The sequence below is a fragment of the Artemia sp. Qi Xiang Cuo genome, chromosome 15, assembly GCF_049724085.1.
Source record: "Artemia sp. Qi Xiang Cuo chromosome 15, ASM4972408v1, whole genome shotgun sequence".
Lineage (NCBI taxonomy): Eukaryota > Metazoa > Arthropoda > Branchiopoda > Anostraca > Artemiidae > Artemia > Artemia sp. Qi Xiang Cuo.
Window position 1 is genome coordinate 45,827,282 of NC_142808.1, and position 144,179 is coordinate 45,971,460.

Here is a 144,179-nt window from a genome sequence, read left to right on the forward strand (position 1 = left end):
TCATCATTTCAGAGTTTTAAGAAATTTAATTTTCAAGTTCTGGTAATTTTACATTTTAAGAAATACAGTTTTTTCACAATTTTTGAATTCCAAGCCTTGCTTTTGGTTTTTATTTTGTGTTCAGTTAATTTTCAGACTTTTAAAAGTCCATGCCTTCAATTTTAGAGAATCTTAGCAAAGTTCACAATTCCAAATCTTAAGAAATCATTTTCCTTACATAGACAAAAAACTATCGAGTACTCCTACATTGTCTTCAGATATTCAAAAATCTCAGCTTTTTTCAAAATTTCAGAATTCGGAGACTTAATTTTTGTAACTTGACATCCTCGTACCTTCAAATTTGAAGTGTCATAATATATTTCACACTTCCACACTTTTGAAACATTAAAGTGTCATATGTGACCAACACAATATCTATCAATACCACAATTCCTTTGCACACCTAAGAAGCACATCTCTCTACATCTTGATCAGATAACAAGAATTTTATATTTCGTTTCAACTCTATTTTTTTAATATCAATAAGAGCTAATGATACTAGTAACACCAAGAGATGTGCAACTCAATACAAACACTGGAACAGTAAACTCGTTACACAAAGATGAATCCAGCACTCACTAAACAAATTTAACCCACTACAGCCGGCTGAAGCTAAAACAGAATATAAAAGACCTCAAACCTTAAAAGAGACTTAATATGGCGAAATTTTTCTCTATCAGAACATTTCGTGGTAACGAACTATAAGTAAGGAGCGACCCCGCTCAATGGTAACCGAAACTGCAGAAAACGGAATTTTGATCAAAAGAATCAGATTTTAATGCTGATTTCAAATATATAAGTTTCATCAAGTTTAGTCCTACTTATCAAAAGTTACGGGCCTGAGAAAATTTTGCTGATTTTCGAAAAAAGGGGGAAAGACCCCCTAAAAGTTATAGCACCTTAATAAAAATCACACCATCATATTCAGCGTATCAGGGAACCCTACTGCAGAGGTTTAAAGCTCCTATTTACAAAAATATGGAATTTTGCATTTTTTGCCAGAAGAAAGATAACGGATGCGTGTTTATTTGTTTGTTTGTTTTTCCCCACTGGTGATCGTATCAACCCAGTGGTCCTAGAGTATCGTGGGAGGGCTCATTCAAACGGAAATTAAAAGTTCTAGTGGCCTTTTTAAGTGACCAGAGAAAATGGAGGGCAACTAGGCCCCCTACCACGCTCATTTTTTTCCCAAAGTCACCCGATCAAAATTTTGAGACAGCCATTTTGTTCAGCATGGTCAAAAATATGGGAGGATCTTTCCATGAAGGAAGCTTTCATGGGGAAGGGACATTCCTATGAAGGGGCGCCGGATTTCCCAGCATTATTTAAAAAAATATCAGATATTATATATATATATAAAAAACAAGTTATTTAACTGAAAGTAAGGAGCAACATCAAAACTTAAAACGACAGAAAACATTACGTATATGATTGGGTTCACCCCCCTAGTCAATACCTCGCTCTTTAAGCTAAAGATTATTTAGTACTTTCATAAGAGCTATTTATTCTAATTAACGGCATTTGTGATTAAGCGGTCATTTTTAAAGAATTGGAACAAAATTCGAACTTTAGCTTAAAGAGCAAGGTATTGCTTAGGGGGCGAACCCTCTAATATATGTATTAATAATATATGAATGTAGAAGTTTGTTACGTAAGTTAATTCATAAGTTAAGTATATTTATTACTAATAAAAACATTCGTAAATAAAATTAAACAGGTTTCGGGATAGCCATTTAACCAAATAAAAGTAAAATTAATATTCAAATTTTGTTTGAATTATTCATGTACGGTGAACCAAAATCAAAACCTGTATTAATTCAAAAACGTTCAAAAGTTAAAAAAAAACAAGTTTTGTTAACTGAAAGTAAGGAACAACGTTAAAACTTAAAACGAACAGAAATTATGCCGTGCATGAATGGGGCTGTCCCCTCCTCAACGACTCGCTCTTTACGCTAAAATTTGACTTTCTCACAACTATATTTTTTTTTTTTAATAATGAAAGATGTTGGCCTAAAGAGCGAGGCGTTGAGGAGGGAACAGCCACTTTCATGCACGGAATAACTTCTGCTGCTGTATAAGTTCTATGGCTGTATAAGTTTCCACTTGGCCCATTCAAATATTCAGATTCCATTTTCACTTTTCTTGGTATTTTAATGTTTAGGTTAATCTTGTCATCAGAAAGCCTTCTGTCATTTGTCTTCTTAACCTATGTTTTTTAATACCCACAATGCATTCAAATTTTATAAGTTAAAATTGTAATATGAAAATAATGTAGTCTGAAACAAAATATATAACACCAAATAATTATGCTTCACAACCAGGAACTTCGTTAGCCCATTCGCACCGGCCCGTTTCTGAGTTATACGCAGTCCCATCAGCACATCTGAAGTAACTGACGATCCATTCTGAATTTGCAGGATTATATTGGCAGTAATAATAGTTTTGGCAATCGATTTTGAAATAACCTTCGTGTGGGCATTGATCATTTGGCTCACCAGTGTATATCGGACGGGTTGTTGTCGGAGTAGTTGTTAATGGCTTTAAAAATAAGTATATAAATGTAAATAAGTATATAATAAATATCTAACGAAAAATATATACATAAGGGGAAAATAATATAGTAACATTGTCAATTAACAAACAACTAAGAAATAAAAATGAAAGAATGATAATAATTAAAAAAATTGTTAATAATAAATTAAATTAAATATAAACTGTAACATATTTGTAATCGAGCTGGGTGGTCAGCATATGATTGGCAAAGCTATCGTGCTGTGACCTTTCTAAAAAGATAGGTGATGACAACTTCGCCTTTATTTTGCTAAACTGTGAATATTAAGATCACAATATCAAAATCTAGCGTAACTTCGGGTTGACGGAAATTTTTTTTCAGAACCTGAGCTCAGTTATTTTCTTTATCCTTATGGGTAAAATTTGAATCTCTAAGAGAATTGTACTTACATAGTTATGACTATGATATTTCAAATTCTTACAAATACTCCTTAGTTAACACGTGCATATTTTTACCATATTTTCACATTTAAGACAGCAAAAACTCCAAGTGGCACGGGAAAATATCTTCGCTTGCCAATTATACGGAGGTAGGTCGTTAAAAAAAAGGTCAGATGCAACCTCTCAATCGATGGTAGTCTATTCAATTTCTATTAAAACAAAGTAGCTTAACTATTCAGTAAGTTTGCAACAGGCACTTCTGCAGGAAAGGAAGTCGGCATTACTCCCATACCATTCCATCCCCCCCCCCCCAAAAAAAAGGATTTTATCGGTTGTCTTGATATTATACTCTATTTTTAATATATATAATAGTAATCATGTTGGAAAGCTATCCAACAACATTCAAAATGAAAGAAATTGAAAGACAAACTAGATATGCAGGGGGTAAAAATAAATAATTAATCCCCGATTTGAAATTACAAATTAACATTGAGGTTTTTCTTTCTACGAAAAAAAATGCAAAATATAGAGACCAAATCTTCTTGGTTCTGGATAATTCCTAAAATATTAAAACATTTAAAATTGTTCACTTATGTGCTGTAACGCTTTTTAAATTTCTGTTTTCAAATTTCTTGATCAAGCGATTAATCTTTATATTCATTAAATAAAAAAAAAAGTTTTTTTTTGCAACTTAAAGTAAGGAGAAACATTAAAACTTAAAACGAATTAAAACGAACAGAAATTGATACGTATATGAGGGGTGTTGGCCCCTCCTCAGCACCTTGCTCTTAACGCTAAAGTTGTTTAGTACTTCTTAAAAAGGTTGTTATTGTTCAAATTAAATGGCCCTTGTGGATCAGGAGTCGTTCTAAAGGAATTGGGAAAAAAATTAAACTTTAGCGTAAAGAGAGAGATTTTGAGGGGGGCAACACATCTTATATACGTAGTAATTTCTGTTCGTTTTAAGCTTTAATGTTTCTCCTTACTTTAAGTTGAAAAAACTTATTCTTTTCTTTAATTTCTCTTCGTTTTTTTAAATGATGCCAGCAAACCTGGTTTATAAGATTACAAAATTAAGAGGATCAGACGCTTGAAAAAATACAAACTAATATCATGGTATGTTCAGACATATTTCTAAAACAGTCACTCGATATTTGAAATCAGTGATGAAAAATGCATCCACACCACATACTAGGACGACATTCGAATGGGAATTCAGTAAGATTTGGGATTTAACTCATCAAGCAAAATAGTAAGAACAGAATTTTCTATTAAGACAGGAGTACTTGACACTGCACGTATGAGTTCTATTAGTTTGATAGGTTTTCTGTTAAAAAAAAAAGACGAGTTACATAAATACAAAACAGAAATTCCCCTGCCGTTTTTCTATTCCCCTTAGCCACTCTCCCTACTCTACTCATATATTCAAAAGGACAGATAAATTCGGGTTTCATTGTGTATCAAGTACAAGAAGGATATAGGATGGGAATTCACTACTATAAACAATAAGGTATACTATAAACAATAATACTACTATAAATCAAACGAAACCTTTATTACTTTTTTAGAATATATTGATAACATTAGCTTCAAATTTTACTTAAAATTAATAGGCCTATATGAAATTTTTCAAACAAAGACAAGGTCTGAACTAATTTTGTAAGCTAATTTAAATGGTCAATTTATTATATTTAACTTCAAGACAGCAGTTTTAAATTTAACTCAACATTTGAGAGCTATAGAAACAAATTTGCAGATTTTTTATTTATTTGTTTTCTTTTTACAGAAATACAAATTCAGATTGTTAACATAAACAAAAATGAAAAAATTGGATTTGTATTATTTTTCAAAAAGTTTTAGTTAGTTCTAAATTCTACCTCCCAAATTGTCTTATAACGAAGATATCTTATTGAAAACACGCCAAAATTAATAACTTACCGTGGTACAGTGCTCACCGACGCAAGGTGTTGTTGTTGGTCGAAAGATTGGTCCATTCAGGTACTCATAAATGTGGGTTGTAAGTGGAAATGAGCCACTATGGCATTTCTGTCTAAAATCATCTGTTTCAATTGACCAAATCATTCCCCCTCCAAGATTATAGGTGTCAATAAGCTCCATCTATATATAAAATACTATTATTAAAACGCATTTGCCTAGTCATACTTTTTACTGAATGGTTTGGAAGTGAGTTTCCCCTTGAGAAATTATTGCCCCCCTCGAAAAATCCTCAGAAAATAGTTCAAAACCAATTTCTGACAGGGGACAGATTAGTCATTCCATTTTAGGTTGGTGATTTCCTCCGCAAAACTAGCAAAATCTGTAGGGGTGAACATGACTACTTTCATGGGTGGTTGTTGTGTCAGGATAGTAAATATAGCCAAAAAAGAGGACAAACAGCCTTTATGACCGTAATTTTACGATAGTAAATAGAAAGCATATTAATAAAAGGTCAAAATTTTTCTACAAAAGTTAAAATTTTTACCAAATAAGGAAGCAGAATAGAGATGCCGTAGCGTAGAGGCTATAAAAGGTATAAGTAGAGAAGGTATATAAGAGAATTAACATATTCTAGTGACACCAATGGTGAAATTAAAAAAAACTTCATACATAAACTTTTTTTCAAATCTTAACATGCACTTATTACAAATAAAGTGGATGAGAATTTCACAATAGAAATTAAATTTCTTCCAAGAGAGAGTTTTGCAAAAAATATTTTGTAATTGTAAAATATCACAAGTTAATAACCAATCATGAAAATCATAAGTGCCGATAAGTTAGTTCGTTGGAATGGAGTACTGTTGCATAATTGAGAAGAATTCGGTTGACCGATCATCCTTTAAATCCAACAGTTCCAGTTTATGTAAAAACACATTAGAAATTCTAGTTTATTAACGGTGGTGGTTTTTTTGAGACTATAAAAACAATTTTTCTCTTTTTGTTTTTTTTTATAGCAATAATCAACAATTTAAAAACAACCCTCGAAAACAGAAATTAATATTATGCAAACTGAATTTTGATAAGTAGTATTAATATCCGAAAAGTCTACCTTTTTTGCTAAATACTTCAAGTTAAAAGTTAATAAGTAAAAATAATTAAATACTTTCAAGTTAATAAGTAAAATACTTCAAGTTAAAAGTTCGACATTGTGTTCTATTAATGCAAAATAGTTTGCCTAATTTAAAAAAGAACTGAAAAACACCCATGAAAAAAACGTAACCTTGATCAAAATTAGACCAAAAGATAAAGAGAGAATGCTGTCTTGTACCTTTATGTTAAAAGAAACCCTTTAATTCCATTGATTTATTTTTGTAATCTCAGCCAATCCCTTTGTTTTGCCATATCAACATTTATAACTTCATTATACAACTTTTATTATTTCACGATTATAACATCATTCTGTCAGTCATATTCGTTATTTCTTAAGCACATGAAAGAAAGGGAAATCAAATACCACCAGCTTTTAACTCATTGCTGTATTGACCCGTTATAACTATGTCACATTTCGAGCAAGTGTGGAAAAGAAAAAGCCTGATTTGACCTTTGTATAAAATTGTAAGCCAGTGTAAACTATGAATAAATTTGAGCAACAATTCTTTATAAGTAAAGTCTCTGTTTATCTGTGCTTAGACCATCAAATTCAATGTTTCTGAAATTTAAGGAAAGTTTTTTTTCAATCTCCTTCTCACAGGTCCAAAGTGTTTATTAAGAAAAAAAATTTAAGTAATAAGAAGGCAAAATTAACTCATCAAATGAAAATTTTAGTCCTACACACTTTTTTGCTTACACGTTTATATTTTCTTATATATCTTCTATATCTATATTTCCTTTCTTTACAAAATTTTTGTTTTGCACTTGGAGTAAACAACCGAAACTTCTCTTTCTTTGGAATGTTTTAGGCCTTAATTGTTGCCGAAAAATTTTCTGTGGCTGCACTGGAACGGCAAGGTGTTTCCATTCTCACGTCTTTTTAAATTTCAGAAGCAAGCACTTGTTATAGGTTTACCATAAGTATCGTGTACACGGGACAGTCTCCGCATTTAACCATTCAGTCCCGTATTACGCTTCATCCAGTTTGCTCCTTAAACCCTACATTAAATGCCAACGCACGGAGGAGACACACTCATGCATTGTCGACAGGATCGGTGAATGCACACTAAGTGTTCTTCTGCACTTCACCATGAGCCAAACTCTTCTCACTCGCTCCGTTGCAGAGTAAGCAGCACAAATAGTCACACAATTGACTTTCTTTTGGAATATCGTACCAGAGGAAAAACCCCAGACAGAGGAAAAAACTCTTGAGGAGGTATTCCTTGTCAAAGAAAAACATCCTTTATGGTAGCCAAATATGCCCAAGTAATTAGAAGGTGGTTCGGTAATAAGCTTCAAGATCCTTTCTTCTCTGAGAAAACATCCATGACATTGACACATATTGTGTTTATTACTGTTTATTACCATGAGTTTATTACTTAAACAAACATAAAATAATAAAAATTAAGCATTGAAATGCAGAGAAAGATAAACAGCCACCATCAGTTGCGTCAATTTACTAAAATATAATATGTGTTTCCAAAATCTGGGCACTTTGGGGGGGGGAGTACAGGGTTATAATTTCCCAGTTTTTCTTATGAAATTACAAAAAAAAGGTATTTTTCCACATCTACGGGGGTAAAAAAAAATCTAGGATGGGGTACATGTTCTCCTGACTTCCCCCTACTCAATCAACATCATTAGTCAAAATATTTTAACAAGAATAATGGAATCAATCAATTTAGATAGTCAGACTTTAAAAGCGGTGTTACTCCTTCGTTAAAAGCTACAAACGCACGAAAATAAGCCCTAGATGATTTTGCTTATGGTGTTGAAGAAATTGCACCAGGAGCTTCTAAAAAAGTATTCTCCCTGTATGTCAATTACTAAATAATTTGTATATGACCAATGATTATTTATTATCATGGGCAAAGTGGTTCATAATCGACTACAGGGAGCATGAGGTATTGTCAGCTTCGGGCTGTTTTTTCGTCCATGTCTCCAGCAAAGATTTCCTAAGATTATATCCTGCACCAGAGGATTTTTTTTAGTTCTACTTCTCTAAACTGATTGATTACTATCACCGCCAACATTCCTTCTAGATGCCTGATGGACGTTTACCTACTGGTGGATTGCAATGCTTTTATCGTATAATCTGGTATGTATTCTGGTAATAAATCAATAGAGATTATGGAAGCCCTTCTAAACCTAAGCTTACCTTTTTTGTTAATGACTCCATGTCATCATATCCAATCCAGTTTCGACCATTGTATGCATATGGTGCTTGATAGTATTCATCTCTTACTACAGTCCACCCCTGAGGATCTGCAAGGAACTGCTCACAAACTTCGTTGTAGCCCCAGATTCCAGCTTGCCTTGTGTAAGGCCCAGCCTGAATTGGTTGATTTGCAGGAGCGTATGGTCCATTGTCTTCAATGTTGTTCAGGGACCAGCCTCGTCCATAAAATCCCATTCCCAGCTGGATTTTGGCAGGATCAGCACCATTATTGAGCCAATGGTTCAAGGAAAAGTTCTTAAAAGAAAAGTATGAAAGTTAGGATATATAAGTGAATGAGGCACAAGGAATCCGTAAGAAATTTTTCTTAGACCCAGAATTAACATTTTTAGAATTTTTTCTTATTTTTCTTAAACCTAGAGCGGGGTAATTATCCATTATATTAGGTGTGATAAGTGATGAATTAAATCTATCTAAATGTGTAGTCAGTAAGTAATATCTTTAGTAAAATACAAGCGACTTGGTTTTACACATAATAAAACATTAACAGAGGGTTTATCTAAAAATCAAGATCCATAATCCCTTGTTCATCACAACTGTGGACCACTCCCTTCCCCAGTAAGTCGTCAATGTTGGTACCGTGAGTGTGCACTATTTTTACATTAAAAATGGGCAGAATTGCTTTTACGCAGTAAAATTAACCTAATTCTTAAAAACTCTTGGAAAATATGCAGAGTTTTACCTTTGTAAAATACAAGTCAAGCCTTCATTTGTATATGTATCTCTTTTTTGTATCTATCTTTTATTTGTGAAAGTGCCTCTTAAAGATCAAGTCAAAATTTTTTTCGATCCCCCGAAAGTAATCTTAAATATATTAATACCAGAATTTTGTAAAATCATTAGGGTTTTATGGTAATCACCAATTTTCGTCAGTGTTTACGTTGAACTGTGAAAATAAGGAAGTGCCTATTTAATTAAATCTGACAACCCTTTCTATTCGTAAAAAATTCAAATGTTGTGAATATTTTGATTTCCTAGAACAGCTATACCTTCAAAAGACAATTAAACTTCCCTTTACGATTTGGTGTCACATATCTTTAGTTTTTTTGCTGATGTTTCATCCCCTTTTTCAGTTTGACACCTGCCATTATCACAAATAACACAACTACATGCATATATCATATCATCGAAATTGAACCTAGTTTTGACTTTGAAAATTTTGACAATTATGAAAAATTATGCTAACTTTAAGGTATGCATGGTTGTGTAGGTTTCCACTAATCAATTTAGACTATCAGTGTCATTGTTACTGTATTTGCTACTTAAAAATTTTGTGGGGGTCTAATATAATACAGCTATTATACTTTTGGACAAGAAAACCATCAGGGGGTAGTAGTACCATTTAAAAAATGATCGTATGTACTGATACAATGTGAAATATCAGCGTAGAAAATACGATTTCCTTAAACAAATATATTTCCTAGCAACAAAATATATCATAAGAAATTCAAAAATAGACATAAATTATTATTCGTAGTTCTAAAGATTCTATAATTTCACAGTATCTCCCTCCACTAATTAAAGCGGAGTTAATAAACACGTATTCCACATAGAACATAATACGATTGTAGGGTACACGTCAACCAATCACTACCTTCCACAGGCAAATTATCAACTGGGAACCTCTAAGGAATCATTGGTCAATTATTTCCATTATGAAGTATTTTGCGACAAACTTCTTTTCCCCTCAATCTTCCGTTATCATTTTTTGTAATTCCCAAATCCTACATTATTAAACAAAAACTGATTGTATATATATAGAGACAGGGGTGGATCCAGGATTTTTTTTCGGCGGGGGGGTTTACTAATTTTTGACTCAGTTTTCGACTAATTTTACTTATTTTTATCTAGGTTTTACTAATTTTCGACTTATTTTCTACTCGGTCAAAAAATTCGGGGGGGGGAGGTTCAAACCGAGTAACCCCACCCCCTGAATACGGTCTTGTATAGAGAGATCTATAAATTTTTTGTGGCTAACAGCAGTAGAATGCTAAGTATGGATTTGCTCTCTGTATGTTCCTTCCTGTGCTATTTGCTTACTTTACGTTCCTTGGCACCTTTCCAGAGCATAGCCTTATGGATTTGCCAAGGTTATGTTCCTTACCGTGCTATTTGCCTAGGTTATGTTCCTTGGCGCCTTTCCAGAGCATAGCCCTATGGATTTGCTGAGGTTATGTTCCTTCCTGTGCTATTCTAGGGGTTTATGTTCCTCCCCGTGATTTACACCTCTCTCTCTCTCTATCCCACTCAATTTGTTGTTGTTGATAGCTCAGTTTCATTGTGGCAGTGAGAGTGTTAACACATGAAAAAATGTTCCATACATGTCCACTATGCATGTACACACTGGGCAGCTGGTCATCATGTGAGAATTGCACAATGATTGATGAGTATGATGAAAAGTGTAGATTATGCAACCCGTGTAAATTACATAGAGGATATTCTGTACAAATTAAAGGTTGTAATTCCTGTCTTGAAGAGGTGTGTGACTCTCATCCTAGAGGGTACCTATGCTCGAATTGCCACTATGATAAATCTAATCAGTGGGAGAATACATATCCTGGTATGATTAGAAAGAATCCTAAGCGTGATTTTAGTTTATTGCTACGAGATTGGTATCGTCGTGGTTTTAGATTGTTCTGGGAGGAGGAGCCGGGTCAGCGATTCAACTGTTGGACCAACAAAAGAATATGGTTTCTACATCAGCGCTGTGAAGACAATGAGTGCTATGATTATAAGCCCACTGATTTTTATTTGGCTGTGACGGAATGTGATTCGCCACTTGAGGACACTGTTTGTGAAATTGTTTCGAAAGGCAGATTGAAACATCTGAATTCTACAAAATGAATGAGAATAGTATCATTGACTATACAAAGAGTTATGACAAGAGTGAAGTTACACTCTATTGTAGAAAATGTGACACTGACATTGCAGCACATCAGGATCAGTATACTGTGAATTCAGATAATCTACCTGCATTAGTTGTTATCGACAAATACCTAGTAGAAGATGAAATCTAAAGAGTAGAAAAGTCGTTTTATCATGTACATACATTTTTCCTTTATTAATGAACAATTTCACATACATTTTTAGAACATTTTATTCTTAGGGCACTAAAATCAATATTATACACGCTTAAGAGTACATTTTCCAGTAGAAAGTCGTTCAATTGAGGTAATTTAACACAAGTATGAAGTAAGCGCCTTTAGTTGCACTAATGGTATCTGAACTTGAAAAAGAGTAGTTCATGACAGCTATTGGTCTCGGGAGTTAAATCCTGTACTCGTAGCTGATTTTGAAGAATAGTTTTCCCACTACTTTCAATAAATTTGCTGATGTATGGCGTATAGAATTTATACGATAGGCCAAGAGGATAAAAAAATTCAATATTCTTCGCTGTTTGAAAGATGCATAGCCAATGGCCAGTCTTCGAAGTCGATGGACTGCTATTAGCAATGATTAGGGTATTGTTAACACTTGGAATTTTTTCAATGAAGTCCGACGGTATGCAATAGGACTTGTACTAGAACATGTATGGATCCATACTAAATATATTGATTATTTTATTTGTGTTCATGGTGCTAGGTCTAGTAGAACACTGCCGTCGGGTGTGATTTCCCAATAGGTTTCAGATTGACTCAATGATATTAGCGTGATACTCTCAGTCAAAGCATCAGCAGATGTACACTCTAAACGTACATCCCCTGTTCGTACTATGCTCATATCCTGGGTCCCCGACAGGTCCAAAACAATTACGCCAAGATTTTTTGAAAACATTGAATCGGTTATTCCATTTTAAAATAGTTGAGAGTCATGATCTAGGGATTGCATGATCAACTCGTACAGAGTTCTATAGGATTTTTTGTCAAATTATAGAGTGTACAGTGGAATACCATTCACTTTGCACACAAGGCTAGATAGGCCGAAAAAATTTAAATCATGGGGGGATTCAGTCCAGGATCCAACGGCACTGCCAGTCTTCACAAAGGCCAAAGCCAATTTTGATGGGAATTCTCCATTGATAATTGATGAATCGGTATAGCTACGAGAACCGGTGGCAATGTGACGTTGATTAATGATCGTAAGGGGGACAAGAAGTTTAATGTTGTTGCCATTGGCTCTTAGCTTTTCCACTGCCAATGCCACAGAGCTCAGAACCTGTTGTTTTCGAACGTGGAGAATTGCCGATGTGATAATGACATTTGCTTCGGGTGCTGCAGGAAGTGTTTTTCTCAAAATGAAATTCGATGGGGCTAGTTGCAACTTTATGTCAATCTTGACATTGGGGGGTAACCATTGGGATATATTGAATATCTCATGAGTTAATTTTCCACCTAAATGATACTCCTGGGTCACTGAAGTAGTCAACTCACCATCAGAATCAACTTCTGATCGATATTCATAGCCCAATGACTGCCCTCTAAACTCCTTATATGCCTTTGGTGTCATCATCATAAATTGTATGTATCTTGCATAGTTGTATAAATTATTGCTAGACCTCACCAATGTTCCATTAATAAATACATTAATTTGTTTGAACAGATTGCGTAGAATACAGTTTTCGTAGAAGAAACCATCGGCAGCAGTTGGAGTTGTATTATCTGACTTTTTCTTCACTGCAACATTTAAATCAATAAATTTTGATGACAAATCAATGAAATAGTCTTCATTGGAAAATATTTGAAAGTGTATATTTTCTGAGAGGGGTTGCTGGGGGTGAAGTTGTTCATAGTAGCCATACTTGACACTGACATCAACATTTTCAGCATTGAACAGATTCAATGAGGAACTGATTGATGGATGTGATTCCTTGTGGGGAGATAAGTCATCTTAAGAGAAGAAATCCTTCTTTGATCTAACAATCTTTTTCTTTTTCTTCTTCTTCTTATTGGTCTTCGTTGTTTTATTTCTCAAAGTCCTTGTTGATGTCCTTCGCTTCCCGCCTGGGTAGAGACTGATGAGTGAATGAGGCGCACGCATCCTTTTCAAGCCCTTCCCATTTTGATGAGATTTTAATTGCTCACCAACGGCTCTTGCTGAAGATCTAATATTTTTCCTTAACACTCTCCTTGAAATTCTTACCCGACCCCCAGGCCTGTAGTGTTGAGGCAGGAAAATTTGATGCAGCAGGTACAAGATATTTTCTGGCAAGGGGTAGTGCAGAACCAAATAGCCTAGCAAACCAGCTACCAAGACCATAGACAGATATTGTAGTACGCCCTCGTAGTAGTCCAATCTATTGCCTATTTGACGTGGACTCAGAGCACCAACATAGCAATCGATATCGGGACAGACAATTGGAATTCTGTTATTGTTCATTTTAGGTGGTTTCGTCGACAATGGGTCGAAAATGACATGTAATCACTGCTAAACCTTTTGTTATTGCTAGAGGATCACCCAATTCACTTCTTAGTGTTAACTGAATGAGTTCCAAATACGAAGTGTTTAGAGGAGCATACTGAAGATGCTTTATATTATAGTGATGAACAAGTTCATGAGTTGTTTTTCGTTCAAGAACACGTAGGAGGGGGACATTTGAATTACCAACTCTCGATGTTTCCACAAAAGATGCATAGAGAAATATGCAAGAGTCCGAGGAGAAACCAGGTGGATAATCAGAAAAAATAACTTGATCCATCCCGTAAACAGTGCCAGCGTTTTTCCCATTGATCATATTCTGTTTAAAGCCAAGAACGTCTCTCAGATTATCATTGAGCTGAATTATTTCAGTGTCAACAGGTGATGTAATGTAAATCCTATCGTGTTCCATTGAATAATTAAAATGGAATGTACCATTCCTACGATATGAGATTTTTCTATTGATTTCACGACATAAATCCATCATAGTACCATACTCTTTATATCTCAATGTAACATCTGGATATTCGCTAGCTTTAAGGGCTTCAACCAATTCATAGTCGACAAAGAGTGACCAATCGAATGGTATAACTTTTATATTATACACACGATCCTTTCTCAGGATGTCATAGGTATTTTTGAGAATACAGTCGACAAGAGCCACTTCTTACTTTCCGTCATCGAATTTGATGGCGGGAGAGAGTTTCGGCCAAAAATCACTTTATTATATTTCGCTAGTACTTTTGCAACATGAGGATTAACAAATTCACTACCGCGATCCGTTTGAATTTTTTTATACGAATCCTGTTCGAGAATACTTTCAATGGCCTGAGCAACTTCAACACCTCTCTTTGACTGCAATGGAATGGCATATGCATAGCGAATAAAAACACTGATTGCAAGTAGAATGTACTTGTACGGTGTATTGTGACGTCTTTGAATCTCATCTAGAGTTAGGAGATCTGCTTGCATTAAATGCAATGGGGAAAAGGCTTTAGTTTTTCGATAATGATTAGCACGAAGATTTCTATGATTTCTATGCAGAGTGTAACTTGATTCATTTTGTAGATAGTCGTGCATACTTTTAGTGTAAATACCAGTGACTTTGCAAAGAGTGGTGGAAGAATTTAAACTCCCCACTTCACCAATATTTTCATAAGCACGTTTCAGAACTTCAACCATTTTGAATGTAAACTTGTAGTGTAACGTCCGCTACCCTTTTGTATACTGGTGGTTTGTGGTGGTGGTGACGTTGACTTGATACGTCTTCGCTTTTGTCTAGCTATCAATGGTGTACTGCCCCTCCTTATTGTCAAGTTTCCACTAGGTGTGCTAGTATTTTCAAAAATTGATTTAAAATATTCTTCTTCTTTTTCATGTTCATATTTTAATGGTGTTGGTGCATGTTCATTTAATTTTTTTTAGAATTTGCCTATTGCTAATAAGGCTTTTGGGGAAGTTTAATGTATTTAGAAAGTTGTATAGATGAACGTCAAATGATAATAGTCCTTTACGATTTGTAGCCATATCATAGATTAAATCAAGTGGATTATAGCTCTTGCCTTGAATTATAATCTCTTCCCCATTGCTATCAACTTGAATATGATCTTGACCACTCTCCATGAGATAAATTAGGAGTCGTTTAATTTGTTCACGAAATGAGTGTGGGAATAGATTTCAAAATTTCAACAAAAATTAATACAAATACAACGTCTTTAATTTTGTTCCAGCAGCAGCAGAATACTGAGGAGATGATTCCTTTTTTTGATCAATACCAGTGGTCTTTGCAAAATAGGGCTTATGTTTGTCCACTCGGCAAAGTGCATCTTGAAGTAAAAGCAGTTTTTTATCATCCTCAATATTCTCATTGTCAATGAATTTACTCAGATTGTCCTCAAAGTGTTCCACGGGTGAGAGAGCGAGTTCTATTGGAGTCAATTTATAGTGTTTGGCCATTTTCTCTAGAGAAAACTGTTTACAAGTCCTGCAATTATTGGCAGTAAAATTTTGAAAAAGCTACCGCCTGCCTGAAGAAGTCGTTTCCTTTTTAAATTCTTTCCTTTGTTTTTAGAGGCCAATGTACGTACAATGGATCGATGTTGCTTTGCCTGTTACTTAACTACTTCTGGCAGTTGAACATTGCCCTCGGTCAAATTTAAACAAAGTTCAGATAGTAGATTAATTAAATCATTGTCAATACCATGTTTGAGTATGGCTTTCCTAAGTGGGGATTTTGAAGTACTTAGAACTAAAAATAAATGTCTATTTTCATGTAGTTTCTTCAGTGTCATGATAGCAACTAATAGGTCTTTTTACTGTTCACGGGGAGATATAATGTAATTTCATTGTCAAAAAATATCTGTGACTACACACAAATCCTCGGGTGTATTTTGATTAAGATCCAATAGGATGTAGCCGTAGGGTTTATTAGTTGCCTGATTGTACGCTGAGAGCAGAAATTTGAGGGTGCCTGGATAGATTTGTTTATTGAGAGTTCTTAGGGAACTAGAATCACGAAGAACTCTGTAGATGATATAATGGGTGCAGTTAAATGCAAGTGTTTACATACCTTTCCTCTGGTGAAAGATATTGTGTGGAAACAGAGTAATTGAGATCTGTTCGTGATTAGGGCAAACGGTTCGCATGTGCATTATATCCTGGGATCATTTTTCAATAGATTCTGCCGGATCAGCAAAGATCATCAAAGAGATGGATTCGGAAGTTCTGAACAAATCAAGTCCCTCTATGAATTGTGGCTGCACCTATCCCTCTGTGCAAATTTCTTTTATTTTATTGTTTGACTCCTGCCAAATACTATAGCAATCTTAGTTTTTTTCGAATTTTCCACAAACATTTTATAGTAATTTTTATTTATTTTAGTTAAAGAGTGTCGTTTTGCCCGATATTGAAGGGCCACACAGAAACGATCAGAATGGTGTTTTAAACTGATACATGTTCCCTTCAACAGTTCACCTGGACAACTAACTGTAGACTATAGTTGTCTAATGACTAAATAATTTTCCTATTACTACTATTCCGTTAAGGAATAATAATGTAAACAATATCAATAAAGAATCATATTTCTTGTATTATAAACAGCACTTTACAAAAAACAAAGAAAAATACACTTTTTTTTAATTTATAATAAAAAACATTTATTTTAAAAATGCACTAGAAAAAGCACTATAATAAATATACTTTATTTACAAATACAGCATTTATTGAAAAATACACTGAATAATATGACTTTTTTTCAATGCAACATGTATATTTACAAAAGCACAAAAAAATCTGCTCTAAGTACAAAAAAGATAACTTTGGTAGTGGCGGTGCGCCCCCCGCTGGCGGCCGGCCGCCCCCCCCCCCCACGGCCGCAAGCCCCCCCCAAGGTTTTGGGAAAAATTTATTGAACTTTACTCAAACCGAGACTTTCCCTATGGCTAACACATTCAGCTCGGTCGGAAGTTAAATAGTGTCCTAGGGGGAGGGTAGTCACACCGTCTTGACAAACATAGAACTTGTCGGAAATGGTACTCATGGCAATTTTTTCTATATTTACAGTGAAGTTCCTGTAGTTGAGTGAACGAATTGCCAGCAATTTGGCTCGTGGAATTGTATTTTGAACAATACAATTCCTATAGATGTCCATGTCGAAATTCTTATCCACATAGCGCGTGGGTACTCCTTTGCAACGTTATTTGATTTCCTCGTCGTGTGTCTGTATAAAGTACTCCTTCGGACTTACAAACATACCACGGGAAATCATGTCACTTCCCGTTTCTGATTTAAAAAATAAAAGCTGATTTGGCGCCCGACGTTTCACTAGCTCTGGGTAAAGCCCACTCCAATTGGTTAAGTCCATCCGCGAGCTAATGATTTCACCGTGCGCCAAAGCCTTAAGTACGTGTGAGGTTTTTACTTTCAGCAGTAGGGAATATGTGTCCCCGTAGGTGACTTCTACTTACCCCTTCTCCAGCGACTATATCTCAGCCACATTGTAGCGGAATTCCCAGCGTGTGCTTCTTAGAGACCTCCAAGATCACGCTGCCTACAGAAATACTTGTATTTAATACAATGCTTCTTTTCTTTCTATTCAATAGTACCATGTCCGGCGCAATGATTGTAAAGGGAGTGTAATTTGGATCGTCAATAATTCGAGCACATTGTTTGGGATTGGTCACGACGTCACAACGATTCCTATTGCGAACACTCTCGCACATTTTACCAAAAGCCAAATACAAAATGAGCTTATAAATTTGTTCTTCGGCTTTCGTCTGCGCTTCAGAACGTTTCTTGACAGAATTGTCTACGAACATTTTCAGACAGTATTTTTGACTAAACTGAAGGGCTCTATGAATCTTTATAACGTTGAAATCATCGCTGCATATCCATTTTAAAGCCATACGATGTACAACAATATTTTTTTTTGGCAGAAGGTCAGCAATAAGTATTTTTTTTGAAGGTGACCAATGCAATCCATTCACCCTGACTAAATGTCTATTGCGAGGGCTCAAGATATCCCCAGTAAGAAGTCTATTGTTTCATGCAAAAACAAAATCCTTTTCTGAATCCTGAAGCTCCGCCGGTATCGGCCCATCAATTTCAAAATGCCATTCAACCGTTCCATTCTCCTCAGTACTGTCAATTTTGGGGACATGGGGACATTGAGGGTCATTGAGCCTCTTCTATTCATTAAAAGGTAGCCCATAATGGGAGATGTCCGAGGGGTAGAGGTTATTTGTATCAAGGAAAACTACATTCGATTTTATTCCTATCTTTACTCCCGTTGGATCAGTTTCCAAGATACAATCCCCCTGAAAAACGTATCCACACATCATTGACCACTCAATTAGCATGGGCTAATCGAAGTAAGTGGCTGGTCTAATTTTTTCCCCGCTAATTTTTAGGATGAGGTCAAATACCAGATGTGGAGATGAAAAATAATGTCCTAAATCAAGATTAATTTGCTCATAGATTTTGTCCGTATTTTTCCTCATAATGTCTAACAAAACTAGCATATCACTCGACAAATATGGTTTACAGTAGTCAAACCCATTTTTACATCCTCCCTCTGCCTAAACTTTTTAGGAAATCTGTATTCATCAGGGGTGCACCTAAGATCGTTTAGACTGTCGTAAAACGATTCGATCGATGGAAAAGTTTCCTTGATGAATCTTGGTAGGGAACAATAGTAAACCAGAGGATACACCCATTTGACTGTCAACAAATAGTAAATAATTTGGAAATTATTGCTTGAGAAGGGGGAAAGCTTTTCAGCCGACATCATTTTTCTGCACTTGAATTAATTTGCTGAATGATTTGGGGAAAAAACTGTAGAAGAATCTTAGAACTAAGCGAATTTTATTCGTGTACTCAATGTCATCTTCAATATATCTCCGCATAAATTCCAAAACAAGTTACTTTTCCAACGATTTAGTAATTATTTTGTTAGAAAAGCTGCCTATCAGCCATGCATTATGCGCTGTTCCATTTCTTTGAATATAGGCCATTTGTAGTAGTATACTAATTAGATTGCATTTAGAAGAGTGTATAAAAAATGGAAGAAAGAGTAGCTGATTAATTACTAAATCGAATGAAATGTTAGCCCATTCATGAAGGCTACTTTTTCCATTTAAATCTGAATCAATGAGACGGTTATGACCCTGGACAGCGTCTTATGGGACAGGACCACTTCTAGGAATCTTAAAAACTGTCCTCTTTTCTAACGCACGTGCCTCCTTATCGAATGCTGTTTTTTGGTGGTTGAAGTCACGCCACTATGGAATTGCGCCAGTTGTCCTTGCTTTTAAAGACATCAACAACCTTTCAATACTACCCTCCTCATCTATAGTAAAAAAAACTCTTTCAGATAGATTCCATTAATAGCATTGCTGCGACTATGTTCCGATGAGCATGTAAACAGTTTACTTACCTTGACTGTTTTTGGTTTTGATTGGTGTAATAGCACCAACAGACTTGATTCCCAAGCCAAACATACTTTATCAACCTGTAGCAGGGAATTTTGAAAGTTTTGAAATTGTAAAGTATCTTTGCCTTCTGCCGGCATTTCTATTCTTTGATTACCATGAAGTTTGCAATATCTCATGTGATCTGTGAATGTTCTTTCAATTTTAAATGGAGAAAGGCACATGGGGCAATAGTGACGTTTCCCATATTTTTTGCCTTGGGATAAGAGTCGACTTATTGCTGTAACGGGGAAAAATGACCATAGGTTTTTTACGTCTTTGGGGGGCTCATAGATAACCCAAACCCAAATTTTTTACATAATCTACCAACGGTGTCCTAACTGAATATAAAACCCCTTTTTTATTTGGTTTCTTTCCCCCATTTCAAATTCTGTGTCATACTGAAGAACAACCATCCCCAACCCGAGATTTTCGTTTGCTTTATCAAACATGGTTATTTCATTTAACGAAACCGGATACTTTCCCTCTAAACAATCAAAATTTACTTTAGGGAAATTGTCTCCACCATTACGTGCAAGTCTAACGAGATTTTTTATTGTTGAATCTTTTTTTTAATGTTTTATGGGCTGCTGTTAAAAATGCATATGTAAAGCATTGCAGCCCTGTTTCAAATTTGAAACCCCGAACCCCTCCTGTAGCCGACAAATCTGGGTGGCATTTTATTTTGTTACCCCCGCCCCCTTAGACTAAAGTTTTTTTATATCTACTGAGATTCAGATCCATGTGTTCAATGTATAAAATTGTGGACCCACTTCTTCTCTCGTTGAACGTGTCCAAAGTTGATATTAATTTATTAACCCAATTGAAAAAGTTACCCTCAAATTCATTTAGACCAGGGTAAAAAGTTTGGTTGCCAGTTGAAAAATGAAAATAAAAAATGTCCCCAGATGTCCCCTTTTGTAAATAAACTTTTTGATTTACTGATGCTTTAATCCCCCCCTGACCCCCCCCCCCCAATTCTGAATCTGAATCTCAATAAGTGCTCGAATTTCCTCGATATAGGTATGAAGATCATTTACCCGGTCTGTTAAAATGACACTCCCGTCAACCAGGTTTTGCTCGGGGGGATTAAAATCTACGCAAGTGACCTAGAGCAGATTCCAACAAATAAAATTCACGTAGTTCCGGGGACGTGACACTATTTTCATGTCTTCCACCTATTTGCAAAGGATCCAATTCACTAACTATAAAGTCATCGTCAAAAATGTCTCCGGAAACATTAGGTCCAACAATTTGCATAAGGCTGTCCATTTCTTCAGTTGTAAATTGAAAATCCAGTGGGATACTAAATGACGTACCTTCACTAACATCATCCATTGAGAGGGGACAATTGCCCATGATATTTTGAAGTCCTGGACCAGGGAAGGCAGTTGTTTTTGCAGCTTCCCCCTGAAACTTAAAATGAATGGATTGAGTTTTTGTTTCTTTGAGGAAAGTTTTATCACAATTATAACATACTATTTTTTTTTCTTAGTTGTATTTACCAAACAATTTTTTTTTCTTAATTGGATTCGTATTTATCAAACAAATGCCTAATAAATTACAAATTTTTGCTTATAGCATTATTTATAAAACAAGTGCATAATAAATCACAATTTTTTGCTTATAGCATTAGTTATAAAAAACAAGTGCATAATAAATTACAAATTTTGTTAATAGCACACACGCACACGTTCACACACACACACACGCACATGCACACATGCACACACGCACACGCGCACACGCACACGTACACACGAACACACGCACACACACACCCAAACACACACTCACAAACACACACACGCACACACACACACACATACGCACACGTACACACATCGCAACGTTTGACTAATAGCAATAAAATAGCTCATTAAAAAAACTGACTCTTTTTTTTCTAAAAATCTAGCCATCCACAAAAAATAGCGATCAGACTAGAAGCAGATTCCTTTTCCTACAAATCTATCCGTTTAATTTCGTTTTTTTCTTAATTGGATTCGTATTTATCAAACAAATGCATAATAAATTACAAATTTTTGCTTATAGCATGATTTATAAAACAGGTGCATAATAACTTACAAATTTTGTTAATAGCACACACACACGCACATACACACACGCACACGCGCACACGCGCACACGCAGACACGCACACACGTTCACACACACACCACCACACACAAACACACACACACACACACACACACACACACACACACAAACACACACACACACACACACACACACACACACACACACACACACACACACACACACACACACACACACACACACACACACACACACACACACACACACACACACACACACACACACACACACACACACACACACACACACACACACACACACACACACACACACACACACACACACACACACACACACACACACACACACACACACACACACACACACACACACACACACACACACACACACACACACACACACACACACACACACACACAGACACACACACACACAAACACAGACACACAGAGAGAGAGACAGACACACAAACACACAGACACAGACACCCACACACACACACACACACACACACACACACACACACACACACACACACACACACAGAGACACACACAGTCAGACAGACACAATAAAAATGCTGTTAAAAATGCATATGTAAAGCATTGCAGCCCTGTTTCAAATTTGAAACCCCGAACCCCTCCTGTAGCCGATAAATCTGGGGACATTTTTTATTTTCATTTTTCAACTGGCAATCAAACTTTTTACCCTGGTCTAAATAAATTTGAGGGTAACTTTTTCAATTGGGTTAATAAATTAATATCAACTTTGGACACGTTCAACGAGAGAAGAAGTGGGTCCACAATTTTATACATTGAACACATGGATCTGAATCTCAGTAGATATAAAAAAAACTTTAGTCTAAGGGGGCGGGGGTAACAAAATAAAATGCCACCCATATTTGTCGGCTACAGGAGGGGTTCGGGGTTTCAAATTTGAAACAGGGCTGCAATGCTTTACATATGCATTTTTAACAGCATTTTTATTGTGTGTGTGTGTGTGTGTGTGTCTCTGTGTGTGTGTGTGTGTGTGTGTGTGTGTGTGTGTGTGTGTGTGTGTGAGTGTGTGTGTGTGTGTGTGTGTGTGTGTGTGTGTGTGTGTGTGTGTGTGTGTGTGTGTGTGTGTGTGTGTGTGTGTGTGTGTGTGTGTGTGTGTGTGTGTGTGTGTGTGTGTGTGTGTGTGTGTGTGTGTGTGTGTGTGTGTGTGTGTGTGTGTGTGTGTGTGTGTGTGTGTGTGTGTGTGTGTGTGTGTGTGTGTGTGTGTGTGTGTGTGTGTGTGTGTGTGTGTGTGTGTGTGTGTGTGTGTGTGTGTGTGTGTGTGTGTGTGTGTGTGTGTGTGTGTGTGTGTGTGTGTGTGTGTGTGTGTGTGTGTGTGTGTGTGTGTGTGTGTGTGTGTGTGTGTGTGTGTGTGTGTGTGTGTGTGTGTGTGTGTGTGTGTGTGTGTGTGTGTGTGTGTGTGTGTGTGTGTGTGTGTGTGTGTGTGTGTGTGTGTGTGTGTGTGTGTGTGTGTGTGTGTGTGTGTGTGTGTGTGTGTGTGTGTGTGTGTGTGTGTGTGTGTGTGTGTGTGTGTGTGTGTGTGTGTGTGTGTGTGTGTGTGTGTGTGTGTGTGTGTGTGTGTGTGTGTGTGTGTGTGTGTGTGTGTGTGTGTGTGTGTGTGTGTGTGTGTGTGTGTGTGTGTGTGTGTGTGTGTGTGTGTGTGTGTGTGTGTGTGTGTGTGTGTGTGTGTGTGTGTGTGTGTGTGTGTGTGTGTGTGTGTGTGTGTGTGTGTGTGTGTGTGTGTGTGTGTGTGTGTGTGTGTGTGTGTGTGTGTGTGTGTGTGTGTGTGTGTGTGTGTGTGTGTGTGTGTGTGTGTGTGTGTGTGTGTGTGTGTGTGTGTGTGTGTGTGTGTGTGTGTGTGTGTGTGTGTGTGTGTGTGTGTGTGTGTGTGTGTGTGTGTGTGTGTGTGTGTGTGTGTGTGTGTGTGTGTGTGTGTGTGTGTGTGTGTGTGTGTGTGTGTGTGTGTGTGTGTGTGTGTGTGTGTGTGTGTGTGTGTGTGTGTGTGTGTGTGTGTGTGTGTGTGTGTGTGTGTGTGTGTGTGTGTGTGTGTGTGTGTGTGTGTGTGTGTGTGTGTGTGTGTGTGTGTGTGTGTGTGTGTGTGTGTGTGTGTGTGTGTGTGTGTGTGTGTGTGTGTGTGTGTGTGTGTGTGTGTGTGTGTGTGTGTGTGTGTGTGTGTGTGTGTGTGTGTGTGTGTGTGTGTGTGTGTGTGTGTGTGTGTGTGTGTGTGTGTGTGTGTGTGTGTGTGTGTGTGTGTGTGTGTGTGTGTGTGTGTGTGTGTGTGTGTGTGTGTGTGTGTGTGTGTGTGTGTGTGTGTGTGTGTGTGTGTGTGTGTGTGTGTGTGTGTGTGTGTGTGTGTGTGTGTGTGTGTGTGTGTGTGTGTGTGTGTGTGTGTGTGTGTGTGTGTGTGTGTGTGTGTGTGTGTGTGTGTGTGTGTGTGTGTGTGTGTGTGTGTGTGTGTGTGTGTGTGTGTGTGTGTGTGTGTGTGTGTGTGTGTGTGTGTGTGTGTGTGTGTGTGTGTGTGTGTGTGTGTGTGTGTGTGTGTGTGTGTGTGTGTGTGTGTGTGTGTGTGTGTGTGTGTGTGTGTGTGTGTGTGTGTGTGTGTGTGTGTGTGTGTGTGTGTGTGTGTGTGTGTGTGTGTGTGTGTGTGTGTGTGTGTGTGTGTGTGTGTGTGTGTGTGTGTGTGTGTGTGTGTGTGTGTTATTTGTTGGAATCTGCTCTAGGTCACTTGCGTAGATTTTAATCCCCCCGAGCAAAACCTGGTTGACAGGAGTGTCATTTTAACAGACCGGGTAAATTTTCTTCATACCTATATCGAGGAAATTCTAGCACTTATTGAGATTCAGATTCAGAATTGGGGGGGGGGGGTCAGGGGGGATTAAAGCATCGGTAAATCAAAAAGCTTATTTACAAAAGGGGACATCTGGGGACACACACACACACACACACACACACACACACACACACACACACACACACACACACACACACACACACACACACACACACACACACACACACACACACACACACACACACACACACACACACACACACACACACACACACACACACACACACACACACACACACACACACTCGCGCACACACACACACACACACACACACGCACAAACGCACACACACGCACACACACACGCTCACACGCACACACGCACAAACACACACACACACACACAATAAAATAGTGAAAATCATGACATCTCCTAAAAATAGCCTATATTCAATGTGTAGTATGTTATTTTCAAGATTTTCCGGAGCAAATGATAAAATTGAAACCGTTAAGTCTCGCATCTCTTATCGAAGCCTTTATTATGCAAATTAGAATCTGGAATTATGTCTAGCGGTACAATTCTCAGTCCTTCAAATTGACTTGGGAAAAAGAATCATTAGCAAGAAATAATATTTGAAAACTCACATTTATATTTGCAGCTTGCATGTTGAGGGCTGTCGGGGCCACATCATTCTCGTCCTTCATTTGGTCGTGAAGGGCCCGGCAATGCTTTATAGGGGGTGACCTCGCAATCTTGTGTAGCAATAAAGTTATGAGCAATCATCCACTCTCTTTTCAGCTTTCCACCCGGTTGCATAGGGGCTGGCACTGGTGGGTCTTGGGCAGGCAGCACCGGTCTGGAATGGATGTGGGTGGCTCCAGATGGGCCAGCTATCTCCAACTTGTTGCATTGGAGTAACGCCATTAGCCTTAGCTCTCTTTTGAGGGGGAGAGTAATTGTAGGAATCCTCCTCCTTAAAATACAAGACAAAATTTAGTCTGGAAAAACAATTCCCCTTTTTACACAAGAAAAAATTAGTCTGCACAAAGAATCTCCCTCTAATTTGGCCCGAATAAAATCTCTCTTTGTCAAGGAAACCCTTGCCGCTATCCATAAACATGTGGTATTAATAATTTCAGATAATGCGCATTCCAAATGTTGTTTTGAAATCGCTCCTTTGTAAAAAATGATAAACACAGGTGGTTTTATTTAGATCGGAAAAAGACAACAAATTTTAAATTCACGATGGGAAAGGGACATTTTGAACAAAAGAACTATTTTGTAATGAATTAAACTTGTAAACAGAGGGGAGGGAAGATGAGGTTTGCAAAATAGAAAAAAGAGCGTATCTACGTTTTATATCGACTATATTTATCATATTGTGCAGTTTGTATTGTTGGGGGGAGGGGGGGCTATTCCCCTGAATTTGAATTTACTAGTGGGGTGGTAAAATGATTTTATTTGGAAATAAATGAAGACAACTTAGTAAACTGAACTTACATTGTAAATTGATGTATCCATATCTTCAATGTCAATACTATTTAATGTATTATCCATGGTATGTTAAAACATTATAAAAATTTAATCGTAACGCATGAGTATTTTATACAAAATCTCAAGGACAAATGAAAATCACTCCTTTTTATTTGTATCCAATCACCAGTCGAGTTATCGTATATTGAGTAACCTCCACTGTTTCTGATTGGCCCTAAAAAGTGGAGGTTGTCTAAAAAAACAGTCTGGTTGAAAACGTGGAGTTGAAACAAACTTGTGTGGGGAAACCCCGCTCGTACTGCTCGCTTTCTTGCAATGTGCACGTCAAACTGTAGTGCCTCAGGCGTTGGTTTCAAACTTTATACACTATCACGATGAACGAAGTTGCTAGACATGTTTTTTTTCTTTTTTTATCACTTTGTTTGGAAAGGTACCAAGGGAACATAAGGCAAGCAAATAGCATGTAGTTTCAAAACGTGTTTAATCACTTTATAGGTTTTGCATGCTTTTTTGTAATGTGCACGCGAAACTGCGTATTCCTGTAGGCGTGAATGTATTCGCGAATGTAGTCGTCAAACGTTTAAGGGAACATAAGGCAAGCAAATAGCATGTAGTTTCAAAACTTAATTAATTACGTGTATAAGTCCCATAAAATGACATAGGAAGGAAAATAATGCTAGAGAATAGCATAGGAGAGAACGTACACTCCTAGAAAAGCATAGGAAAGAAAATAGCGCTATAGAATAGCATTGGTGGGAACGTAAACTTCTAGAATAGCAAAGGAAGGAACATAAACTCCTAAAATAGCATAGGAAGGAACATAGCGCTATAGAATAGCATGGGAGGGAACATAGCATCCCCAAATAGCATGGGAAGGAACGTAGTCCTATAGAATAGCATAGGAAGGAAAATAAGCTCCTGGAATAGCATAGGAAGGAACATAAGCCCTTAGAATAGCATAGGAAGGAACATAAACCCTTAGAATAGCTTAGGAAGGAACATAAACCCTTAGAATAGCATAGGAAGGAACATAAAACCTTAGAATAGCGCAGGAAGGAACATAGAGAGAGCAAATACATAGGTACATGCTCTGGAAAGGTGCCAAAGAACGTAAAGTAAGCAAATAGCACAGGAAGGAACATAGAGAGAGCAAATCCATACTTAGCATTCTACTAAAAGCACGATATCTCTTATGAAAGTTGGCATACTGCCACTTTCCAGTGGTAAAAAACGATTCAGACAGGTCACAACTTTGGGAAAATTTGTTTTTCTCTCCAAGACCCCTTAATATTTTTTCATAAACTGTAAGCTGACTGAAATCGGAGATCCTTAAGGGTTGAAAGCCTTGAACATAAGTAGGTTGTGTTTCAAAACGTGATTTGTTTGTTGATAAATTAGTTGTTTCCATGTCTTTAAAGAAAGACGTTCCCTTTTGATAGCTCTGAAGTGAGTCTTGGATCAGACAATCGTATCGTATTAAATGTTACGCATTGAGGCCGAAAAATTAAAATAACAGTTTGTATATAATGAGCCGAACTTTGCTCGATGATTATTGTTGGTTTAATAAAATTGCTTTTAAATGATGTTGGTTGATTTTCCGACGTGAAAAAAATTATCTAGATATAATATTACTTTGGGAAAATTCGTATTATAGGAATTTTCTCAATAATTTAGAAAAAATATTATATTAATGAAGTAACAAATACCGACACGACTAAAACCCTAATGGTTTTAGTGTCTAAAGTGAATAATGTTAAAAAAAAAATAAAAGAATTCTTACGGAATAGATTTAAACAAAATGTATTTCTTTTCACCGAGCAGTCGCCTGGTCCTACGTCATTGAAAAACCTATTTGTTTTTCTTCATCATCAGACAAAGTTTCTTTGTTTTTTTTTTCTTTTCTGACATTCTGAAGAGATGTTCCCACTTTTTTTGTCATTCAAAAAAACTCATGATTTCTTATGCCATCCGACAATAAAATTAAAAAAATAATTAAAAACCGTTAGTAAAATTAATTTATAATAGTTACATTAATTACATTTATTTGAATTCAATTTGAAATTTAATAAAAATTAAATTTAATAAAAAGTATATAATAATAAAAAGTAATAAAACGTATATAATAAAATACTTTTTATACTTCAAAAAGTATAAAAAGTATACTAAAAAGTATACAGTTTGACATAATAAACAATACACTAATAGAATAAAAATTTTAAAGCATTAAAAAGGTTTACATCAAAATGAGGGATAGAATAAAGCATGAATACAAAAGACTATTCAAATTAAATTGCTTCTAACCCCAATTTATTAAAAAGAGCAACATGATTTACATAGCTCTATGATTGCTTCCAAAATTTGCATACGTGGGTAGTCAATTCCCTTGCCATGGAAGGTTTCACCAATAGATTATGATACTAATGGAAGATGACCGCCACAAAAAGCTGCATAGATGGAAAATTCTTCAGAGAGAAAATTACTTCAGGAGAAATTCTAAAAATTGAAAACTTCACCCATAGACAATGCAGCCGTTGGTTGGTGCCCCGCTCTATAGGTTATATATATGATAAATAAAAATAGCCCAATCAATGTAAAATATAACCTTTCAAATAATAAAAGATATCTGGACGATCTCTTAGTAATAAATTGTGCAGAGTTTATTGAGATTTCAAAAAATATTTATCCACAAGAGTTAATTCTGGAGCCTAGCTATGGGATAGGACACTCTGACCATTTCTTAGATTTAAATATTAATATTTCAGATAATAATAAATTAGTCTTTAAAATATATAATAAAACGGATGATTTTAATTTTGAAGTAATTAATTTTCCATTCCTTGAAAGTAATATACATTCAAATATCACTTATTCAGCTTATTATTCCTGATTATTTAGGTATACAAAAATATGCAGTAATTACACAGATTTAAAAATAAATGTAAAAAGCTGAGCGAAAAACTGATCTTAAGAGGTTTTTCTGCGAAAAAAATTAGTTGGCAATTCAAAAAATTTAGTTTTATGTATCATGAACTTTTAGGTAAATATACAAAAATTATAAAGAAATACTTAATGATATTTTAATATAATTTCTCTTTCGCTTTTCTTTTTTGGAATTTTGAATTTGTAGACTGTTTTCAAAGAAGCTTGAAGAACTTTAAATCTGTAATTGGTTCAGGATACCAATAAAAGACTTTTTTTTATAACTCTCAGCTGGACCAGTCTTCATTTTTTCCAGAATGGTCTTTGCTCAGTGACCTCTGGGATTTTATTAAGGAAACAATGAAACTCATTTTGTATGTAATTTTTAATAGCTTTACTAGTATGCAAGTATTGCACTAGTTTTACCTGACATAGGGATACCATATAGATCTTATGGTAGAGGCTCCACTGTGCCGGGTAAAGAAAGTAAAGCCTCGAAACCCGTTAAGGCAGGTGGTATTTCTTCTGATGAGCCCTAATGACAGGTTCTACTTGGAAATATTTCTCAAGATTTAAGGTACTTTTGCTTGTAAATTTAAAACGACTTACATTTATTGATGACGACTTTGCATGGATTTGGACATTTCTATTTGGTTGACGGTTCGGTTATACTGTTTTGTCCTAGGTAGTTGGATAGATGAGTAAGGTCAAAACCTCGTTCAAGTGCACATTCGTCTTAATTGCTGGATTAGGATGACATTTTTTTTTCTTGCCAAGTAATTACCTCTAAAACATAATATATATATATATATATATATATATATATATATATATATATATATATATATATATATATATATATATATATATATATATATATATATATATATATATATATATATATATATATATATGAGAGAGAGAGAGAGAGAGAGAGAGAGAGAGAGAGAAAAAAAAAATACTGGACCATTTCAAATGAAGCTTTCTTATTTCCTAATGTACCGAACCATTGGTCGTAAAATATCGGGATATCATTCGTTTGAAAGAGCAATTTCAATATTTAGTGCCTTTCTTGAGTAGCAAAAGACATTGGGCTTAAGTACCCCTCTCTGCCATTATTTGCCACATATATGAAATTATGGGCCAACTAGGGCCGACATGCCATACAGCGAAAATTCTAAACAAAAGAGGAATGATTTAAAAGCATTGAGAAGCTACACGATATTTGATTGGGAAGGTCTAAGACTGGTGGCACATTGCTTAGGAGTAAAAGATAGAATTGTTGGTTAACATGGAAGCAATGCCTTCGTATATCCTTGATGTTACTGAAACAAACACTAACATATCGCCATTTCAGTACAGTGCAGCAGCCTGTTGAGTGTTGAGACATTGGGCTTAAGTACCCCTCTCTGCCATTATTTGCCACATATATGAAATTATGGGCCAACTAGGGCCGACATGCCATACAGCGAAAATTCTAAACAAAAGAGGAATGATTTAAAAGCATTGAGAAGCTACACGATATTTGATTGGGAAGGTCTAAGACTGGTGGCACATTGCTTAAGAGTAAAAGATTGTTGGTTAACATGGAAGCAATGCCTTCGTATATCCTTGATGTTACTGAAACAAACACTAACATATCGCCATTTCAGTACAGTGCAGCAGCCTGTTGAGTGTAGGCATGTGTCTATATCTTCGTGGCTTATTAATTACACAAAATGTATGAGCAATTGGACCACAAAATTTGTGTTACATTTTTTTTTAAACTGGAGACTTAAATGTAGGTTTTTAAGTGGTGATTAAGTATTAAGTTTTTTAAGACTGGAGACTTATAAAGTCGTAAAAATATCTAATGAACATAAATGTCTGACCTGGCTAAAAGCTTTTATCTTGTTTAATAGATTCAAAGAATAGCCACAAGTGAATCAAGAATTACCATTACTCTGGCTGGCCTTCTGCATAAAAAAAGACGATCAGAAATATGCGAAAGTAAAAGGTTTAATGTGCTCCGGCGACAGTGGAAACCCAGTTAAGAAGATTGCTAAAGACGTTCGTTGAAAATTCTATGTGGTTCAATCAATTTCAGCCAAGAATTAAAATATATCGTGAGCATATATGAAGCTCGTTCAAACAGTATGTTGTCAGGCGAGAAGAAACGATGCTGATTTAAAATGTCAAGAACTGTTTAATTGTTTAATTATTGTAACTGAGAACAAATCATGGATTTTTAGTAAACCCCAGAAGCAAAGACTCACTGTTCTCAGTGAAGATGTGGGGAAAGCCAAATTCCCTATGACCAAAGACTTTTTTTTCAATTCTACAGGTACCGTGCATCATGAACTTGCCCCATGAGGACAGACAGTCAATCAAGAAAACTATACAATGGTCTTTCAATACCTGTAGGGAAAGGCTTGGTGGAAATGGAAGGACCAGTGGAAATATATAAATCAGTCTTTCAACCATGACAACACACCCATGCATTTTGTGTTCTCAATCCAGAGACTCTCAACGTATTTCTATCAATTGTATCTCAAGATATTTTCAATCTACATTAATCAATCAATACGAGACAGCTGCTTGTGACTAGCCGAAGGGAGTGCAAAAATGATTGTGTCTATCACCTGTTCTACAAATTAAGGACCAATGGCTTCCAAATACTGTCCTTCTATGGCACCCGTCAAAGATTAATGTCTCTGAACCTACTACAACGCAACTGTCAGACTGACCAGCGCAGACATAATACCTAAATACAACCTGAGTGGCAGACCGTCGTAGTTGCAGCTAACTCTCGAGATAACTGTTGGCTCTTCTTTGATGCATTCAAAGCCTTTGACGGCACAGACTGAATTGTAAGTTAAGGTAAGTTAAGAGTTACTCATGTAGTAACTGGTACAAGGGTTAATATATTCTTAGAAGAACAGCTATATTTAACAAATAGACTCAGTGCATCTCAGCAGGTTCCATTCAGTGGCTTAGTATTTTGCGTTTTTTTTTGTTTTTTTTTAATCTAAGCATCTGAACCGACGATCAGACAAATGACACAGTTAACACAAAATACTCAAACAATCACTATTCAACACTATTTATCCTTTGTAACTCTTGTAATCCATTTATCATCACACTTTAGTGAAAGTCTTATTTACTGTTCATAGTCACATTGAATTATAACAGACCACAGACAGCGCGTGTTTTGGCGAGCTAGTCATATTTTTCTTCCGTGCTACCAGCAAAGGTTAAAGCAGGCAACACCGGTTACTTAGGTATGCTTCTCCATTACCTGGCTAATAACCAATGTTCTTTTTAAATGTCTGGTGGTTTTTGACCTGTTCACGTACAGCCAAGTTTTTTCTATACTATCTAATATCTACTCAGATGATAGATCTATGAGGCAGTAACGAGCTTGTGTGTGGTTCTAGACGACTCTCTGAAAACAAGGTATCTAATTTTTTAAATACTAAAGCAATCAGGGCATCTTAAATACTGAAAACAGGGTATCTAGTATATATCTAATGCTAGCTTTCTTTAAGCTAGAAATATGTTCATTTAAAGCGTTTAAAAAAATCTAGAAACCTTACCACATTGAAGTTGGTTACATTGCCATCGTCCAATGGATGAGCATACATAGGTGCATTATGGCCTGTTATCGTCTCCCACGCTCCATGATAGTCATATGTCATTAGGTTTATCATATCTAAAAGCCTAAAAAAAACCCAATGATCTGAATTAAATGTTCTTATTATGAGCGTTTCTGTAGTAAAACAACTTTAAAAGAATATTCTAAATTATTCTTAAAATAACTGGCTGGCAGTCTCTGTCTGACCTGACTAATTGTTTGGGTAGAGGGCATGAGGGTCTAATGCAGCAAATGAACCTTCAACTTAAATCAAAGAAGACGAAATTTTATTTTGAGTACTTTAAAAATAGTGTTTTGAGTACTTAAAAAAAGGTGTCTATAGGAGACTATAGCACCAAAAAACATAAATTAATCCTTACCTGACTCTGAATCTTGGGAGGCATGGACATAAATGTGTTACATTTGACTTTCACAGAAAAGAAGAATGTAAAATCTAATTTTGAGTGCTTCTAGGATACAATCTTGTTCTTTCTGCAAGGGACATGGGTTTTACAGTCACAACTATTTAGCCCCCTTGTATTTTTTCGGTCTCGCTGAAGAGAAATCATAGGGAAACTGCTTGCTACTGTTTCAAATAATTTGCTTAAATCATTGGTACTTCTGTCTTATATCCATCACGCTCTAGATCTTGTATCGCGAACATGAGTCAATAACCGGTTTTCATGGTCTTTATACCAGACAATGTTAGCTTTGGCTCAGTGGGAAACTACATCGTAGCTATATTTTAATTAAGTATTTAGTTAGTATTTTGGTTAAGTTAGCTTAGGTTACGTATTTAATATAATGCAGTCTGGGTGGCCCCCCTTCCATAATTCTTTGTTGTACTTTTCCCAATTCTGTTGATAAAGTATTATATTGTCATAATATTTTGTTTTATTTTATTCGCATTAACCAAAATTCACTTCTCGACAGAACTTGAGTGTGGTGGCTATAAGACACAAGAACCAAATCGTTTTTAAATACAAGCATTCGAATTTCAATTTAATAATTTTGTGTCCAGACGTATTGAGAGAAGCTATCTACCTATCTTTTTGCAGAATGTGTTGGCTTGTGAGATTTCCGGCAATTTCACAGCTTATTAGGAAGAATTTCTGGTTGTCGTATTAGAAAATTGTATTAAAATAGGCAATAATCAACAGTATTATGTATAAATTCCAAACTCTAACGGGGTAGCACCATTTGAATTAAGGAATTTAGAATGAGATGGCTTAAAAGTTTTGGCCAAATATGCCTGCAGAAACTGGAATACATTTTGGGATGGAGTTTGGAACCAAAGGGGGACAATTTGTTTATTTTAGCGGGAGGGGTTTCAAACCACCACCAATGTGAAATAGCTCTCTTGAGGAAGAGCCTCAAACCTGTGTGAAAAATTTTCAAAGATCTTTTGGCAGGATGCCTGGTAAGAGAAGCATATATCAGCAAAAATGGTTTATATTAATTTCAAGATAAATTATTGGGGCAGAACGTTAATATTTAATATCAGGTAATAATTCTGGATTAAATATGATAATTGGGATTTTGAACCTTGGAAATATTTCCTTATTTAACATTTGAGGGCTTTTTAAAAATTTATTTTTTGATGTAAAAATTTCAGCAAGAGATTTCAAAATATCTTTTTCTAAAATTTTGGATAGAAATCCTTACAATTTTCAATTTAGCTCATAAAGTATGATGGTACTTTGATGCATTTGGAAGCAAAATCAAAATGGTGCCTCAGCCTTTCTGAAATTGTTGTTTACTCCAGTCCCGTCTCGCCTCTCCGGCTGTATTTGGGCTTCTTTTCTTTAGAAAATTTGATGAATATGGTAACGATAAGCTGGTGGATCTGGTGCTGGACGAAGTGGCTGGGGGAGGTTATAAGTCTGGAAGTCATCATTCCATGTCGTATGAGGTCCACCTTGGAGTTACACGCAATGAATCTACCCTTCGAAAATGATTTTTAGCTAACATTGATTGGCTAACTATCTAGAAACCGATTGTCTAGCATTTGCCTTATGTGACCAGGTCAGTAAGGTGATTTATCTTGACTCAGTATATGATGGTGCTGTGGCGGCAGAGAAACTTTTGGATATATTTTTTTTTTAGTGTGAATATACATTACACAGTACTGAACATACAACATTCAAAATACAGAGAAAGTACTTAAAAATACTACAGACGCACAAAAGAAGACCTCTCGTACAATAGACCTACAAAATTGTCGATTTTTTTTTGAACAGTGTGACGTGATACTTACCTTTAGAATGAATATAGTTATATGAGTTACAAGACTGGTTAATAGTTTTACGGAATTCCAAATAAGTTAACAATGACACCGACTTAACCGTAATATCTCCAAGTCTAATAGATACGTCAGTCGAATTTTTCAAAAAGACTGATTTTCTGTTGTTCATCATTTAGCTTAACTAAAATTCTCTGCGTGGAGAACAATGGTACGGCAAGGAATAAAAAGTCATCCGCAAAGTAAACTAGACTTAGATTCAAACCGCAGAACTATGCATTAATGCTCTTTTGATGCTTCATCAACATAAGTAATCCAAACAAAAAAAGAATTTTCACTCACTGTCAGGCTTTTTGAGCAGGTTTCCTGCGTACGAAGAGTGATGGGCATTATAGGAGAGTTAAAGAGTCAAATATTCAAAGACAGAGAAACTACCATCCTTTTCTAGATCGTAAGTAGCTTGTCCGCAGCACTTCGAATAGGGTACATTCAATTGGAAAATAGAAGGGTTTGCCCTTTTTAATAGCCGAAAGTGATTGGAAGACCATTAACACCCCTTCCATGCCAACCATTTCCCCAAACACATCCAATCAAAATTTGAGATAGCGGTTTTGTTCAAAGTATTTGAAAGATCTGGAAATTATGTCTTTGAGAAGGGTATCCCCTACCCAAAGCCCTCAGGGCAAGGGTTGTAAGTTATGCCCAGGGGATATTTAAGGTTTTCAAAGAAAGCATTGTCGTAAAAACCCCGAAAAGGGCTCTTTTGATTGGAAATGACACATCCAATCAAAATTTTTAGATGACCATTTTGTTAAACGTAATTGGAATCTCTGGAAATTATGGCTTTGAGGATGACAAACCCCCCAACCCCTTCGGGCAAGGGTTTTAAGTTATGCCCTGGAGGCATTTAAGGTTTTTATAAAAAGTGTTGTCGTAGAAACTTCAAAAAGGGGTCATTTTATTGGAAATTGAAAGGGCTAGCGCTCTTTTTGATAGTCGAAAGTGATTTGAGGGCAACTAACCCCCCTCTTGCGCCCACTATTTCCTCAAACACGTCCAATCAAAATTTTGAGATAGCCATTTTGTTCAACGTAGTTGAAAGTCCTGGAAATTAGGTCTTTTGAAATGACGAACCCCTCCCCCCCCCTTGCACAGCCCTCAGGGTAAGTGTTGTAAGTTATGTCCTGGGGGATATAAGGTTTTTATAGATAGTGTTGTTGAAGAAACTTAAAAAAGGCCTCATTCGATAGGAAATTGAAAGGGTTAGTGCCCTTTTTAATAGTCGAAACTGATTGGAGAGCAACTAACCCCCTCTCAAGAGGCACCATTTCCCCAAACACATCCAATCAAAATTTCGAGATAGCTATTTTGTTCAGTGTAGTTGAAAGTTTTGTAAATTATGTCTTTTGAGAATGACTACCCCCCCCTCCTTCAGCACTCAGTGCAAGGGTTGCAAGTTATCCCCTGGGGGCATATAGGGTTTTTATAGAAAGTGTTGTTGTAGAAAGTTCAAAAAGGCTCATTCGATTGGAAATTGAAAAGGTTAGTGCCCTTTTTAATAGTTGAAAGTGATTGGAGGGCAACTAACCCCTCCCTCACGCCCACCATTTCCTCAAACACATCCAATCAAAATTGTGAGACAGAAGTTTTGTTCAACGTAGTTGAAAGTTCTGGAAATTATGTCTTTGAAGATGACAAACCCCCACGCCCCTCAGACCAAGGGTTGTAAGTTAAGCCCTGGGGGCATATAAGTTTGTTTTTTTAGAAACCGTTGTTGTAGAAATTTCAAAAAGGGCTCATTCGATTGGAAATTGAAAGGGCTGATACCGTTTTTAATAGTTAAAAGTGATTGAAGGGCTTCTAGCCCCCGTCTTGCGCCCGCCATTTTAGAAACGCATCGAATCGAAATTTTTAGATAGCCATTTTGTTCAACGTAGCTGAAAGTTCTTGAAATTAGGTCTTTGTGGATGACCCCGCACCACAGCCCTCAGAATAAGGGTTGTAAGTTATGCCATGGGGGCATAAAAGATTTTTATAGATAGCGTTGTTGTAGAAATTTTAAAAAGGGCTCATTTGATTAGAAATTGAAAGGGCTAGTGCCCTTTTTAATAGTCAAAACTGATTCGAGGGCAACTAATCCCCCCTCTCATGTCCAAAATTTCCCCGAACATATTCAATCAAAATTTTGATTGTATAGTTGATTTGTTCAACGTAGGTGAAAGGTCCACAAATTATGTCTTTGAGGATGACGAACCCCCCATAGCCCCCAGGGCGAAGGTTGTAATTTATGGAGTTTGACTCTTATTTATTTTAATTTCGGTTTGTTTTGGGTTTCATTTATTTATTAAGATTGATTTGTCGTAGTTGTATGCTTGGTAGATTACTTGATTATATTTTTGTTCATTTTTGATTTAATGGAGTTCTTTACTTTTTGTTTGAAAAACTTATTTTCTGGAGATAATTTTTTATTTAATCATAAGAAAGGGACGCCATATTGAAACTTAGGTTTTGTAATATTTGGAATCAGGATAGCATACATAATAGAAAGACATTCATAACACCGTATGCAAAATATTTAAGATATTATGCAAATAATAAACAATATTAAAAACAAAGCACAAATTACAGTCCAAATAGGGATAATGCTTTTATTCAACATTGAAAATAATCACAAAATCTCAAGATATTTTGATCACACACACAGTGATCGTCATCAACATATGAACAGTTTATTTGCTGATGACAGGCATTGTATATGTGACCGAAATATCCAAAGAATTTGCGATTGTTTTCAATGTCTAATAAAAACATTATCCCTTTTTGGACTGTTATTTGGGCACCATGAAAAGTCAGTGTGGTTTTCAATAAATACTCACATTAATAATATGACTATCAACTGGGAAGATTTACTCTGTGTTCAACATACTTCCCGGCTTAATATGAAGTCTATTTTAGTTAGTGCCACGTGATTACAAAAACGCACAGTTATTTACTTAGTTATTTAAGATTACATTTATTGCTATGTGAGCTGAGACAAATTGCATATCTAGTTTCTTTAATCAGTCAAATAGATCATGTCAGTCTGTCGGTTAACTGTCAAGTGATAAAAAAAACACAGAATTTCCTTGAAAAATGACAAGCCTAAGGACATCTCTATGAAATTTTAGATAAAAAGAACAAAAAAAAAACAACTTGAAGTTTGAACTTTGTAGTTTAAACTGTGAAGTTTTACATTTATAATATATGTATAGATAATCGCTTCTGGGAAAAAATTCAAAGGTTCCGTTTTATTGTAAAAACCCTTATGGTTTCTTTGCTCATCCACCTGTCTTTCATTGGTATTTTTCCTTCGTTGCAAAATAGTTCCTGGTTTGTTCACTAAAAGGGTCACATGCCCTTACACTGAACGGTAAAGACTACAAAAATAGGATACCTGAAGGAAGACTTAATATTAGAACATGCTATAAAGAAATTTATCTCTTTTTTTTCAGTGGGCTCGTTGTGTGGATATCAGTCCTCATTGTCTTGCGAAAGTGGGCCTATGAAACTTGCCATAGTTTTCAAATTACGAAGGGATTAATAGTCCTATTTTCCCTTCAACTATTTTTCGCAACGGATAAGGTCTTAGCTAATTTTTTAGGAAATGCATTTTACATTTTCTTTTTATGTGTACTAAAACAAAAAAGTTGTCAACACAAAGAAAGTTTGGAAGAATAGGAAGAAAAGTCTGCAAACCAAGATTAGAATATTAGAAGCTACAGTGATGACAGTGGTTAAATAGCTCTGAAGCATGGGCACTCAGGAAAGCGGATGAAGATTTGCTAGATTTTTTCCAGAGAAATTACTTAAGGATTGTACTGGGTACCCGGCTGACTAACCGTACTTCAAACAATAGGCTATACGAAAAATGTGGTTCAATACCGCTCTTTAGGGCTATAATGAAAGACAGGTTGAGGGGGCTAGGGCACGTTGTGCGGATGAAGGATAACAGATTGCCGAAGATTGTTCTTTTTGGCCAACCGTCTAGGGCTAAACGGAAAGCAGGTCGTCCTCGTCTGGGGTGGGAGGACGTCAAAAAGAAAGATTTAAAGTAAATCAGAACTTCGTGGGCGTGTGTAAAACGGGAGGCTTTGAACAGATTGGGATGGAGGAGGAGCGTGCGTAGCTGTGTTGGCCTCGGGTGGCTTGGTGCTGTGGCAAATTGTTAGTAGTAGTAGTAATTTTACTGAATATTTTCCCCTCTTCATTTTAGGAGTTTTTATCTGAGAAAAACTTTGTATCTGAAAACAAAGAAAATACTGGTTTGATTAAATTCTGGTCTCCATATTTACTTTTTTTTTACATTAGACAGAAGCACAAATAACAATTATATTAGGAACCTTTTCCCTGGTTTAATCTCCACATACAAACATAATAGGGAAAAAATAGAATGCACTTACTTTCAATTTATCTCTATAGATCCAAAGAGACTTATACCTTTAATTGGCATCCACAGTGTGAAAAATAAGTATTATGCTTGTTTTTGTTTTTGTTTTTTCTTTTTTAGCTTTGGTGAATTCTACTGCACTCTCAGTAGCACGAGTAGTTTATTCTATAAGGGTCATTTTAAAGGGTACAAAATTCCCCTTGTATCTGTTCCAAATATACCTTGGTTTTGAAATAAGGCTATTACTCACTCTGAAACAATCGGGATTTCGTAAGCTTCATCAACGGTTTGTTCTCCTGCAGATACGGCAGCAGTAAGCACAAGTCCTTCTGGTGCAAAAGCAGCTTTCAACTCTCTTAGGAGAGAAATGAAATTTTCCTAAAAATGCTAATATTTAATGACTGATAAATAATTCGGGTGTTGCTGATTAGAATTTGGCAAATGTGCCGCATTTGCCGCCATTTTTCTGGAGAAATTTTGTAAAATGAAATTTGGGCACATCGGGCTACACGACATAGAAAGCAGTTTTCAACTCCCTGCGATAGAAAACAAAATTGTATCTGAAATGGTAAGCTAAATCACGGATAGATGATTCCAGATGTGGAAACTAAAAGTCAACAAGGTCTGATAAATCTTCCGTCAAATTCTGGGGGTTGAAACTTTCAGATTGATTTTAGTGTGGGTTCAAACTAAATGAGCTTAGACATTTTCATTTATTAGCCATATGGTGAATTTTGACGACATTATAAAAGAAACGGAATGGGATAGACTAAGCTAAACGTATGTCATTAAAGCTTGATTTACTAGTTTTATATTATTTTGAAAATCAAATACATATTCAAATGTGAGCCATCAGTATTTTTAGGTTGTCTGCACAAAACTTGTTTGTGGTAAAAAAGTGTTTCTTGTAATTTTAGGTATTAAGGCTTTCTTTTGATTTGAATGTAATTTGTTTGAAATAACGAATATATTAATGAAAATTTATTGCATGTTCGAGATTAACTGCATAAAATATATTGACATATAAAAGAATTTCGAGACGTCTAAAAAAAAAATTCAGATTATTCAATACTTCAGGGAATTTTACTTGTGTTAAGTTTGACTTATTACGTTACTTTGATTCTGCCACTTTACCTTTAAAAAATACTTTTGAATTTTTGCTTCTCTTTTTCGATATTTTTTTTAAACCTTTTTAAGAACAACTTCGGTTCGTTGACATAGCTCCACTGGGAGTTAATTTTAGGAGTACTTTTCCTTTTTCTTTTAGCTTTTCTGCTTAAGAACTCAAATGTTGCATTTTAATTTTAATTTCGTTCAAAGTTTGAATATCCAGTTGAAAATTCGATCAAACTAAGTTTTTAGATATAATCTTTAACAATGTTTCTACTGCAGAGTTGGAGATAGATGTTGAGGAGAATTCCTAATCATAGGTATTGGAAATCTATCCAATTTTATTTTGTCTGCGAGCAACTATGACCTCCATCATACAGATAACGTTTATCATATCTTCATTCGAATCCAGAATTATATTAAAAGAAAACTTTTATCTTCCGTTTACCTAGAGTTTCAAGCATATTTAAAATTTTGAGTGTCATGAATCAACATAACCAATTTTTTTCCAAAATACATGTCTTTATTGAGGTTTATTTAACTTTGACTGCACCTCAATTTCAAGCCGACATGCAGAAAATTTTTTTTTTCGCGTCGCAAATCGATACAAAAAATTTTTTTTTTAGAACTTATTATCAGTTTATGATCTTCAGTATTTTCTTTATTATTATAATCAATATGATGGTCAGTGACGTTGTTTTGGTAATGTCTACATACATCAAAAGATTCAAAACGATTGGAGGAAAGTAGTTTTGGTATACTTTGGGTTATCGTAAATCGATACAAGTCAGTTTTATTCAAAATATTTTGTCTTCTTAGATCTGTTTTGATTATCCAACATGTTCAGTAGCTTTTAAACTTATTAATGGGAAAATTGGGCCCAGTTCGGGTGCTAGGTTTCTCTATAAACATTTTCTAAGCATTTGTTTCCTTAAATTTCCTTTGTCCTCTTTGGAGCCCCGACTTTGGGGAGCGGGGAACTTTTCCCAATATTTTATTTTACATTTTACAGTCATGGGCAATGAATCTAGGGTTGTAAGTTTAAAACTAATCAGAGACAAACAATTTTCGGCCCAATTAAAGTACTGTAATATCCTAATCTTCCCAAAAAAAATATGTTGTCTCCTTGACCCAGGGAGCGATCTCTGAAAGTTTTTGGCCAGTCAGACAGAGAAGATATAAGAATAAATATGACCAGCCTTTTAAAACCATGAAACTCATCTCTCAGAAAATAGGCAATCTGTATAGTTTGAGGCCCTTGCTTTTAAGGCTGTGTGGGTCATATCATCCCTGGAGGCATATTTTTTTGACCTTTTGACTATTCTGAGAAAAATGATTATCTGGGAATTTTGATTCGTTACCGGCAAATAGGACTACATGGACAAAAAAGACAGGAGAGTAGGCTAATTGCCATCCAATAATTTTCAACCCTTAAAGAAATTACTAGAGCTTTAAAATTTAAATTAAATGATCTCTCTTCCAAGTTTTTATGACTACCCGAACAATATGAAGGGCCATGGGGAAAAACAGGTCTAGGTGTTTACCCCTCCCCCCTGAAAATACACACACTCCCCACGGCTGGTTAGGTTCCAATCACTTTCGACTTACGACTGGAACTCTCAATTTCTGATGTAATGAGCCCCCTTCGAATTTTCTGCAAACATGACGTTGAGGTGGGGAAGAAGAAGAGGAAATCCCCCTCCTATATGGAATAAATTCTGTTCATTTTGGGGTTTAATGTTACTCTTTACTTTCATAATAATAGCGTAAACCAGAAATATTCCCGGAAATCAAGAGGGAATAAATATTAATTTCATAATTTTCATACGTTTTTTAAAGCCCCTTCTCCCAAAAAAAAAGTCCTGGCTACGGCCTTGGGGATTATACATTAATTTCTACCTTCACGCTCCCCTTGTCTCTCCGTTAGAACTAATTCTGTACTTATACATAGGCTCAACGAGAGCTGGGATGTTTTTGCATTAAAATGCACCCTTTGAGGTATCACCCTCCCTTCCTAACTACAAACAAAAATCAGAGAACCCCATTGTAAAAGTTTAAGTGCCTTTTTTAAGTTCTGTTATTTCTCCATTACCTACAGATAGTATTTGCTATTGGGAAACATACGAACATTTTTCGGGGGGGGGGGGGAGGAGGAGATGGCCCGGAGAAATTTTCAGTGGGTAGAAAATTTTTCGGTTGAATTACCCTGAATTCTTCAACATAATTCATTTTATTTGTATTTCTTCCTCTTTCTGTGTATTATTTTACACACGGAGAGAATGTTACGGTGGAAAGATACAGAAGAAATTTTCAGCGGGGATCAAATTGTCTGGCTAGATTTTTCCGTGAAAAATTGCGGGTATTGTCCACAAGGCTGCTGTAAGGTGACACTTCCCTTGTTATCGCAGAGAAATGTTTCTGGCGTTTATTTTAATGCTTTATTTAACTGAAGTGATTTGCTTCATAATAAAATTATTTATGACTAAGAAAGGGTGGTATATCTTTGTGAATGGGGAGGATAGGGTAGGAGAAGGAGTATGTTTCAATGGCCTAAGATTACCCATCGGTGATTGTGTCAAACCAAGAGTTCTAGAAGATCGGGATAGGGCTCATCATTGTTGCAGTGGCAGATGCAACCTAGTAAAGAACGAACCACAGCCCATAGTAATCAAAAGTTGAAAAACGTGTTTTTAAAAAAACTGTCTAGTGAAAAAAATTTGCCATTTAACACTAAATCAGGAATGATAACTATTGTTTCGGTTAATCTTAGAAGTAAAAGTTTATTGCGAAAAGAAAGTTACGGTGATTTCAGAAAAGAGCCTGAAACCCCTTTAAAATGGCGTCAAATCTAAATAAAAAGTGCACCATTGGAATCAACATTGTTGAAAACCTTTTGTAGAATAATCACAGTCCCCCACCTTGAACACCAAGGAAACTGGCTTTTTAGCATGGGTAGCACTGATCTGTCTCCCTTTTTTTTCTTCTAGAAGGACTAGGGGGTGGCCAGAGCATCATAGAGAGGTGAGTAATAGCTCATTCTAAAGTGAATTAAATTTGTAAGTGTCATTTTTAAGGGACAAAAATGGAGATGACCCTCCCTACAGGCCCATCCCCCCAACTATTCCTATAAAATTTTTGAGATAGCCATTTTGTTTAACATAGTTCAAAGGTCCAATATATATGGCTTTGATGATGATATGGCCCTCCATAGTCCCTGGAGAAGGGCTGTATGTGGTATCGGACGTATCAATATCGCGCATATCGGTATCGTGCGTATTGGTATCGCATGTATTGTATCGGGAATATCGGTATCCGCTGTTGGTTTTTTCAGTCATTTTCTAGGCTCATTTTTCTAAATCATGTCCCGGCCTAGTAAAGAGCGAATCACAGCCCATAGCAACCAAAAGTGAAAAAACGCGTTTTTTCAGTTTTCAAAAGTGTCAGTTTAAAAAAAAATACACACAAAAAATTCCCATCTGACACTGACTCAGGAACGTTAACTATTATTTCGGTTCGTCTTAAAAGTAAAAGTTTATTGCGAAAAGAATTTATGTTGATTTCGAAAAAAAGCCTCACACCCCTTGAAAATGGCGTCATATCAAAATGAAAAGTGTACCATTGGAATCAACATGGTCAAAACCTTGTACAGGGAAGTTACAGTCCCCCTCCCTGAACAACAAGGAAACACGTTTTTGTATCGGTAGCACTGCTCCGTCTCCCGTTTTTTTTTTTTTTTTTTTTTTTTTTTTTTTTTTTTTTTTTTTTTTTGTTTAGCAGGTCTAGCGGGCTAATAAAGATATTCTTAATGGCTCATTAAAAATCTATTTCTCATATCTAAGTGCTTCTAATAAATTCTGCCAGCTCCATGTGCCATATGGCACTAAAATGGCATTTTTTGTGCTATTTCTCAAAGGGTGGCACCAGCAGGCTACCAGAACATCGTTGGTAGAGCTTTTATAGCTCATATAAAAGATATTGCACATATCGACGTCATTCATAAAAATTCCACCATCATCAAGTTCAAATGGCACTAAAAACGGCACTTTGGGTGTCGTGTCTCAAGTGGATAAGCTGCACTGTAAAAAAAAAATTGACTTCCAAAAAAATATTCTGCTCGAATTCTAACAAGTAAAAAAACATCAAATTTTTCTGTTGGAATTGTGACTTGCTTATTTAATTCAAACAAGCCACAAAAAAACTGTGTTGGAATTGTGACTTGCTTATTGAATTCCAACAAATTATTGAAATTATTAAATTATTGAAATTATTAAGATTTATGTATTTTTCAGTGAAAAAAAAAAAATTAATTTTCAGCGTAAAAAGGCTATATCAATCATCACGGTTTGAACTTCAACAATAGTTTGAAGTTTCTTGAATATTATTTTAAGTTTGACTATAGGATCATTGAAAGTAATATGTTCAGTATAAGCTCAATTCAAATATTTGAATTACAGCAGAAAAAGGGGAATGCTAATTGAATTTTGAGTATAAAGGTAATTATAAAAATAAAGAAATATATTTTTACTTTTAAATAAGTTCAGCTTTCTTGTCTGCAAAATGAACACGCAGAAATTTATGTACAAAAATTATCTTTTAAATTTGACAATCGCTTTTTTCAAATATATTTTTTGTGAGTTTCTGTAGGTAGAAAATTTTTTAAGATGCTACCCTAACCTTATCAGTACTAACGGTGAAAATATGTTGCTTTCTGAATTCTTTCTAATTCAGAACGAAAATCCTTTTGTGGGAACAAAATATGTTTTTGCGATGAACGTTATTTTTGTAATGAGACCCAAAAAGCGTTTCAAAAAAAATTCTTCCCTGCATTTGCCATAAATTTGCTGCTTACGCCGAATAACCAGGTAAGCAAATATATCGAAGAAAAGAAGACGTCTGTAAGGGTATTTGATTCCTTTACGTGCACGTAAAGGAACCAAAAGCTTCCCACAAAAAGAGAATTTTCTAAAATGGTGCACATTTCAAATGGACTCAGAAATACTACACTTTAAAAGCATGAATCGTGTTTAAAAAACTCCGGTTTGCTACAGGATCAATTAAAAAATTAGAACGTTAGCCCAATAAGTTTTATCAAACAGTTCATAGTGTTAAACTGTAATTAAGGAGAAACTCAACTCAATTGTAACCGAAACTCAAAAATGGAATTTTGATAACAATTGATAAGAATTTGGTTTTTATGCAAATTGCAAATACATAAATTTCATTACGTTTAATATCTACCCACCAAAGGCTCCAAGCCTCAGAAGAAAAAAGATTTTGAAAACAGGGAGCCTGATTTTCGAAAAAGGGAGAAACACTCCCAAGAAAGTCAATAAATATTAATGTAAATCAGACCTTCAGATTCAGCGTATTAAAAAATGTTATTGTGGGGGTTATGATCTCTTATAAGCACAAATGTGGAATTGTATGTTTTTCCTGGAAGACTGATAACGGACGCGTTTCTGTTTGTTGATTTTTTCCTCTCGTGTCCTTTTTAAAAGACTGTAAAGATTCGAGGGCAATTAAACCTCTTCCCAAGACCTAATTTGTCTCTTATTTTGTTTTCGAATGTAATGACTTAAGATCAATTTGACAAACAAAAAAATCATCTCCTTCAACTACCTACAAACGTATAATACAGAAGTAGATTTAATGTTAAGACCTTCAAACGACGAAGCGACGAATTTGCATAAGGGGCATTCAAATTAGGGAGAGAAAACATTCTGATTGTGATGGTAAGTATTCAGTTTAGTTTATTAATATTGATAACTTGTGTCTTATGTTTCCCAAAAGTTTTAATATAGCACATATTTTAATAAAAAAAAGTTTGGTAAAATTCTACGGTACTGTTCTATTAGCTCTAAACCATGCAAGAAGTGTTCGGTTAATGCTAATGAAATAAAACAAAATAGGATAAAAATGTAATAGTTTAGAAACAAATTTCGGCTATATATTTGCATATTAGGGGGGTGGGGGTAAAACATAGCATATATTAAATACGTAACCTAACCTGGGTACCTTTCCCCCCCCAAACCTAAAAAACCAAAGTTTAAATATTGTAAACGCAGTTAGAAACCACTGTTCGCAATCCATTTTCTCCGTTGAGAGAACCTGTTTGACTAGTTTCATTTATCATCTATCTTGTGTGGCTTACAGCTAATAGAACAGAACCAATTCTACTTTAGCTACTTTTGGCTATCTAGGAAAGGGGTTAGGCTAGGAAAATGAATCTTTCAGGGAAGAGCTTACAGGCTAAAGTATTGGTACTTATTTACTATCTGGAACACACGCGAAAAATGAAGTTTGGTTGATGCTAATGAAGTAAAAGAAAAAAGGATAATAATATAATAGTTTAGAAACAAATTTCGGCTACATATTTGCACATTAGGGGAGGTTGGGGGGTGGTGGGGTAAAGCATAGCATATATTAAAAACCTAACCAAACCTAGGTACCTTTTCCCCCCTAAACCCCGTAAAACAATACTTTAAATATTGTAAACCCTAAAACAAACCATGCTAACAATCCATTTCTCTATTGAAAGAAACCCGTTTCGAAAGAAACCCGCATCTTCCCTATATAATATAGCGCATGTGTTCCAGATAGTACATAAGTATCAAAGTATGTCTCGGAAAGGTATTTTGAAGTACCTACCACCGCTCCTTCTCCCTCTAGAGGGTGTTTAAATTTGCTTGCATAACAGGTCTATGCTTATTGAATTTTTGACAAAACAATATTTTACCTTAATTTTCTGTTATCAGTTCTTTTTTCTCAAGGTCCAGTTCCAAAAATGCTGTTCCGGTTAGCTGAGCAGAATTTTAAGCCATCTCAATGTTTTTTTTTTCTTCAAAATTTAGGAAATATATTTGCATATCTTTAAAGCCTTAGAAATTGGGATTGAGCAGAGTTGTGAGGCCGAAAACAATTTCGTTGTACTTCATTTAAGCAGAAGATTTATTTTGCAAGGTTTTAATTTTATAAAACACAGATTCTATGAGGCGGCGAACAAGAGATTTTATGAGATCTGATGAGAAAGTCAAATGTATTCATAAATGACCGGATTCTTGGCATTATTCTTGAAACCGTTCACCTCTGGAGTTAGAAAAAAGAGGGGGGGGGGTCTTTCTTTTATTTGTGCCTCGATTTGATTTCATCTTCACTTCAGGTCCGTGTGTCACTGTTTTCCTGATTGGAATATATTTCTTAATCAAGTGTCTTATGTCGGCCTGCTACTACACCATTGATTTACTGTTTTCCACCATGAAAAAATGCAGCCGTTACGAGGTGTCATATTATCTGGGAGAAATTTTTTGTTGTAATTTTCTGTTCTTGTAAAATAAATGAGATTATTTTTTTGTATTTATTGATGCTTCAGAAAGAAGAAAGGGAAATTGAATCCTGAGAACTAGATATTAGACTGTAGACCTAGGAAATTGGACAACGCTAGTGATGGAAATCCAATAAAAGAACGGGAAATCCAGTAAACAAGATGGAAATCCAATAAGGATCTTAAAATCCAGCATGTTGTTTTGTCAACAAACTGAAAATTCAATTCGGGTATTGGAATTCAACATTTTTGTTTCTCAACAAATTAGAAATTCAATAAGGACCATGGAATTCCAAAATAGTCTCCAATATTCAATTTTAGCTGTTGAAATTCAAATTTTGTTGTTGATAAACATTACAAACAATTTTTGTTGAATCTTTTGTTGACTTCTTGTTGACTTCTTAAGTGGCTTGTTTTTTGTTGACTTCTCAAGTGGAAGAGTTTGGAAGCATAAAACTGTAACATTGCAATAATTATGGTCCAATACCCTTCTCCTGGATGCTTTTAAGATGTCCTCACATATACTCCCCATCCAGACCCTCTTAGTAAATTTCATAAATCAACTAGTCATATTAAAAGTAGAAGGTTATTGCGAAAACAAATTAACTAAAATTAAAAACTTTTCAACTAAACATCTACCAAAAATTAAGCTTGATTGATCAACAGTTTTGAATTGAAACTTCAAACTTCACTCTGTGATAAAGCCTGTGTTCTAGTTTTAACGGCAGTAATTGAGGGGAAGGGACGTCCTTGCTCCAATAATTTTTGCTCTTGCCTAAGTTTTGAAATCATCTTTTTTTGGTTATTTCATTGGAAAAGCACTTGTTTCATTTAAAAAAGTTGGGGAAACAACCGAAAGTGCATTTTGTGGGAATGTGCTATCACTTATAAAAAGCGGTAAAGTATAAATATAAGCTTTTAAATGAGCGCTTAAACAGCTTTATTTTGTAACAGAAGCCTTCTAGTTTCTGCTAGTCAGTAGGTGATTTATAAAACCCTGTCTTCATTATGGCTTTCTCAGGCGAAGTCGGCCGAGTAAAAACTGCTTTTTGCTCATCGAAAAACAAACGTTCCTGAAAGCACGCATTGTTTTATTGAGTATGGATAATGAGCTTTATGTTATAGAATAAAAATTTTTCTTAGCTGTCAAGGTTGTTTGCAGTATTTTTTTAGAGCTGTCTTATCTCCCCTAGATCGGTGATAATTAGAAATTATATTAAAAATAAGTTTTCAAATGAAACTAAGAAGTGATATTAAAACTTAAAACGAACATACATTATTCCGTATAAATAAAAAAGATCATGGCAGCGTTTTTGCTGCATTAAATTTTAATCAAAAACGAACAAAGATTAATTTAAAAAAACAAAACTTTTCCGAGGGAGGTAAAGAGCAAAGTTGAAACTTAAAACGGATACAAATTATTACTTCACAGCCTATTTAATATATATCAATATAATTAGTCCACATAAACCAATTAATTATGTTTCCCTATGCTTTTATGATTATACAAAACTAGCGCTTTACTGAAAACACAAAATAATATAGGAGTTTTGGTACAGTAAAGTAAATCTGCGTGCAAAGCCCGCTGAGTACAATAATCCGACTGCCAGTAGGATTGGTGAGAAAGTATGGGTTGATTTATTTTAGTGGGGAATGTGCAACCCCAGATGATTCAAAAAAACAAACCTTTTGTTAGCAACTAATTCCCCTTCTTACTGAAGAGTTATAATATTTTTTTATGAACAGTTGTCAAATCCGGGAAATGTGCAAAAAAATTAAAGAAGAAGTCGTCAAGTGGTGCAGATAAAATATGTGCAGATCATCTATTGAATGGTAGTCCCCTTTTAGATGAACATCTTGCAACTGCTTACCAGATTATTATGAAGCAAGGTGTCGTACCATATTTAGTTACCTCAGGAACGATAACACCTATAATGAAACAATAAAAAGACACAAGAGAACCGTATTCTTGTAGACTAATAACCATTTCCTCTGTATTTTGCAAGCTTTTTGAATTGTTAATAACAGGTGGCATTAGGAAGTGTTGCAAGGCCCCTCCCCACCAGTTTGGTTTCCAGTCAGGAATGGGATGCGCTCACGCTTTAAATATTGTAGCAAATGTTCTGTTAGATGCGTTCATTTCTAATGAATCGCTGGCTATTGGTGAATACGACGTACGCCTCGCTTTTGACTCGGGCAAACATGCGCAGATAATGCTATAATTACGGAAAAATGGTGTCGACCCAGCTATTGTTCGACCTCTTTATGATATGTATCGCCAAATAAATGTGTGTGTATGCATTCCTAATGCAGAACCCACTAGAAAAATCCATGTAAAAAAGGTAGTAAACAGGGTGCAATTTCTTCGCAAGAGTTGTTCATTAATAGTATTTCTGAGGTACAGTCCAAAGTCAATATAAGCTGTGTTCTAAGAGGAATAGATGTGACCATAGGTGCTTTTCTGGATGACACCTTGAATTTTTCTCGGAAAATAGCATCCCTAGAAAGTAATTTTGATATCCTGTCATCTCAGTATGGTGATATTGGCCTTAGTTTTAATGTATCAAAATCGGAAGTAATGCTGTTTAATTGGAATAAATTTGTTTTACCTCACATTCAACTAGGATCCCTGTCTATTGAGCCTGTGAAATCACTAGTATACTTGGGACTGCCCATCGGAGACACACTGTCATCTACCCCTTCGCTAATCATCACACATATAGAGCGTAAAATTCGAACTGCGTATGGGGCCACAATTTCTTCGAAGAGAAATCTTAATAGGTTTTCACTGGCTAGAATTTACAACGCTGTCGCGCAGCCACATATATTATATATAACACCATTTTGGAAACTTCTGCGTAAAGAAGATAAATCTAAAATCCGTAGAATTTTCTTCAGATATTTGAAGTTTTTGCTGCAAGTTCCATTGAGAACCAGTAATTCGTACCTGATCCGGCGATACGCAGTAATCAATTTAATTGCTGCAGTTAATTAGTTGCTTGATAAGCATTTCGTTAATTTCGAGGGTAGTACCTATCTTTGACTACCCCTACTCTCGTCCGTTCCGCTACAGTGTATGTGTGCTTTTTTTGTCTGTACTATTTAATGTATGTTTTTTTTTCTCCCTCTCTTTTCTGTTGTTTTTTTCGATCAATTTCTGTATTTATGATGGGTTTAAAAAATAAATTCAAATTCAAACCAATTAAGGACACTTTTTATAGAATCAAAATATTATCAATCCCATTTAAGATAAAGCAACAATCCATTTTAGGATTTTCTTTATTTTTTTTTTACGTTTAATTTGGTGTCAGTTCTGCACAATGGCTCAGTCCTACGACTGGGTCTTGTTTTGGTTTTTAAAAGGACATGTCATGATTAGTTTGTACACAAGTTTAAATTAAGGTCATCTTGATAGTATTAGGACTATAGACTAGCTTTAGAATTTGTATCATGGCTTGAAATTGACTCTTGTATAAAGAGAAATAATCGGATTTCCAGAGTTCACTTTATGTCTTATTTGATCTTCATTTCAGGTGATACTAAAGCATATTCCTTACAATTTAAGACTGTACATTACCTACTATTGGTATTACAGCTGGTGAGAGCAAAATGCTGCTTGATAAATGTATCCGATATTTCAATATGCGGTTCAATTACTTCGCGGTTATAAAAAAAATATTTAGTTTTACGCCTTTGTTTTTAAGATAATTTTAATTGTATACTGAAAGTTACCAATGCCACAACTGGTGTAATACTATGAAAAACTTTATATATTTGTTTAGTTTTGTCAGGCTACATACCCGCTTTCGACTCTCAAATCAATAATTATGTATTTTTTACTCCACTTTTGTGTTTTCAGTAAAGCACTAGTTTTGTATAATCCTAAAAGCATAGGGAAACATAATTAGTTTGTTTATTTGTACTAGTTATATTAATATATATTAATTAGGCTGTGAAGTAATAATTTTTGTCCGTTTTAAGTTTCAACTTCACTCTTTACTTCCCTCGGAAAAATTTGATTTTTTAAGTTAATTCGAACAAAAATATAAAGTCCAACTACCTTTTTAAGTGACCAAACAGAATGGAGGGAAACTATACCCCTCCCCCTATCCCTTTTTCTCACAAAGATGTTAAATACATACTGCTACTAATGCTACTCCTGCTACAACAACTATTGTTACTATGCAAGCTTAGGGTATTAGGGTGAAACTTCACTGGGATGTTTAGGTAGATGTTCAACTATATCAAAACAAACTATAAGCATGTAGATTTTTGTAAAGGTGACAAAGTAATATCTCAAGAACAGCTTACATTATTAAGTTAGACCTTTAAGGGTAGCTTGTGGTGGATTTTAAACTAGCCAGAAGGCACTATATGCATAGTTTTAACACTAACATTACAGTAACTGAAACTAATGATGCTAAGGGTGTTAAGGTGAAAGTTTTAGGGAACGGTTAAGGGGAGTTTAAATTAAATGAGTCTTTTATCATATATGAGCGGGCTTCCCCTCCTATGCCACCTCTCTTTTTTCGCTGAAGTTTGAAATTTTTGCTAATTCGTTATGAAAGAATTCATAAACATCAGGGCCGTTTAATCGGAATAAAAAACTTTTTCAAAATAATAGAGAAGTTCTTGTAATGAAAAAGAGATTGAAGTGGGGGTTTCCCCCTCATATATGGAATAATTTTTACAAAATGGTGAAAAAGCAATATCTCGAGAACAGCTAACATTATTAAGTGATACCTTTAAGGATAAGTTGTGGCAGATTTTGAACTAGCCAGAACACTACCACTCAACTATCAACACTAACACTACATTTACTGTAAGTAATGACACTAAGGGTATTAAGGTAAAACTTTAGGGAACGTTTTGGGAGATTTTCAATTAAACGAAAATTGCTCCATATATGAGGGGATTCCCCCTCCTAAGCCCCTCTGTCTTTACACTAAAGCTTGATCTTCTAAATTCTTTAAGAAACACTTCATAAACGTTAGGGACGTTTAATTGAAATAAAAGCTTTTTCAAAGTAATAGAGACTTTATTGTAACGAGCAAGGGAATGAGAAAATGACAGCCCCTCCTCATATATGGAGTAATTTTGTCTTTTTCTGTGTTGTTCTGTGCTTCCTGTTGAAAAAAGCTTTTTTTTAAATTTTAATTTCTGATCGTTAACCAGATCATGCTCGAAAATTCAGCTCCCCCCGAGGTAATTTTAGGTAATTCAGCTCCCCCTCTCCTTACTCTACACCCACCGAGACTCATTCATAACACGTGATTCAAAATTAAACTTCATTGTACACAATTGCATCAAGCATAATCTGAATCAACTTGATCACTACTAAGCCACTACTACTCCAACACCTGCGGTAGCACCAATAATAAAGGTATAGGCTGAACATAAATGTGGTAATTAAGAAGAATTAGACAGCACTTAATATAAACTCATTTAGTTTTTATCTGAAGGCTCGGCGAGGCTTAGAAATTAGGCCATTGAAACGTAATGCTTTTGTTATCCTATCCCCCCATACACAAAGATCTACACCCTTCCTTAATAATAGACCACTGCATTATGAAGCAAATCACTTCAGTTAAATCAAGGGTTAAAATAAACGCCAGAAAAGTTTTTGTGCAATAAGCAGGGAGGTCACCTTGCATCACACTTGTGGACATTAACCACATTTTTCCACGAAAAAAGATTACCCGACAATTTGACCCCCACTGAAAGGAAATTCTTGTCAAAAATTTGATTCTCGAAATTCTTCTCGAAGCTTGAAAAGGCACTTAAACTTCTGCCATGTGGTTCTCTGATTGTTTTGTAGTTAGGGAAGGAGGGAGCTACCTCAAAGGGTGCATTTTAATGCCAAAACATCTCAGCTCTCATTGAGCCTTCAAATAAACCAAGAATTAGTTCTGTAGTGGTAGAAATTGTTGTATAGTCCCCCGGGTCACAACCACAATTTTTTTGGGGGGTTGTTATTTTGTTGTTGTTTTTTTTTTGGGGGGGGGGGGTACAACAAAAACTTAAAAAAAGCATCAAAAATGTGAAATTGATGTTCAACCCCTCTTGGTTTCTTGAATCATTTCTGGTCTACGATGTTATTACAAGAGTCAAGAACATCATTAAACCCTAAGACGAGCAGAATTTATTCCGTATGGGGGGGAGGACTGCCCCTTCCTTATCCTCACTTCCACTTCATGGTCGCAAAAATTTTAGAGGGTACTCAATACATCAGAAATTGAGAGTTCTAGTCCTTTTTTCGTAACTCGAAAGTGATTGGAGACCAACCAGCCATGGGGGGTGTATTTTCCATGACGAGGGGATATTTCCGCGGAGGATATTTTCTGGGGGACATTTCCAGGGGTAATTTCTGAGGGGGGTATTTTCCACTGGGTTTGGGATTCTCCGGCGGGGATTTTCCTGAAGGGTGGGGAATTTCTCGTTGGGATGCTGGCTCTCGGAATAAACATGGAAGACACTTCAGTCAAAGCTAGCGCGTTGATTCTGAACATTTTTCAAGCTTTTGAAATACCTTTCCATTTATACGAGTAACTTTAATATACAGGTCTTTTATATCAATAATCAAATAGTCTACAAACAATTTAAAAGCAAGAGTAAACTAATCAATCAAAACAAGTAGTTACCCGATCTTCTGCTACTCCTCCTCGTTGAGTAGGGTATTCCCAGTCCATATCAAGCCCATCAAAGCCATATCTTAACAAGAATGGGACAACACTATCAATAAATTGGCTACGGCCTTCCGCAGTGCTGGCCATCTACAAAGGAAGAATAGAAGTTAAAGTCTAAGAAAAATTCTTTTTAGAAAAAAAAATTCAAAACAGCAGTTTATACAGATAATTCACTAAAAGTAATAATAATTTGAATTAATTATGAAACCTAAAAACCATAAAAAATTTAAAATTGTTTACACTCAGTAATATCCACTCAAATTGAACGAAATAGAATTCAAACATATTTCAGTCTCAGTTTTAATTTTCAATGACACCACTGACCCTTTGGAAAGCTTATCAAGGTTCCAATTATTTTCTAATTTTATTTCAATTAGTGCAGATATTTTCAGTTCTTCTATTGTTTGTCATTGCCGTAAGACTTTTTTTTTATTGTCAATTATTTTAACCTAACCACGGAATCTGAAGAGCATGAGAACCACGAATAATTTACACTCAGCCTACGCATCTTAAACTCAACTCAAATTAAATGAATTAGAATTGATCCAGATTCCTGTCACAGCTTTACTTTTCTATGACACCATTGGTGCTTTGGAAAGTTTGAACAAGCCTTACATTGATGATTTGCTTATTTTTTTGTGCTGTAATTCTAAAATTAAAATACTTGAAATAATAATTTTCTGTGCAAAGTATTCTGGAGACTTTTAAATATTGCTTTAGTTATGAAACTTGAAAACAATACAATTTTCAGAGTTTTCTTTTTGCATTAAGCGAACTCGATTTGAACTCAATTAAAGTTGAATTTGTTAGAGTTTAACTTCGGTTTTACTTTTCAATGTCGTTATTAACCGTTAGAAAAGTTTAACAGAGTTCAGGTTGTTTTTGTTTTCCCGTTGATTTCAATTATTAAAAATAACTTAAATAATAAATTTTATTGTAGTCTTTCTTAATAATTTTTGTTACTTCTTATGGCCAAGTATTTTGAGCTGATTATGAAATCTATAAGCTATTCATAATTTTTACTTATGTGTGCTCAGTCAACCCACTCAAAACTCAAATTATCTAAAGTTGAATTTCGTTTCTGAGCTCTCAACCTTTTGGTTTGGATTAGAAATAGAGATTGATAACAACACTAGAGGTCTAGCTTGTAACTGTTCCAATTTCCCTCCTATTCCTGCTGCTCTAACAACTTTCTTTGATTGTTCTTTTAATGATACATTAAACTAGACTTTAGGTCCTAGAGGTACCTCAACATCCACGACTTCCTTCTATTTCTTCGCAAAATAAAATCATAAGAAAGTTATCAAATCATAAGAAATTGATAAATTGTTGAAGCTTTATGGGGACTGGTCCCCAGTTTTGCAAAATTAAAAGGTGAAATTACACTGCACTTCAAAACATACCTTCAGGACTACTTTCAAAGTTTTAAGATTTCACACGAACGAACAATAAATCAACTTTATCACAGGAAAGGCAGAAGTTTCTTTTCAAATATTTTAAGTCTCTTAAACGTAGATTCAAAAAAAGAAAATATGCAAGACCAACCGTCAATAGGCATATTAAGTGGGATTAGGTAAGATCAAAGCTCTATAGAAAGTATGTCCATGAACCCTGCATAAAAGCTATGCAGTGATATTGAGTTAAATTTTTGAATTAAAAAACCAGCTTTAAAAAAACTCAAACTGAGAGTTAAATCAGTTACATGACTGAAATTCAGCGCCAAAAGCCTGCATTAAAAAAAGTGTGTTCTCTACTTTTTCAACTTAAGTGCGTTCTATAGAAGGTTTCCATACCCTTTTGGGCTATCATTCACATAGTTTTATAAGTAAAGCAATTCAGCTGTGAGGAAATGGCAGCTCTGAGAGAAAGCTGAAGCCATTGAAGGAAACTTGCTCCGAGAATTAGGTTTTAAATTAGGGTTGCCCCTGGTTTGAGAAACAATAAAAATCGTTTAAATGTCACTCGACGAATGAAAAGAATCTTAAAGAGGCGAACATACTAAATTTTTGCCTTCTATTTATCTTTTTGAAATGTATTAACAGTATTTTCATGTTTTTGAAAAGATTGATTGACTGTTTTGTCAGATCCTGCTTTTTTTACATTTTGTTCTCTCTTTCAATTGTTTTCTATTTTGGTTTATTTTTACAATAAAATCGTTCTCTCCCTTTTAAGAGATCTGAATTGTAACTTCTTCGTTTTAAATTTCCAATCTACAGGAAACATCTAATGACTAGAAGAATTTTAGAAAAAAATTCCATCTAGACAAAGGGATTCGCAAAATAAAGAGAAATCACACTATGAAGAAAGAGCGCTCGGAAGGATACCAGTGATGAAACCAAAGGGTAAATCTGCATTTAGATATGGCTGTTAAGCCAAGCTAAGGCAAAAGAAGGCACATTTTTTTCAAGCTAAGATGGCTAAATATGTTAATTGTGGTTGATTCATCGCACTGACTTTTTTTGTCTCTGATAAACCTGAAAAGTTTCAGGTTTATCATGAGCATTATCATTATTATTAATGAGCTTTGACCTGAAACAGAGACAAGCCCAACATTGGTTCACTTTTTCATCGGCATTGACTGTTTGACATTTTAGTCATCCGTAATACAATGATATTGTTGTCATCTTTTGGCATGTTTTTCACATGTTTCATGTTTCACATTTCTTATAATGTGTTTCCGTATTTTTTCAGTGCCCGCCCAAGGCCAACTCGAATCGTCCAAGAAACCTGGTAAGGCTAGTTCTTAGGAGCCTAAACATTATATTACTTACCAACAATTATGTAAATTAAACGACGGTCAAACAGAACAAAGAGAGATCAGTTTCCTATAGTTCCTTTTTCCTATAGGTTTTTTTAAAAAGCAAATTATTGCGTTTTTCTTGAGGTTAAAATAACCACACAGTTTGAAACACAACAACTTAAGAGGATGAAGATAAATATATTCAAAACCCTTAAAAAAAAAATTTATATTTAACTTGATAGTTTCTTCTGGGTGAAATTTTATGCTGGTAAAAATAACAAAAAGTCTTTTAGCAATAACATTTTTTAACAAGTAGCCTGTCTTTTTCTCTGTATTGGAACTATCTTACCTTTGAGTACTTGACTGATCCTTCATTCCATCCTCCGATAGCCAAAATTGTCACGAGCTCTGGGTGTATCTTCTTTAAACCGGTGAAACGCTCATAGGCTCCTGTTGGACAAAAGAAAAAAAAATATCTATGTCAACATAATAAGTTCACGCCTGTCTCATAATTTTATCAGGTTTCACATGTTTCGAAAATAAGTTGAATTTTAAGAAAAGGGCTGATTAACATTAGTTAATATTTTTCATGAATCTGTAGGTGCTGTATTATTATACCAGGCGCACCAATAGGTATGACGGTACCTGGCTTACCCGAAATCCGTTTAAGGTATTGGTGTTTCATTGACGCCATTGGTTTGTCACCAGACAAAAAATTATACAAATATCGATTATACATACATTAAAATTACAAATTATAATTATCAATGATCGTTATCAATTAACAATTATAGTTACCAAATATAAAAATACTTTCCCCCTTCTTCTATCCCTCTCTCCTCTCGTGACTGGTTAAAGGCAAAGCATCATATTGTATTTGCAGTTATGAAATACGGTTATTAGATTTCTCCTTTGATTTTAACGTTACAATTCTTATACTGAATTGGAAGATCCAAATGACTAAAAAAAATTTTGAAATGATTTATCAATATTAATTGATTAATCAATATTAATATCAATGTAATTAATTTGCTCTCATGTATTGTATAGTAATGCTGTGTCTTTTTGTCATAAAGATAGGATAACTAATGTTCCGAGCTTTATTTTTTTCTTATTTAAAAAAAAAACTCGAAGATTTTTCACTCTAATTGATCATAAGAAGTTATGCCTCAAATTTTAATACAGCCAAACGCAGAGGATTCATTATGGGTGGTATATATGTCATGATTTTGATTTTATCCACAAGTATGTCTATTATCTTGCTCCTGAATTAATTTTCAGTTTAAAATCCACTAAGTCAATCAAAGGAATAATTGGCTTACATGAGCTAGATGGCATTTCAAGTCAAATGAAGCTCTTTTTTCGCCATTAATCAAGTTGTCTTTTGATGTGTCACTTTATCCGTGAAACTTTCGGAAAATAGCTTACATTCCTTTCCCAAAATGCTAAACTATTTTGTTTAAACTGATTAAAAAAATACTAAAGTGATTGAAAAATATAAATAAAACATGTGCAGTATATCAGTGAGACATAATGAGAACTGAATAAAAAACTTGAACTTGAGCTAATAACTTGACCCAAATAAAAAACGATTTAGTTAACTTAGCAGAATGGGTGATCTTTGTATTAAACAAAATACTCGTATCAGATGGAGTTAGGATGACCCTGAGTACCTTCTTGGAATGTCCATAGGTAATTACAGCAATTTACTTGGAACTTTTTGTTGCCATTGTAAACCTCTGTTGAGTTCTTTATTTGTATGCCTTTTTATATTGGCAGATGTAATGGTTTACGTAAATTCCAAAGATATACGATAAACGTTGGTATATGGTCTTTATTAAATAACGTGAAAATACACATAGAGAAAATAAGGTAGCACAAGAACAACTAGCTACGACGAAGGCGAAAGATGGACTGCCTTTAGAAATAAACCAAGAACATAACTTTCCTGGAACGGAAGTTGCAGCTATTGGTTGTTCGACGATGCCTGGGAACGAGCCCTTTCCAATGACTAGCTTTAGTCCCAAGGGCCCCCCCTGGACCGCTCTCGTTGACACATAAATGCCCAAATAACTACGAAATGAGACACCCGGAAAAGCTTCTCGAATTGATGTTATAAATACTTTACAGATTCTCCCCCCTGTTTCAAGTTAAATTTCCCAAATTTGGCTTATCCCCTTCTCATTAAACCCTCAAACTTTAATTGAATTCAAAAACATTACCTTCCCAAATTATTCACTTCTCACCTAATAACATTCTACAGCATGAACTAGTAAACAATTACATAATACAAACACTACACAATACTTGCATAAGTAAAAACTCACATAGTATAAACGAACCACACTAACAACAGTAGTCGGAAACTGGATATTTTAACACTTCATTTGTCTTTGTATACTTTAAAATAGACTTGTTCCCCATACCTCTGAATTTGATGAGGACAAGGAAAGTTGGGATTATGCATAAACTTCGGGTTAGGGCAAAAGGAATGACCGAGAAAGGATAATTAATCCTGAAATACCAGCGACAAATAAATGAAAATGCATAAACTTATAAATAATGGAATAGATATGTCAACCTTTACAGTTTGATTGGTATACCAGGCTGCTCTTCTGTTAACGCACTATTATCAATAAGATTGTTGAGATAATATTGCAGCAGAACAGCTTAGTTTTGACCTCTTTGGTTTCGCTTTGACAAATGGTAGTGCTACTGTTGATATTTTTACATAACTATTCGTGCTATGTATTAAATCCATCCCTCGAGGCATCAACCTCATCCTACGGGACCTCAAAACTAGCCCCTTTTCCACCTTTTTTTTCTCATCCCACGGGACCTCAAAACCAGCTCCCTTTTCCTGGGTAGCCAAACCACCCTGCGAGGCCTCAGTACCACCTCGCAGTGCAACAAAACCATCCCGTGAGGCATCAGTAACATCCCACGGGACCTCAGAACCAGCTCCCTTTTCCTGAGTAGCCAAACCGCCCTGCGAGGCATCAGTACCATCTCGCAGTGCAACAAAACCATTCCGTAAGGCATCAGTACCATCCCATGGGACCTCAAAACCAGCTCCCTTTCCATGGGTAGCCAAACCGCCCTGCGAGGCATCAGTACCATCTCGCAGTGCATTAAAACCTTTATCACTGAGTCCAAATTTCACCCTCGTCAGCGCAGAAAGAAATTCATCGGAAAAAGAAGACGTTTCTCCTTTCCCCACTATCTGTTCTATCTGTTCATATTGTTTTGTAAGCTTGTACGCATCACCTAAACAAAAAATTTATGCTCTAACAAATACCGTTTGTAGGACGGTCTGATCCCCTGCTTGAATAAATTGAGAGCAAATCTTCCAAGGACTACACCATCATCCCTGGCTTCTAAGGACACCCTACATGACCTTCCTAATTTTTGCATCCTTTTATAGAACAGATATACCGTTTCATCCTTAAATTGAGCCGCGCCTACAAACTCTGCAACCATTTTGCCTACTGTTTTGCCTGGGGCATATGCTACAAATAATCCACATTTTAAACTTGACAAATTTATAATCGAGGGAAGTCAAATAAAAGAGGCGGAAATATGCCATTTATCCTCCACTGTTTTACAAAATCAAAAGCAACCTTTTTGTTATACCCATTTTCCGCCGGATCAAACATAGGAATAATAACTGACATATTGAGATCATCTTTGAAGAAGCAATTATTCTAAAAATTTAAATATTTGTTTTAAACACAGTTCTTTAATTACGGACGCCAGATTTTGGGCAATAAACTTCACTTCTAACAACAGGGGTCTAATAAAATTTACTGGGTTGTTTAGCTGTGTTAAATCACTTACGAAAGATAGTCTGTACCAAATCCAATTGCAGTTGGTCTCAATTAAATCACTAGCGTCAAATGTAGTCACAATTGAGAATTAATTTTCGATTATCAAATTCAAAATGTTAACTTTTGGTTGGAAACTGTCAAATGTAGATCACACGTCGACTTTATAAAATCAGGTAAAAAAAACACACCAAACGTAGAATGGCTAAATGAAGGTAGAAATCGACCGGAGACTCTCAGTTGTAGAAATTTGAATTAGTAGGTAGAAGCTATCGCGATGAAATCCATATTAGGCATTGTGTAACAGCCTATTTCAAAATGTTCATTTAAACAAAAGTGTTTTTCAAGAAGGCACTTTGAATAGAAGAAAGTTCAATAGCTCGTAACGTTTCGATGTCTTATTAATCAGTCTTTTGCAGTATTTGCGGCTCAATATCACAAGAAATTTTGGTAGCTGGCAAAATAGCTCTTCAATGTATTGCCAGTATTTGGCGTAAGATGTCGTAAGTACTTATAACGGTCACTCAAATGTCACTTGGAGGTTTTCCCCTAGTGATATATGCTCCACTAGTTTTAACCGCTTGCCACCACTCTATAAAACTCTGTTTAGTTCTTTATTTGTATGCATTTTTTTTATTGGCAGATGTAATGGTTTACGTAAATTCCAAAGATAGACGATAAACGTTGGTAAATGGTCTTTACTAAATAACGTGAGAACACACATATAGAAAATAAGGTAGCAAAAGAACAACTAGCTACGACGAAGGCGAAAGATGGACTGCCTTTAGAAATGAACCAAGAATATATCTTTCCTGGAACGGAAGTTCCAGCTATTGGTTGTTCGACCATGCCTGGGAACGAGCCCTTTCCCACGACTAGCTTTAATCCCAAGCGCCCCCCTGGACCGCTCTCGTTGACACATAAATGCCCAAATAACTACGAAATGAGACACCCGGAAAAGCTTCTCGAATTGATGTTCTAAATACTTTACACCCTAAAAAAAAACATTTCTTCAAATATCTGTTTTTACACTTCATTCAAATATGCATTCAGAATCTCTCGATTAGCTCTAGTTTGTGAGTAATCATTTATCAAAATTTGTTTCTTAGAAAATTGAAATTTTTAGATTAAAAAAGAGCTAATTGATTAGAATAGTTTTTTTTATAGGAAAGCAGTTTATTATGCTGAATTTAAAATATTGATACTTTTTTTTTACTACCCTTTTTTCAAAAACATTTTTAAATTTGTGTTACAGGAGAATTACTTTTTTCTTGTGCTCCTTATTGTTTTCTGCAGTTTGCCAATTTCAGCCTATTGATAATTATATAAAAAAAAGTTTTCTTAACTGAAAGTAAGGAACGACGTTAAAACTTAAAACGAACAGAAATTATTCCGTATATGAAAGGGGCTGTCCCCCCTCAACGCCTCGCTCTTTACGCTAAAGTTTTTTATTGTTAAAAAAGAATAAGAGTTGTGAGAAAGTCAAACTTTAGCCTAAAGAGCGAGGCGTTGAGGAGGGGACAGCCCCTTTCATATACGGAATAATTTCTGTTAGTTTTAAGTTTTGACGTCGTTCCTTACTTTCAGTTAAGAAAACTTGTTTTTTATTTAATTTTTGAACGTTTTTGAATTAATGCAGGTTTTGATTTTGGCTCACAGTACATGAATAATTAAAACACAATTTGCATATTAATTTTAATTTAATTTGGTTGATTGGTTTTCTCGAAACTGGTTAAATTTTATTTACGAACGGTTCTGTTAGTAATAAATATATGTACCTTACAAATTGACTTGCGTAACGAACTTCTATGTTCATAGATTTTTAATAAGTGTATTAGGGTGTTCTTCCCTTATTCATTAACTCCCTCTTTACGCTGAAGTTCAAATTTTGTTCCAATTCTTTAAAAATGGCCCCTTAATCACAAAGGCCATTATTTAGAATAAATAGCTCTTATGAAAGTACTAAAAAATCTTTGGCTTAAAGAGCGAGGTACTGACTAGGGGGTGAACCCAATCATACACGTAATATTTTCTGTACGTTTTAAGTTTTGATGTTACTCCTTATTTTCAGTTGGAAAACTTGTTTTTTTTTAATATTTGATTTCTGATCTTTTTTTTAAATAATGCTGGGAAATCCGGCGCCCCCTTCATAGCAATGTCCCTCCCCCCATGAAAACTTCCTTCATGGAAAGATCTTCCCACATAAAACCCGACACACCCACCCCCCTACTACCAGAAAAAATCCCTCCTGAAAACGTCCGTATACTTCCTAATAGCCAATAATGTATGTTAACATTGGGTAAAGTTCATAGCTTTCAGCCCTCCCCCCGGGGACTTTGGGGGATTAAGTCATCCTAAAGGACATAGTTATAATATTTTCAACCATGCTGAACAAAATGGCTATCTCAAAATTTTGATCAGATGACTTTAGGAAAAAATGAGCGTGGGAGGGAGCCTAGTTGCCCTCCATTTTTTTGTCACTAAAAATCGCACTAGAACTTTTAATTTCCGTTCCAATGAGTCCTCCCACGATATTCTAGGACCACTGGGTCGATACGATCACCCCTGAAAAAAAATAAAATAAAATAAACACGCATCCGTGATCTTTCTTCTGGCAAAAAATGCAAAATTCCACATTTTTGTAGATATGAGCTTGAAACCTCAACTGTAGGTTTCTCTGATACGCTGAATGTGGTGGTGTGATTTTCATTAAGGTTCTATAGCTTTTATGGGGTCTTTCCCCCTTTTTTCGAAAATCAGCCAAATTTTCCGAGGCGCGTAACTTTTGATGGGTAGGACTAAACTTGATGAAAATTATATATTTGAATTCAGCATTGAAATCTGATTCTTTTGATGTATCCATTGGTATCAAAAACCCGTTTTCTAGATTCTCGGTTATTATTGAGCCGGGTCGCTCCTTACTTACACTTCGTTACCACGAACTGTTTGAAAAGTCGTACAAGTCTAACCTCTGCAGCTTTTGCAGAAATTATAAACCTTAGGTCAGAGTGATAAATATGACAATTCTTTTTGGAAAGCTGTGAAAAATTCTCAATTGCCGCCAAAAAGGGTTATTTTCACTAGTTATTCAGCCAGAGCCTAGAGTATATGAGTTGAAAAAAAGTTTTATAGTTTATTGTTGAGAGGCCTATATGAAGCGATATAACCTAGCTTCTTTTTTATTGAGCCCTGTCTTTGCTTTCGACTGGAAAACTCTGCTTTTAGCAAGCAGGCCGGTGCCAGTTTCGAGTCATGTTTATATTAAAATTAGAAAGTAAGCTTTCGGCTAAGGAATCCGTTTTTGAACCAAGATAGACATGTTTTTTTTTCATCCAATGATCCTTGATGAGGTGATCAGAGTATACGACATCTACTGTTTTGTGTGCACTTCAATGTAGCATTTTAAAAATATCAAGGGGCTGACAACTTCATTGTCGTGGTATACATTTAAAAAAAAATGTGGTTTGAAATTCAAGACAATGGTGGAATTTGTAATAATATGATGTTAAGCCTTTGTCATCTTTGCGGTGAGGGGTGGACATCTTTTGCTAGTTGGTTCACCTATCCTTTACCTTCTGTTAACACAGTGGAATGGTGGTCTGCTTGGTAATACAGGGTTCAGGGGATGATTCACGATGATGGGCCACGGGCTTCCTTTTTGTTCCGGTAAAAAATAAAAAGCAACTGAAAAGCCGATTTGAAGTCTTAGGTGACAGCAATGGCTTTGGAAAATCTTTATACCTTTTGACCTATTATTTGAATCCGATGAATACGTTAGAATAAAAATCCCGTCCAAATTTGAAGACAGGGGAGTAACTTGTAAGTGAAAATTGGGTTTTACGCCTTGGTTATCTTTGAGATGAGGTGCTGGAATCTTTTTCTTGATGGTGTGCCTAATATTGACTTCTAATGTATTTGAGTGTGCAAAAGAGTTTTGTTTTACGTTTGCTACGGAGAAGGACGTACAGGAAGAGTACATCCTTACCTCTTTTAGTACTTGACTGAAAGCTGAATTGTACAAATTAAAGTCAAATGGTAAATTCAGACTTTGACATGCCAAAAAGAATAAACAAATAATTTTTAAGACCACATTGGCGATGCATGAAAATATGAAGGAATTCGCGGTGAAGTAAAAATAAGAATTTTTTAAGCCAAAGAAGGATAAATATGCAGGCATAACGGTGGAGACCTCTGACCAACCATACTAAGATCACTAAAGTAAATGAAGAGTTAAAAATATACATACGATAGTCTTAAAGACAAAATAAAACAAAACGAACCTACAAAATTAAACACTAAAATTGTAATAGCCAATTTCGCTGGCTGGAAATATCCTTATTTTTTCTTCTTCGGAATTTTCTTCATTTTGTAAAAAAAAAAAAAAAAACAGTTGCATTACAGTAGGCTGCACTGAAAAAATAAAACAGTAGGCTGCACTGACATTAAAATAATCATTAAAACAAGTTATTGCAATAAGTTTATGATATTTGTAAAAAAAAAGTAAAAGGTAAAATCTTAGTTCTTTTTTATCTTTAGTATTTGTCCTAGAGTGAAAATATGCACAATAAGTTTAGATGTTCCGATGGAACAAACCGACAAAAAAAATGAATAAAATAAAATTCAGTACAAGATGCCGGTTTAGGTTAAAACTTCAAACTTATTACATTGAACAAAAAATATTTTTATAATGAAAAAAGAGATAAGACCCAATCACCAATTAGTTTTTTTTAAACATTGTTATATGTTACGTATAAGAAAGAAGAATCTAATCCTTTCTGTATGTTTAGTATTTGGCCAAAGAGAAAACAATAAAAATAATTTAAGCAGCAATTCTAACGAAAATAATGATAAAAAATAAACTCTATGGTGAAACAGGCACGTACAAAGTATCTATTTCTGGTAAAAAAAAACTCGAAAAAAAAATTTATTAAATTTTATTCATTATACTAAAATAATAAATAAATTAATACAATAAATAAAATGAGTAATAATAAATTAAAAATAAAGTAAAAAATACAATAAAATAATTACAATAAAAAAAAAAAACGAGATATGATAGTCTAAATAGAATGTGCACAGAATTAAAAAATTACGATTTATCGGGGCCCAGGCCCGATCTCCCTCTCCCAGTGTACATCCCTACTCTGAAAATATAAATCTTTGATATTCTGGAAAAGTAAATACCGCCAAAATATGTTAGGTTTTATTAAACGATGCCAGATTTGATGCACATATGAAAGTAGAATCTTACCTCTTCCCCAATTTTCGTAAAGTTCATTATATGGATCCAAGGCATAGATGGAATTGTCATATTCTTTTAATCCAGCAAAACCAAATATTAAATGAGTACAAACGAAGGGGTCAATATCTTCTACGTCAAATTTTCCTCTCCAGGTCGATATACTGCCCAACTTCCGTAATAACATACCACATTCCTCTTTCCTGTACAGAAAATTGTTAAAAATATTTGATTCAAATTATTCTTCTATCATCCTATTATGTTGTACTACTACTAATAATGAGAAATTGAGAGTTTACTTTTAGCTCGACACTTTTCGTTCTTTTACAGGCTCAGAAAGTTAACATATCAGAAATGGGCAACTACTACAACAGGTAAAAACAGACACTTTGTCTTTATAGAATCAGCATCAATAATAGATTTAGCTGTAGCATTGTCACCAAAACTTCGTCATCAAACTTAGCCACGAAAATATGCGCGACAAGCCAAAACTGTTGTCAACAAAACTTCATTTTTAGGCTTTCGGTTTCAATTGAGAAGGATCGCTCTTTACTTACAGTTTGTTGGTATAAGCCGTTTGATCCAAGGCTCTTCTGAACGTGAATGACACTATTATTTCCTCCTGCCGTCCCGCTTTTTACATTTAAGTTTAATATTCATTTAACATTTCTTCGAGAATAATAATAATCCTTCAAACAAAAAGGTACCCCTCGTTTTTCAAGCTCTGTTCTTAAGAAAAGGATTTTTTTTTACAGGGATATTACCTTTTGAAGCCAGCAGGGGGGCCAAAGAGAAGTCCCTTTCTGAAAAAATGAAGAAACTAAACAGTATGTATAAACTTTAATACAAGAAATATTCCATGGTCCGTACTAGCACTTGCTGACCCATTCCCCAGAAAGAAATTCCTGGTGGAATCCATGATAACCCATCCTGATTAACCCTTGGTATAAGTAAGTATGGAAATTTAATCTCATATGCAACACAGAAAAAGATTTTCTGCAATAAGAGGGGCACTATCGCCCCGCAGCACCCCTAGAGGGGCACTAGCGCCCATATTTTAAGTGCTTTTCAAAAATATCTTCTGATGAAATCAAAATCTTTATTTAGCTGGAGTCTTACAAAGAATTAGGAAATTTGGGCATAAGAATTCACTTTCCAGGTCCGAGCACATACCTCCATCTACACTATAATTCACCGGCCATCTGCATAAAGACTAGTGGGAATTATAAGCATCTGTATGTAATTTTATCAAGCCTCAAATAAATCAACTCAGTTAACTGAAGCTTTAAAATAGAACGTATGTATTAACCTTCTATTTTAAACGTACTACGTGCTTCCCTACGGACGAATATGCCATGGTGTAGCAATACTGGATCTGAAACTAAAAAGCTCCATATGTAGTTTTTAGGAAATTAAAGCTGAATAACCATCTCAGAATTTTAACTAGATGGTGTTTGGTATTCTTTGGGCCAAAATTACTGTTTTGCACCACAAAACGACCGAAAACACCACTTTGCTGTGGTGCAATTTTTTGGTACTTATAAAGGTTACGAGAACTTCCAATTTAAGTCCGAATGGGCCTTTTTTTTATTTTCTAGGACCATTAGTCTGAAAAGATCACCTCTAAAAAAAACACACACCTCTAAAAAAAAACGTGAATCCTTGGTTTCCTTTCTCGGAAAAACCAAATTTTCTGGTTTTGTAGATAGAGGGCTAAAACTTCAACTATAGTGTTCTCTGATTTGCTGAAATAATGGTATAATTTTATTAATACAATTTGTCCGTTTTGGGGTGTTTATCCCCTGTTTTCGAAAATCAGGCAAATTTTCTCTGGTGCATAACTTGTGGCTGGTAACATTAAACTTAGATTTTACACATTTAGGGTCACCGTAAAAGCTAATTATGTAAATATCCAACATTGCTTTTTAGAGTTTAGGTTACAATTAGCACAAGTTGTTCCTTAGTTATAGATCTTTACCACAAACTGTTTGATTTTAAGGTCGCGCTAGTAGTATATATTTAAAATACATGCTAATTCAGAGACCTCTTAGATCTTTCTATTCTTAAGTTATATTATCATTATGAACGTTTTTTTTTTTTTTTAAAGAGGATAGAAGGGTTTTACTAAACGAAAAAACACATTAACGACAAACCCGAAGTTTACAAACTTGTATAGATAAACATCACCTATTACAAAACTCTACCCAAACAATCACTACGAGCCATCCTTACACCCCCCAAAAAAGAAAAATAATTATAAAAAAAAATCAAATAAATTAATTTTAAAGTCTAATAGATATTCACGATCTAACTGGGTGTTGAAGACACAAAATAAAATGTCATCCAACTAGACATTTTCTAACCAGAAATAATACAGTATCTGAGACAATGAGACTCTCTATTACTCTCCCTGCCTTTTAATAGTTATGCTTCAACATTTTTTGCCGATGAAAGTTAGCACTTATTTAACTGCTTTTTTTTCAAAAATGGGCTAACATTAAGTTTAAAAAACTAAGTTACAAAAATACCTTCTGTGAGAGTGATTGTCGCGAGAGCTGCAACCAAAAATAGTAGCCCAATTTTTGCAGTCATTTTTCTACACTGTTCTAATTACTAGGCTTTCAATTATATCACTAGTTTCTACGAAGTTTGATACGAAGTTTCTTTTATACAAATAGTTTTCATATCCTTATCATTTGTACAAATTTGTGATGTGATAATCTTTTACAAAATCCCAAATGTCAATCGTTATCGTAGTTTGGACCCGTGCAATGAAGTATTTTCGAGACTGTTTTTGCTTTAACTCGCTACTGCATAGGATCCTTCAATTTGTTTTCAGTAGTTACATTTGAAAACTTATTAGCTTTTTTTTATTAATGTCACTTTTTTCACTTATTGTATTGTTTGAAAAAATTGCAAATAATATAGAAAAAATCTTAATGGGAATGAGCCCTATGAAGATCCGAAGGATTAATTAATGTAATGAATGTAATTATATTGGTTTATGAACATAATTCCTAATGAACAAAAGCACATTCTTCATGTTAAAACACCAGGGGTGAATCCAGGAGGTGATGTTTTTTGTGGAGGGGGGGGGGTCAGGCCCACCGAGATTCTTTCTGGGGCCCTCATTCCGTTTCTCCTTTTTTACTCTTTCTTTTTTAAACAAACTTGTCAATTTGGCCAATTAATGGCGCCCGGGTCACATTGCCCCCCCCCCCAGATTTTGCTTTAGATCCGTCATTGTAATACAGAAACCCAAACAGTAAAATATCCTGGGAACATTAAACATTAGATTAGGTTACTTCTTCTTTTTTAATTTTTTTTTAATCATTTTTGTTTTTAAACCCCATATTTCTGTTACATTGGAAAATCAATAAATTCGCTGAGACTTCCATTTTAAACAATCAATCTAGTTTCATTAAGCTGACATGAAGTGAATTTTTACTGCTGCAAAAAATACGAAGTAAATATGTCGAGTCTGGTCGATAAGGACAGAAGGATAGATCAGCTGAGAGATAAATTCTCATGACACGAAATCCACCATAGTTCAGCAAACCCGTGAAAAAAGGGCCAAGCCTCGGGATTTCAGCAGCAGGATTTTTTTGCTACCAAAATGTTTAGAAAGAGTACTAAACTGTTCAGTAAAATTTGCTTAATAAGATATCTAAAAATTCTTAAAATCTCTCGTGCAGAAATTTCATGGAAAACGGGGGATAATAACGAATTTATATTTCTGATATGTTTTCTTGATTGAAATGTCCTTTCCTATTAGTTCAAGTCCAGGAAGACTGAAAATCATATCGGAGACAAATTCTATAATTTAGCACCCGATTTCCACCCTAGGCAAATTCAGAGGAGGGAGGGGGAAAATCAGACTATTACTTTGTACAGTATTCACTTACATATAAACACCAAAAGGTTCAGAAGAAAATCACTTAATAACATGTCCAGTATAGTCCAAAATCGCCCGTGCAGAAATACCTCTTTTCATAGGGAGCGCAATAGGGCTGCCTAAGTAAAGAACGATGTTGGCACAATGTATTATTTATTATTATTTTTTTTTGGTTATTAGTCTTAGACCAGGGCACTTCGTATCGAAGGAGTTGTCGTAGGAACTTCAAAAAGGGCCCATTCAATTGGAAATTGGAGTGCCCTTTTTAATAGTCGAAAGTGATTGGAAGGCAACTAACACCCTTTCCACGCCCACCATTTCTCCAAACACATCCAATCAAAATTTTGAGATATCCATTTTGTTCAGCGTAGTGGATTTTTAAATAGAAATTATGGTTTTGAGGAGGACACTCTTCCACAGCCCTCAGGGCAAGGGTTGTAAATTATGCCCTGGGGGCATATTAGGTTCTTATGGAAAGGGTTGTCGGAGAAACTTCAAAAAGGGCTCATTCGATTGTAGATTGAAAGGGATAGTGCCCTTGTTAATAGTCGAAAGTGATTGGAAGGCAACTAACCCCCCTCTCACGCCCACCTGTTCCCCAAACACTTCCAATCAAAATTTTGAGATAGCCATTTCTTTCAAAATGGTAGAAAATTCTGAGAATTAGGTCTTTAAGGATGACAACCCCCCACAGCCCTCAGGGCAAGAGTTGAAACTTATGCCCTCGTGGCATATAAGTTTTTTTTTTTATAGAAAGCGTTGTCGTAGATCCTTCAAAAAGGACTCCTTCGATTGGAAATTGAAATGGCTAGTGCCCTTTTTAATAGTCGAAAGTCATTAGAAGGCAACTAACACCCCTTCCACGCCCACCTTTTATTCTAACACATCCAATCAAAATTGAGAGATAGCCACTTTGTTCAAAGTAGTTGAAAGGTCCGGAAATTATATCACACAGCCCTCGAGTTAAGGGTTGGAAGTTATACCCTGGGGTATATAAGGTTTTTATGGAAAGCGTTGTCGTAGAAACTTCAAAAAGGTTTAATGGAGTTATTTACTTTTCTTTGAAAAACCCCCTATCACGCCCACCATTTCCCCAAACACATCCAATCAAAATTTTGAGATAGCAAATTCCTTCAACGTAGTTGAAAGTCCTGGAGATTAGGTCTTTAAGGATGACCCCCCCCCCCCCCGCCCTCAGGGTCAGGGTTGTAAGTTATGCCCTTGGGGTATTTAGAGTTTTTATTGACAGTGTTGCCGTAGAAACTTCAAAAGGGCTTATTCGATTGGAAATTGAAAGGGCTAGTGACTTTTTAATAGTTGAAAGTGATTGGAAAGCAACTAACGCCCCTCTCACACACAGCATTTTCCCAAACACATCCAATTAAAATTTTGAGATAGCCGTTTTGTTTAACGTAGCTGAAAGTTCTGGAAATTAAGTCTTTGAGGATGACAACCCCCTCACAGCCCTCAGGGCAAGGGTTGTAATTTATGCCTTTGGGGAATATAAGGTGCTTATAAAACACGTTGTCGTAGAAACTCAAAAAGGGCTCATTTGATTGGAAATTGAAAGAGCTAGTGCCCTTTTTAATAGTCGAAAGTGATTGAAAGGCTTGACATTTTTGTAGTAAAGATCGATCTGGGTACAATGTATTATTATTTTTTTCCTTTTTTTTTGTTTAGACCAGGGCACTTTGTAGCGAAGGAGTTGTCGTAGGAACTTGGAAAAGGGCTCATTCAATTGAAAATAGACAGGGCTAATGCCCTTTTCAATAGCCGAAAGGTATTGGAGGGCAACTAGTCCCTCTTCCGCGCCCACCCTCCCATTTGTCCATTATGTTTAAAAACTAAATGTTGCCTTAAGATTAATTCAAAATACACTGTGTTAATGCTAATTCCAAATAAGGCATCTTAGCAGTATCCCAAGAACGACTGAGGGTATTACAATCAAACTTTTGGGGCTACTTCTGCTCTTAAAGTTTAACCAAATCAAAATAGCGTAAGTGTATCCAAGCTATGAAAGAAAGAAAGCAGATTTTTTTTACGAATGGTATCAAGTTTTCTATTTCAGGCCGACTAGAGGGGGTGTGAAACAAAATTAAACACTACTATTTGTGTCCAGATTTTTAAAAGGATGTATGTTGTTAAAAATTGCTGGAAATTTTTCTCCACCATACAAATAGCAGGCCAAACTATAAAGTCTTAAAAAAACAAAATATTTAAAGATTTATTTTCTTTTTCCCTGAAAAGACTATGTCAATATTAAACGAACAGAAATTAATTCAAAAACCTTTTAAAAAAAGTTTTTCAAAGAAAAGTAAATAACTCCATTAAACCAAAAATGACCAAAATAAAATCGAATAATCTTCCAAGCGTAAATACCACAGATCAGCATCAATAAATAAATGAAACCCAAAACGAACAGAAATTACAATAAATAACCGAGGTAAACTCAAAATGAGCAGAAATTAACATGAGTAGGGCTCACAACCCCTATGCCTTCCCAAGGCCAGAACATAATTTGCACTTTACTGAAAAAAATACAAATGCATGTGCATTGTCAGTTTAATATACATATACAGATATTTAGTAATGAAAAAGTTAACATTATTTGATTTATTAAAGTTATAAAAGTAATAACATTTATATTTTTTCAGTAAAATGCAAATTATGTTCCAGCCCTAGGAAGGCATAGGGGTTTTGAGCCCTACTCATGTTCATTTTTGCTCTTTTTGAGTTTGACTCGGTTATTTATTTTAATTTCTGTTCGTTTTGGGTTTTATTAATTTATCGATGCTGATTTGTGGTAGTTTCATGCTTGGTAGATAATTTGATTTTATTTTTGCTCATTTTTGGTTTAATGGAGTTCATTACTTTTCTTTAAAAAGTTTATTTTGTGGAAAAAGTTTGTTTTAATTAATTTCAATGAAAAGGGAGAAAGAGGAGGAAAATCTCTATTCTTAATTTTTGCAATATTTTCTGGATTAAGAGACCATTTCTCACTGAGCCGATGCACTCAATTAAGACCTATTGACATTCCCACTTGCCCTATTCAAATAATATGAAGCCATCAATCGGTAGAATAATGCACTTTATCCACTTACGAAGAGGTAGCTTCCTCTTACGTAAATTTGTAAAGAAGTTTTTCACATTAGGTGACGTCATTTTTGATGGCTATGCAAGTGGGCAAACTATCAAAGAGCACACCCATCGGAAGTGAACAGAAGGAAAACAGTGCCCAACCAATGCTACTGCATGAATAAGGTTCAAGACGGGTGATTGATATTTTCGTTTTTATTGCAGAAAAGATGTTTATGATATATAGTTTAAAGCTTCTTTTAAATAAACTAATTTGTTTCATATTCCATAACATTGAATATGGAGATGCGTAAGTGTGCGTCATCTATTGTGAAGGAGGGATAGTTGGTCGTTTCATAATGGGGAGGGAGAGTTGCAATAGAAGTCACAAGCAGTCGCAGTTGCATTTAGTCATAGTCACTTTTTCGAGTTTTGGCAGTTACAATCACAAATAGTTACAGTCGTAGGTAGCTGCAGACGCCAGTAGTCGTTGCAGTAAATTTCACATGTGGTTGCAATAGAAGTTCCAAGTAGTTACAGGAGCAGTTGCATGCAGTTGGAGTCTCAGTCCTAAATTTTGCAGTTGCAAAAGGTAACAAACACTATCAGTCACAGTTGTAAATAGTTTCAGTAGCAGCAGTAATAGTGTAAGTAAAGTTGTACAAATCCCTGAAATGTTAAATTTAATACCCTCAGCCGTTCCTCAGATATTGCTGATACGCCATATAATGTAGCCATCCTGTGGCCATAGAAACCATTATGATTTTGTTCAACATACATCCCAAAATTACCGGAACATTTCAGTTTAATGACCTCAGTCATTCTAGATATATTTCATTTACGCCCTTTTAATATCCATATTTAATTAAACATCTCCCTTGTTATGTCAAAAAAGCTTCAACTCAATTACTTTTCCGTTCCTAATATATTTCAAATATGCCTTTACGAAATTCTTGGATGGGCATAGTTGCTTTTGTTTGAATTCAATATTTACAAGAACAAGGCTCTGACAGTTCTCACTTAACACCCCTAGCTCTTAATTCCTAATTCCATAATTCTTAAGAAATAACTTGTTAAAATTATGCTATTCTTGTGAACGTTTCCATGGATAGAATTCATGCCAAGTCCAATTCTGAATGAACGTTTCATTTATATTTTTATATTCACCCACCTTTTCACTTCTGTTGCCATAAGCTGACTGTTTTTTCTTATTTTCTCCAAGTATGGTTTATATTTTTGGGTACTTCCAAAAGTCTTTGCAGAAACAACTGCTCTGTTTTCATCATATACTTCCTGAACTTTTTATTTTATTTCTGTCTCTTTTTGTTTAGCATGATATTGGAGATGGGAGCTGGTGTTTTCCTTCCCGGGAAATTCCCCCGCTGAGATTTCTCCCCCTGGAAAATACCCCCACGTAAACTTCCCTTCGGAAAACTTCTTCTCCCCCGCAAAAATCACCCCCCAAAAAATTCTCCCCGGAAACTTCCCTCCGCGGAAAATTCCACCCCTGGAAAGCTCCCCCCGGATCATTCCTCCACACGCAAGGTAGAGATGCCAAAAAGAAAGTACAAAATTTAAAAAATAGGTACCTCAAAATGTCAATCAGATATCCTAAGGTGTAACAAAAGGACCAGATAACAAAAACAGTTTTATGACAGGGGCTGATTGATCTCCAATAACTTTCGAATTAAAACAAAAATACTGGAATTCTCAATTTCTGATCAAATGAGCATCATCAAAAGTTTCTAAGACCATGAGGCGGTGATGAGGATGAAGAAGAGGCAACCCAACTCTTATAGGGAATAAATTTTGCTCGTTTTGGGGTTTAAGGTTCATAACAACAGCGTAGACCAGAAATATTCTCAGAAATCAAGATTGATTTAATATCAGTCTCTATCTCCCTCTCCCGTTCTTTTGTTAGAACCAATTTTTTTTATTTACCTAAAGGCTCAACTAAGTACCTACTGAACCTTCTTCTCAGAAGAGATCACCTCCAGGCCACACAGCGTCCCCAGGTGGCGGATAGGGGAACGTCCTACAGATATGTAGGGCACCTCTTTGAGAGACGCGGACCAAGGGTGAAGTGGTCCCTTGGGGATCCATAGTAGAGACTGGGGCACTCTCACCCGAGGACCGTTAATACAGGTGGAGCTTGAAAAAGGCCCCTCGAGTGTACATTCAGCCTGGCCCACCGGCGTGTGGACACGTCCCGTGAGTTACAAACCTTCTCCCAGCAATGGGTTAAATTGCATAATGATGCAGAACACCATCGTGGAAAAATCTTCTGTAGGAGAACAAGTGTGAAAAAGAAGAAGATCCAGACATGGACAACAGCCTCTGCAAGTTTACGGAGAGGAGTGACTCACCACCGTTAACGAATCAGCCAAGAACGCGTAATCCTTCTAAATATGAATATTATCAAAAGATCAAAGTGCTTCCGCGTCCGGGGTAACCGGTGACCTTTGTTAGGATGACCTGCTACCATGTCCAGAGTAACGACCCGTGTTGGAATGATGCCAAATCTGCTATCACGTACGGGAAAACCGACGACCGTCATAGGCCTAAGACGACCCCCAGACGCGACGACACTATCATATCGAAAACGAGTTTACCCTTCTCTTATTCGAAATGAGATGCCTACTCTGTATAGTGAATATTAGATATAGTGATCGTGTCACTAATGAAGAAGCCCATAGAAGACTAAAAACACCAGACACAATCGAAAGCAAAGTTAGAAGATAGCAACTACGCTCGTTTGGGCACTTCAAGAAAATGGACCCTATTTGAGTAATTTGAATACCCAAGATCTTACTCGAAGGGACAGTTAAAGGCCGTTGACAACAGGTAAGACCTCGTAAGAGGTGGATTGACAACTTCGATTGACAGTGTATCACCCAGCTATCCAGAAGTGCACTTGACATAACAGCATATTGAGTACTAGTCCATATCGAATACGTCAGATGGATGGGACTTAAGAAAGTAAGTAAGTACCTGAAGGATCAATGAGAGTTAGCATGTTTTAAAATGCATTCCTCAAGGCATCTGCCCCCTCCCTAACAACAAAACAATGAGAAAAACCCTACTTTAGAAGCTTAAAGCTATCATCTGTAAATGTTCGGAATTGTGTGTTTTGCCAAAGAATGGTCATGGATAAAATAACAGCAAGTAAAACAGCATGAATTTACCTAAGACGGTGAAATTTGTTCCAAAAAAATATTTCGGCTCTATACCCAAGAGCAGTCCACAGCAGTACATATATGAACAATATTTACAATATCGTTCAACAATATTTATATCGTATGAAATAAATTAAACAATAAAACGATATCTTTGAAACTTAAATTGAAAGATTAAAACAGTCTGAAGCTTGTTGCTTTTATTATAGAAAGAGAGTGTGGTCTTCGTTGTTACTTAAAGATCATGGACCTGTGTTGTTTATTGTTTGTTTTATTTTAATTTCCCCAAATGATTGATCGTATCAAAACAAGGGATCTAGAAGTTCGGAAGAGGGCTCATTCAATAAACATTAAAAGTTTAAGTGCTCTTTTAAGCGAGCAAACAGCATGGAGGGCAGCTAGCCCATTTCCAATACCCCTTTTTTTCCAAAGACATCCGAATAAAATTCTGAGATAGAGATTGGGTTTATCATCAAAGAAATGTCAAAAAACTATGCCTCTGGGGCAAAGCCGTCACTTATAGGGGTAAGGGAGAAGCTCCCCCCAATGTTTTTGGTCTTTCGGTAAAAAAATTAATTCGGTAAAATCGTGGTGCTTTGCGCCACGATTTTTCTGAAACCGTTAAAATTCTTTTTTTCGGTTCAATAATGACCACGAAAATACTGACATGTCATCTGCAGAAATTCCGAACTTGGACGGTAAACACAGCAGTCTTAGCGACTCCTGCCGTGATTTTATAGATGGTGTCACAACTTTCCATTTGGTTAAATAAACAGCATTAAAATAGTGACTTGATAGGCTATGTACTGAAATTTAAATTACGGGTGGTAAATGCAGTGGTTTTACCAACTCGTGCAGTGATTTTACGTATTGTATTCGAAACGGACATCATGCTAATTATTAACAAAAAACAGTCGGTAAAAATGACCAGCCAGTCAGTAAAATCTCATGCTCCCCCCCCCCCAAAAAAAACAAAATATTTTGGCTAGTAACGATACTGCTCTGGGGATGACAAGGCCTCCCGCAGCCCTTAGGGAACGGCTGTAAATATTGCAATTTGTCCATTACATTTTTATCATTGGTACTGGGGGTGGGAGTAAAAGTATCACTCTCGTTGCTACAATCTTTTCTCCATTATATTGTATTCACATGCCTGCCAGCACACAGGGGGAAAAGGCAAGGCAGGGCATCATGGACCTTTCCAGGAAATTCTTGAAGGATGAGGGTTGACAAGTCAGGAGCTTTGTTTTCACCGATTTTGAATGGTAATTTCCCTCTTTTCCTGCCTAAAAGGGTTAAGTGTGTTTAAACATCCAATGTTTTTGATGGAACAATAAAAAAAAACATAAAATGTTTTCAACATCAAAGAGCTCTAATTAAAAGCATGTGATGACTTCCACCATGTGGGAGACCAAGTCAGGTATAGCTTCCATCCACATGAACAATAATTCCCATCTCTGTCCACCCGAATTTCTTTAGTAAAATTATTATTAAGAGCTTATTCAACAAAATTACTTTTCGTCAAAAATTTTGACTAAAATAATCAAATCTTGTCCAAATTTTGTTTACAATCCAATATTTAAGTTCTCAAACAGAAATCTGAAAAAGTGGGAAGCTACCAACCAATTTACAATTTTTGGTACATATACTTGAATAGCAATAAATCGTTTGTGTTATTGGGCTCGTACCCCACATCATATTTTGGTTAAGCCTGGGCAGGATTTGAAAAAAAATATCAAAATTCAATTAAAAAATACAACTTTTGTCAACTGAAAATGAGGAGTAACATTAAAACTTAAAATAAACAGAAATTATTCCGTATATGAGGGGTCACTCTCAACTCAAAACCTCAGTCTTTATGCTAGTGTTGGACTTTTATCACAGTTCTTTAAAAACAACTGCTGAACACACAAGTGCCGTTGAACCGGAATAAGAAGCTTTTTTTTAAACACTGTAGTCGGTAACAACTCATTCGGTAGCAACTGGTTGAAAAGCAGGATAAATCTTCAAACGGACGCTGGAACTTTCAATTTCCAATTGAACAATCCCCCTCCAAAGTTTGTTCAACCACCCTTCCCAAAAAAACCTCACACCTTAACAATGTGCAACTTGCATAGCTTACAACCCTTGCCTCAGGTCTGGAATGGGGGTTGTCAAACCAGGAGGCATGGTATATGACATTTGTACTATTTTGAACAAAATGCCTATGTCAAAATTCTGATCGGATAGGTTTGGTGAAAAACGATATGGAAGGTGCTTGTGGCCCTCTGATCAATTTTAGCTGTTAAAAAAGACACTAGAACTTTTCATTTGCAATCGAATGAACTCTCTCCAAAGTTTAAATGACACCCCCTTCCACATGAAGTGCCTCTGGAAAAAAATACTAATACATTGAACTTTTAAGGTTTTTTTTCTTATGGTAGCGTTATAACATTACCTTTGACTTAAACAGGTGAGCAGAACTTTTAATTTCCCTTCTAATAAACATCCATAATTATCCAGGGAGAATATGGGGAAATTTTCCGCGGGGGAGGAAGAATCTTCTGCGGGGCTAGTTTTCCTGGGAGAATTTTCAAATGGGAATTTTCAGCGGGGGGATTTTTCCGGGGGGAGTGCCTAGAGCCATTGGAAGCAGATGAAATCAGACAGTTCAGCAATGGTTTTTCTAAGGCGATTAGTTAAATACAATCATCCCTAACGAAAAATACAAATAAACATGCAAAATTGGGTACATTTTCTAGTTTCATAGATTTTGATGAGCGACTGTAAACTTCATGGATTTCGAATCATAGGCAGCGCAGTAGTGCTGCCTAAGTAAAGAACGATGTTGGCACAAGCTATATTTTTTTTCTTTAGATCAGGGCACTTTGTATCGAAGCAGTTGTCGTAGAAACTTCAAAAAGGGCTAATTCGATTGGAAATTGGAGTGGCTTGTGCCCTTTTTAATAGTCGAAAGTGATTGGAAGGCAACTAAAACCCCTTCCACGCCCACCATTTCCCCAAACACATCCAATCAAAATTTTGAGATAGCCATTTTTTTTAACGTAGTTGATTTTCAGATAAAAATTATGTTTTTGAGGAGGACACTCCCCCACATCCCTCAGGGCAATTGTTGTAAGTTATGCCCTGGGGGCAAATAAGGTTTTTATAGAAAGCGTTGTCGTAGAAACTTCAAAAAAGGCTCATTCGATTGGAAATTCAAAGGGCTAGTGCCATTTTTAATAGTCGAAAGTGAATGAAGGGCAACTAATCCCCCTCCTCTCACGCCCACCTTTTCCCCAAACACATTCAATCAAAATTTTGAGATAGCCATATTGTTCAACGCAGTTGAAAGTTCTGAAAATTAAGTCCTTAAGGATGACAACCCCCGCCCCCCGCCCACAGCCTTCAGGGCAAGGGGGGTAAGTTATGCCCTCGGGGCATATAAGGTTTTTATAGAAAGCGCTGTTGTAGAAACTTCAAAAATAGCTAATTCGATTGGAAATTGGAGTGGCTTGTGCCCTTTTTAATAGCCGAAAGTGGTTGGAAGGCACCTAACATTGCTTCCACACCCACCATTTATCCAATCACATCCAATCAAAATTTTGAGGTAGCCATTTTGTTCAAAGAAGTTGAAAGGCCTGGAAGTTTTATCTTTGAGGATGACACTCTCCCCACAGCCCTCTGGGTAAGGGTTCTAAGTTTTGCCCTTGGGGCATATACGGTTTTTGTTGAAAGCTTTGTCATAGAAACTTGAAAAAGGGCTCATTCGATTGGAAATTCAATCGGCTAGTGCCCATTTTAGTAGTCGAAAGTGATTTGAGGGCAAATAACCCCCCTCTCTTGCCTATCTATAGCCGTTGCTAAGAAGGAGACATGTTACGAAAACAATTCTTAGACTATTTCATAATATGCAGAATAATTGTAGGCTAGTTGACACATTTTGGACGCAGCCCCACTACACTTTACTCCCAACCCCTCCATATTTTGCAAACATATAGGTCAAATCAGACCTGTATATTTCCAATGCATTCCGCCACTTGTCATTCTTTTTTTTCGGTTCTCCTTTTGTCACTATTGATCTCTTTACGGGTACACGGGTTGAAACAAGAGACGCATTGGAAGGATACATGGAAAATACAAATTTTGGCTAGGCTATATATTTGACATGGGGGAATTGGGGGTAAAGCATAAAGGAGCTACATGCAAAATGTGTTAGCTCTCTTAAAATTATTCTGCAATGTTGTGAGCTCTTAAGTATGTTACTTGAAGTAATTGAAAAAACGCAAAAATCTGCTCTGAAGTCTATTAATATGAAAGTTATGAGATTCAGCATTAATGCCATCAATAAGGATAACTTGACTATTGTATAGATGGATTTCTAAAAAAAATTCTATTTGATGGAATTTGATAAGATAAATAAAGCAAACATATGCGTCAAATTACTAACTTGTGAATTTGATTTTTTGATATTTTTAATTGTTGGCTATCAAATATTAAGAAATAATTGGGAAATCCTTTGAATGAAATTTGCGCATTACACAATTTGGAAATTTAAACGATCTTGAAGTTTTGGGAAAGAAGAATTAAAGTAATTTAAAAAAAAACACAGGAAAGAGTCGGGTAATGATAGCTCGAATATCCATGTGACAGCAAAAATTAGAATTAAGAAGTCTTTGGGTTAGAGATGTGTCGTTTGAGGCTATAGGAAAAAAACGTCGAGGGGTTTGCACTATTTAACGAAAACCAGATTTTCTATGTTATCAGCTTGAATCGTGATAAGACAAAAAAAAGAAAAAAAAAACTCACTTATATTTTTGTTGGTAATATAAAAAACATGAGGGGTGGGAACTATAAGAAAGCAAAACAAATTATCATAGGCAGCACAATACCGCTGCCTAAGTAAAGAACGATGTGGGCACAATGTTTTTTTTTGTTTTTTTTTTCCTCCATACCCGGGCACGTCGTTTTGAGGAAATTGTCTTGGAAGGTTCAAAAAGTGCTCATTCGATTAGAAATTGGAGTTGCTAGTGCCCTTTTAAATAGTCGAAAGTGATTGAAGGACAACTAGCCCCTACCTCACGCCCATCATTCCCCCAAATACATCCAATAAAAATTTAAAAATTTTGAGATAGCCATTTTGTTCAGCGTAGTTGATTTCCAGATAGAAAATATGTTTTTGAGGAGGACACTCCCCCACAACTCACGGAGCAATTGTTTTAAATTATGCCCTGAGGGCATTTAAGAACGATGTTGGCACAATGTATCATTTATTTATTTTTCCTTTAGAGCAGGGCACTTCATATGGAAGGGCTCGTCGTAGAAACTTCAAAAGGGGCTCATTCGATTGGAAATCGAAAGTTCTAGTACCCTTTTTAGTAGTCAAAAGTGATTGGAGGGCAACTAGCCCCCCCATGCCCATCATTCGCCCAAAGACATCCAATCAAAATTTTGATATAGCCATTTTGTTCAACACAGTTGATTTCCAAATAGAAAATATATTTTTGAGGAGGACACTCCCCCAAAACCCTGAGGGCAAGTATTTTAAGTTATGCCCTGGGGGCACATATGGTTTTTATAGAAGGTGTTGTCGTAGAAACTTCAAAACAGGCTCATTCGATTGGAAGTTCAAAGGGCAAGTGCCCTTTTTAATAGTCGAAAGAGATTGGAGGGCAACTAGCCTCCCCCCTTGAGATAGCAATTTTGTTCAGCGTAGTTGATTTCTAGATAGAAAATATATTTTTGAGGAGGGTACTCCCCCACAACCCTCAGGACAAGGGTTTTAAGTTATTCCCTGGGGGTATATAAAGTTCTTATAGAAGGCGTTGTTGTAGAAACTTCAAAAAAGGCTCATTCGATTGGAAATTCAAAGGGCTAGTGCCCTTTTTAATAGTCGAAAGCGATTGAAGGGCAACTAGCCCCCACCCTACACCCATCATTCCCCCAAACACATCCAATAAAAATTTGAAAATTTTTAAAAAGCCATTTTGTTCAGCGTAGTTAATTTCCAGATAGATAATAAGTTTTTGAGGAGGACACTCCCCCAAAGCCCTCAGGGCAAAGGTTTTAAGTTATGCTCTGGGGGCATATAAGGTTCTTATAGAAGGCACTGTCGTAGAATCTTCAAAAATGCTCATTCGATTGGAAATTAAAAGGACATTGCCCTTTTTAATAGTCGAAAGTGATTGGAGGGCAACTAGCCCCCCCCCCGCGCCCATCATTCCCCTAAACACATCCAATTAAAATTAAAAAAATTTGAGATAGCCATTTTGTTCAGCGTAGTTGATTTCCACATTAAAAATATGTTTTTGACGAGGACACTCCCCCACAACCCTCAGGGCAAGGGTTATAAGTTATACCCTGGGGGCATATAAGGTTTTTATTGAAATTTTTGTCGTAAAAACTTGAAAAAGGGCTCATTCGATTTGAAATTCAAAGGGCTACTACCCTTTTTAATAGTAGAAAGTGATTTGAGGGCAACTAACACCCCTCTCACGCCCACCTTTTCCCCAAACGCATCCAATCAAAATTTTTAGATGGCCATTTTATTAAACGTAGTTGACAGTTTTCGAAATTAGGTCTTTAAGGATGACCAACCCTCCCCCCATAACCCTCAGGGTAAGGGTTGTAAGCTATTCCATGGGGGCATATAAAGTTTTTATTAAAAGCGTTGTCGTAGAAACTTCAAAAGGGCTCATTCAATTGGAAATTGAAAAGGCTAGTGCCTTTTTTAATAGTTGAAAGTGATTGGATAGCGACTCATCCAATCAAAATCCAATAGCGACACATCCAATCAAAACTTTGAGATATCCATTTTGTTCAACGTAGTTGAAAGTTCTGGAAATTAGGTCTTTTAGGATGATAACCCGCTCAGAGCCCTCAGTGCAAGGGTTATAATTTATGCCCTAGGAGCATATAAGGTTTATATAGAAAGTTGTTGTATAAATCATAGGCAGCGCGATAGCGCTGCCTAAGTAAAGAACGGGGACACTCGAGAACTAGACAAGAAAAGGGGACTAAGTAAAAAGGAGGACACTCCCCCACAACCCTCAGGACAAGGGTTTTAAGTTATGCCCTGGGGGCATATAAGAACGATGTTGGCACAATGTATTATTCATTAATTTTTTCCTTTAGAGCAGGGCACTTCGTATCGAAGAAGTTGTCGTAGAAATTTCGAAAAGGGCTCATTCAATTGGAAATTGGATTGGCTTGTGCCCTTTTTAATAGTCGAAAGTGATTGGAAAGTGACCAACACCCCTTCCATGCCCACCATTTCCCAAAACACATCCAATCAAAAATTTAAGATAGCCATTTTGCTCAGCGTAGTTGATTTCCACATAGAAGTTATGTTTTTGAGGAAGAAAGTCCCCCACAGCCCTTAGGGCAAGGGTTTTAAGTTATGCCCTGGGGCATATAAGGTTTTTTATAGAAGGTGTTGCCATAGAAACTTCAAAAAAGGCTCTTTCGATTGTAAATTCAAATGGCTAGTACCCTTTTTAATAGTCGAAAGTGAATAGAGGGCAACTAACCCGCTTCTCACGCCCACCTTTTCCCCAAACACATCTAATCAAAACTTTGAGATATCAATTTTATTCAACGTAGTTTTAAGTTCTGGAAATTAGGTCTTTGAGGATGACAACCCCTCCCCCCCCCACAGCCCTCAGGGGAAGGGTAGTGAATTATGCCCAGGGGGCATATAAGGTTTTATATAACGCGTTGTCGTAGAAACTTCAAAAAGGACTCATTTGATTGGAAATTGAAATGGCTAGTGCCCTTTTTAATAGTCGAAAGTAATTGGAAAGCAACTAAAACCCCTTCCACACCCACCATTTCCCCAAACACATCCAGTAAAGATTTTGAGATTTTGTTCCCCGCAGTTCAAAGTTCAGGAAATTGTACCTTTGAGAAGGACAGTCCCCCCAAAATCTTCAGGGCAACGGTTGTAAGTTATGCCCTGGGGCATATCAGGTTTTTATTGAAATCATTGTCGTAGAAACTTGAAAAAGGGCTCATTCGATTGGAAAATCAAAGGGCTAGTGCCATTTTTAATAGTCGAAAGTGATTTGAGGGCAAACTAGCCCCCCTCTCTAGCCCACCTTTCCCCAAACACATCCAATCATGATTTTTAGATAGCCATTTTGTTCAGTGTTGTGGATTTTCAGATAGAAATTATGTTTTGAGGAGGACACTCCCCCGCAGCCCTCTGGGCAAGGGTTGTAAGGTATGCCCGGGGGCATATAAAGTTTCTAAAACGTCGTAGTAGAAACTTCAAAAAGGGCTCATTAGACTGGAAATTGAAATGCCTTGTGCCCTTTATAATAGTCGAAAGTGATTGGAAGGCAGCTAACACCCCTTCCACGCCCACTATTTTCCCAAACATATCCAATCAAAATTTTTAGATAGCCATTTTGTTCCACGCAGTTTAAAGTTCAGGAAGTTATACCTTTCAGCAGGACAGTCCCCTCAGAGTCTTTAGGGCAAGGGTAATAAGTCATACCCTGTTGGCATATAAGATTTTTATTGAAATCTTTGTCGTAGAAACTTGAAAAAGGGCTCATTTGATTGGAAATTCAAAGGGCTTGTGCCCTTTTTAATAGTCGAAAGTGATTTGAGGGCAACACACCCCCCTCTCAAGCCCACTTATTCCTCAAACACATCCGATCAAATTTTTAGATAGCCATTTTAATCAACGCAGTTCAAAGTTTTGGAAATTAGGACTTTGAGGATGACAACCCATCCCCCCACCAACCCTCAGAGCAAGGTTTTTAAGTTATGCCCTGGGGGCATATAAGGTTTTTATTGAAAGCGTAGAAACTTCAAAAGGGCTCATTCAATTGGAAATTGAAAGGGCTAGTGTTTTTTTTTTAATAGTTGAAAGTGTTTGGAGAGCGACTAACGCCCCTCTCACGCCCACGATATTCTCAAACACATCCAATCAAAAATTTGAGATACCATTTTGTTCAACGTAGTTGAAAGTTCTTTAAATTAGGTCGTTTAGAATGATAACCCCCTCAGAGCCCTCAGTGCAAGGGTTGTAAGTTATGCCTGGGAGGCATATGAAGTTTATATTGAAAGTTGCTATAGAAATTTCAAAAAGGGTTCATTTGATTGTAAATTGAAATTGCCCTTTTTGATAGTCGAAAGTGATTGGAGACTAATTAGCCCCCCTCTTACGCCCACCATTTCCCCAAAAGCATTCAATCAAAATTTAGAGATAGCCATTTTGTTCAACGTTGTTGAAAATTCTGGAAATTATGTATTTAAGGATGACAAGCCCCCCAGAGCCCCAAGGGCAAAGGTTGTAAGTTCTTCCCTGGGGGCATGCAAAGTTTTTATAGATAGAGTTGTCGTAAAACTTCAAAAGGGGCTCATTCAATTGGATATTGAGAGGGCTAGTGCCCTTTGTAATAGTCAAAAGTGATTGGAGGGTAACTAACCCCCCTCTCACCCCCACCATTCCTCCAAACACATCCAATCAAAATTTTTAGATAGCCATTTTGTTCAACGTAGTAGAAAGTTCTGGAAATTAGGTCTTCGAGAGTGACATCCCCCCCAGCACTCAGGGCAAGGGTTGTAAGTTATGCCCTGGGGGAAAATAAGATTTTTATTGAAAATATTGTCGTAGAAACTTCAAAAGGGTTCACTTGATTGGAAATTGAAAGGGCTAGGGCCATTTTTAATACTTGAAAGGGATTGGAGAACGACTACCACCCCTCTCACGCCCATCATTTCCCCAAACACATCAAATCAAAATTTCGAGATAGCCATTTTGTTTAACGTAGTTGAAAGTTCTGGAAATTCGGTCTTAGAGGATGACAACCACCCTAACAGACCTTAGGGTAAGGGTTCTAATTTATGCCATGGGGGCATATAAGGTGTATATAGAAAGCGTTGTCGTTTCCAAAAGGGCTCATTCAATTGGAAATCGAAAGGCCTAGTGCCCTTAGTAATAGTCTAAAGTGATTGGAAGACTTGACATTTTTATAGTAAAGATCGATGTGTGTATAATGTATTATTTTTTGTTGTTGTTGTTGTTTAGACCAGGGCACTTCGTATCGAAAGAGTTTTCGTGGAAAATTTGAAAAGGGAAAAAAACGAAAACAAAATTTGCACTTTACTGAAAAAATGCAAATGAATTTGCATTGTCAGTTTAATATACATATACTGATATTTAGTAATCAAAATGCTAATATTATTTGCTTTATTAAAGTTATAAAAGTAAAAACACTTATATTTTTTCAGTAAAGTGCAAATATTGTTCTGGCCTTGGGAAGGCATAGGGGTTGGGTTTTGCGCCCAACTTATATTAATTTCTGCTCGTTTTGAGTTGGACTTGGTTATTTATTGTAATTTCTGTTCGTTTTGGGTTTCATTTATTTATTGATGCTGATTTGTGGTAGTTTCACGCTTGGTAGATTATTTGATTTTATTTTTGCTCATTTTTTGTTTAATGGAGTTCTTTACTTTTCTTTGAAAAACTTATTTTTTGGAAATTGTTTTTTAATAGATTTTGTAAAAGGGAGTCAATTGTTTTAACACCAGGGAGTTTTAAGTTGCAACTAAAATTTTAGCAATAGAAATAGTAAAAATAAAATTCAGTAAATTTTCCTTTGATTGAGTTATGTCCACATGCAAAGAAAAGAAATATTTGACAAAAATCTTTGAAACCCTTCCGTCTGCACCGTTTGGTATTTTGGCTTTAAATAGAGTTTATGGCGGTTCAAAACATCCTTCCCCTTGAAAAATCTTCTGATAACCATTTGGAATGCAGTGTCATCTCTTTTTTTGCTAGTTTAGAGTAAGCAGATAGATTTTGTCTTAAATATTCTTTTTATTTAAACCCTATCATATTCTTTTTTTCTGAAGGGGTATTCCCAATATCCTTTCTGTGAACTCTATAATCAATAAGCCTCGTCTTCGAAGCATACCATAGAAGTGATAGACAGAAGACTTCACCAACGTCCAAATAGCAATAAGATCTTGGACACAACATTTAACTGAAGCAATTCTTCTATGCCCAGGTGCTGCTAGGACATAGGCTACATCCTACAGATATTAGTTGAACGAAGAACTTCAACAGCGATCAGATAGCAGATGTGAGTTCTTTGACAACCATTTACTAGGCTTTTCTCAAGGAGAGCATCAGATGGACAATATATCTTTAACCAAACTTCGATTTTCCAAGTTTGCATTACCAAGTGCTAACACTAAACGGGTTACCGGTTATGATACCGGTTATGATACAAGCAAGGTTATGATACCGGTTATGATACTGGTTATGATACAAATTATTTTACCGGTTATGATACAAGCAAGAGAAGAAGGTCATACGGACGTTAGGTTGAAAGGTGTGGAGTTTTTTGTTGAAAATCGTTTATTTGTTTACTATAATTACAATGGCAAAGTGAACAGTAATAAAAGGGAATAAGGTCGCTATAGCCCGTGATCTAGGGAATTCGGAGGAGAGTAGAGTTAACGCTAAGATGGTAGACAGAGAACAAAATTGGTGATAATACACTGATGATCAGGAATGTGACGATTCTGATGTGACGATGTGATGAATGTGACGCTCAAGAATGAGACCTATCACATTTACTATATGTAGTAAATGTGATAGGTTGAAATCGGAGAATGTTATTTGGTGAAGATTATTATTAGGATTGTTAAGTTGATGATTTGTGCGGTTCATATTCCTTCAGAATCAACTAGCTATAGTTGACAGGCGGATATTTAGGACATTTTGTAATCAGAAGTGTTTAAGTTTAAAAGGCTTTATAAGGATTGCAATTGTTATTTGACAATTGAGATTTACAAGTGAGATTTTGGAGAAGTGGATTGATCAATCACTGGCAGAGAAAAAAGGTAGGAATGATGAGAATATTCAAAGAAATTTGAATATTTATGGAAAAGGGGTAAGTAAGGACCAGAAGTGGAGGAAAAATAATTGGGGAATTAAAATTTTATATTTTTTGGACTGAGAAGCTATGAACTATTAATGGAATGTAGAGAAAGAATACAAAAAGCAAGGAGTTTGCATGTTTTGAATTTGTAAGTCCCAGTGTAATTGATTGCATTGTTGTTTATCTAAGGCTTTGATCGGCATATGGAGACTTTGGAGTCACTGAAAATGATAGGAATATTTCTGATAGTAACAGATTTGGTTTAATTAAGAAAAATTGATGTAGATTAAGTAGGGGAGGATTAGGTGGTTAAGAGCTTAGTCGAGAGATCAAGAGAACAGTTGAGAAGGAGTTGAAAGAAAGCCAGAGCAGTATAAAAATGGCCAAGTAGATGAAGGTTTAGAACAAATATGCCATTTTATACAGAGTTTAAAGACTTGTAGTCTAGCTAATAGAGTAGGAGAGAAACAGTAAAAGCAGAAGTGCGTTTTTAATGGTGAGTTTGAAGAAAAAATGGAAGTGGTCGAAGCACTAAGGAAGCTAAAAGAGAATAATGAAGTTTCATCTCTTCTTGTAAATCGATAGAAGCAGAGGGAATATATACAGAGACTTCGAAGTAAAAAGAGGGAGGAAGAAAAGTCAGGATCTTAGAAATTGAGAGATATTTTGTAACAAAGGAACAAAACAATTCTAGCAAGTAGTAGGAGGATCTGTTAACCCTCTTACAACAGTCAAAACTTTCGAGTAAAGACTCAAAACTGTGGGTAATCTCCTTCACATATGGAATAGTTTCTGTTTATTTTAGGTTTTAGTTTTGCCTCTTAGTTTCAGTCAGAAAAGCTTGTTTTGTCTTAAATTTCACCACATATTTGAACATATTTGAATAAAAATATTTGTTTCAATTCTTCACTGGACTAAATTAATTCACTCAATCACTCTACAAGTACAAAATATTTATACTAACTCACTGCTATGGTAAAAGACGAACTAAAGGTGAGTTAGAAGGGAACCGCATGCTTCGGTGGTGAGCTCTTGGTTCTGTCTCACCAGTTTTAGTCAAGGGACAAATTAATCCGTAACGGCTGCTAACATAACTATTTGAAAACCTTAAGGGTAAATACAAAAAAGTCTTGCCAACTTGTAATAATGGACGTAATTGTTTCTGTTATGAAGGAGGGGGGGGGGGTGGATTAGTTTTTAGACATTGAGGAGTATGCCAAGGACCACAAGAGGGCTGATTCTGGTGGTCATAGAGTCTAACTCCATGATCCTTCAGTTGGAATTAGAATAAGATCTAAGTATTTTCAAAAACCACACGGCTTTTCCGTGACATACAAATAACAGTTGAAATAAAGATAAATCCTTTTATTAGAAAGTGAAAAAAGGACAAAATCTCTGGATATTTCGATCACATACATAGTGATCGTCATATGATCGGAAGTTTATCTAGTGATGACGTTCACTGTGTATGTGATCAAAATATCCAGAGCTTTTGTCATTGTTTTTACGGTCTAATCAAAGTATTTATCCCTATTTGAACTGTTGTTTGAAAGAATGAATTCTGGAGAAAGTAGGATTTAATCTCTGATTTAACTTCATTTAGCTATGTTTAAGAAGAAATATTGGGTGCTATGATTATTTCTTTTGTTGTATTGCACAGCTGGTGGTAAAGAACTCTAAGCATGGATCATTACTTGTGCTAACAGTAACCAAGATTCCAGGAAAAGCAAAATAGAATATTTTACCAAAATTAGAAAATTTTGATAGCAGTATATACACTAAAAAATTTGCTTTTTTATGGTAATTAATTAAAAAAAAATTCCACAAAATAAGTTTTTCAAAGAAAAGTAAAGAACTCCATTAAACCAAAAATGAGCAAAATTAAAATCAAATAATCTACCAAGCGTGAAACTACCACAAGTCATCATCGATAAATAAATGAAACCCAAAACGAACAGAAATTACAATAAATAACGGAGTCAAACTCAAAACGAGCAGAAATTAACATGAGTTGGGCTCAAAACCCCTATACCTTCCCAAATCCAGACCATAATTTGATTGCTATACTGATGTTTAGTAATCAAAATGTTAATATTATTTGATTTACTAAAGCTATAAAAGTAAAAATATTTAAATTTTTTAGTAAAGTGCAAATTACGGTCTGGCCTTGGGAAGGCATAGGGGTTTTGAGCCCTACTCATGTTAATTTCTGCTTGTTTTCAGTTTGACTCGGTTATTTATTGTAATTTCTATTCGTTTTGAGCTTCATTTATTTATCGATGCTGATTTGTAATTGTTTCACGCTTGGTAGATTATTTGATTTTATTTTTACTCATTTTTGGTTTAATGGAGTTCTTTACTTTTCTTTGTTAAATTTATTTTGTGGAAAAAGTTTTTTTAATAAATCCCTGTTCGTTTTATATTGACATAGTTTTTTTAAGGAAAAAGAAAATAATACTTTAAATCTTGTAGGTTTTTTTAAGCCTTTATAGTTGGGCCTGCTATTTGTATGCTGGAGAAAATTTTTCAGAAATTTTTAACAACATAGACCCTCTTAAAATTTTGGACACAAATAGTAGGGTTTAATTTAGTTTCATACCTCCACTAGTTGAACTGAAATAGAAAACTTGATGCCATTCGCAAAAAAAAATCTGTTTACTTTCTTTGATAGCTTGGATACACTTACGCTATTTTGATTTGGTTAAATTTTAAAAGCAGAAGTAGCCCCGAAAGTTTGAGCATAATACCCTCAGTCGTTCTTGTGATACTGCTGAGATGCCTTATTGGCAATTAGCATTAACACAGTGCATTTTGATTTAATGTTAAGGCAGCATTTAGTTTTTAAACATAATGGGCAAATGGGAGGGTGGCGTGGGAGATGGACTAGTAGCCCTCCAAATCACTTTTGACTATTAAAAAGGGCATTATCCCTTTCTATCTTCAATCGAATGAATCCTTTTTGAAGTTCCTACGACATCTCCTTCGATAGGAAGTGCCCTGGTCTAAAAAAAAAAAAAAATAATAATAATACATTGTCGAGCCTTCCAATTACTTTCGACTATTAAAAAGGGCACTATCCCTTTCAATTTCCAATCGAATGAGCTCTTTTTGAGTTTCTACGACCATGATTTCTATAAACACCTTATATGCCCCCCGGGCATAAATTACAACCCTTGTCCGGAGGGCTGTGAGGGAGTTGTCATCCTCAAAGACCTAATTTCCAGAAATTTCAACTACGTTAAACAAAAATGGTGTCTTAAAATTTTGACTAGATGTATTTGGGGAAATGGTGGGCATGAGATTGGGCATTAGTTACTCTCCAATCACTTTCAACTATTAAAAAAGACACTAGCCCTTTCAATTTCCAATCGAATGAGCCCTTTTGAATTTTCTACTACAACACTTTCTATTAAAAAAAACCTTATATGCCCCCAGGGTATAACTTACAACCCTTGCCCTGAGGGCTGTGGGGGGAGTGACATCCTCAAAAACATAATTTAGGGACTTTTTAACTACGTCGAACAAAATGGCTATCTCAAAATTTTGATTGGATGTGTTTGGGAAAATGGTATGTGTGAAAGGGGTGTTAGTTATCCCCCAATCACTTTCGACTATTAAAAAGGGCAAAAACCCTTCTAAATTCCAATCAAATGAGTCCTTTTTGAAGTTTCTACAACATCACTTTCTAAAAAACCTTATATGCCGCCAGGGCATAACTTACAACCCTTGCCCCGAGGGCTTTGAGGGGGCTATCATCCTCAAAGAGCTAATTTCCAAAATTTTAACTACGTTGAACAAAATGACTATCTAAACATTTTGATTTGATGTGTTTACCATTTGAATCAGCACGGTCAAAGACCTAGTTATGGGAAGTTACAACCCCTCTCCCTTGAAAAACAAGGAAAATGACTTTTTTGCATGGGTAGCACTGATCAGAAAATGATTTTTTGCATGTGTAGTATGGGTAGCACCGATCAGGACATCATAGAGGGATGTATAAGAGCTCATTTGAACGGAAATTAAATTTACTAGTGCCCTTTTTAAGTGACCAAAAAAATTCAAGGGTAGGTAGCCTCCCCCCTCCCTGAAGGCCCCCTCCTCCCAGAGTCATCCAATAGCAAAATTTGAGATAGCCATTTGAAGAACAAAATTAAATACGGCTTCACTGATCTTTAAGTCAGAGAGATAAATTGATATTCTAACGAAACCATAATAGTGTAGCTGGGAACATTTTTGAGATTAAGAGTTTAACGCGGGAAAGGGTTTACTAGGAATTTCAAATGTGACAGCGCAGGGATGCCAAACGAAAGGAACACGCAGAAATTACGTTTAGGGATTATTTGGGCGAAACCGTTTTGAGACATTTTAGAAGATGATTTAAGCAAAACCGATTGAAGCATTTTAGAAGATGATTTTAGAAGATGATTTAGAAGAGGATTTGAGGGTGAAACTCTGTGGTCGTTATAATTCACAAGTTCCATTTGAACAGTGTTGCGAGGCCCCCTACCCCAACAACCCCCCTACCCCAACCCCAAAGTATCCCGACCCCCCTACCCCAACCCCAAAGGAACCCCTGGCCCCCCCAACCACAAAGGACCCCCCGGGACCCCAAAGGTCCCCCGGCATCCCAAAGGCCCCCGAGCCCCCATTCTTAAATATTTTTTAATTTGCGCATTATGAGAAAGAAAAGGGCCCCACCCCACCAACTTTTGACTCCCCCTCACAACATTAGAGTTTTGTCATGGTTTACCATGTCACAGTTACATTCTCTTGATTTTTTAAAGTTCATTTTTGATTTCTTTTGTTGAAATGTAAGAGTTGGAATATTTCAGTAGTATTTTGTCGTGGTTTACCTTGTCAAAGTTACATTATCTTAATTTTTCAAAGTTCATTTTGAATTTCTTTCGTTGAAACGCATGAGTTGGAATATTTCAGTAGTGTTTTGTTGTGGTTTACCATGTCGCAGCTACATTTTCTTGATTTTTCAAAGTTCAGTTTGAATTTCTTTCGTTGAAATGCAAGAGTTTGAATATTTAAGTAGTGTTTTGTTGTGGTTTTACCTTGTCACAGTTACATTCTCTCGATTTTTCAAAGTTCATTTTGGATTTCTATCATTGAAATGCAAGAGTTGGAATATTTCACTAGTGTTTTGTCGTCGTTTACCTTGTCAAAGTTTCATTCTCTTGATTTTTCAAAGTTCATTTTTAAATTTTTTCCTTGAAATGCAAGAGTTGGAATATTTAAGTAGTGTCTTATCGTGGTTTACCTTGTCGCAGTTACATTCTCTTAATTTTTCAAAGTTCATTTTGGATTTTTTTCATTTAAATGAATGAGTTTTAATATTTCAGTAGTGTTTTGTTATGTTTTACCTTGTCACAGTTACATTCTCTCGATTTTTGAAAGTTCTTTTGAATTTCTTTCATTGAAATGCAAGAATCGGATTATTTCAGCAGTGTTTCGTCATGATTTACCATTTCAAAGTTACATTCCCTTGATTTTCAAAGTTCTTTTTCGATTTCTTTCGTTGAAATGCAAGAGTTGGAATATTTCAGTAGTGTTTTGTCATGATTTACCTTGTCACAGTTATATTCTCTTAATTTTTTAAAGTTCATTTTGAATTTTTATCGTTGAAATGCAAGAGTTGGAATATTTCAGTAGTGTTTTGTTGCGGTTTACCTTGTGAAAGTTACATTCTCTTGATTTTTCAAAGTTCAGTTTGAATTTCTTTCATTGAAATGCAAGAGTTGGAATATTTCAGTAGTGTTTTGTCGTGAGTTTACCTTGTCACACTTACATTCTCTTAATTTTTCAAAGTTCATTTTGTATTTCTTTCGTTGAAATTCAAGAGTTGGAATATTTCAGTAATGTTTTGTCGTGGTTTATTTTGTCACAGTTACATTCTCTTGATTTTTCAAAGTTCATTTTTGGATTTCTTTCGTTGAAATGCAAGAGTTGGAATATTTCAGTAGTGTTTTGCCGTGGTTTACCTTGTCATAGTTACATTCTCTTGATTTTCATAGTTTATTGTGGATTTCTTTCGTTGAAATGTGTTTTGTTGTGGTTTAACTTGTCACAGTTACATTCTCTTGATTTTTCACAGTTCATTTTGATTTTTTTTCATTGAAATGAATGAGTTGGAATATTTCAGTATTGTTTTGTCGTGGTTTACCTTGTCACAGTTACATTCTCTGGATTTTTCAACGTTCATTTTGAATTGCTTTCATTGAAATGCAAGAGTTGGATTATTTCAATAGTGTTTTGTCGTGATTTAACTTAACACACTTACATTCTCTTGATTTTTCAAATTTCATTTTGGATTTCTTTCGTTGAAATGCAAGAGTTGGAATATTTCAGTAGTGTTTTGTCATGGTTTACCTTGTCACAGTTACATTCTCTTAATTTTTCAAAGTTCATTTTGAATTTCTTTCGTTGAAATTCAAGAGTTGGAATATTTCAGTAGTGTTTTATCGTGGTTTACCTTGACACAGTTACATTCTCTCGATTTTTCAAAGTTCATTTGAATTTCTTTCATTGAAATGCAAGAGTTGGATTATTTCAGTAGTGTTTTGCCGTGGTTTACCATTTCACAGTTACATTCGCTTGACTTTTCAAAGTTCATATTCGATTTCTTTCATTGAAATAGAATATTTCAGTAGTGTTTTGTCATGATTTACCTTGTCACAGTTACATTCTCTTAATTTTTCAAAGTTCATTTTGAATTTCTTTCGTTGAAATACAAGAGTTGGAATATTTCAGTAGTGTTTTGTTGTGGTTTACCTTATCACAGTTACATTTTCTGGATTTTTCAAAGTTCATTTTGAATTTCTTTTATTGAAATGCAAATGTTGGATTATTTCAGTAGTGTTTTGTCGTGGTTTACCTTGTAACAGTTACATTCTCTTGATTTTCAAAGTTCATTGTGGATTTCTTTAATTGAAATGCAAGAGTTGGAATATTTCAGTAGTGTTTTTTCATGGTTTACCTTGTCACAGTTACATTTTCTTGATTTTTCAAAGTTCATTTTGAATTTCTTTTATTGAAATGCAAGAGTTGGAATATTTCAGTAGTGTTATTTAGTGGTTTACCTTGTCACAGTTACATTCTCTTTATTTTCAAAGTTAATTTTGAATTTCTTTAATTGAAATGAAAGATTTGGAATATTTCAATAGTGTTTTTTTGTGGTTTACCTTGTCACAGTTACATTCTCTTGATTTTTCAAAGTTCATTTTGTATGTCCTTCATTGAAATGCATGAGTTGGAATATTTCAGTAGTGTTTTGTCGTGGTTTACCTTGTCACAGTTACATTCTCTTAATTTTTCAAAGTTCACTTTGAATTTCTTTCAATGAAATGCAAGAGTTGGAATATTTCAGTAGTGTTTTCTCGTGGTTTACCTTGTCACAGTTACATTCTCTTGATTTTTCATAGTTCTTTTTGGAATTTATTTCATTGAAATGGAATAGTTGGAATTTTTCACTAGTGTTTTGTCATGGTTTACCTCGTCACAATTACATTCTCTCGATTTTTCAAAGTTCATTTGAATATCTTTCACTGAAAAGGAAGGGTTGGAATATTTCAGTAGTGTTTTGACATGATCCACCATTTCACAGTTACATTCCCTTGATTTTTCCAAGTTTGTTTAGTATTTCTATCTTTTACATGGACGATCTGTACTATATAAGAAGTGTTTTTTTATGGTTTACCGTGTCATAGTTACATTCTCTTGATTTTCAAAGTTTATTGTGGATTTCATTCGTTGAAATGTGTTTTGTTGTGGTTTACCATATCACAATTACATTCTCTTGATTTTTCAAAGTTCATTTTGGATTTCTCTCGTTGAAATGCAAGAGTTTGAACATTTCAGTAGTGTTTTGTTGGGGTTTACCGTGTCACAGTTACATTCTCTTTATTTTTCAAAGTTCATTTTGTATTTCCTTCATTGAAATGCATGAGTTGGAATATTTCAGTAGTGGTTTGTTCGGTTTACCTTGTCAAAGTTACATTCTCTTGATTTTTCAAAGTTCACTTTGAATTTCTTTCAATGAAATGCAAGAGTTGGAATATTTCAGTAGTGTTTTGTTATGGTTTACCTTGTCACAGTTACATTCTCTTAATTTTTCAAAGTTCATTTTGATTTTTGTTTCATTGAAATGCAAGAGATGGAATATTTCAGTAGTGTTTTTTCGTCGTTTACATTGTCACAGTTACATTCTTTTGATTTTTCAACGTTCATTTTGAATTTCTTTCGTTGCAATGCAAGAGTTGGAATATTTCAGTAGTGTTTTGTCGTGATTTAACTTAACACAGTTACATTCTCTTAATTTTTCAAAGTTCATTTTGAATTTATTTCATTGAAATGCTAGAGTTGGAATATTTCAGTATTGTTTTGTCGTGATTTACAATATCGCAACTACATTCTATCGACGTTTCAAAGTACATTTTGGATTTGTTTCATTGAAATGCAAGAGTTGGAATATTTCAGTAGTGTTGTGTCGTGGTTTACCTTTTCACAGTTACATTCTCTTGATTTTCATAGTTCATTGTGGATTTCATTCGTTGAAATGTGTTTTGTTGTGCTTTAACTTGTCACAGTTACATTCTCTTGATTTTTCAAAGTTCATTTTGATTTTGTTTTCATTGAAATGCATGAGTTGGAATATTTCAGTAGTGTTTTGTCATGGTTTACCTTGTCACAGTTACATTCTCTTGATTTTTCAAAGTTCATTTTGAATTTCTATCGTTGAAATGCAAGAGTTGGAATATTTCAGTAGTGTTTCGTCGTCATTTAACTTAACACAGTTACATTCTCTTGATTTTTCAAAGTTCATTTTGGATTTCTTTCGTTGAAATGCAAGAGTTGGAATATTTCAGTAGTGTTTGTCGTGGTTTACCTTGTCGCAGTTACATTCTCTTAATTTTCCAAAGTTTATTTTGAATTTCTTTCGTGGAATGCAAGAGTTGGAGTGTTTTAATAGTGCTATATCGTGGTTTACCTTTTCACAGTTACATTCTCTCGATTTTTCAAGGTTCTTTTTAATTTATTTAATTGAAATGCAAAAGTTGAATTATTTCAGAAGTGGTTTGTCATATTTTACCATTTCATAGTTATATTCTCTTGACTTTTCAAAGTTTTTTTTCGATTTCTGTCGTTGAAATACAAGAGTTGGAATATTTCAGTAGTATTTTGTCATGATTTACCTTGTCACAGTTATATTATCGTAATTTTTCAAAGTTCATTTTGAATTTCTTTCGTTGAAATACAAGAGTTGGAATATTTCAGTAGTGTTTTGTTGTGGTTTACATTGTCACAGTTACATTTTCTTGATTTTTCAAAGTTCATTTTGAATTTCTTTTATTGAAATGCAAGAGTTGGATTATTTTAGTAGTGTTTTGTTGTGGTTTACCTTGTCACAGTTACATTCTCTTGATATTCAAAGTTAATTGTGAATTTCTTTCATTGAAATCGAAAAGATGGAATATTTCAGTAGTATTTTGTTACAGCTTATCTTGTCACAGTTATATTCTCTTGATATTTCAAAGTTAATTTTGTATTTATTTCATTGAAATGCAAGAGTTGGAATATTTCAGTAGTGTTTTGTTGTGGTTTACCTTGTCACAGTTACATTTTCTTGATTTTTAAAAGTTCATTTTGAATTTATTTTATTGAAATGCAAGAGTTGGATTATTTCAGTAGTGTTATGTCGTGGTTTAGCATTTCACAGCTACATTCTCTTTATTTTCAAAGTTCATTTTGGATTTATTTCTTTGAAATACAAGAGATGGAAATATTTTAGAAGTGTTTTCTTGTGGTTTACCTTGTCAGACTTACATTCTCTTGATTTTTCAAAGATCATTTTGATTTTCTTTCATTGAAATGCATGATTTGGAATATTTCAGTAGTGTTTTGTCGTGGTTTCCCTTGTCACAGTTAAATTTTCTTGATTTTTAAAGTTCATTTTGAATTTCTTTCATTGAAATGCAAGAGTTGAATTATTTCAGTAGTTTTTTGTCGCGGTTTACCTTGTCACAGATACATTCTCTTGATTTTTCTAATTTTTTTTTGTATTTATTTTGTTGAAATTCAAGAGTTGGAATATTTCAGTAGTGTTTTATCACGGTTTACCTTGTCACAGTTACATTCTCTTGATTTTTCGAAGTTCATTTTGAATTTGTTTCATTGAAATGCATGGGTTGTAATATTTCAGTAGTGTTTTTTCGTGATTTACCATTTCACAGTTACATTCTCTTGATTTTTCAATGTTAATTTTCGATTTCTTTCGTTGAAATGCAAGAGTTGGAATATTTCAGTAGTGTTTTGTCGTGGTTAACCGTGTCACAGTTATATTCTCTTGATTTTCAAAGTTTATTGTGGATTTCATTCGTTGAAATGTGTTTTGTTGTGGTTTACCTTGTCACAGTTACATTCTCTCGATTTTTCAAAGTTTATTTTGATTTTTTTTTTAATTTAAATGCATGAGTTGGAATATTCCAGTAGTGTTTTGTCGTGGTTTACCTTGTCACAGTTACATTCTTTTGATTTTTCAACGTTCATTTTGAATTTCTTTCATTGAAATGCAAGAGTTGGATTATTTCAGTAGTGTTTTGTCGTGATTTAACTTAACACAGTTACATTCTCTTGATTTTTCAAAGTTCATTTTGGATTTCTTTCGTTGAAATGCAAGCGTTGGAATATTTCAGTAGTGTTTTGTCGTGTTTTACCGTGTCACAGTTACATTCTCTTGATTTTCAAAGTTCATTGTGGATTTCTTTCATTGAAATGCAAGAGTTGGAATATTTCAGTAGTGTTTTGTAGTGGTTTACCTTGTCGCAGTTACATTCTCTTGATTTTTCAAAGTTCATTTTGGATTTCTTTCATTGAAATGCAAGAGTTGGAATATTTCAGTAGTGTTTTGTTGTGGTTTACCTTATCACAGTTACATTTTCTTGAGTTTTCTAAGTTCATTTTGAATTTCTTTCGTTGAAATGAAAGAGTTGGAATATTTCAGTAGTGTTTCGTTGTGGTTTACCTTGTCACAGTTACATTCTCTTGATTTTTCAAAGTTCATTTTGAATTTCTTTCATTGAAATGCATGAGTTGGAATATTTCAGTAGTGTTTTTTCGTGGTTTACCATTTCAGAGTTACATTCTCTTGATTTTTCAAAGTTCACTTTGAATTTCTTTCAATGAAATGCAAGAGTTGAATTATTTCAGTAGTTTTTTGTTGTGGTTTACCTTGTCACAGATACATTCTTTTGATTTTTCTAATTTATTTTTGGATTTCTTTTATTGAAATGCAAGAGTTGGAATATTTCAGTAGTGTTTCATTACGGTTTACCTTGTCGCAGTTACATTCTATTAATTTTTCAAAGTTCATTTTGAATTTCTTTTGTTAAAATGCAATAGTTGGATTATTTTAGTAGTGTTTTGTCGTGGTTTACCTTGACAGAGTTACATTCTCTCGATTTTTCAAGGTTCATTTTAATTTCTTTCATTGAAATGCAAGAGTTGGATTATTTCAGTAGTGTTTTGTCGTAGTTTACCATTTCATAGTTACATTCTCTTGATTTTTCAAAGTTCATTTTCGATTTCTTTCGTTGAAGTAGATGAGTTGGAATGTTTTAGTTGTTTTTTGTCATAATTTACCTTGTCACTGTTACATTCTCTTAATTTTTCAAAGTTGTTTTTGAATTTCTTTCTTTGAAATGCAAGAGTTGGAGTATTTCAGCAGTGTTTTGTTGTGGTTTACCTTGTCACAGTTATAATTTCTTGATTTTTCAAAGTTCATTGTGGATTTCTTTCATTGAAATGCAAGAGTTGGATTATTTCAGTAGTGTTTTGTCGTGGTTTACCTTGTCACAGTTACATTCTCTTGATTTTCAAAGTTCATTTTGGATTTTTTTCATTGAAATGCAAGAGTTGGAATATTTCAGTAGTGTTTTGTCATGGTTTACCATCTCACTGTCACATTCTCTTGATTTTTCAAAGTTCATTTTGGATTTCTTTCGTTGAAATGCAAGAGTTGGAATATTTCAGTAGTGTTTTATCATGGTTTACATGTTCATTTTGTATTTCTTTCTTTGAAATGTAAGAGTTGGAATATTTCAGTAGTGTTTTGTCGTGGTTTACCTTGTCACAGTTACATTCTCTTAATTTTTCTAAGTTCATTTTGAATTTCATTCATTGAAATGCAAGAGTTAGATTATATCAGTAGTGTTTTGTCGTGGTAGGTTAGGCTAGATCAAGTTAGGTTAGGTTAAGTTAGGTTAAGTTAACCTACGTACGTGCGCGTACGTAGGCTAACCTAACTTAATCTAACCTGATCTAGCCAAACCTAACCTAACCTAACCATACTCGCCGGAAAATCCCCCCATGTCGTCTTTGTACCATGCTTTAGTTAGGTTAAGTTAGCTTATCATGAGCGCTCATGATCAGTTAACCTAACCTAACCTAACTTAAACATGGAGAAACGTTTACTAGCTAACCTAACCTAACTTAGCTAACCTAACATAACTTAGCTAACCTAACCTAAACAACACCAACCCTGACATGTAAACAAATATCAGACATAGAAACAGATAAAGACATGCACTTTAGACATTCAAACCAACAAAACCAAATTCTTGGACTTTTAAAAAACCACCCCAGATACAAAACCTTAGTGAAATATTCCAACTCTTGCATTTCAACGAAATAAATCTAAGATGTACTTTGAAAAATCAAGAGAATGTAATTGTTACAAGGTAAACCATGACAAAACACTACTGAAATATTCCAACTCTTACATTTCAATGAAACAAATCCAAAATGAACTTTGAAAACTCAAGAGAATGTAACTGTGACTAGGTAAACCATAACAAAACACTACTGAAATATTCCAAATCTTGCATTTCAATGGAAAAAATTCAAAATGAACTTTGAAAAATCAAGAGAATGTAACAGTGACAAGGTAAACCACGATAAAACACCACTGAAATATTCCAACTCTTACATTTCAACGATAGAAATTCAAAATGAAAGGTTTTCAAAATGAACTTCGAAAAATCAAGAGAATGTAACAGTGACAAGGTAAACCACAACAAAACACTACTCTTGCATTTCAACGAAAGAAATCCAAAATGAACTTTTAAAAATCGAGAGAATGTAACTGTGACTAGTTAAACCACATCAAAACACTATTGAGATATTCCAACTCTTGCATTTCAACGAAAGAAATCCAAAATAATCTTTGAAAAATCAAGAGAATGTAAGTGTGACAAGGTAAACCACGGGAAAACACTACTGAAATATTCCAACTCTTGCTTTTCAATGAAAAAAATTCAAAATGAACTTTGAAAAATCAGAGTGTAACTGTGACAAGGTAAACCACGACAAAACACTACTGAAATATTTCCGACTCTTGCATTTCAACGAAAGAAATCCAAAATGAACTTTGAAAAATCAAGAGAATGTAACTGTGACAAGGTAAAGCACAACAAAACACTACTGAAATATTCCAACTCTTGCATTTCAATGAAAGAAAACCGAAATGAACTTTGAAAAATCAAGAGAATGTAACTGTGACAAGGTAAACCACAACAAAACACTACTGAAATATTCCAACTCTTACATTTCAATAAAAGAAATCCCAAATGAACTTTGAAAAATCAAGAGAATGTAAGTGTGACAAGGTAAACTACAACAAAACACTACTGAAGTATTCCAACTCTTGCATTTCAATGAAAGTAATCCATAATGAACTTTGAAAAATCATGAGAATGTAACAGTGACAAGGTAAAGCACAACAAAACACTACTGAAATATTCCAACTCTTGCATTTCAATGAAAGAAAACCGAAATGAACTTTGAAAAATCAAGAAAATGTAACTGTGACAAGGTAAACCACGACAAAACACTACTGAAATATTCCAACTCTTGCATTTTAATGAGAGAATTTCAAAATAAACTTTTGAAAAATCAAGAGAATTTATCTGTGACAAGGTAAACCACAACAAAACACTACTGAAATATTCCAACTCTTGCATTTCAATGAAAGAAATTCAAAATGAACTTTGAAAAATCAAGAGAATGTAACTGTGACAATGTAAACAATAACAGAGCACTACTGAAATATTCCAAGTCTTGCATTTCAAGGAAAGAAATTCAAAATGAATTTTGAAAAATCAAGAAAATGTAACTGTGACAAGGTAAACAACAACAAAACACTACTGAAATATTCCAACTCTTGCATTTCAACGAAAGAAATCCAAAATGAACTTTGAAAAATCAAGAGTATGTAACTGTGACAAGGTAAACTATGATAAAACACTACTGAAATATTCCAACTCTTGCATTTCAATGAAAGAAATCCACAATGAACTTTGAAAATCGAGAGAATGTAACTGTGACAAGTTAAACCACGAAAAAACACTACTGAAATAATCCAACTCTAGCATTTCAATGAAAGAAATTCAAAATGAACTTTGAAAAATCAAGAAAATGTAACTGTGTAGACCACAACAAAACACTACTGAAATATTCCAACTCTTGCATTTCAACGATAGAAATTCAAAATGAAATTTGAAAAATTAAGAGAATTTAACTGTGAAAAGGTAAACTACTACAAAACACTAATGAAATATTCCAACTCTTGCATTTCAATGAAATAAATTCAAAATTAACTTTTGAAAAATCAAGAGAATGTAACTGTGACAACGTAAACCACGACAAAACACTACTGAAATAATCCAACTCTTGCATTCCAACGAAAGAAATTCAAAATGAACTTTGAAAAATCAAGAGAATGTAACTGTGACAAGGTAAACTATGATAAAACACTACTGAAATATTCCAACTCTTGCATTTCAATGAAAGAAATCCAAAATGAACTTTGAAAATCGAGAGAATGTAACTGTGACAAGTTAAACCACGAAAAAACACTACTGAAATAATCCAACTCTAGCATTTCAATGAAAGAAATTCAAAATGAACTTTGAAAAATCAAGAGAATGTAACTGTGACAACGTAAACCAGGACAAAACAGTACTGAAATAATCCAACTCTTGCATTTCAATGACAGAAATTCAAAATGTTCTTTGAAAAATCAAGAGAATGTAGCTGTGACAAGGTAAACCACAACAAAACACTACTGAAATATTCCAACTCTTGCAGTTCAAGGAAAGAATTTCAAAATGAACTTTGAAAAATCAGGAAAATGTAACTGCGAGACGGTAAAACACAACAAAACACTACTGAAATATTCCAACTCTTGCATTCCAAAGAAAGAAATTCAAAATGAACTTTGAAAAATCAAGAGTATGTAACTGTGACAAGGTAAACTATGATAAAACACTACTGAAATATTCCAACTCTTGCATTTCAATGAAAGAAATCCACAATGAACTTTGAAAATCGAGAGAATGTAACTGTGACAAGTTAAACCACGAAAAAACACTACTGAAATAATCCAACTCTAGCATTTCAATGAAAGAAATTCAAAATGAACTTTGAAAAATCAAGAAAATGTAGCTGTGTAAATCACAACAAAACGATACTGAAATATTCCAACTCTTGCATTTCAAAGAAAGAAATTAAAAATGAACTTTGAAAAATTAAGAGAATGTAACTGTGAAAAGGTAAACCACGACAAAACACTACTGAAATAATCCAACTCTTGCATTTCAATTAAAGAAATTCAAAATGAACTTTTGAAAAATCAAGAGAATGTAACTGTGACAAAGTAAACCACAACAAAACACTACTGAAATATTCCAACTCTTGCATTTCAACGATAGAAATTCAAAATGAACTTTGAAAAATTAATAGAATGTAACTGTGACAAGGTAAACTATGACAAAACAGTACTGAAATATTCCAACTCTTGCATTTCAACGAAGGAAATCGAAAATGAACTTTGAAAAATCAAGAGAATGTAACTTTGAAGTGGTAAACCACGACAAAACACTACTGATATAATACAACTCTTGCATTTCAATGAATGAAATTCAAAATGAACTTAGAAAAATTAAGAGAATGTAACTGTGACAAGGTAAACCATGACAGAACACTACTGAAATATTCCAGCTCTTAAATTTCAACGAAAGAAATTTAAAATGAACTTTGAAAGATCAAGAGAATGTAACTTTGACTTGGTAAACTATTGAAACTACTGAAATATTCCAACTCTTGCATTTCAAAGAAAGAAATCCGAAATGATCTTTGAAAAATCAAAAGAATGTAAGTGTGACAAGGTAAACCACGAAAAAAAAAACAGCACTGAAATAATCCAACTCTTGCAGTTCAAGGAAAGAAATTCAAAATGAACTTTGAAAAATCAATAAAATGTAACTGTGAAAAGTTAAAACAAGACAAAAAAATATTTAAATATTCCAAATCTTTCATTTCAAAAAAATAAATTCAAAATGAACTTTGAAAAATGAAAATAATGTAACTACAACAGGGTAAATAATGTCATAACACTACTGAAATAATCCATCTTTTGCAATTCAATGAAAGAAATTCACAATGAACGTTAGAAATCAAAGGAATGTAATTGCGACAAGATAAACCCCAACGAAACACTTCTGAAATAATCCAACTCTTGCATTTTAATGAAAGAAATTAAAAATGTACTTTGAAAAATCAAGAAAATGTAACTGTGACAAGGTAAACCACAACAAAACACTACTGAAATATTCAAACTCTTGCATTTCAACGAAAGAAATCGAAAATGAACTTTGAAAAATCAAGAGAATGTAACTGTGAAATGGTAAACCACGACAAAACACTACTGAAATAATCCAACTCTTGCATTTCAATGAAAGAAATTCAAATGAACTTTGAAAAATCGAGAGAATTTAACTGTGTCAAGGTAAACCACGACAAAACACTACTGAAATATTCCAACTCTTGCTTTTCTACAAAAGAAATTCAAAATCAACTTTGAAAAATCAAGAGAATGTATCAGTGACAAGGTAAACAACAAAAATACTCTTCTGAAATATTCAAACTCTTGCATTTCAACTAAATAAATTCAAAATAAACTTGGAAAAATCAAGAGAGTGTAACTGTGACAAGGTAAACCACAACAAAACACTACTGAAATATTCCAACTCTTGCATTTCAATGATCGAAATTCAAGATGAACTTTGAGAAATTGAGAGAATATAACTGTGACAAGGTAAACCACAACAAAACACTACTGAAATATTCCAACTCTTGCATTTCAACGAAAGAAATTCAAAATGAACTTAGAAAAATCAAGAAAATGTAACTGTGACAAGGTAAAACACTACTGAAATATTCCAACTCTTACATTTCAATGACAGAAATCCACAATGAACTTTGAAAAATCAAGAGAATGTAACTGTGACAAGGTAAACCATGACAAAACACTACTGAAATATTCCAACTCTTGCATTTCAACGATAGAAATTCAAAATGAACTTTGAAAAATTAAGAGAATGTAACTGCGACAAGGTAAACCACGATAAAACACTACTGAAATATTCCAACTCTTGCATTTCACGAAAGAAATCCAAGATGAACTTTAAAAATCAAAAAAATGTAAATATGACAAGATAAACCACGACAAAACACTACTGAAATATTCCAACTCTTGCATTTCAACGAAAGAAATCCAAAATAAACTATGAAAAATCAAGAGAATGTAACTGTGACAAGGTAAACCACGACAAGACACTACTGAAATATTCCAACTCTTGCATTTCAACGAAAGAAATTCAAAATTAACTTTGAAAAAACAAGATAATGTAACAGTGACAAGGTAAACAATGACAAAACACTACCGAAATATTCCAACTCTTGCATTTCAATGAAAGAAATCCAAAATGAACTTTGAAAAATCAAGAGAATGTAACTGCGACAAGGTAAACCATGACAAAACACTACTGAAATATTCCATCTCTTGCATTTCAATGAAAGAAATCCACAATGAACTTTGAAAATCAAGAGAATGTAACTGTGAGACGGTAAATCATTACAATGCACTACTAAAATATTCCAGCTCTTGCATTTTAACGAAAGAAATAGAAAATGAACTAGGAAAATCAAGAGAATATAACTATGATAAGGTAAACCACGACAAAACACTATTGAAATATTACAACTATTGCATTTTAATGAAAGAAATTCAAAAGAACTTTGAAAATTCGAGAGAATGTAACTGTGTCAAGGTAAACCACAACAAAACACTACTGAAATATTCCATCTCTTGCATTTCAACGAAAGAAATTCAAAATGATATTTGAAAAATTAAGAGAATGTAGCTGTGACAAGGTAAACCATGACAAAACACTACTGAAATATTCCAACTCTTGCTTTTCAATGAAAGAAATTCAAAATGAACTTTGAAATATCAAGAGAATGTAACTGTGACAAGGTAAACCGCAACAAAACACTACAGAAATATTCCAACTCTTGCATTTCAATGAAAAAAATTCAAAATGAACTTTGAAAAATCAAGAGAATGTAACTGTGACAAGGTAAAGCACAACAAAACTTTACTTAAATATTCCAACTCTTGCATTTCAACGAAAGAAACCCAAAATGAACTTTGAAAAATCAAGAAAATGTAACTGTCACAAGGCAAACCCCAACAAAACACTACCGAAATATTCCAACTCATGCATTTCAACGAAAGAAATTCAAAATGAACTTTTAAAAATTAAGAGAATGTAACTGTGACAAAGGTAAACCATGACAAAACACTACTGAAATATTCCAACTTTTGCATTTCAGCGAAAGAAATCTAAAACGAACTTTGAAAAATCAAGAGAATGTAACTGTGACATGGTAAACCATGACAAAACACTAATGTTGGGAGGAGGAGTCAAAAGTTGGGGGTTGGGGCCCTTTTGTGTCTCAAAATGCGCAAATTAAAAAAATTAAAAAATGAGGGCTTGGGGGGCCTTTGGGGCACCGGGGGACCTTTGGGGGCCCGGGGGGCCCATTCTGGTTGGGGGGGGGGGGCCGGGGGGTTCCTTCGGGGTTGGGGTAGGGGGGTCGAGGTCATTTGGGGCTGGGGTGGGGGGTTGTTGGGGTAGGGGGCCTCACAACACTGTTCAAATGGAACTTGTGTATTATAACGACCACAGAGTTTCACCCTCAAATCCTCTTCTAAATAATCTTCTAAAATCATCTTCTAAAATTCTTCAATCAGTTTCGCTTAAATCATCTTCTAAAATGTCTCAAAACGGTTTCGCCCAAATAATCCCTAAACGTAATTTCTGCGTGTTCCTTTTGTTTGGCATCCCTGCGCTGTCAAATTTGAAATTCCTAGGAAACCCTTTCCCACGTTAATCTCTTCATCTCAAAAATGTTCCCACCTAAACTATTATGGTTTCGTTAGTAAATCAATTTATCTCTCTGACTTAAAGGTCAGTGAAGCCCCATTTAAAAATATAATTTCTATCTTTTTAGACTCCCGTATAATTCTCTTCCCCTAAGTTAAGCCATATGCATCCCCCTCTGCATCTTAACCATCAAACAGAACGAAACCATGAAACATATATCAAAGTGAGAAAAATCCTGGTTTTTCATTCTCACTGAGAAAAACCATAAAAACATGCATAAATTGCTGTTGACATCCAAGAAACATCCTTCAATTGTTGTTGACATCCAGGAAAGTGAGAAAAATTCTGTTTTTTAATTCTCAGTGACAAAAACCATAAAAACATGCATAAATTATAGCCCGTCAGCATTAGACTAAATTGTACATGGCAGCAGGGGTGACTCGTGGGGCTGGTACCCCCTCTCTACTAATATCCCGGATGCGTATTTTTTTCCAGGGGTGATCGTATCGACCCAGTGGTCCTAGAATATCGCGAGAGGGCTCATTCAAACGAAAATTAAAAGTTCTAGTGGAATTTTTATGTGACCAAAAAATTGAAGGGTAACTAGGCCCCTACCACACTCATTTTCCCCCAAATTTACCCATCATCATTGCGTCAGCCAGTTTCCTGCCATTTTAACAGAAATAGCTAGTGATCAACATTTTTGAGATAGCCATTTTGTTCAGTATACTTGAAAAACCTAAAAACTACGTCTTTGAAGATGACTTAATCCCCCACAATCCCTGGGGGAAGGGCTGCAAGTTATGAACGTTGTCCATTGTATTGGTTATTGAATACTTTACCCGGTATTGAATACATATAGTATTGGTTATTGGGAAGTATACAGACGTTTCCAGGGGGGATTTTTTCTGTCGGGGGGAGATTTCCCAGCATTATCTAAAAAATGATCAGAAATGAAATTAAAAAAACAAGTGTTTTCAACTGAACAGAACAGAAATTATTACGTATTTGAGAAGGTTCGCCCCCTCGTCAATACTTTGCTCCTTACGCTAAATGTTATATTAAGTCTTGAAAATCACTGTACCTTAAAATCAAATTTAGAATATTTATTTTATATTTTATTTGAAAACCACTCCACCACGACTGGACTATATTTCAATACTAAAATAAAAAAAAATGTTTTAAATACACTTGGTTTCAGTAATACGCAAATGAAGTAATAGCCTTTTGAAGGTTTACGAGGGTTTTTGTTTTTGGTATATATATATACACACACACATATATATATATATATATATATATATATATATATATATATATATATATATATATATATATATATATATATATATATATATATATATATATATATATATATATATATATATATATATATATATATATATATATATATATATATATATATATATATATATATATATATATATATATATATATATATATATATATATATATATATATATATATATATATATATATATATATATATATATATATATATATATATATATATATATATATATATATATATATATATATATATATATATATATATATATATATATATATATATATATATATATATATATATATATATATATATATATATATGTATATTGTGACAAAAGTCAAACTTTGGCATAAAAAGCGATTGTTGAAGAAGGGGAGCCCCTCCTGTACGCAAAGAATTTTGAAGAGGCACGGGTCGGTACTGTGCTATATGCGGGGACTGGGAAGCAGGGACCTCCGCGTAATCGTCACCTCCCGGGAAGCCACCTCCGCGTACTCTCAGAGTAGCCGCGTGGCCTTGAAGGCTACGAAGTTTTTAGCTTTGGTTCAAGAAATTTATGTTTGTTTTTCTGCTTCAACACAATGGCGGAATACTTTTAAACAACATTTAACTAACTTAACGCTCAAGCCCCTTTGTGAAACCAGACGGGAAAGTCAAATAGATGCTCTTGTACCTCTTCGATATCAACTGGGTGATGTTCATAACGGTTTAATGGACATTTATGAAGATCGCTCTTTAAATGGGTCAACAGGTAACAACTCGCGCGTGCAGGCTTTAGGTCTGGCAAAAAATATTGAAAAATTAAATTTTGTTGTAAGTGTAGTCTTATGGGACAGAATACTTTTTGAAATCAACATAACAAGTACGCAGTTACAGTCCAAACAATTTGATTTGGCTGCTGCCAAAGATCAACTAAGCAATACTAAATTGTACTTACAAAGGTTACGTTGTGACGATGGCTTTGGAAGTATTCTAGTTGAAGCTAGAGGAGTGGCAGAGGAGTTAAAAATTCAACCAACATTTGAAACAGAAACCCTGCCAACTCGGTTGAAAAAAAAGAAAAAACAGTTTGATTACGAAGCGGATGATGAACCTTTGTTATCCCCTCAAGAACACTTGAAAGTCAATTTCCATTTTGCAATTCTCGATACTGCAGTTTCTTCTCTGGATGAAAGATTTCAACAGTAAGACGATATTTGTTCTACATTCGGGTTTCTCTACAATATATCCAAGGTAAATGTCGCAACAACAAAGTCCCTGATGGACGATTGTGTGAATTTACAACATTTCCTCTCAAACAATGAAGCTAAAGATATTGAAAGCCACGAACTTTGCAATGAAGTTCAAGCCATTACCCAAGAACACAAATCCAGAAGGTGTCCTTAACTTCATCATAAGCAATGGCCTTAAAGATTGTGCCCCAAATTTGTCCAAGGCTTTATGGATTTTGCTGACTCTGCCTGTTTGCTAGTGGTGAGCTTAGTTTTTCAAAATTAAAATGAATTAAAACTCATATGCGATCCACACATGACGCAAGAAAGGCTTCAAGCACTAGCCGCTCTATTAGTTGAACAAGACTTGGCAAGAGACATCGACTTGAACAAACTGGTGACTTCTTTCACAAACATGAAATTAAGAAAAATAAAATTGTGAACTGTAAACCTTCTTTCTGTTGACTTTTCACTTTTAAGTTTTCCCTATAATCTATGTAAACCTTTAGAATTAATTATCTCTTCTGCAGAATTATCGGTTTTCTTTGATAAGTTCCTATTATTTACCTAATGAAATAAATACTCTGACACTAAGGGTTTCGCGTATAATTATCTATCATAATTATGGTTGTACTAGCAGCCCCGCAGGTTAGATTTGTATTTGCATTATCTAATTTGGGATTGTGTGTGTAAATTAATGTAAGTCTCGTTCAGTACCAAAAAAAGCATAAGAAGTGGTGATAGTACTTATGCATTATAACTAAACCAGCACTATACACTGTACAGGGAAACCAGACAAACGGGTATTTGCTAGAATTTGCTAGATAATTTGCTAGAGATTGATGGCAAAGCGTGGTTTCTCATTGAGTTTACAATAGTTAAACGATTGTTTTTTGGGGCTTACGGGGGGGGGGTACCTAAGTTAGGTTACGTATTTGATATATTTTATGCTTACCCCCACCCCTCTAATGTGCAAATATATAGCCAAAATTTGTTTCTAAACTATTATATATTCATCCTATTTTATTTCACTAGCATTAACCAAACTTGACTTCTTTCGTGTATAGTGGTGGTTTAGTTATAATGCATAAGTACCATAGTGATTTTGGGTAACGGTTCAATTGAGCTTGAAAATGGAAACAAATAATCTAATTGTTGGGGGGGGGGGCAAATAAATATCTTGCATAGGGTGGCAGGATAGGTTGCGCTGGCCCTGGTTGTGGGAAGTTATGCCGCCTTCAGAGGTATAGTGACTGGACCTTTCAACTATGCTGAATCATATGGTTCTATGAGATTTGAAGCTCTACCAATTATTTTTCTGACGTGCTGAGCTTGATGATGTAATTTATATCAAGATTCATTGACTTTTTGGCGGTATTTCCCCCTTTTTCAAAAATACGGCATATATTATATTCTCAGGGCCGTAGCTTTTGACGGGTAGCATTGAACTTAATGATATTATCATACTTGGAATCCACATAAAGAGCCTGTTCTTGTAGAAAAGTAGATTCAACTCATTTCAAACTAAAAATATATTTCCTTATGTTTATATTAACTTTTTAAACTCAAAAAGACAATTAGCATCCACCTTTTTCTGTCATAATTGCAATATTTGAATTGAATTTATACTTAACATATTACTTTTAATGGTCCCATGGTCAAATTTAATATGAAATTCAAAAACTTTCAATCTACTGTTGAAGTTCAAAACAAGTTGATTAATATAACCTAGTTGCGTCGAAAATTAAATTTTTCTACTGAAAAGTGCACAAATCTTAATAATTTCGATAATTTGTTGAAATTCAATAAGCAAGTCACAATTCCCACCGAAAAATTGATTTTTTTTTTTTACTTGTTTGAACTCAATAAGCAAGTCTCAATTCTAACAGAAAAATTGGATTTTTTTTTGACTTGTTTGAATTCGAACAACACATTTTTTTGGAAATCAATTTTTTTTTTTTTACAGTGTATTTAAATCACGGATAACGGTATGAGCGTCTTGTTATTGGGCGCATTGGTATTGCAGGTATCTAGACATATTTTTAATGGCTCATAAGTAACACTGGGTTTATTTAAAAAATATATATATATATATATATATATATATATATATATATATATATATATATATATATATATATATATATATATATATATATATATATATATATATATATATACATCATCGATTCCCTGAAGCAGGCTTGTGCGGGAGAAAACCCTCCTAATAAATCAAAAAACCAAGAAACCAAAAAAAAAAAAGAAAAAAAAACATAATTAGAGCTCAACTTACCGGACCCGAAAACCAACGAACCTCCAAACAACGCCCAACAAAATTATAATAATTATAATCATATTCAGCTGCAACTAAACCTTCCTCAAAAACATAACTTAAGTGGCGTGGAATAATCCATTCAAAATATACACATCAAAACAATGGTTCTTTAGCGACTAACAAAAATCCTGCAAACCCCAAACATTCCTCAAATCCTCTGGCAAGCTCTCCCAAACTAACGAACAACATGGCGAATTGAAAACCTAGACCTAGACGTTACCATAGCTGGTCTTCGCACCAACTGAGAAGATCGTGTCAAATGATCGTGAATAGTAGACCCAAGACTAAACATTCTTGAAAAACATGATGGTAACTCCGAAGCTAAATATTTAAACATAAACAGAGCATTATAGAATACACATATTCCTGCCAACGGTAGAATTTTATACTCGCGGTAAAGATGCCTCGCCGATACAGATAGGTTAATTTGATTACCATAAAGAGCTCTAATTGCCATATTCTGTGTTACGCAGAGTGGATGGAGGTGAGTTACGAATGTTTTGGACCAAACCATACAACAGTAAATGAGATATGGGTGAACCATAGAAAAATACAACATTCTCAGAATTTTACACGGAAAAAGATACCTAAGTTTACGCATAATACCAATATTACCAGACAATTTGCTGCTAACAGATGCAATATGGTCTTTAAAACTAAGGCTTTCATCAATTATAACACCAAGGTATCTAGTACTAGTAGATCTTACAATAGTATGGTGCCCTACTTCTATACTATTAATCCATGGATAATGTCCAGTAATTCTACCATAAATCAAAAAATTCGACTTATTATGATTCAGTTTCAATTTATTTACTCGTATCCACTTTTCAATCGAAGAAATACCTTGTTTCAATATAGTCATCAACTCATTTTCAGTTCTAGCAGCTATAGTGAAATGGGCATCATCAGCAAAACATGGTAGAATTTCTTTAGTTCCGTAAGTATCAAGGTCTACAGAACAAGACACATTACTTGACGCTCTACAAAGGTCATTAATATAAACCAAAAACAACAAAGGGCCCAAAACGGAACCCTGGGGTACTCCAATCGAAATATATTCAATTTTAGATGTAACTCCATCCATCACGACACACTGAGTCCTTCCACTAAGAAAACTAACTATCACATTTAAAAAATCCCCACGTATACCACTACTATATAGCTTTTGAACTAGTATATCATGATCAACAGAGTCAAATAATTTAGAAATATCCAAAAATATCAAAGCTATCTTCAGACCCTTGTCTAAAGCATCATTAATAAAAGTTGTTAAAAACAAAACTCCATGCTCTGTAGAATGATGACTCCTAAACCCAAACTGACTAGAACTAAAAAATTGTCTTTTCTCGAAAAAACTTACCATCCTACTATGAATCAACTTTTCAAACACTCTAGAAATAAATGGCAGTAAAGAAATCGGTCTATAATCACTAAAAAAATTCTTATCCCCTCCTTTAAATATCGGTATAACATTCGCGCACTTTAGACAATCGGTAAATATTCCAGATTTTAAACAATTATTTATCAGTCCTAAAAAATTACTATATATAACCGTTAATATCGACTTCAAAACCTTCAAGGAAATAAAATCGCCTCCTGATGCAACATTTTTCATATTATTTACAACATCAAATAATTCATCAATACTTACAGATTTAAGGTACGCAGACACATCACAATCTTCAGGTAGGAACTGACGAAAATCTCCATCTTGATCAAATACTGGCACCGATGATGACACACGCTGTCCAATAGTAGCGAAGTGATTACACATCTCATCTGCAACATTAGTATTCATTCCCATATTATCTGGGCGGATCAAGACGCTACCAGGGCAAGTCACCGACATAATCAATGTCCAAGTCTTACTCGGGTTACCCTCAACCTTTTTAAATTTAACCTTATAATATTCTACCTTAGCTAGTCGGAGTGCAGCATTTAACCTACTATAATAAACTCTATATATATTACTTTATCATGAGGATCATTGCTCCTTGTTGACAACTTATATAAAAAACGTCTTCTATTAATTGACTGTAACAAACTCTTTGTAATCCAAGGTTTATTCGGAGACACCCTTCTCTTCTGCATTCCTGACACTTCACAACATTCCAAAAACGTATCCTTAATCTTACCATACCAAAGCTCAAACTTCAAATTTAAATCTAATTCTTCTTGTAAAAATTTAAAGTCTAACTGTTCTATCCTAAGCTTAAATCTTGAAATAGTATTTGAATCAACTAATAATTTCTTAGGCTTAGGGCGAGCACCACAATTAATATTAATATTCTTAAATATACCCGGAACTAATATAGCCAAACCAAAGTGATCCGAAACATCATTTAACACAACACTCGACGAATCATGGTGAACATTCAAAAATACATTATCAATTAGAGATGAAGATGACTCCGTCACTCTAGTACAAATATTTAGAGCAGGATGCATCCCATAGTATAACCTTAAATTCAAAAAATTTTGGGCTTTTAAGTTAGATGCTAACAATTTCACATCAATGCTAAAATCTCCACACACAAAATACGGCATGTTCTTACGAGTTAGAAGTTCCATTTGTTGCTCTAATAATTCTAAAAAACAATCTACACTAGCTGAAGGGGGGGCATATAAAATCATATAAAAGATATTGCTCATATCTACGTCCAGTGGCATAACTTTGTCAAAATCCAGGGGAGGAGAGCAAAGTTGGAGCCAATTTTTCAAATCAAGTGAAAATGATTGTGAAACTGAAAAATGAGCCATATATTGCCATAGAGGCAAAGATACACTAAAGAAGACTGACCTGTTTCTCTGGATACTTTAAGGCTTATCTTAGTTTCAACAAGCTTTTTTGCAGAAACTAAATTTCAGCTGGGGGAGCAAAGTGAGGTCTGGGGGTGATCTTGGGTCCGGAGGGGACAGCTGGTCCTCCCTTTCCGATAACAAATTATGCCCCTTTATACGTCCTTCCTATAAATTCCACCATCAGCAAGTCCAAAATGGCACTAAAAACATTACTTCTGGTGCCATGTTTCAAATGGAAAAGCTGGGGCTAGTGGGTTACCTGAAATTTTTAGAATAACGTTTAATGGCTCATTTGAAAGCTATTGCTCATATCTAAGTGATATTTATCAATTTTACCATCCGGAAATGTGATATAGCACTAAAAACAACACTTCTGATGTCACTTCTTAAGTAGAAAAGCTTGGAAGTAAAAACGATATCATTATTGCATTAATTATGGTCCAAAAACCTTAACCAGAGGTTTGCAAGAACAACTCCCGTATGTTCCTTCTCCAAGCCCCCTTAACAAGCTCTGTAATTAAGGTATAATCACTACAATATAAAATAAAAACATGGAAGGCGTAGATCTGTTGGTACAGAGTTCGACTTCGAATTAGATTGGCTCGCGTTCGACTCTTGTTTTTTTTTTGTTCAATCATGGTTTTCTCCCTTCAATACGATCATTTTCAAATAATTTCACTGTTTTTGTAAATGTGATGCACTCATTTTTATTGTGTGTCCCAGGAAAGTATTTGGTCAATTATTTTGATTCAAAAGGGAATAGAGGTCACCCAGTCCACGGTTTGCAACGATATTCTGAGTAGATCACTAAATCCATACCCTAACGAATGGTGTAATTTTATACCCCAGGGCGTAGCTTACAACCCTTGCACTGAGGGCTGTGGGGGAGTGTCCTCCTCAAAAACATAATTTTTATCTAAAAATCAAATACGCTGAACAAAATGGCTATCTCAATTTTTATTGGATGTGTTTGGGGAACTGGTGGGCGTGGAAGGGGTGTTAGTTGCCTTCCAATCACTTTTGATCCTTAAAAAGGGCACTAGAACTCTCTATTTCCAATCGAATGAGCCCCCTTTGAACTTTCTACAACTCCTTCCATATGAAGTGCCTCTGGGGACAAAACAAATAATAAATCATTGGATCCCTATGGCCTTTACTATAGGCAACGCTATAGCGTTGCCTTTGATACGGAATAATGTAGGTTCGTTTTAAGTTTTAATGTCACTTTTTAGTTTCAGTTGAAATCTTATTTTTAATATAATTTCTAATTATCACCGATCTAAGGGAGATAAGACACCTCTAAAAAATATTACAAACCACCTTGACAGCTAAGAAAAACTTTCAGTCTATAAAATATGGTTCATTATCCATACTTCACAAAACAATGCATGTTTTTCAGGAACGTTTGTTTTTCGATGAGCAAAAAGCTGTTTTTACTCGGCCGACTCCGCCTGAAAAAAACATAATGAAGACAGGGCTTTATAAATCACTTACTGACTAGCAGAAACTACAAGGCTACTGTAACAAAAGAAAGCTGTTTAAGAGCTCATTTGAAAGCTTATATTTATACTTAGTCACTTTTTATAAATTTGACATGATAGCACATTCCCACAAAGTGCACTTTCGGTTGTTTCCCCAACTTTTTGAAATGAAACAAGGGCCTTTTCCAATGAAATGAGCAAAAAAAGGTGATTTCAAAATCTAGGCAAGAGCAAAAACTAAGGGGGCAAGGACGTCACTTCCCTCAATTACCGCCGTTAGAACTAACACACAGCCTTCATCAAAGAGTGAATTTTAAAGGTTCAATTCAAAACTGTTCTTCAATCAAGCTCAATTTTTGGTAGATTTTTAGTTGAAAAGTTTTTTGTTTTAGTTAATTTGTTTTCGCAATAATCTTTTACTTTTAATATGACTAGGCGATTTATGAAACTTACTAAGAGAGCCTGGAGGGGGATTATATGTGAGGGGATCTTATAAACCTCCATTTAAGGGCTTTGGACCATAATTATTGCAATTGTACCAATTTATGCTTCCAAACTCTTCCGTTTAAGAAGTGGTACCAAAAGTGCCGTGTTAAGTGCTATATGGCGCTTTTGGATGGTAAAATTGATAAAAAGCACATAGCGAGTGAGTAATAGGTTTAAAATCTGCCTTCCCGGGATTTGCCTTAAAAAATGAGTACATCACGCTTACAAAATTAGTGGATTATCTGAAAAGTAATCATAAGGAGGGACAACCCATGATTCAAACAAAAATTCCAACCCCCCCCCCCCCCCAACATAAAAAAAATCCCTCCTGAAAACTTCTGTATGTTTCCCATTAACCAACACTGTATGTAATGGGCAAAGTTCATAACTTGCAGCCGTTCCCCCAGGAACGATGGGAGATTAAGTCATTCTCAAAGACATATTTATTAGATTTTCGACTATGTTGAAGAAAATGGCTATCTCAAAATTTTGATTGGGTAACATTGGGAAACAAAATGAGCGTTGGAGGGGGCCTAGTTGCCCTTTATTTTTTTGTCACTTAAAATGGGCACTAGAATTTTCAATTTTTGTTCGAATGAGTCCTCCCGCGATATTCTAGGACCTCTGGTTCGATACGATCACCCCTGGAGAAAAAAAACAAATAAACACCCATCCGTGATCTTTCTTCTGGCAAAAAATACTAAATTCCGCATTTTTACAGATAGGAGCTTGAAACTTCTATAGTAGGGTTCTCTGATACGCTGAATATGATGGTGCCATTTTCATTAAATGGCATCATAATTTCATTAATAATTTCATTAAAGTTCTATGACTTTTAGGGGGTTTTTACCCCTTTTTTCGAAAAAAGCTAAATTTTCTCAGGCGCGTAACTTTTGATGGGTACCAAAACTTTAAAAACCAAAATTCCGTTGTTTAGAGTTTCGGTTACTATTAAGCCGGGTTGCTTCTTACTTACAGTTCGTTTCCACGAATAGTTTGACAAGCATACGACCTATCAACGTATAGGAAACTGATCCATGGAGATGACTCTAACGCGACCAATAAGGATGTCCAATCCATAAGTAAGTAAGTAGCTTGACGCTCAAAGGAGATGACTCTAACGCGACCAATAAGGATGTCCAATCCACAAGTAAGTAAGTAGCTTGTGCAATTACTGATGACATACTTCTGTATTCCTTGATTTTTGGCCAGCAGTTTAAATTAGGTCAGAAGAAAAAGAAATAATGCCAAACGGTAGATAGTGCTACTTATTTTTCTTTTCGATATTAGCATCAGAAGCAAAAAATATGAGAAAAAAATGAAGAATTTTCTGAAGAAACGAAATATATTAGTTGTATTATTCTTCAATTTAATCCCTAGTAATTTCTTAATTTTGTTTGGTAGAAAGGTAGATGGGTTTTTGTCATTGCTTAGCACCAGACGCTTTCCTTACTTTTTGGTTTCAGTCAGAAGAGGCAGGGAAACGGCTTCTATGATGGCGATAGTAGAAGCATCCTTTAGTAGAAGAAAAAAGTAAATTTATCAGTCTCTTTTTGTAAAAATTAAGTAAGAAAAATAAGAGCAACTTTAAAACTGAAAAAAGAACAGAAATTATTCCTCGTATGAGGGTTGCTGCCCCCTCCTCAATACCTCTCTATTTACGCTATTATATAAAATGGCTTCCCCTAGGATTTTGAATTCCTGGATCTTCACTACCTACATGTAAGAGACATACCTACATATAAGAGATATAGAGGGACAGAACCCCATAAACATGGGAACAGAGATTCCTGCCCCTATTTGCAGATATATTTATTAATGCCTAATTTTTTAACAATATACAGGTATGTTCTTTCATTTACTGCAAGCTTATCATTCACAAAGTTCTCCCGGCCAACATTTTTCCAGGAAACCAAGTTTTTCTGGCTTCGCACATGAAAAATAAAGAAAAGATAATTAATGATTTCAAACTGTAAAATAAACCCAATTAAATTCTATTCAAAAGATAAAGTAATTGAGGTTGGTTTTTATATGAGAATGCTGAAGGCTCTGGTTCAGTTTCACCAAAACAAATTTTTAAAGGTCAATAATGATACGTTCTACACATGCAATCAAAACACTTCCAATTTTCTGACTAGTTTGTTGAAAAGGTTGAATTTGTATATAAGATTGTTACTCAGGTCTAAAAAACAGATTATCTCATGGTTATGTCTTATAATTCCGAAAAACTTGTTTGCAGCCAAAACACTTTTAAAGTTAAAGATCTCATTTATTTTGGTCAAAGTTAGTTATCAAGGATTCTAATCAGGATCTCATTAGAATCAAAGCAACGTTTGTTCAATAGTATATTTAACAATCTGCCCCAGTCACAGTGTTTTCAGTTTATACTAGCTGTTTATCAGTATAATCAGTAAAATTGTGCAAAAGAAACTCTGCAGATGGCAGTATAAAATACCATGAAAATTTGAAATATATCAATGTAAGCCTGTAGCATATAGCCCAGAAGTTAAGAATTATAGTGTATTGACTAAGCATATATGCTACTAGAAGTAATTAGCTGAAATCGAATAAGGCTGAAATTCAGCAGTTATATTGAATGAGAATTACAAATGAAGTTACATTCATAACGAACAAAAGAAAGTGAAAATACAAACGAAAAACAAGCATTGATTAAAACAAAATTAATGAAAAAACTTTCAAAGACATTTAATCAGGAAAAGAATAATACTATTTCTGCTTTACTCAAAAATAAAGATATTGCATCAAACATTAAGGTTAATGTCACCGTTTCATAGGGACAGCCTCTTATATAACAACGTCACAGTCCAGACACAGCAATAGAACCCCCTGTACTGTCAGTAGTAGCCACCCAGTCACATAATAAAAAACCTTCGTCTTCAGAGATAATAAAAACGGGGATAATGAGTGATGACACTTGTCTAATCCACAAGCAAAAGACAAGTTTCGAGCAGATATAAAAATAACTCAATAAAGTGAGAGTTTTCTTGTAAAAAGCCAAGGGTAACACTCACCAATTGTTATAGTTCTTGAGAGGAGGGGGGTGGGGTATAGTACGGCTAAATTTTAAATTCACTTTTCACAAAAAAGTAAACAATGCAATTAGGAAATGTGTTCAAAAGCAGTGAAAAGTGACAGAATGTTGTAAAAAGATTGTAATGAAATACAAAATCTTAAAGTCTTTTACAATCAATGTCGTCGGCTTTGAATTTCAGTGGGGGGGGGGGAATCAGTAACGGTAAATCGAATAAACTTATTTTTAAATTGCCGATATTTTTCGATACTTTGAAAAGGAAATACATAAGAAGAGAATAACAAACAAAATAATGTTATAAATACGTTTCAAAAAAGGAAAAAAACTCAAATTTCATTTGATCGCCGCAGCTAGCCTGGATTTCAACGGATGAGGGCTATAAGTTAAACTGAAATAACATATCTTTGCCATGGAGCAACCATAAGTGTTCAATGAAGAGTAAACAACAAAACTGTCAGACAACTGACATTTTTTTTATTAAAAATCCCTCAATAACGGTTCCGTCCTAGGAACATTGGAATGAAGGGGTCTAGGTACTCGCTTGATCGTAGCCAACATTCGTATCAGAAATTTAATGGGCTACTAAAAGAGAATAAAACTAATGATAATAATTTTAATGCTAATCCAAAAAAAGCCAAAATGTGTGTAAAAACACAGACATCTTTTGCAACCAGCGAACTTGGAAGCATACCATTAGTATCCACGGTGCTTTGTGTTCGGTGAGGGACTCTACTGACGCAATAGATTTTTGTATATTTTTACTCAGCCGAGGGGTTGTTTCCATGGATTTTTGGTGTACACTGACTGTTCGAACAGCCTATTAGCTGTTTCTCTAAGCTAGGTTTTGTCCTGCAGGGGAAATTTTGACATATATTTTATCATTTTTTCGTTCTTATCACACTTTTTTTCTTCTTGTGTATGCTAAATGAATATACACCTTTTATATCGGAGCTAACAAAACTTGGTTCTGAAACAATGACTGTTAGATTTTTTAAAAGCTTAATATATACTAAATATAACCAAATTATAATATAAATCAAAGTAATTTAACCAGATTGGCCAAATATAAACCAAATTTATAATATACTTACCACTAAATATCAAAGCTGTAGCCTGGCTTTCCTAGAAAGATCGCTAATGAAAACAAAAAACAATAAATAAATATTCAATTGAAATTTTTCATAAGAAGAGCTAATTAGCTAAATGCTTTTCCTGCTTACCCCCATAATATATATCCTTGGGTGTCAGAAAAGTTTTCACGAAGGCGTCAATTTTTCTTTCAATAATATTCGCTTCGTGGATGATTTATTCGCTAGAATTTATGCGCTATATCATAAAAACCACAAGGTTTGGGAACAAATCACTGGTTTTAGAAAAAAATCACTTAAAATCACTAACTCAAGAAATCATTAGGTGATAAAAAAAATCACTAGAAATAGTGAAAAACCGCAAGGGATGATAACCCTACCCATAAGTAAGGACGTGACAGATCTTTATTCACAAAAACTATGCAAACCAAAAGAAATCCAGAACCGATCAAATACATAAGTAGAAGCCGGTGTCTATCCTTTTCTAATAACAAATTGAAATAAAAAAACTATTGTTTGAAGTCCGATTCCGACCAATCAACCAATGAAAATATTCTGACAAATATTTCTTACTTTTACGTTTCTTGCTGCTTGCCTCATCAGAATTTGATGCTCGTTTTTCATTATGACTAGGAATGGTTGCTTTTTTTGGTCTATGGCCATTATCAAATATGCTGGCTCTCCTATATCTAGTCTCCTATCCATTTGTGAGTCAACGATTTCAGGCAACTGGCAATCATTCCAAAAACGCTCAAGTTTCAGAAATACTTTTACCCAGTACTACCTTGAGTTTTAGGCTATTATTATTTTCCAGTCTTCGTGATTATTGTACACCAGCAGAGAATATTTGCTCTTCATCAGTGATCTCTAGCTGGCCTTGAATTAGGCTGTAGTATTTGTTGTTTACTTTTAGCTGGCACCCTGAACTAGTCATCTGAAGAAAGAATCCCTGTTTTAGGCCTTTTGTAGGAGCTCCGTCATCTATAGTTTTTCCTTGTGATAAGCTATGTATTTTCTTTACTTCAATTGGTGTCACTGAGCAATATTCCGTCCAAAGACGCAGTGATATATTGGCACGTTTAGTGGACTAAAAGTCCAATGTTATCACCCTTAGTAATCGGCTGACCAATTTTATTTGTATATAATGTAAGAGCTACTTCTTCTAATTGATTTCCCTTTATCATTACAGCCGAGCGATAGTTGGTGCCACCATTCCGGATGTCTCTTTCAAATTTGCGAATTCTTTCCGAGAAGTTTTCCGATGAAAAAAAGAATTTGTGATTTTTTTGCTTCTTTTAAAAAAATCAATTGTTCATTGGAAGATTACCCTTTTGTCTTCTAATAGATCTGCCGCAAAGCAGCTTGATCGTTGGAAGATTTCATTGTTCATGGGAAGATTATCCTTTTGTCTTCTCATAGATCTGCCGCAAAGCAGCCTGATTGTCGTTCAGAAACGTTTCAGCATTTGTTACCTTGGCAGCTTCCAGCTTCTCTGGTCCCATATCAGGTCTATTGCACTTCGGTCTATAATCAAGCACTTTGGTCTATGCACTTGGGTCAAAATAACCTGAAATTCAAATGTAAATTTAAGCTTTGAAATTTATTTGCACCTGACCAGTAGCAGGTTTTTTTTTAGAGGAGGAGAGAGTCCTAAAAGACCTAAAATGAGTTAACCAAAGTGGTTTGGATCAGTAACACTTTCTACTAACGTTACTATCACAACTTTTGCATTGACCAGTGGCGAGGAGTCGTTGGGTAGTTCCTACTTCTATTAGTTTAATTGTTGAAGTGCCGTATTCAATTCGACCTCAATGTCACTTTTCTCTGTAACTTTTCGCTGTCGTAAGAGAATGTTTAAGGGAATTCGGAGCTTTTTGGGATTTTTAAAGTAGAGTCTTTGAACAGATAGAGATGAAGAAGTGCGCTTGACTGTGCTGGCCTCAGGCGGCCATGTTCTGCAGTGAGTTGTTAGTAGCAGCAGTAATAAAGAATCTAAACAAAGCATAATATTGAACTACTAGACAGTAGGCTTGCGCAGACGTGAACTTTAAAGTAGGCCTATTTTAGTTTTTTTTTCACGGCACTGCATTCAAAGCAACATTGTATTAAGAATTGTTATAAAAATACCTAGGTTCGAGTAAGCTTTGAAAGTGTAAAAATAGTCTAAAAAACATAAAATGGTAAATTTAGTATTTTCAGAACCAATCCTCGGGTAAAAAACCTCCTTTGCCATCAGTTGGCATGGGGCAGGGCAGAAACTTAATTTCTTCAGACCCATTACCCCTTTTCCACCCTAACTGGTTACCGCTTGCCCTCTTCAGCCGTTTCAAGCATGAATATTTTTTTATTTTATTTTATTTTATTTTATTTTATTTATTTCATTTATTTTTTTTATGCTACAAACTTCGCTACTCATACGCTACATGTTGCATACCACCCAGTGTAGCCGAATTTACCATTGAATTGAATTATTTTTTTTTTGTTCTTTCCATCACAGGGTGCTTATGAAAAGCAAGTTTGCTCCTACCCTATACCCTGTTTTTTTTTTTAAATCAAATAAAATGGACATCCGTGTCCTGGGTGGGGTTAGCTGCCCCACTTCCAGTTTTCCGACAAAAACTCTATTTTATTTTAGATTTTCACACTCCTCTGGTATACCTTGCCCTCCTAAAACCACCATTGATGATATACTAAACTAAAATCTTAATCCAAACAAAACAATCCCCCCTTCCTAATTGAGAACTGCTTCTTTGGACAATTTCACCAGGGAGAATTTTTCCCACGGATAATCCCTCCTCCCACGGAAAAAATATAACATCTTCCTCTACAATTCCAACCCCGCTGAAAATTTTCTTGGAACGCCCCTACGTTTAAAACTGAGTCGATAAAGAGAAAGTAAGACACATAAGAAGAATTTAATATAAGATTTTTTTATTATTTATGCCATGGTTTCTCTCATTGTTTTTTTTTTATCAAATACATTGGCGGTTCTAAACTTTAGCAGGTCAGGGGAGTGGTTGTTTTTTTTACACTATTGTGGCGTAGCCCACCCCCCCTTACGAGGCCTAAACCGCTGCTGATAAAAAATTCATCATCATCACCACCACCACCAAAATAAGAAGAAAATTGATTATTGTCTAAACTTTTAGCAAGCGTTGTAGACTTATTACCTCAATCGTATCGTGAGCAATGTAAAAGACTCACGAGCTAATTTGCAGAAAATAAACATGTACAAATTGACAGTAAAAAGAATGAGGTTATAATCCATGGCAAGACCTACAATCTATTTGATTTCATTGCAAATCGTACAGGATTTGAATCATTTGACAGTCATTTGTATGAATTTTTAAACTCATCAAACTTCCCAAAAAGTCTTATTGGATATAACAAATGTTAAATCAATTAAAGTAATATGGTCAATTATCAAAAGATGATTTTAAATCAGTTTTGGAAAATACTAGCACGCCAAGGTTTGATGATAATTTGCTCTTAAAAGGTATCAAGCGAAGGTGTCTTAATATCTGTGCATCGCCTGTTAGTATACAAAAAGATAGTGAACACTTCACAACACGTTAACATTCTAAATGGATCAAGTTTTTAAACGAGCTTATGAGAATGTTGGTGAAGTGATAGGTTTAACTTCCCCCGCACACTTGCTTTAGACACTGGACTTCAGAAAAAAGCTAGCGACATAGTATTTACAGAGTGAGCCAAGTTACATTCTTCATTGAAATCTTAAGGTTTGCGGTAGTCATTATCGTAAAACTAAAGCCTTTTTCCCATTGCCTATATTACAAGCAAATCTTTTGACTATAGACGAGTTTCAAAGGGGTCACAATAGTCCACACAAGTATATTTTACTTGCAATCATTGTTTTTAGTTGCTATGCATATGCCGTTTCATTGCGCTCAACGAGAAGTGATGAAGTTACTAAAGCTCTTGAATCCAGTGTGGCCAGATCGTGAACAAAAAAGTAAGCCGCAGCCTTTGAAAAACAAGCCAAAAATAAGCCAGACAATTTTTTGCCCAAAATCTAACTTTTTTTTTAATGGTGTCCAAATCTTGACGGCCGTTTTATAGAAATACTGTGTAGCACTCAAATTCTTAGGTACAGATCCTGTGGTGTACTACTGCAGGGGTGAAGTAGTGCATTATATTGATGGTAGTACATAAAACAATTAACATCCCCAACTGCCCTATAGTGATTTTACTTTTGCATGTATTCTGAGAAGACCAATGACCAATTTGCTTCTTCCTTTGAGCATATTTAAACTGGAATGATTCCAAGAAAACCTCAAATATAAATAAATGTATTTTCTCAAAATAGGCCTAGACAAAAAGTGAAAACGGGCATGGGGGTACCCAATAGGCTATATTGGGGGCAGTACCCAATGCATTGGGATGTGTACCCAGTCAGCTAGGCTGTGTACCCAATCTGTTTGTACAGAGATACAAACCACAGAAAATAGCTAGAGTGTACATGACAACTCACATGAACTAAACAGTTAAACAGGATCTGTAGATGTTACAGACATGTCTGTTATGAGTTTTATTCCTGGCGTTATTCTATACTAATAAGTAACAGCTAATATACTGTACCTTCTGTAGTTCAGCCCCATGACTTCATAGCTAATGCTTTTTATGCTGTTGTTACGAAGCCACGTGTCTCTTAGGATTTGAAAACTTCACCGCAGTGCCGCGGTTAGATTCGTATTTTGACCATAGAGTTAAAACGTGATTTTGACCTTTCTTGAGCATTCGTTCGTTCGTTCGTTCGAAAATCGGATGAATTGCCATAAAATATAAATTCTTCCCAAAAAAGTAAATCACGCCAAGAAATAAGCCAGCTCAAAATATAAATAGCCAAGTTTTAAGCCACAAGCCAGTTCCAAAAATTTTCACGCCAGTCGCCACCAAAATAAGCCAGTTTGGCGTAAAATAAGCCAATCTGGCCACACTGCTTGAATCTATCCTTGAACAAGATTGCTATAGTAAAAGTCAAACAGATCGAAAAAGTGAATTTGTTAACCCGTATGTAAAAAAGGTTTTGTTGAAATACAATATATTGCTCTATCATAGTCATAGTCCAATAAAGGCGGCATTGGCAGAACGATTGATAAGAACTATTTGACTTTTAATTTCAAAATATATTGTGCATTGAAAAATACTGCTGCTTTTATTCATAATTTAGATTAAATCGTGTTGATTTATCGATATCTGTCCAATCTTAGCCCTCTGGAAGTTCATTGGGGGGAACATGAGACACTTGATATTTTTCTTACATGACATTCCAATGAAACGCATGTGAAAAAGAAGAAATTTAAATTTGGTAATACAGTTTGAATCAATCGAACTAGTAATATTTTAAAAAAGGGGAATTACTTATGGTCAACTGATTTTTTTAAAGTATCAAAAGTCTTTGACACTAAACCTGTAACGTAGCGTCTACGTGATATGAAAGATGAGAGATTCTTGTTGGTTCTTATGAGTTTGAATTAAAAAAGGTTAAAATCAATGGAATGTATCAGATTGATTTACACTGGGTTGGTTGGGAAAATAAATCTTGAAATATTTAATATGCCTCCCAATCTTAAAATTGATATAAAATTACAACTTGCTTAATCCAAATTTATTTTACAAAAAGTACTTGCCACTGCACCTGATGCAACACTTTCTCACTTCGGCAATAGTTCCTGTACAAAATCAACAGGTTCTGAGTTCTGTTGCTTTGGCAATTGGAAAATTAAGAGCTAGTGGAAAAAATATCAAAATGGTCGTTCCACACACAGTAACGAATCAACGACATATTGCTACGGGTTCACATACCTAGACAGACTCTTCATTTATCAATGGTGAAATTCCTTCAAAACTTGCTTTTGCTTTTCCAGAAAGTGCTAGTGCAATTGAATCCTGGACAAATTCCCCACACAAATTTGAAATGTTTGGACTTTGATATCTTGTATGTAAAGTAGACTGAATTCCGCTCTACAATTTATAATGTTGATTGAATGTGTTCCTGTAATTAATTTAAAAAAAAACTTTCCGAAAAATAAGCTTTTCAAAGAAAAGTAAAGGCCATTTTAAACTTAAGCTCAACAGATACAAATACCTTTTAAAATTCACACTCAAAACGACCAGAAACTACTATTAAAGAATAAATGAAACCAAAAGCGAACAGAAATTAAATAAACTATCATAGCAAAAACATTTAACAGGTAATAATATAAATGAATAAATAGATCTTAAAGCAAGTAATGCTTAGATTGAATATGAATATCAAGCTTACAATGAAAAAAAATATTTTCCTATTGAAATATAAATGAAACTTAAAACGAACAGAAATTAAATAAACTATCAATACAAACAAACATACAATATATATTAATTTAAATTAATTAATAAAACTTAAAACGAGTGAAACTTAAATTGAATATGAAAATCAAGCTTAAAACGAACAAAAATCACAACAAACAAGAGTTTGGGTATGACCTCCTTCTCTCACTGTAAAAGTCTAAAACCTACTGCGTCATTGGCGTTTTACTGAATGAAACCCGCAAGTGCCCGGAGGCAGGCGTTTTGAGTAATGCTTTAGGGGCATATATAGTTCTTATGGAAGAGATGCTCGTATAAATTTCGGAGAGGGCTCATTTGATTTGAAATTGAAAGTTCTTGTTCAGTTTTTAAGAGTCAAAAGAGATCGGAGGGGAACTAGCCCCCCCCCCTCCTCCACGCCCTAAATGCATTAGATAAAAATCTTGAGATAGAAATTTTGTTAAAAATAGTTTAAAGTCCAAATAACAAAAAACTCCGGTGTCAACACAGCCCTCCAGGGCCCAGGGGTGGATGCTGAAAGTTATACCCTGGGAGCATGTTTGGTTGTTATGGAAGGGATGCTCGTATAAATTTCCTAGAGGGCTCATTTGATTGGAAATTGAAAATTGTAATTCACTTTTTAAGAGTCAAAAGTGATAGGAGGCACTTCACTTCATTTTTTCCAAGAGACCCTTCATATAGAAGGGGTCGTTGTATAAACTTCAAAGGGGGCTCATTCGATTGGAAATCGAGAGTTCTAGTGCCCTTTTTAAGAGTCAAAAGTGATCAGGGGCAACTGGCCCCCCAAGCCCTTTTTCCCCAAATACATCTGATAAAAATTTTGAGGTAGCCATTTTGTTAGAAATAGTACAAAGATCATACAACAAAAACTCCTTTACGTATGGCCATTTCGTTAAAAATAGTTGAAAGATCAGATAAAAAAACTCCTGTGTCGACAGAACCCCCCCCCCCCAGGGCCGGGGCAGGCGTTGTAAGTATTGCTCTGGGGGCTTATATGGTTCTTATGGAAGTTAGGCCCGTATAAACTTCAGAGAGGGTTCATTTGAATGGAAATTAAACGTTGTAGTTCATTTTCTCACAGTGAAAAAAGATCAGAGGGCAACTAACCCCTCCCGCCCTCTACACTTTTGGGTGTGTATCGGATGGATATACCCATCCGATAGAAATTTCAGGTGACCATTTTGTTAAAAATAGTTCAAACATCAGATAATAAAAACTCCGAGGTTGACAGAAACCCATTTTTTCACTTTGATATTGTTACTTTGATATCAGTTTTGATACTTTGATGAATATTTGATATATTTTTAAAGTTTGAGTTTAAAATAAGGAATATTTAAAAATTTGGAATTTTTTGCAGTAAAAAACGGACAAAAATTAATTAAAAAAAAACTTTCCGAAAAATAAACGAACAGAAATTAAATAAACAATCATAGCAAAAACATACAACCAGTAATAATATAAATGAATAAATAGATCTTAAAGCGAGTAATGCTTAGATTGAATATGAATATCAAGCTTAAAACGAAACAAAATATTTTCCTATTGAAGTATAAATAAAACTTAAAACGCACAGAAATTAAATAAACAATCAATGCAAGCAAACATACAATAGACATTAATGTAAATTAATAAATAAATCTTAAAACGAGTGAAACTTAAATTGAATATGCAAATCAAGCTTGGAATGAACAAAAATCCCCACAAACAAGAGTTTGGGTATGACCTCCTTCTCTCACTGTAGAAGTCTAAAACCTACTGTGTCATTGGCGCTTCACTGAAAACCTATTTTATGACAAATATTATCTTTTGTACTTAATATTGAAAATAAACATTAAAATCATAGTAACATTTTGAACTGATGAGCTTTCAGCAATTAATATCATTATACATCAAATATTCAGTTTAATTTATTAGCTCTTTTTAAATTTGTTCAAGACGAATATAGTTTCCCTACAGGAAGTTTGGCAGTATCCAAACAAGTGCTTGGGTATAGCCTCCTTTCCTAACTGTAAATAAAAACCAAAAGCCTACTGCGTCATTGGAGCTTAACTGAAAACAGATTATGTTACAAATATTTTATTTTCCAGTTCTTACAGTATTGAGAATAAAAATAAAATTACAGTGAAATAAATTCTTAAACTGATGGATCTTTCAAAAATTAATATCATTATACATCAAATATACATTTTATGTGTTTATACTTCCAAAGACTGTTCAAGACGCATATAGTTTTCAGTAAAGCGCCAATGACGCATTAGGTTTTAGACTTTTACAGTGAGAAAAGGAGGTCATACCCAAACTCTTGTTTGTGGGGATTTCTGTTCGTTTCAAGCTTGATTTGCATATTCAATTTAACTTTCACTCGTTTTAAGATTTATTTTTTAATTTACATTAATATCTATAGTATGTTTGTTTGCATTGATTGTTTATTTAATTTCTGTGCGTTTTAAGTTTCATTTATACTTTAATAGCAAAATATTTTGTTTCGTTTTAAGCTTGATATTCATATTCAGTCTAAGCATTACTCGCTTTCAGATCTATTTTTTCAATTATATTATTACTTGTTGTATGTTTTTGCAATGATTTTTTATTTAATTTCTGTTCGTTTTGGGTTTCATTTATTCTTTAATAGTAATTTCTGGTCGTTTTGAGTTTTAATTTTAAAATATAATTTTATATCCTGACCTTAAATTTAAAATGAACATTGATTTTCTTTGAAAAACTTATTTTTCGGAAATTTTTTTTTTAATTAATTTTTGTTCGTTTTTTATTGCAAAAAATTTCAAGTTTTTAAAAACTCCTTATTTCAAAATCAAACTTTAAAAAAAAATTATCAAATATTCATCAAAGTATCAAAACTTATATCAAAGTAACAATATTAAAGTTAAAAAATGGGGTTGTGTCAACCTCGGAGTTTTTATTATCTGATGTTTGAACTATTTTTAACAAAATTGCTATCTCAAAATTTTTATCGGATGGGTTTGGGGAAAAAGCGTGAAGGGGGATTGGGGGATTGTGTCGACCATGGAGTTTTAATGTCTAATGTTTGAACAATTTTTAACAAAATGGTCACTTAAAATTTCTATCAAATGGGTTTGACCATCCTATACACCCAAAGGCGTAGTAGGCAGGAGGGGCTAGCTGCACTCCAATACTTCTTCACCCCGAGAAAATGAATGCAACTATTAATTTCTATTCTAATGAACCCTCTCTGAAGTTTATACGAGCAAACCTTCCCTAAGAACCATATAGCCTTTATATAAGAACCTACCTTCAATAAAGGAGGAAGCCTATGGCTTCCTCCTTTATTGAATAAAATATATGCCCCCAGAGCAATACTTACGACACCTGCCCTGGCCCTGGAGATGGGGGGGTGTCGACAGAGGACATTTTCTTATCTAATCTTTGAACTATTTTTAACGAAATGACCATACGTAAAGGAGTTTTGTTATAGGATCTTTGAACTATTTTTAACAAAATGACTACCTCAAATTTTTCATCAGATGTATTTGAGTAGGAGGGACCTAATGACTCCGACGATTACATAATTTATTCATGATTTATTCATCTACGAAGGGGAACTAGATTTCTAGGAAACTGATTACATAATTGACGGGGAATTATCGATTCTAACGGGACAGGATTGCAGTGAATATAAGGAAGGATTTTTCCTATAGTTGTTATTAGTGTGAGAATAGAATTCAAGGAGTGAGAACAGTTTGACTTCGTTTATTAGGATATATTTGTAATAATAATGAGTGGAATTTTTACACTATTAGAAGTTGATAGTGGAGTTGGTAGCAATGATACAAGAGCCCCAAACATTGCGGTGGAAATCACGAGAGGAATGGGATGGGATGAAGTATATGCAAGATATGTATTATCATTGAGCTAATTTAAAATGGAGGATCAATCTTGCTTCGCTGTAAAAGTTGATATAGCATATGTGAATAGACTTCAAAGTGCTTTAAAGGCAATAGTGAAGCATATCGAAGACAATATGCTGTATCGCTAATGGTATATGTGTAATATATATTATTGTTGTAATTATACAATAAAATTCATTCGAAATTGAAAATGTCACCCATTTGTTAGAATGTTAGGTTATGTAGAACGAATCGTGGTTAGTCTAGAATCAGCAGTGAGAGTAATAGGATTGAAAAATGAATAAAATTGAGAAACAGAGAATTAGATCGAATCTTGTGATTATGGAAAATTATTTGATTCTGGAGGACGATTTTGTCAAGTTATCCCTTCAACGGAAGATATTCTCACAGGGAACACTTGACAATATAATGAAAACTGATTCTCCCCCATTGGACTATTGATATGAAGCTTTTACGATGTGACTCAAATGCTTATACCCAATTTATTGATATTTTAATTGAAACAAAGCACAATAATATCGTGGATACTTTTAAAAACATTGCCATAGATTCAATGTAGATGGCTCCCCCTTCGAAAGAGGTAGCGTCACAGAATTACTTGTCTCCCATTCCCTTCTGAATTTATCGAACGAGGATCAGTTTCTTTTTAGCTGTGAGAGAGTTGACACCGGAAACCAAAAAATGTTCTATACATGTCCACTATGTATTTATACTCTTGGCAATTGGTCATCATGTGAGAATTGTACAATTATTGATGAGTATAATGAAAAGTACAAATTATGCAATCCTTGTAATTTACATAGAGGATATGCAGTGCAAATTAAAGAATGTAATTCATGTCTTGAAGAGATTTGTGACTCTCACCCTAGAGGACATCTATGCTCCAATTGTCACTATGACAAATGTGATCAGTTGGAGAATAATTACGCAGGTATGATTGGAAAGAACCCCAAACGTGATTTTAGTTTATTTCTATGAGATTGGTATCGTCGTGGATTTAAATTATTTTGGGAGGAAGAATCAGGTCTACGATTCAACTGTTGGGGTAACAAGACAATTTGGTTTCTTCGTCATCGTTGTGACGACACTGCCTATTATGACTATAAACCTAGTGATTTTTATTTGGCAGTTGCCGAATGTGATTCTTCATTTGAAAACACTGTATGTGATATTCCTTTAAATAGACAGATTGAAACGAGTGAATTTCACAATATGAATGCAAATAGTATCATTGACTATATAAAGAGATATGAGAAGAGTGAAGTTACATTATACTGTAGGCAATGTGACCCTGACTTTGCAGCCAATCAAGATCAATATACAGTGAATTCAAATGATCTACCAGCATTAGTGGTTCACGACAGTTGCCTATACACAGAAGAAGAAGAAATCTAAAGTGAAGAATAAAGACATTGTTATTGTGTATATACATTTTACATTTATTAATAAACAAATTCAAATACATTTTTTAAGCACTTTACTCGTAGGACACTAAAATCCATATTATACAGGTCTGAGAGGATATTTTCCACCATAACATCGTTCAGACGTGGATTGTCTACATAAATGTTGAGAAACTATTTGTAAGTATAGCCTCGACATCTGAACACAAAATGTAGTAGTGCATGGAAACCACAGCTTTTAGTCGTCAGATCCAGCACTCTCTTCCGATTTTGAATAATAGTTTTCCCACTGCTTTCAATATAGTTGCTGATGTTTGGAGTGCAGAATGTATAGGGTTGGCCAAGAGGATCAAATAATTCAATCGTCTTCATTGTTTGAGAGATGCACAACCCATGGCCAGTATTCACAGTCAACGGATTGCTATTAACAATGATTAGGGTATTGTTGGCACTTTGGATTTTCCCAAGAAAGTCCGAGGGTAGACAATAGGATATGTATTTGGACATGTAGGGGTCCATATTAAATACATTGATTATTTGACTGGTGTTCATGGTGCAAGGTCTAGTAGAACACTACCTTCGGGAGTGATTTCCCAATAGGTTTCAAATTGATTTAGCGAGATTAGTGCGATACTCTCAGCTAATGGATCGGCAAATGTACACTCTAAACGCACACTCCCAGTTCGTACTATACTCATATCCTGGGTGCCAGACAAATCCAATAAAGTAGGAATTGATAAAGGATGAATCGGTGAAGGTGCGTGAGCCTGTGGCAATTTGACGTTGATTGGTGATTGTATGAGGAACAAGTAGTTTAATCTTATTTCCACTGGCTCTAAGTTTTTCCGCTGCCTAAGCAACAGAACTCATAACCTGCTGTTTACGTACATATAGTATTGCCGAGGTGAGGGAGAGAGTTACATCAGGATTGGCAGCAAATTCTTTTCGTAAAATGAAATTGGATGGAGCAAGCGTCAATTTTATATCCACTTTAATATTGGGTGGTAGCCATTGGGGTATATTAAATATTTCGTGATATATTTTTCCAACTAGATGTAATTCACTAGTTTTAGCATTTTTAAGTGTATCTGTACTATCAGTATTAGTAATATATTCATATCCATTGGAAATTCCTCTCAATTCCTTGCATGACTTGGGTGTCATCAGCAAGAATTGCATATGCTTGTTTAATTTGAGAGATTGTTGCTTGTGCTCACCAGCGCGCCATTTAGGTAGACACTGATTTGACGAAATAAATTATGTAATATAAAATTTTCATAGGATATTCCATCAGCAAGAATTTACAATGTATTATTGGATTTCCGGACTTTCATTCGTAAATCTATAAGTGTCGAAGACATGTCGATAAAGTAGTCTTCATTGGAATAAATTTCAAAGAGGATATTATCGGAGAGCGGTTGTTGTGGATAGAATTGTTCATAGTATCCATGTTTTAAACTCACATCAACATTTTCTGCATTGAATAGATTTAAAGATGAAGTGATTGAAGGGTGGGAATCCTTATGCGGTAGATATGACATATTAGGTAAAGAAATCTAGTTTCGATCTAACAATTCTCTTCCTAGGGCTTCTTCTTCAACTGTTTACTGTACATGTCGTCTTTTTCCTTCTTTTCTTTGACAGGGGTGATGTCTTTCGTTTCTGACCTGAGCAGAGACTGATGAGTGGTGCACTGTTTCTCGACCTTTTTAAACCTTTTCCATTTTGATGAAATTTCAATTGTTCGCCAAGGGTTCGCACAGTGGACCTAAGATTTTCCGAAGCACTTTTTTTAAAATGCTTGCCATATCCCCAATCGTATAGTGTAGAGGATGCAAAATCGGTCGCAGCCGGTACAATTTATTTTCTAGCCAGATGTAGTGCAGAGCGAAACAGCTTAGCAAACCAACTGCCAAGACCATAGCCAGACATCGACGAGCGACCTTTGTAATAGTCCATTCCTTAGCCCTGTTGTCTTAAGCCAAGATTATTAACTTAAAATTCAATATCGGGGTAAATGAATACTAATTTTTTATCAGATATCTTGTTGTTGAAAGGGAGAAAAATTACATGTAATTTCAATCATAATTTTCGTTTTTTCTAGGGGATAGTCCAATTTACTTTTTGATGTTAACTGAGCGAGTTCAAGACGGGAAGTGTTTATAGGAATATACTGAAGATGCATTAAATTGTAATGGTGAATATGTTCTCGATTGGTTTTGCGTTCAAGAACTCGTAGGAGGGGAACATTGCTATTGCCTACTAGGGATGTTACAACAAATGAAGCGTAGAGAAATATACAAGCGTCCGTGGAGAAGACAGGCGGGTAGTCAGCAAAAATTAAATTCGTGTTTCCAGCACTTTTGTACCATGATATATTTAAAATACAGGATTCTTTCCTTCTAAAGATGATTCGGGCAGAAATTAAACGTCCCCTAATTGAGTTCAAATACCGCTTCCAAGATTATAAATTCTTAATCAGCAAAAAGATAAATTTCATTTCTAGCTTCAGTAAAACAACGACGCTAGTCGTTCGAATTTTGCTAAGATAATTAGTAGCAAAAAAAAATGCTGTGCACAATATTTCTAAGGAAGTTTAAATTGCAAAAAACTGTGTGAACGCCTGAATCATCTGAAATATCTTAAAGAGATTATTGGACGAGAAATTTACACCCTTGGTCCTCTTGGGCCAATGGCGAGCAGTCCTCATGGCGCAGGACTGAAAACCTATGTTTTGGTAGTGGGGTAGGTGTGCTTTTAAATTTTAATATTAAGTCAAATCTAACACGATTAGTACCACAAATAATCCCGGTAGAAAATATTGTCATTGAAGTGACCCGTTGCTGTGCAACTAAGCATGTGAGATCAATAAATCTATTGTCTTTTTATCTGTGTTTATTTCATCTTATATGTCTGCATCTAGCCTAATAATAGATAATTAGTTCGTAAGTCTCCAAGGTAAATGCTCCCAAAGGAATCTGATCTCCAGATAGCTCGAGAAGAAGAGGCCACGTTTTTCATCCCTACAAACACCAAAAGTCGTTATCGCCACAGTTTAGAAAAAGTTTCTAACCCCTGCTAGCCTATAAGAATTCGTATCTCTTAAGTCAGATCTAATTGTGCCATGGAAACAAAGCTTTGAGACGTCAAAACTTATAGTTCAATAATTCTTAATTACTACTCTAAACATTACATAACAAATGGCGCGAGTCGGAAATTGGAGGAAAACTGCGAACTAATTAGGCTATTAAAACTTTGTAATTTAAATTTAATTATTGGAAAGATACAGACATATAAGAAAAATGATTAGGCCTATAACCGCTAAGCTACGATAGGAAGCTCCCTATATCTCATAGGAGATAATAGAGTCCCCCAAAATAGGTTAAGTAAAATAATAAATTTATTTTAAGTTGATATAAACGCAAAAAAAAAAATATTGAAATATTGTATATTGAAACAGAAATGGCTTTGTCAAAAGAGGAAGGTAAATGGACTTCGCTTTTAGCGGCGCTCGTAAAACTTCGCTAATGCGAAGTTTCACATTAGCAAAACTTCGAGCAGCTTTGCTTGAACTTTGGCGATTAGAAATAAATTTGTATCCCCTCAAAGAGTTGGGTACAATAGAAAAAATGGAGAAAAAGCTCAATGAAGAATTGTAAAATGAAAAAAAAAAATATTATTAATTTTTTAACAAGTATAAGCAAGGGCATAATTAGTAATTTTTTTAGTGTTAGCAATAAATGCAATGTAGTAGTGTAGCATATTACTAAATAATAAAGTATTTGTACCGTGAATTGAAAGAATAAAATAAAAGACAATACGTAAGGAAAAACAAAATCTAGCTGGAAAGATGAAACATTGGTAGAAACAGAAGAATTTTAGGCATAATAGTAGCAAATGGGGTCCTATTTCAGCCTTACTACAGGTACAGGCTATAAACTTATTGTTCAAGGATAAAAAACTGCTACTGTTGGGGTTCCACCCCTGTTTCTTTTCCTTTCAGATAAATGACCTATTTTCGTTTCTTTAATTACATTTGTGACCCTTTTGGAAGAATACAAGTAAGATATTTTCTACAAACTGTGTAGTATTTTCCGTAACCCAGGCAGGGTAGGAATAGAGCTACAAGGCACCGTCATTATTATATTGACAGGGAGGGTTATTACCTCCAAGGAGAGAGTAGATATTTTCTAGCCGTAACCCAAGGCGGGTACATTTGGCTTTAGAAAGTGGCCATTTGACCACTCGATCGCGTTATCATACCCTGGGACAGGGTATACTGTAAATAGGGTAGTACCAAACCCGATATTTGCAGAACCGTTGGGGTAAGAGCGGGAATCAAATTAACCTTTGGGCCAACCATGGAGACTCCCATTCGAGTCATTGGCTTAGCAATCTTTTCGTGTCATTCGAGTAAGCGGCGTAGCAATGGTTTTTTGTCATTCGATTAAGTAGAGTAACAATATTTGTGAGTCATTCTAGTAAGTGGACTAGCCATATTAATGCGTCGTTCTTTGCCTTTAAAAATAGTGACCCTGCACATACACCCCAATAAGTGGTGCCAGCGGTAGCTAGAGCTACGAACATTGGCGGCAGCGGCATAAGCACACATCCTAGGAAACTTAGCAAAAGTCGCCGAAGGAAGCAAAAAAAAAAGGGGGTTATTACCCAGCTGTGACTGGAACTCTGCATGAGGCGAGAAATTCGGCGAAGGAAACCGTTAATCACAGAAAATGGAGGCATGGGGATAGGTCTTAAAGGGGTCTCCTTGACCTACACAGAGGACCTTCATCTGAATAATGGTGATAGAGAAAATTCAAATTCTGAATTAGCTCCGCAAAATGAGCGAACAAGAAAATTTGAATTTTGAACCATGGCTGCTTTAGAGCCATGTAGATGTGAAACAAGCCAGTGTTCATGCTTCTTTACAAAGAATAATTAAAAATACATGAATGTATTTTTTTGGGGTCGAATGTCATCTGTATTGCTGGGGTCGACTCCCCTCGCACACGTTAGGTCCCCTAGTGGATAAATATCCGTGTTATTCGTTCTTCTAAATTTTATGGGCTATTTGTAATGATGTCAAATATCAGAATTTACTTATTGATTTTTTTATAAACAGATACCCTTCAACATAATTAAGAAAGGTCGTCAAAAGTCTGCCTATTGTTCTTAAAAACTATATATGTAAAAATACCAATTTTCGTTTTATTTTGTTCTATTTATTTAAGAGCGAGAGAGGATGAGCATATGTAGGTTTTATATTTGTAGCTAGACATAAGACATACCTTAGTACTTCAGTTTAATTAAATCTACGTTCAACGTTTTGTTACAACAAGCATCCTTTATTGCTATACTTTGTGCACCTTAGACTAAATTAGTCTATTTTACTAAGGATTTGATTAAGTTTAGATGTCTTATTTTTGTTAGTGTTATTTCTATGCCCTTTCAAAGGATAATAGAAAGGATGGAACAGAAAATAACCAAAGGTAGGAAGCTCGTGGTCTACTGAGGACGACAACTGGTGTTGGACCAAGCTTTGTGGGAAGCCTGGGGAGGAACTCAAGGCCCATGATTGTTTTTTGTAATTTTTTTTGTGTAAACGATCGTAGGAAGGGATATTTCTCAGTCCTTCAAGTGTAAGAAATTAGTATTTTTATGCCAATCAGTGCCAGTCAAAACAATACTTAAAGGTTAAATAGAAACTCCTGTGAGCTAGTTAAGTTTACGTTTTTCGAATCAGAATGCTTTGAAGGATAAACATAGATCTTCATTTATTATCGCTCCAATGCAAAAAAAAAAGAGAGAAAAGCTTGTTAGCTTGATTATATTATTTCAATGATGTATGCTGTTCCACGGTTCCGTGTTAATAATTACATTCAAGGAGACACAGATGCATTAATTCATTAAGACCATGTATGAAAAAATTAAATTTAATTAGTTTATATCTATGACGTATACAATAACAGAGAGATCACTGTTCTATAGTTCTGTGACAAAATGTTCTTTAATTTCATTTATTTATCTATGACATATATTGTGCTCTAATTTTAGTGACATATTTTCGCAAGTCAGTCACGTTATATCTTACCTATACTGACTCAGGTCTCCCTCGGATTTTCTATTAAAAATCGACCCATGTCCTAACCAAGATGGATATTATAAAAAAAAATCCGATCCGAACTTTATCTATAGTTGGCTATCGGTACGTTTATATGTAGAATTTCACGGTGAATGTGGAATTAAATCTCAATAATAATATGTAAAATTTTAAAACCATTTGAACAGTTAAGATCCATGAATTGAAACCCTGTGTATGTCCAATGGCGACTAAGTAAAACCCACAAGGAATTCCCCATTAATGTGAAGATGTTTTTCGCTTAACAGATTCTAATAAGACTTTAATATAATATTTATTTATTTAGTTCTGAAGGATTTGCTCAAACAATAGCCTTCTAAAAAAGATATTGATGCCAGTTCTTCATTATGCTTATATTCTTTGCCAAGCATCAACTGGAATATACGTGGACAAGCTTGGAACCCTGCATCTAAAGACCTTATTCGAAAAGCGAATATGAGGCACCAATGTTGACTTGCAATTACGGAAAAATCCTGAGACTAAGAACCTCTGCATTTCAGCTGTTAAGCCCGGAGCCCCCTGAGAACGTCTAAGCCAAGAAACAGGGAGGACATTAAAAAACGAATGGGTAGAGAGGTCTCCATTCGTCCTTGTTATGTCTTGTTCCCTCATTGTAGTGTCGTTTACGTAAAACCGTGTGGTTATGACGCTGCACATGCGTTTCTTATACAGCACGGACGTGCGTGAACATGAAATAAGTTGTAAAATTAGACCTCAAAAATTAACCATGTAGCATAAACTCTGTTTAAATGATTATTTTAAATCTATTGTGAAATTAACCAAGTGTTAAAAGAAATTAAAGTAAAGTGTATGTAGTAGCGTATATTAGAAAGTATAATAAGAGACCATACTTATAGCTAAAGAATTAATATTTTATAAGAAACTTCTATGTATTGAATTTCCCAATGGAAACACTGTTGTTTTAACCCAATTAATGCATGAATTATTGTATGAGTATTTACTTCAAAGAACGCGTGATTCTGACTGGCTATTTTTATTACAGGAAGTAAATGGACAAATTGATTAATGAGCATTACAATGAGCTTCCCCGTACAGATACAACCCAGTAGCGTCTATTTTTATCATATCTCAACCAACGAAGAGTCCTCACCATAACTCCTGGCAACTTTCATCCCAACTTCGTCTACGAGAACAACAGTTACCCTTGATCGTTGTTTCTTCGACCATGAACCATATTACGTATCAGGTAACACTATATTTGAACCTCAGTATCAAGTACTTTAACGAAGTATATAATCACATAAATGCTGAGAAACCCATCGGTCAGTACAAGATATAAATACGTAGATATCGCCTTTGATACTCACTATGGACCCCAGAATAATTTGACAGTATAGTGATGATATTTGAAGCTAAACGATATTTAACGCCATTTGAAGTTAAATAATATTTAAATTTGAAGATATTTGAAGCTGAAGTTAGAGACAATTTGGAGTTTAATTCTAAAAAAACCCATCGATCAGCACACGATAAACGATATTTAACGATATTTGGAGTTGAATGATATTTAAAGACATTTGAAGATATTTGAAGCTGAAGTTAGGGACAATTTGAGGTTTAATTCTGAGAACACCATCGAGCAGTGCGGGATGGACGATATTTAACGATATTTGAAGTTAAATGATATTTGAAGATGTTCGAAGTTGAATTTAAAGACAATATATTAAAAGAGTCACTATAGTATGACGACAACCCGTTTCAAAAGGCACAAATGAACAATTTTACGCGAGAATACATTCTCTATGTGCCTAAAAAATAAATCCTAAAAATGAGATGCTGAGAGGAAAAACACCAACACCTGTAATGGGAAGTATCATTTCCCAGTTGACTATTAGAACGATATTTAACGGTCATTTCCCAGTTGACTATTGGGGAAAACTTGTCGTGTAAAGACAACTAGACTTGAACTGTTCCATGAAGAAACCATAACGTAAATGCTTCAAAATTTTTGCCAAGACAAAAAGAGTGAAGGACAATAATTTACAACAGAAGGGTGTAGTACACTAAGGACACGAAGGTGATGAATAGATGTGAATCTACATGTGCTACTTCCTAATAACTTTAACACTTCAACAATCCCAATAGTAAAAGTGTTCTAAAATTACCTGTGATCATGGTAAACTCAATATTTTGCGTTTTAAATCATTTTTGCAGGTAGTATTAGGTATTCAGATAGTTATGTGCAGCGTCGTCAAGCTATTCATTTAATGTAGCGTAGACAGAATGTAGTATGCCACATAAAAAAAAGAAAAAAAAAGTGAATTCAAAAAAAAACTTATGTAAAGGTAGAATAGCCCCAACCTTATTGTAAATATAAATGTAAACAGTGTTAGATGTAGAAAAAAAAATCCTTAGTATAGTAGCTAACCTAGAACCATAAATAATCTTAGTCCGGTAGATAAATTTTAGATAGGGATGTAGAATAAAATAAGAAAAATAATAGAGAAAATTTTTAGCACTCCTAATGAGCAGTTACTAATGACGGGACGTCATTAATTGATGGGAAGGGTGATGTGTACCATGATATATTTAAAATACAGGATTTTTTTCTTCTAAAGATGATTCGGGCAGAAATTAAGTGTCCTCTAATTGAGTTCAAATACTGCTTCCAAGAGTCTAAATTCTTAATCAGCAAAAAGAGAAATTGCATTTCTAGCTTCAGTCAAACAACGACGCTAGTCGTTCGAATTTCGCTAAGATAATTAGTTGCAAAAAAAATGCTATGCACAATATTTCTAAGGAAGTTTAAATGGTAAAAAACTGTTTGAACGCCTGAATCATCTGAAATATCTTAAAGAGATTATTGGACGAAAGATTTACACCCTTGGTCCTCTTGGGCCAATGGCGAGCAGTCCTCATGGCGCAGGACTGAAAACCTATGTTTTGGTAGTGGGGTAGGTGTGCTTTTTAATTTTAATATTAAGTCAGATCTAAATCGATTAGTACCACAAATAATCCCGGTAGAAAATATTGTCATTGATGTGACCCGTTGCTGTGCAACTAAGCATGTGAGTTCAATAAATCTATTGTCTTTTTATCTGTGTTTATTTCATCTTATATGTCTGCAACTAGCCTAATAATAGATAATTGGTTCGTAAGTCTCCAAGGTAAATGCTCCCAAAGGAATCTGATCTCCAGATAGCTCGAGAAGAAGAGGCCACGTTTTTCATCCCTAAAAACACCAAAAGTCGTTATCGCCACAGCTTAGAAAAAGTTTCTAACCCCTGCTAGCCTATAAGAATTCATATCTCTTAAGTCAGATCTAATTGTGCCATGGAAACAAAGCTTTGAGACGTCAAAACTTATAGTTCAATAATTGTTAATTACGCTTAACTCTTTACATAACACTTTTACCATTGATTATATTGAGCTTAAAGCCAAGAACATCTTTTAGATTATCATCGAGAATAACCTTTTCATCGGCAATGGGTGAACTAATGTAGATCTTACCCTGCTCCTTTGAATAGTTGAAATGAAAGGCTCCTTTTTTACGAGCGGAAATTCTTTTATTGATAGAACGACATAAATCATTCATACAGGTGAGTTCTTCGTAGGGTAATTCAATATATGGATAATTCATTCAATTTATCCTCTGAATTTGTTTTTGATCACCTGAGGTTGGCGGCCAATCATAGGGTCTAATTTTTATATCATATTTGCGATATTTTCTTAAGATGTCATTTGTATTTTTGAGAATACAGTCGACAAGAGCCACTTCATACTTTCCATCGTCGAATTTGATGGTGGGAGAGAGTTTCGTCCAAAAATCACTTGTTCTATTCAAATCATTTTAGAGAGGATCAGAAACAATAGACATTAATGTCACATAGAAATCATTGGGAATTATTAATGTTTTCTACTGCAACCCAAGAATCCAAATCAGAGTTGTATCCTAGCGAGCGAACACGCAACTGTCTCTTGCCACCACGAGCACGACTCTTTAATATTTTGTGAATTTTTTAATTTTCACTAATGTTTCTATCTTTTTCTTGTTTATATTAATAAAAACCGCAAAGGATATCATTATTTTTGGTATCTTACAGTGGATATGTCATGGGTTCGGCGTACAGAATTGTGAATACTTTATAAAGTTCTGTGGTTAATGAATAATTCCCTCTTTCAAGATTATTGATGGTTCTACTAATTCGAACAGTATCACCAACATTGAATTTCTTCTTCACATTTTTTTTCTTTTTCACTGGAATGTTGCTTTAGAAAAGTATCAAACGTATTTTCACTGCAATGAACGTCCTTTGGGCTAACATTGGACAGGGATCGATGTGGTCGTTCATTATATGTTTTAATGATTTTATCTAAATCATGAAGAAAAGCAGCAGTATTTTTCAGCGTACAATATCTTGAAATTAATAAACGAATCATTCGTATCAATCGTTCAGCCAATGCTGCCTTTATCGGGCCCTGACTATGATAGGGCGTTGTATTATATTTCAATAGAACCTTTTGCACATGAGGATTAACAAATTCGCTACCGCGATCCGATTGAAATTTTCTATAGCAATCCTGTTCAAAAATAATTTCTAAAGCATGAGCAACTTCAACACCTCTCTTTGATCACAATGGAATGGCATAGGCATAGCGACAAAAGACACTGATTGCCACTAGAATATATTTGTAGGGTGTATTTTGACGCCATTGAATCACGTCTAAAGTTAAAAGATCCGTTTGCATTATGTACAGAGGGAAAAAGGCTTTAGTTTGTCGATATTGTTTGCCACGAAGCCTGCGATTCCGATGCAGTGTGTAACTTGGTTCATTATCAAGATACTCTTTTCCTTTTTTTAATGTGCTCCCATCTATGTCAGAGGCAACTTTAGAAAGCGTTGTGGGGGAGCTTAGACTTCCCGCTTCACCAATATTTTCATAGACATGTTTTGAAACTTCATCCATTTTGAACGCAAACACGTAGTCTAATTTCCACTCCCTTTTTGCACACTGGAGGATGAATCAATACGTCTTCGCTTTTGTCTAGCAGCCACTGGTGTTATAAAATCATTGCTGCTGCTTCTGCTGCTGCTGCTAGTATTTTCCGAGATTGACTTAAAATCTTATTCTTTTTTAAATGGTTTTGGCGTTGTTTTAGGACTATATTCTCTTAGTTTCGTTAAAATTTGCTTATTGCCAATAAGACTTTTGGGG

The 144,179-nt window shown here is 34.9% G+C and overlaps 2 protein-coding genes across 2 annotated transcripts; one reads left to right on the forward strand and one right to left on the reverse strand.

Annotated features, from left to right (window-relative positions):
• Positions 1-2,271: 2,271 nt before the first annotated feature.
• On the reverse strand, positions 2,272-68,820 carry LOC148943735 (chitinase-3-like protein 2). Its single transcript, XM_089101659.1, has 9 exons — positions 68,684-68,820; positions 66,168-66,358; positions 57,442-57,542; positions 54,308-54,439; positions 39,486-39,613; positions 32,530-32,653; positions 8,237-8,551; positions 4,930-5,109; positions 2,272-2,577 (listed from the first exon to the last, which is right to left on the reverse strand). Exons 2-9 carry the CDS (start codon positions 66,340-66,342, stop codon positions 2,344-2,346), a joined length of 1,389 nt encoding a protein of 462 aa, XP_088957785.1. The 5' UTR covers positions 66,343-66,358; positions 68,684-68,820; the 3' UTR covers positions 2,272-2,343.
• Positions 68,821-109,210: 40,390 nt separating this feature from the next.
• LOC148943736 (uncharacterized) lies at positions 109,211-109,969 on the forward strand. Its single transcript, XM_089101217.1, has one exon. It carries the CDS (start codon positions 109,211-109,213, stop codon positions 109,967-109,969), a length of 759 nt encoding a protein of 252 aa, XP_088957343.1.
• Positions 109,970-144,179: the final 34,210 nt, after the last annotated feature.

What these genes read in the sequence shown, in the direction of transcription:
- LOC148943736 (XM_089101217.1), top strand. Translation starts at nt 109,211, where the DNA reads ATGCGGGGACTGGGAAGCAGGGACCTCCGCGTAATCGTCACCTCCCGG.
- LOC148943735 (XM_089101659.1), bottom strand. Translation starts at nt 66,342, where the DNA reads ATGTTATTACGGAAGTTGGGCAGTATATCGACCTGGAGAGGAAAATTT. An exon ending in GAGGAGTAGCAGAAGATCGG is followed by an intron (nt 39,614 to 54,307) that starts GTAACTACTTGT and finishes TAGCATTTTTAG; the next exon opens with GAAAATTTCATTTCTCTCCT. An exon ending in ATGTAACCAACTTCAATGTG is followed by an intron (nt 8,552 to 32,529) that starts GTAAGGTTTCTA and finishes TTTTCTTTTAAG; the next exon opens with AACTTTTCCTTGAACCATTG.